This window comes from Adiantum capillus-veneris, chromosome 8 (assembly GCF_014529385.1).
Source record: "Adiantum capillus-veneris isolate H3 chromosome 8, ASM1452938v2, whole genome shotgun sequence".
Taxonomy (NCBI): domain Eukaryota; kingdom Viridiplantae; phylum Streptophyta; class Polypodiopsida; order Polypodiales; family Pteridaceae; genus Adiantum; species Adiantum capillus-veneris.
This window is the reverse complement of record NC_140938.1, coordinates 46,983,310-47,127,488: the sequence shown is the minus strand read 5'-3', so window position 1 is coordinate 47,127,488 and position 144,179 is coordinate 46,983,310. Positions and strand designations below refer to the sequence as shown.

At 44.0% G+C, this 144,179-nt stretch overlaps 1 protein-coding gene across 1 annotated transcript; it reads right to left on the bottom strand.

The window, feature by feature from the left end:
- Positions 1-30,437: 30,437 nt before the first annotated feature.
- Positions 30,438-99,511, bottom strand: LOC147452081 (pyrimidine d). The gene is made up of 11 exons (XM_086517879.1): positions 99,249-99,511; positions 39,747-39,829; positions 39,188-39,511; positions 38,596-38,854; positions 32,560-32,640; positions 32,386-32,493; positions 32,282-32,311; positions 31,192-31,329; positions 31,073-31,110; positions 30,901-31,000; positions 30,438-30,776 (listed from the first exon to the last, which is right to left on the bottom strand). The coding sequence occupies exons 1-11, from the start codon at positions 99,399-99,401 to the stop codon at positions 30,702-30,704; spliced, it is 1,389 nt and encodes a 462-aa protein (XP_086374005.1). The 5' UTR covers positions 99,402-99,511; the 3' UTR covers positions 30,438-30,701.
- Positions 99,512-144,179: the final 44,668 nt, after the last annotated feature.

Sequence of the window (144,179 nt, the reverse complement as noted above, 5' to 3'; positions counted from 1 at the left end):
ATTCACTTAACGAGGCATGGCTGCCATCTCTGTGATCATTTCATCTCTTGTTATTGCTCTAGAAGGGAATCCAAGTGGCTCCCTTTTTAAAATTCTCATAGAAATTCTCGTGTTTGGTGGAGGTTTAAGTTGTGTTCCTTCATTGACCAAATATCCACCTATTTCTATATCAATCTGTGGGTTTGTGCTTTCTACAGCTTTGTGCTCTCATCCATACTTGTCAAAAACCATAGATTTCCATTGACAGCAGACGACTCTATATATGTAGACATATAAGAGCTTGCAATCTTCTAGCTCTTCTGGGTATGGATTTGAGCACCTATAAATGTTGACCTCATTGCCGTCAATGTATATACAGTTCTTCACTCTGATGATCTGTAATCCAAACTCTCCCAACAAAACTGCTCTTTATCAACTACAAGTTTGGAAGATCCATTATGGGCGGATGTTGCTCTATCGTTGGGACCCGAGTTTGTATAAGCTGAGTTTGAATCTAAAGTAGACATGATTTTTGGGCTTTACAGCTCTAGCTTCATCTAAGCAGACTTATTCCAATGTGTTGAAGTGCTTTGCTTAGGAAAAAGTCAAAACTATGTTCAAAATCGCGTCCATTTCCTCACAATTCTCTCAAATTGTCACTTAGACACCTCTAACTTTCGGATGCGTTTTGAGGCCTTAAACGAGTTTTGAGGGCTATTCTAGAGTTTTCTTTTCAAAAAAAGTTTCGAAATCCATATCAGGAGCTGTTATCGCCAAAACAATCTTCATGGAGGTCAATTCTGGAAATTTTAGAGTGTCAACACTAGATGCATTCTTTGGACCACTTACAGGTGTCCCAACTTGGTTTTGGAATGATATTTGGGATTCTAGGGTCAAAAAGAAGGCCTTTGACTGGTCAAAGTTCCTGTCTCGCCTCAACCTGTGTCTAGAGACTTCATACGCGTATGATGTCTCCTGGCTCAGATTTTCTCCAAACTTTAACTGTAGACTCTTCTTGATGTACTCTAACCACTCCAATTTTTTATTTGGAATTTTGACACTTTCACTCAGGTCTATCGCTTCTTTTCTTGTCTCCTTACCACGCAAGCAACTCTCAGCAACTTTCAGAATTCAATTCCAACACTTTTTGTGCAAGTTATGGTCAATACAAGCATGAACCTTACCCAATTTCCATCTTTTGGCACTTTCTAGCCCAAATGTGCTCCAAATTCAATGAAATTTTGGCTAGGGACTTCTTTTATTCTTTAGGACACTAGGGTATACTCAGATGTCTGATGTGACCCAAATCTGGCCTAAAAATCTTCATATGCGTATGATGTCTTTTGGTTCAGATTTACTTTTGCTTCTAGCCAAGGTGCTCCTTGATGTATGCTCACAAAAAAATTGGATGAGAAAATTGCTCAAAATCACTACTTTTTCATCTTTACCTTCTTGGATTTGCAAAAATCTCCTTAAATTCAAAGATGTGTGTCCAAATGAGATAAATTTTTCCAAACAAGCTTAAATCATCATTTCCAAACCTCTTGTGTGGTCAGCAGTGCAATTGGACCTTTAGATATTGACTTGAGACATCATATGTGCATGATGTCTATGTGCTCATATTTTGGAATTGTCTTTACCTTAGGTCCCCCTTATCATAAGCAACAAGAATATGTGATCACAGCAAAGTTTAAAGCTCAAAATTTCTCTCAAAACATAAATTTTACCTCACACCTTCATGAAATGCAAAATACACTTTTCTCCCAACATATATGTCCAAAATAATTCAAACTTGGTGAGGATGCTCAAAACAATGTGTCAAAGCACTTTATAATGACAAATGGTCATTTTGTTCAAAAATTAACCGACGAGACATCATACACGTATGATGTCTATGTGTTCCAAATGCAATGAAATTTGGTCTCTAAGCTTGTTTTGTGGTTCTAAACACCCAGGTAAGCTCTAATGTCAACTTTGGTCCCTAAAATTTCCCTTTAGACATCATACACGTGTGATTTCTAGTCGATCAAATTGAAGTGAGACTCACCCCAAAGGTCTCCCACCTCACAAGCAACTCACAACAGCTTTCAAAATTCAATTTCAACACTTTTTGTGCTAGATATGATCAATTCAAGCATTCACTTTGCCTAGATCCGTCTCATGGCCTTTACAAGCCCAAAACTACTTCAAATTCAATGGAATTTGGCCTATTTTCTTCCTAAATGCTCTAGATCATAAGGATGCACTCATATGTGTCTTTTGACCTCAAATCTAGCCTCTAGAACATCATACGTGTATGATGTCTACATGGTTAGAATGGACTTTTGTTTCTACCCCAGAAGCTCCTTGGTATGTACAACATTCACATGTGCTCATAGTAAATTTTGGAAATCAAAAGTGCACATAGTCACCACTTTTTTACAAGGAAAAACCTCGAAAGAGTAAAACCCTCAATTTGGTGTATGTGCTCAACACAACATGCAAAAGATGGGTATAATGTGAAAAGTTCAATTTTGCTGCCAGAATTACCCTTCAGACATCATACATGTATGATGTCTGCCGATGAATTTTTTGCCAGAATTCATTCACAAGCATCCCCAAGTCTCTAGCACTAGTTTTCAAGCAATTTTACCAATTTTCATGCAAAAATATGCTCAGAATCACAAGTTTCTCTTTTTTTCATTTTTGACACTTCGACTTTTGTCTTTTGGGTACCACGAGTGGGTTGCAACCCTAGTTTCAAGGTGTACTCAGGGTAAAACACCCCTTTTGAATACTTTGGTACAGTCAGATTTGTCAAATTTGTTCTTTAGATGCCTCTTGAAACGTCATACACGTATGATGTCCAAGTTTTCATAATTTCACTTTTTCTTCATAGAACTCTTGCACATGCCCTCTTTTATGCATAGCATCAATCAGTCATGAAAATATGTCAACAAAAGCATGTTTATTGCATTTTTTTCCTCAAAAGAAAAATTTTTTGTGATTTGAAATGCAAACAAGCACTTCAACAAATAAATCAGTGATGAATAGCTCTAGATCAAAATCAGATCACTTACCTAAAGCTACTCCTATGCATCATATGGGGTTTTTCATTTATGAGTAGCAAAATGCTTCACTGCCACACACGCACTAGAATTCCTTTTTATCACCTCAAATCACTCGACCACCAGCAACTACTTAATGTACAACTAATACTACAAATCCTAACTAAATCTATCTAGTCACAGACCCTCGGCAAGACACACGCTTCATGGCTGTCCACTTGATCTCAAAATATCCTCTTCCAGATCCACTTAAGAAAGATGCTCTCTAGAGTCAAAACTAAAGCAAGAAACCATCACACCAGTGCTAGTAGGATTACCTACTCAAGTCCTTGTGTCCCCGGTAACATCGCCAATGTTGCGGGAGCGAATCGCACCACCTATAAAGTGCATACAGCACTACCTAGATCAACATAATGTCAATCGAGGACACAGATGACATGATAGGTGCATGGAGGCAATCTCTTTAGCTTGTCAGGCTGAGACCATCCCACACATACAACACTCTGGAAGGCTAACTAAACCACAATTAAGAATCTCACTGCTCTTAACTACAACACCCTACCCACATACACACAAACAGAAGGAAACTCGCCAAATCACTCTAGAATCATACGAAACTTGAGAAACACCATCCCCTCACTAGGATACACCTGTTCCAAATCCTCTACACTCAAAATCCTCACTCTAAACCCATCTGCAAAAAACATATATAAAGACACAGCAGAATTTTGAAAGTGCCCAAAATTGAAATCTATGAGTACTTATGTGTAGCTTATGTTGCCAATGTAGCTTATGTGTAGCTTATGTTGCCAACGATTCTAATGACTACTTGGACAAAAAAAAACATACATCATTTGATACACTTACGGCCACAAATAACTAGTATAGATACCTAGCGCATGTGATCCATTTTGCGTGGAATGCTTGGCATTGTTGCGTAGCTCTCTCCGAGCCTGTCGTGATGGTGCATTCAAATATCCAATGTGATGAGAAAGCGGGAAGTAGCGTCAAGATGAAGCTCACGCTCTCTCTTTTGCTCTCTCACACACAGTTGACAATAGCTCAAAACTTTGATTATGATAAAGTTCTCCTTTACAAAATGACCTAGGTACATTATATACTAAGGCAACCCTAGGTTAAACCTAAAATAGAGTTCAATGGGTCAAATAGCTTTGTATTTACAATCTGGAAGTGGCATTGCACCTCGGCTTCTACAACTAGAATAGCTACTCATTACAAATAATTTTTAACCATAATTCGCATCATTTAATAACTCTCAAAAGGTAAGGCTTTGGTACAAAAATTGAGTTATGTCGTGTTGTTGACCCATGGGTCAACACATGTCATTATGTACTAATAATGATGAGCAAGGTATGGATCAAAAGTAAGATGATTGATTGGTTGAGGCAAAAAGAAAATGGAAAATATACTCTCTTGTCCAATATTATCCGTGATTTGGATCAGGCATCTAAAGATACTTTGTAAAATCTATTTCTTCTTGTTAATATTTATTTATACACAATGCATGCATTCTTACGTGTGTTTTGACATTTACTCAAGATTCACATTTGATTATGTGTTCATTATGAAGCCAGTGCAGAGATTACGGGGAGCCTTGCAAAGAATAGAAGATTTATTTACTCCATTAGATGCCATGGAGGGAGGCTAACCAAACTTGGACACGTGCATGAAATTTATCTATAAGTTTCCATGAATGGAGAAAAGGCACAACCATTCCTACAACTTCTCATAAAGTTGTTGGAAATAGGGTACAGAGAAACACACACAGTTTGAAGAAGATGAAGAATCTCAAGGTACAGAACAGAGAGTAGTCTTGTTTATGCACGATTGAAAGATACGTTAGCCCTAGAGTGATGGGCATATGTACAATGCAAGGGGGGCGGGGTAACTCCTAGTGAGGGGAAAAATGCATCGGCGATCGTAAGTGTGTTCACACACATCCCTACCACATATATATGGTAAAAAATCTCCCCTGGGACTGATGTAGTGAACAAGAGCTAGCATTAGTGTATAGGGAAGTGCCATTCCCTTAGTGCATGATCAATCCACAAAGGGGAGTAAGCCCAAAGCTTTGTAGAAAGCTTCAAACTTCTCACAAGGCAATGCCTTTGTGAACACATCTGCAAGGTTGTCCTATGTTGGCACATAATCCGAGCTGATCTCTCCTACTAAGAGTCTCTCCCTGACATAGTGGTAAAACACCCTAATCTGCTTTGTGCGAGCATGAAAAATTGGATTCCTTGCAACTGCCAACGTGTTCTGTCGGTGTAGATGATGCTGGTAGTGTCATGTCCAACACCCAAATTAGCCATAAGGCACATGGGCCATACAAACTCAACCATATTTATGAAGATTGCCATGTACTCAGCCTCACAGCTGGAAGTAGCCACAGTAGGTTGCTTCTTGCTCAACCATGATATGCATGAATTGTTGAGCATGAAAGAAAACCACTTGCAAACACGTGCATGTCAAAACAACCATCCCAATCTGAGTCCAAAAACAAACATAACTATTGCGGCAATGATCTCTCCTTGGGATAAAACAACCCAAGATGCAAAGTGTCACTCAAGTAGCAAAAAACGCTCTTGACAACCTGGCAATGCTTAGACCCTAGGCTATGCATAAATCTACTAACATATCAGCAGCATCATGAAGACTCAATTTGAAACTTGTTTCCATGGGTGTACCAATAGGGTTGCGGTCCTCAAGTCCAAACTTGCATAGCAATGTCTCTATGTATCTTGTTTGACATAAGGCAATACCACTATCACACTACTTAAACTATATGCCCAAGTAATGATGCAACAGTCCCAAATCTTTCATCTTGAAAGTAGCATTCAATTCAGCCTTAAATTCAGCAATATGTGTCTCATTTGGTCCGGTGATTACCAAGCACGACGAGATTGCTTCAACCCATACAAAGATTCTTATATTTGCACGCTTTATCTTTTTCTCCTTTTATGAAAAAACCATGAGGTTGTATTACATAAATCTCCTCAAATATGTCACCATTCAAGAAAATAGTAATAATGTTTGATTGATGTACATCCATCCAAAATGAGCTACCAATGCACATAGAAAACGCATAGTAGTCATACGACGTGGGAGAAAAAGGCTCTTCACAATCTATGCCTTTCTATTGTGCATAAACTTTTTCAACAAGTGGAACCTTATAGCGATTGGCACCATCCGGCGTACGTTTCAACTTGTAAACCCATTTCGTATCAATGGCCTTTTTGCCAAGAGATCAATCACATAATGTCCATGTGTGATTTTCTATAAGTGCATCATATTCTAATTGCATGGCATCTATCCAATTTTCAGAATTTTGTGGTTCATCCAAAGAGAAAGGTTCCTCTAAATCACATAAGCTAGAAAAAGCCAAAGCATAAAAATATGATGCATAAGATGCATGGCAAGAATCTGCTCGAGTATGATTAGACAATGGTGCATCTAATTTACTATCAAGCAAAGTGTGGACCATCCATTTTGGCATACCTCTAGCATGTTCATTCTCAGCCCTTTCCACATAAAAATTGCATTTGCAAAATTCTACTCATACTTGTCATACAAAGAGAGCTTATACAGCCCACGGCATAAAATGCCAGATGCAGCAATTTTATCACCAAAACTAAGATCATGAATTGTACATCTGTCATCCACAAATTTCACAACAAGGCCAAGTCTAGCAAGTGTAGATAGAGACAAAAAGTTCTTTTTGATCCCATGTACATAAAGTGTATCGACAAGTGTGAAAGAATTATCATTTGCAGCAGTCAACACAAACTTTCTAAGTCCTTTGACCGGATATGAGAATTTACTGGTACAAGTGACTTTATTCCCATGATGGACAAACTCGAGAGAGGTAAGCAAGTCACAATGTGAGGTAATGTGATTTGCAGCACCACTATCAAAGTACCACGCATGTGAATCTATAGCAACTGACATACATGAATCATGGACAGAAGGATCAGAAGTGCACGCTTCACTAAATGCCCACTCTGCATCTACATCAGCATCACGATCTCTTGTCACAAAGATTCTACGATAGCTTCACTTGTAGTGGAACCAGCCTCTTTCTTCTTGGACTCTTTTGCCTTCAATTTAGGACACTGCTTAATCTAGTGGTCATTAGCCTTGCAATAATGGCAACGCATCCTCTTCTTGCCCTTTTCACTAGAATTCCCAGAGGAATTGTTGCCACTAGAAGCATTAGGAACATGTGATTTTCCACTCATTGAAGAACCATGATAAGTGGCACATTATTTTTAACACCTTTCCTTTGAACAGCAATAAAAGCCTGCTCAACCGCACACACCATGTCATCTTCCTCATGCATAATCTTTGAGTCCACCTCTTTACGCACAGCAATGAATTTTAGCCTCATTGGGACTTACATAAAGACCAGCCAGAATATCCCAAGCCTATTTAGCAAATTTAGTTGAGTGAATGTGAGTAATAGTGCACTCCACAAATAATGAAATTAATGCATGAGCTTGCACATCTCTAACATCCCAAAGAGCCTTCTTAGCTGTAGGCAAAATAGCTCTAGTAGCAGCAATCCTCTCACTAAAACCTGCAACATTCTCAACAATGTTTGTATTCATAGGATTCGGACGTATATCAATGCCCTACACAACATTCCAAATTCCCTTTGACACAAAAACATGTTTCATCATGTAAGCCCACATTGGGTAATTATCTCCATCCAGTTTATCCTTAGCAACGAACATCTTGAATACATATGTGTTGTCAGCCATGCTGAGTGCCTGCACTTGATGTTAAAACTGCCCAAAAAGAGGCGAACAAAGAGGGACTAACACATGCTATATAGCACAACCCAAAGAAGACTGTAAGGGATCTGTTATGCAAAAATAGCATTGATAGAAATTCAACACAAAAGGACAAAATTGTGTATGTAGTAGTAGTTGTAGTGGAAATGGAGGCCAAAATGAGCCCACCAAAGCTCACCCAAATCAGAGAAAGTGAGCAGACGCGTACTGGCAATGCTGGCAACTATGCCCGAGAGGATGCAACCTGCTTTGATACCAATTGTTGAAAATCGGGTTGCAAGGAAATGCACACAGCTTGGAGAAGATGAAGAAGCTCAAGGCACACAACAGAGAGTAGTATTGCTTAGTGCACAATTGAAAGATAAATTATCCCTAGAGTAATGGGCGTATATACAATGCACGGGGGAAAAACCTACTAGTGAGGAAAAAAATACCCCAACAGTCCTAAGTGTGTTCACACACATCCCTACCACATATATATGATAACAAAAGCCAAATAGTAGCCAATGCTCAAAACTCAAATGATACGCAAGATGGTCAAAACAGTGTCCATTGTGATACAGACTGCAGGGGGGGGGGGGGGATCTCAAGGACCCATGTGCCATGCTATATGACAAAGCACACGGATTTGTGTAGGGAAAATTTGGGGCAAAGTACAAAAAAGATACATAGCTAACCAGTGGCTTAGTTGTGAAGAAATATTTATTAAACTTATTTTCAAAACACATATATATGGCCATTTATTAGTACTCTATGTCCATTACAATGGGGACATGTTTGTATGTTTCCATCAATGCAATCAATACAATGAGCATTTTGAGTCCATTTGTAAATCTCACTCTTTTCAACAAAAAAAAAGTGCATGTGTACTGATATGTATCATTACTACTGGTGTTAAATGACATGTTAAACAATAATATGTTGGTTCAAATGATTTCTAGATGCCAATCTAGTTGCATATTGTGTGTATATGAATACAAAAGGACGTTAAAACTAGCATCAATTGCTATCCAATCACAACCGTATGGGCAAAAAGGCAACAAAGGACCAAAACAAGTGTAACATGATTACCTCCTAGGAAACGGTTCAATTCAAATCACATTCATGAAGTAAATCACCATTTGAAATGCTTCAATGGAAGGGTCGTAATGTTTATTTTGTGTTGAAAATCGGTCCCAAAGCGCTTATATACAATTTATCCATCATCCAAACCTCAGAAGAAAGTAAAATTAGAAGTTAGCAAATGTCGATAGCAATAGAAAATTTATAGACATGGGTTAAGAAGACCATGATCGATGCATTACGTGCTCACATGCTTGTGCCCCCAAAAAAGGAAAAACCATATGTATGTAATGTTGGGGTGTAGGCTAGGTGGCCGTGGGAAACCCCCCCTGTTTACTTTCTCTACCTAATGAATATAGGAAGAGAAAGTGAGAGAGTTGACCACTCTCTCACTTTCCTCTCCACTAATCCCAAACCTATTGTATCTCCTGTGCATCATCCCGTACCCCCTTCTCCTTCCCTCTCTTGCACACTCCGTACAAGCGCACTACGCCCACAACAATTGTTATCAGAGCTCAGGGAGCTCGTTGGCATCCCCGGCTACACTTCACGTGTGCAACAAGCCCAAGCAGAAGGGATTCTTGAGAGATTGGCAAGAAGAATCGGCACTAAATTGGTACTTAGGAAATTGAGCAGCATGTGGAATCAAGGTAGATCTCAAAGCTACGTTGCAAGCATGGAATCGAGCAAAGCAGAGCCTTAAAGGATTGGAAGCAAAGTCGGAGCAACTCGAGCAGTCGCGTGCAGAAGCGAGCAAAAGTCAGTAGTGCAAGCAATTGAAGGCATTGCATCAGATTCACAATCTTGGGCGTCTGCAAGTAGCACGAGCATCTCACGGGCTGTAGCAAGCCAAAATCGATAGCAAATCGAGCAAGTAGTAGCAAGCACGCTCTCGGGTCGTGAGCAAAAGCTTTTTAATTTGAATGCAATTGGAGCTTTGGCTTGTGGAAATCGAGTACGCAAACACACACAGTGAGCTTGGAGGCTGGAATATCGAGCAGAGCAGGCAGCTCTGGTCAACAGGTCGGACAGCGATCGCAATGGAGCAGCAACACCGAGAGCAATAGCAGGGCAGTAGCTTCGTATCAAAAGAAATCTGAAGGAAAATCGGCAAGTAAGAGCAGCGCTGAGCAAGGCGAGAGAGAGAGAGAGAGAGAGAGAGAGAGAGAGAGAGAGAGAGAGAGAGAGAGAGAGAGAGAGAGAGAGAGAGAGAGAGAGAGAGCGAGCTTGTGATGGTGTTTCTCACACACACACACACACTCACACTCAAGTGGAGCTTGGGGAGGCTTGCAGTGCATCTTGCAGCGACTTCAAAACCTAAATCGATTTTTTTTTACTTCCTTTGTGTGCAAGCCCTCGTTCCCACACTCCCTTAGGCAACTTGACCGGCTCACTCACACGCATACTCGGCTTGTGATTACAATCGTCGATTAAAAGCTTGGACAAGCAAGACAAAAAAAAAAGGGGGGACTTCGAGATTGAAAAGAGAGCGAACAAGGTTTTTCAAAATCCTCAACATCGGCTTTCGTTCAGCGGGCTTGATATCAGTGAGCTCGACACTAGCCAATCCTGTTCGATGGCAGGAGACGACACCGACATCGACGACTTGCCGCTCCACATCAACATCAATTTTCAATCGTGATTCAACGGTTTATCTCGCGTTTCTCCTCCACGACTTTGAGCGGCTCGGCTTTAGCGTTTCTTCTCGACGTTTTGGCACCGGTTCGACATTTTTACACATTGCGGCGGATTTTTCGACATCCGACCCGACACGAGTTTTCCCGCGATCGACAGCACGGGTAAGGTACCTCTACCATAGAGGAGTGACACCCAACATCAGCACCGAGCGCACCAATCACACTGTACGACACGATTTTTGGCTACGACACCTTTGGCGACTATTCGATTAACATATTTCTACCCGGTGACAGAAATCGGCACACAGCGACACCGACACGCAAGTTACAGGTTACAAGGGTTTTCCAGCCTTTTCACACAAAGATTCACCAGATTACTAGACACAGTGCTTTCACATGCGATTTGGCAGTCATTTCGACAACAGATTCTTAGCGGACAGATGCATTGACAGATGCATTTTGTTGTGAGCACACCTAGTGCTACTGAGCTCTTTTGAGAGCAGATATCCCCGCAAGGATCACTTTTACTCCATGCAACAGTTCTTGGCGCCTGTTTGAGCGCGGCTTTACTCATATGCGTTGAGTTGCGGACACTGCCCTCTGTGCTACGTATGGAGCCATTTATGGCTAATTTGGCAGTTTTTCACGGCCGTTTCTGAGACTCGGACTAGAAGAGGCCTTTCTAAGACTGTGGCGAGTCCGTTTGTGTCTGCATTAGCCTTTGGAGGGTCGATAGCGTGAGGTTTTCTTTGAGCTAGGGTATGATCGAATGTTGAGACACCTTCGGTGATATAGGTAGCTAGAGCTCCCCTTAAAGGTACCCTCGCCATAGGGTATGTATCTGGACGTTTTTTGTGCTTTTGACACCGAGTGGATGGTCACACAACAATGGTTTTGTGCAGCAGATGCCCAGTTAGTGCAGTTGGCACATTTATGCGTATCTTGAGTTGAGTTTTGACTCCTCATATGAAGGAGACTCTGTCAGATTTCCTTCCCGGGATTCGTGACTTTCATTGTTGAAACTTTTGAGTCTATTTTGGTTGAGATTTTACTCCCGATACAAAGGTTACTCTACCCAAATTTTTGCAGGTTCTTGCCATAGTTTGGCACCTCTCAAACCCTCTTGTCAACCATGTCTTCTTCTTCAGAAAAGGAGGAGTATTTCATTCACAAGTTTGATGGCAGCAACTTTACCATGTGGAGAGAGCGCATGAAAGATGTTTTAACAAACAAAGGCCTATCAGAACTGTTGAAAGAGCGTGCAGAGGATGATGACTATACGCAAGCTCAGTGGGAGCTTTTAGATGCGAGAGTCATGGCTACGATACGTCTACATCTAGCCAAGCCATTGTTCTTCACTATCAAAGGAAAGACAACAACCAAGGAACTTTGGGATAGCTTATGTTCAGCATATGAGAGCAAAAGTGCATCCAACAAAGTTTTTCTCATGAAAAAGCTTATGAAGCTCAACATGCAAGAAGGTAGCATAGTTTCTAATCACTTAAATGAGTTCAACTCCTTGTTCAGTCAATTGACATCTCAGGGTTTTAAGGAGTTTGACAACAAACTCAAGTCTATATTCTTGATATGCTCTCTACCCAGTTCATGGGACATCTTTTGCACAGCCATTAGCAATTCGGCTCCGAATGGCAAGTTAGAGTTCAATTATGTCACAGATGCATTGCTCACTGAAGAGATTCGACGTAAATCTTTCGATGGTGCTAGTCATGGAGATGCATATATGGCTGGCAGTTCAACGAAGACAAGAGGCCATGACAGGAACAAACTGGAAGCAAAAGTAGAGAGTGAAATCCTCGTAGTCCTAGTAGACACAAGAACCAAAGTAGAGACCGCAGTGTCAGAAATGTGGAGTGTTACTATTGCCACAAGAAGGTTCATTACAAAAAGGATTGTCGCAGTTGCCTAAGAAATCAAAAAAGCATACAAAAGAATAATTTTGGCAAAGGCAAAAGTACGGTAAAAATTGAGGAGCTCAATGTTGTTGAGTCTCCCACACCTACCACTGCAGTAGAGGATGCTCCTCCTCCATTGATGATCATTATGCCCACAGAGATTCATGCCAAGGTGACAGCAAATCCCTTCGATGTTCTCATTTTCACTTCAGATCTCACTCCAGAGGCTTTGGTTGCACACGATGAGGGTTATGCACAGAATTGGATTCTTGATTCTAGTGCAAGTTTTCATGTCACACCGCATAGAGAGTGGTTTTCTTCTTATGCATCCATACATGGCATAGTCAAGCTTGGTGATTCCTATAAGCTTGACATTATTGGCATTGGTGATGTGAAACTTCAAATGTATAATAGTACTACTTTTGTGTTGCACAATGTCAGACATGTACCCAAGCTTACAAAGAGCTTTCTTTCTATAGGGCAATTGGATGATCTTGGCTACACTATAGTTTTTGGTAATCGTTCTTGGATTATCCGCAAGAAAAACCTTATCATGATGAAAAGTAGTAAAAACGGATCCCTATACTCTTTGTTTGTTTCAAGTGTCGATGAACACTTTATCTATGTTGTCGAGATGCCGTGTACTGAGTTGTGGCATAGCCGGCTATGGCATATTAGCCAAAAGGGAATGAAAACACTTCAGCGCTTTGGCTACTTACCTGTGTTAGATTACACGGACTTTCCATTGTGTGAGCATTGTCTATATGGCAAACAAACTAGGTTGACATCTTCGCCATTGAACAAAAAACTAGGCAAACCCCTAGATTTGGTGCACAGTGATTTGTGTGGTCTAATATCACATAAACCTCTAGGAAGGGCGACTACTTTCTCACGTTCATAGATGATTCTATTAGAAAGGTGTGGGTATAACTTCTCAAGCATAACAAAGAGGTCTTTTCGGCATTGCAAAAATTCCTCGCCATGGTTGGGAACTAATCAAGAAAAAAGCTCAAAGTTTTTCGCACGGACAATGGTGGAGAATATGTCCACACGGAGTTCAAGGATTTTTGCAATGGAAGAGGCATTCATCGGCAGTTTACTCCTCCATATACACGTGCACAAAATGGGATAGCTGAAAGAATGAATCTCACGATTCAAGAGCGAGTTATCTCTATGATGTCTATGGTAAAGCTTACTCTAAAGTTATGGGGGGGAAGCTGTTCTGACAGCAGTGCACATCATCAACACGTAATCTAGTTCTCCTTTGAATTTCAGGAATTATAGAGTGGCAAAACGCAAAGCTATGAGCATTTACGTGTATTTGATGTGAGGCATATGCACATGTGCCCAAAGAACTTTGTTGCAAGTTAGATCCCAGGTCACACAAATGCATTTTTATTGGCTATGGTGCAAATGGAGAGATGGGCTTGGCACCCAGAATCCAACAAAGTCATTCATAGCTCACATGTGATTTTCAATGAATCAAAAATACACAAGAAGCCTATTAAAGAAATTGAGTACAGACACGTTTGTTTTGAGGATGTAGCCTCCGAACCAAGTCAACTCATTAGTGTTACACCTACTCCTCAAGTGCAAGATACTACTATTGCTCCGGAGAGAGCAGAGTCCAACAGCCAGGCACTGAGACGCTCTGTAAGAGTATTACGTGCACCTGAGCAATTTAAGCCAGGTATACACCACATTTTGTTCACTGACAGTGGAGAGACAACCTGCTATAAAGAAGCTATATAAATGGACGATAGCGTTAAGTGAGAGTAGGCTATGCAATCAGAATACAATTCGATTGTGGGTAATGAGATATGGGATTTGGTTGAATTACCAAAAAGCAAAAATGCTTTACCTTGCAAGTGGGTATACAAGAAGAAGTATACAACGAAAGATCTCGGGCCTAAGTACAAGGCTCGTCTAGTTGCCAAGGGTTTCAAGCAGCAAAAAGGTGTGGATTTTGATGAGATTTTCTCTCTAGTAGTCAAGATGACTACACTTTGCATCGTGCTTGGCTTGGTTGCTATCCAAGACATGAAACTTATCCAAATGGACGTGAAGAAAGCATTCCTTTACGGACATTTAGACGAAGATGTCTATATGAAACAACCAGAGGACTTTGTATGTGAAACCCAAAAGCCAACGAGGACAAATTTGGTTTGTAGACTTAAAAAGACACTCTATGGCCTCAAGCAAGGTTCAAGGCAGTGGTATCAAAAATTTGACAAATTCATGCAGTCTCAGGGTAAGAAGTCAAGACAATCACTGCTTATACACAAAAAGATTGAACGATGGTTCTTTAATCATCTTGATCTTGTATGTAGATGATATGCTTATGCCGCAGAAAAATCAATTGATGAGATCAATCAGTTAAAAAAGATGCTAAGCACTCAGTTTTCCATGAAGGATTTGAGAGATACCAATAATTTTCTTGATATGCACATCAAGAGAGACAGGCAACATGGAATTCTTGAATTATCTCAAAAAAAGTACATCCACAAAGTCTTGCAACGTTTTAGTATGCAGAGAGGGAAGTCATTGAGTACCACAATGCAAGCATACTCCAAACTTAGTAAGGAAGATTCTCCCAAGACAGTGGCTGAGAAAGAGGAAATGGCGAAAGTGCCATATTCTTCAGCAGTTGGCAGTTTGATGTATGCTATGGTAGCCACAAGACCAGACATTACACATGCAATGACATTGGTTAGTAGGTACATAGCAAACCTTGGCAAGAAGCATCGGAAAGCAATGAAGAAAATCCTCAGCTATTTGAAAGGTATAGCTAGCAAGTGTTTACGCTTTGAAAACAGTGATGCATCTATTGTAGGTTACACGGACGCGGATTATGCGGGTTGCGTAGGTCGTAGAAGATCCACATCTGGCTATATGTTCATGTTTGCTGGAGAAACTATCTCTTGGAGATCGTGTCTCCAAGACTGCACGTCTTTATTGTTGAGATGTCGAGCTCTACACCTTGAGATGGCATCCACTACGGGTCTTGGCCGCTTACGGCATTTACTCACTGGCGCGTTAGGTGACCGACACGGAGGATCTCTGCCAGTGATTCTACAGCTGGACTACACTTATAGTGCCAGCCTAGTACGCTTCTAGCGAGTTCACACTTAGTGACCGCATGTACATATGTGCTACTTTTCAGCTTTAGCACTTAGTCATTTTGTACTCTCTTTTCTGTGAAGAAGAAGAAGAAGCTTTCCATCTCTGTGAGCTTTTGTGCTTGTCTTGTGTAGCTCTCTTGCATCCTCATTCTTTACATGGTATCAGAGCCTGGTGCAGGCAAGAGAGGCTAAGAGAGCAAGAGCATCACAATCCCTTCATTCGCAATCCACGACCAGATGCCGAAGGCGCCTCGCGCGGCGAAAAAATTTTTAGGGGTTTTTCGCACAAGTTTCTGAACAGGTCTCCAAAGTGCAGTATACAGAGATTTACTGTACAAGTACAGTGGTTGTATGTACGCTTGATTGTGGACACTCGTTGAGTGTAGAAAGCGTTACAGGAACCACGATAGCAGGTTCAGCAGATTTGCAGGTTTTTGCAGATTGCAGCTATTTTGCTTAGTGCTTCAAGATGTCTGACGGTTTCAGTCAGATTGTTACTGAGAAGCTTGAGAAAAATAACTACCCTGCATGGAAGTTCAGAATAACAAATTTCCTAAAAGGAAAAGGTTATTGGGACTATGTAGAAGGAGACAATGAAAAGGAACCAGAGATTCCCGAGGCAAATGCTACAGCAGAACAAAGGAAAGCTTTGAGGGACTGGCAACAAGGCCAGAGCAAAGTGATGTATTGGCTTTCTATGAGCATCACAGATGGCATGATGGGCTATCCACAGGATGCTGAAACCCCCGCCATTGCATGGAGAAACTTAGGCAGAGTGTTCGAGGTGAACACCAAGGCCAGGAAGCTTCAACTAAAGTCGGAGCTAAATCAGATTAAGAGGAACAACCTCTCCATCAATGATTATGCTTTGAAGATCAAGAGTATCATTGAGGCTCTTGGATCTATTAAAGTCTCAGTGGAAGACGATGACATTGTCCGTGCATGCTTGGATGGTCTAGGAGATGAGTATGTACATTTTAGGTCTTCCATGAATACAAGAGACGACATCCCCGTGTTCCAAGATTTGATTTCTATGCTTATTCTTGAGGAGAAGAACCTTGACACATCTTCTTCTCATGGCAGAAATAATTCTGAACAGGCCTTCTATTCTAACTCCAACAGAGGTAGAGGTAGAGGTCGTGGTCGAGGCCCAAGGGGTTGCAGGGGCCAATTTCTGGAAGGTCAATCAAATCAAAACAATACAGGTGGCAGGGGAAACCAGTCTCAAGGCAGGGGGAGTCAAAGAGGTCGTGGTGCAGGATCAAGCAGGCAACAACATACTCCAGATAGCAGAGAATGTTGGACTTGTGGTGAAAGAGGTCACATGTCACGTGACTGTCCAAAGGGAAAAGCAAGTAGAAAGAGAGAACAGGGCAACTATGCATCTACTAGCAGAGATGCAGATGACAGCAAAAACGAGCGCATGTTTGTTATGCAACATGTAATGAATACAATGACTGCAGAGAATTCCACCCAAGATGATGTTTGGTATGTGGATTCAGGTGCCTCTAATCACATGACGTCTCGTGGAGAGTGGTTTAGAGATATGCGCAAACCAGATGTGTCAGGCTATGTGCAGACAGGAGATGACACAGCTCACCCCATTGCTCATGTAGGGGACATACCTCTAAATACGAAGAGTGGGAAATCAAAGTACTTAGCAGATGTACTTCATGTCCCAAACATTACAAAGAATCTTGTTTTTGTTGGACAAATGGTTGAGCAGGGTTTGCAGGTTCGCTTCAATCCAAATGGCTGTTATGTAGAAGATTTCCAGAATGGCTGTAAGCTGATCACAGAGGGCAAATGTGTGGGCAGAATGTTTACGCTGAATGTAGACATGCCTGAGGTAAAAGCTGCATTATTTGCACAGGGCACAGGTGTTGTGGCTGATGTTGACATTTGGCACAAACGCATTGGCCATGTCAATGAGCAGAGATTGCGCAGCATGCAATCAAAACAGATTGTAAAAGGTTTGCCCAAATTCAAGGTGGATGGTATGCATAAAGTGTGTGCAGCATGCCAGTTTGGAAAACAGTCAAAGGGCTCATTTCCACATGAGCGCAATGTATGTAAAAAGCCACTTGAGGTGGTGCACACAGATGTTTGGGGTCCAACCGATACTGCAAGTATACATGGTTGCAGGTATTATGTCTCTTTCATTGATGACCATACAAGGAAAGTATGGGTCTACTTCATGCGTAACAAAAGTGAAGTGTTTGGTCACTTTCAAGACTTCAAAGTCATGATTGAGAAGGAGACAGATATGCAAATCAAGACATTGAGGTCAGATGGAGGGGGAGAGTACTTCTCCAATGATTTTTCAGATTTTCTACGAATGCATGGTATACACAGGCAGTTTACATGTAGATATACTCCACAGCAGAATGGGGTCGCAGAAAGGAAAAACAGGCACATTGCAGAGGTTGCACGTGCATTGATGAATGAGAAGAACATGCCTCATCATTTCTGGGCTGAAGCTGTAAATACAGCTGTGTACATTATGAACAGGACACCTACAGCTGCAGTGCATGATGTAACACCTGAGGAAAAGTTTACAGGTACAAAGCCTGATTTGGCACACTTGAAAGTGTTTGGCTGCATAGCTTACGTGCATGTACCAGATGAGTTGCGTAGGAAATTGGATCCTAAAGCAGAGAAATGTATTCTTGTGGGATATTCCCTTGAACAAAAGGGGTACAGGTGCTACAATCCTACTACACGAGAATTACGAGTGAGCAGAGATGTAGTCTTTGATGAGATGAGCAGCTGGTACAGTAATGCACATGGCACTATTGGGGCTGATGTAAAAGATGATGTGGTTGTACAAAATGTGAGGCCACAGTCACAGGTTTTGAGTGGACCACAACAGTCCTCTTCTCGTGGCTCTGTTGAGAAACCATGGAATGGTAGACTACGTACGCAGGTTACTCCACCAACAGGTACAGGAAATGTATCACGAAAAGGAAAGGAAAAGGTTGATGAACCTCCCTTTATGGTTGATGCATCATCAGGTTTTTCACATGTAGACATGGATTCAGATGGTTCTGAACAAAGTCTTGATAAGGAATTTGGAATTCCGGCTGTCAGAACACCTGGTGTAAGGAAAGTACAAGAAGATGCTAGAGGGCAAAGGAGTGACCCAGGACCGCGCAGATCTAATAGAGTCAGAAATCCAATTCAGAAATTGACTTATGATGGGTATCTAGCGCATCACCAAGCCTACATGGCTAAGGTGATACAGGATGTGGAGCCCACATGTTTTGAGGATGCAGTTGGAAATGTGCATTGGGATGATGCAATGAATGAAGAGATGGCTGCATTGGAAGCAAATGACACATGGGAGTTGGTGCCATTGCCAAGTGGCAAGAAAGCTATTGGCTGTAAATGGGTGTATAAAACCAAGCATAAGGCTGATGGTAACATTGAGCGTCACAAGGCAAGGCTGGTCGCAAAGGGTTATGCACAGACGTATGGCATAGACTATGAGGAGACCTTTGCTCCAGTGGCAAAGATGACGACAGTGAGAGCTGTCATAGCAGTGGCTGCATCTAGAGGATGGATTATGCATCAAATGGATGTAAAGAATGCCTTCTTGAATGGTGAGTTGCAAGAGGAAGTGTATATGGATCAGCCACCTGGTTATGTCGATCCAGGTTACCCAGATTCTGTATGCAGACTTCTCAAAGCTTTGTATGGTTTGAAGCAGGGCTCTAGAGCATGGTATGACAGGATTGCCAAGTATCTTGTCAGTATTGGTTTTAGGAGAGCTCATGCTGATCATTCACTCTATGTACGTGAGAGTGATGTGGGGATTGTGGTCATTACCATATATGTAGATGACCTTATTATTGTTGGTGACAATGCTATGGAGATTGACCATGTGAAGGGTCTTCTCAAACAGGAGTTTGAAATGAAAGATTTGGGCGAGTTGCACTACTTTCTTGGCATTGAGGTGATCAGGACTCCAGAGGGTGTATGGCTATCACAGAGACAGTATGCTTTGGACATGTTGTCAAAGTATGGTATGGCTGATTGTAAGCCAATTTCTATTCCCTTGGATGTGAATGCAAAGCTGAGTGCAGAGAAGGGTGATGTTGTTGAGGATGTCAACATGTACAGGAAGATTGTGGGTAGTCTAATCTACTTGACTATCACGAGGCCAGACTTGAGCTACACAGTAGGCTTGGAGAGTCAGTTCATGCAACTTCCGAGGAAGCCACATTTGGATGGAGTACGACGCACACTTAGGTATGTGCAAGGTACTCTTGACTACGCATTGTTCTATGCAGCAGATGCACCATTAGCATTGTATGGGTATACAGATGCAGATTGGGCAGGTAGCATTGTTGATAGGAGATCTACGAGTGGCTTCATGTTCTCTTTTGGGAGTGCTGCTGTTACTTGGAGCAGCAAAAAGCAGCCTACGGTTGCTTTATCGAGCACAGAGGCCGAGTACAGAGGTGCAGCAGTTGCGGCGTGCGAGGTAGCTTGGCTACGCACATTACTTGAGGACTTGGGAGTGCAGGTGGACCAGCAGATTTTCATCCATTGTGACAACCTCAGCAGCATGCAGTTGGCTAGGAACCCAGTGTTCCATGCCAGGACCAAACACATAGAGGTCCATTACCACTACGTTCGAGAGCGAGTGTTGGCGGGCGACATCGACTTGGTCTACGTCAGCACAGAGGAGCAGATAGCGGATATCTTTACCAAGGCCCTCGGAGCTGAGAAGCTTCGACGTTTCCGGACTATGCTTGGACTCTGCGACATGCAGAGCTCGAGGGGGAGTGTTGAGATGTCGAGCTCTACACCTTGAGCTGGCATCCACTACGGGTCTTGGCTGCTTACGGCATTTACTCACTGGCGCGTTAGGTGACCGACACGGAGGATCTCTGCCAGTGATTCTACAGCTGGACTACACTTATAGTGCCAGCCTAGTACGCTTCTGGCGAGTTCACACTTAGTGACCGCATGTACATATGTGCTACTTTTCGGCTTTAGCACTTAGTCATTTTGTACTCTCTTTTCTGTGAAGAAGAAGAAGAAGCTTTCCATCTCTGTGAGCTTTTGTGCTTGTCTTGTGTAGCTCTCTTGCATCCTCATTCTTTACATTTATCTATCACTAAGGCAGAGTATGTTGCTGCGTCTGACGCCAACAAGGAAGCCATATGGTTAGCTCGTCTAGTGGGAGATTTGGGCATTCACGAGGTTCCAGTACTGCATTGTGATAGTCAGAGTGCCATTGCTTTGGCAAAGAATGGGATCTTTCACTCAAAGTCAAAACACATAGAGGTCAGATACCATGTTATACGAGATGCATTGGCTGGCAAGGCATCGAGCTTGTCAAGGTTCACACGACAACCCCGCAGATGCTCTCACGAAGAGTCTAACCTTGGAGCGATCTACACATTGTATAGAACTTATGGGTGTAGGATGAAGCAAAGGTGATATTTCATCAACTTTGTATAGACTAACTATACAAATGCCACTATTGGCCACCATGACCTTCAAGTGGGAGGTTGTTGGGATGTAAGCCAGGTGGCCATGGGAAACTACCCATGTTTACTTTCTTTACCTAATGAATATAGAGAGAGAAAGTGAGAGAGTTGACCACTCTCACTTTCCTCTTCACTAACCTCAAACCTGCTATGTATCTCCTATGCATCATCCCTTTCTCCTTCCCTCTCTTGCACACTCCGTACAAGCGCACTACGCCCATGGCAGGGAGGTGGCACCATCTTCACCCCAAGTATTATAAACCGTAGGGAATGTGCCCTTCCCCCATATAAACTTTTTTTTCTCCTTCAGTGTTGAAGGGTTATGGTATGCTTCTCCTCTAGTGTTGAACATGTTTGTTTCTCCTCCAATATAGGAGGATCACCTTTTATTGGATTTGCAATGCATCCATAAGAATTCATTAACTTCAAGTTTTAGAAATGGTGGCATCATGATGACCCTCCTACAAAATAATACATGGATTTCAAAAAATGGTTATTTAAGTGCTTTTACTTCCAATGATGAGCTTCACATAAGGATCACAATCGCTTTTCACATGCTTCACTACTAGTTGCTTTGACTTAGCTATGCTCACACACAAGAATTGCGTTTTCTCCATCAAATTATGGGTGCATCTTTTTAGGGGGGGGGGGGGGGGGGGGGGGGGGGGGGGGGGGTCGTCTCCTTGAATGAGTAATCTAATGGATTAGCTGCTTAAATTGTGATAAGAAAAGGATTTCATTACCTTCAAGTTTATAAGGATGGGCTATGTCAAGATGATGTAGCTGCAACATGGTACATGGATACAAATAACGTATCTTGGATAGTAGCAAGGATTGTGTATGCTTGCATGGCACTGAAAGTGCAAGTAACAGAAAACCTTACACCATGCTCCAACTCTCACATTCTCTTGGCACAAGATGGATGCAACTCCATAGTTTCCAACACAATAAGCATCAGTAGACCCCCTGTCATCTTAATTAACGAATCCGATCTTGAACACAAGGCCAATGCAAAACATCCTTGCAAATGCAAAGACAAAAGTTCAATTTTTTATTAAGACCCTGTGGAACAATGGTTCTTTGAATTTAGTTGCTTGCAATGGTGAGCTTGTGATATCCTTCATTGCTACTCTTTGTGATAGTATTATGTGATAACCTTCACTACTACTCTTTGTGATAGTAAAGGGTGGTAGTATCCTCACTGCTACTCTTTGTGCCAAGCACGTCATAATCTGCACAAGATAATAAGTGCATATTTTCTTGGTATTAAATGCCTCCAAGAGGGAATTTGTGTCCTTGAATGAGTAATCTGATCTCTCTTTTCCATAAGCTCATGTAAGTTACCTCCTTGGCATAAGATCAAAGTTCGTAAGCAAGAGGGTTTCTATCAACTCGATCCCTCCTACTCCGGTCCCTGCATTTATCATTGTAATCACTAATAGCATAAACGTACATGATGATCATGCTCTCCATCATCTTTTATGTGACTTCGGCCATTGTGCCGACTATCACAATCAATTCGGCTATCATGTCTACCATCACCACTACTTTTGTGTTGTCCCTGTGATTTCATATTGGCCTCATGCTCAAGCTCCTTTTAAAATCAACCTGCTCCTACCTACAACCTTCTTCCAGCGTTGTTGAACGCTAGTAGACATCATCATGTCTCTCATGTCTACTACGATCTCCATCATCATCATCGATGCACCCTAGATTCTCCAAGCCCCATATACTTTAGCATATCCCCCAAGCCCCGTATTTTCCACCATGCTATAACACATAGTCAATGCTTGTCATCGGCAAACTACGAGGTACTCTCTCTCTCTCTCTCTCTCTCTCTCTCTCTCTCTCTCTCTTTGTAGAACATTGGTACACTACCAATTTCTCCCAATCTTGTTAAAAAGAGAAGATATCTAGGCTCAGTTGAATGTATCTACAAAACAATGATAAGTGCAATATCTAGATAGTCACTCTTTGGTTGCTTCGCATACAGAATCTCTACAAAAAACACTCTTGGAATAGCAACGGGACTAAGTGACACACAACATTTAATGAATGGGGGTGAGGGGATCGACGGCTGGGAAGTGGATGGTGGGATCCCGAGGCGCACTAAACTCATCCCGAGGCGGATTAAACCCGACCAACGTGAAAATTGAGGCGCGCTAAACTTGGGCAAGACAAAAATCAAGGCAGCCGTGAGGCTTGCCCAGCCAGTTTTGAACCCACAACCTCATGCCCCAAGCTTTGAGACGCATGGGCTAACCACTTCACCCGCACGCACATGCTATATCCTACCCCATGTTTATGATGCTTTATGGTAACTCAACATGCTCTGCCCAGGTTTAGGGGGTGGAATTTTTGCTCGGGTTTAGTTTTGATGTGACTCATGCGGCTACGATTGCAGTGGTTTTTGTGCGTGGACTTGGCAACCGTCGATCCCCGCATTCATTTTTGTGTGTTACTTAGCCCTTAGGCTCGGAATAGTGAATATTTTACAATAAAAGTAGTAACCATAGTACTTCAGAGCATCAGTAGGTGAGGTGACTACAAGACACGAATCTTTTCGCCACCTTATTAGGTCCTTCAACAACCCAAGAGGACATCACCTGGCATGCTATGATATTTTTCGCTACTACTCGTGCCAAGCACTTCATATTCTACATCCGATCATAGGTGCATATTTTCTTGGTATGAAATGCCTCCAATGGTCTCCATAAGGTCATAAAAATTACCTCCCTTGGCATATGATCAAAGATCATAAGCACAGGGTTTCTATCAAGTCTATTTTTCATGCTCCCGTCTCACTGCCAGCATATCCATTGTACCTATCCCTGTGATGATCATGTTGTTTGTGAGTCCTGATCCCCATCCCTGTGGCTACTTTTCCTTCTATGTTCATAGTCTCCAGCATCGTGTGCATCGTGTCTTCTGGGATCTCCATCATCTACAACTTTTACCATCATGCCAAGTATCTCAATCACTTCGGCTATCATGTCTACCATAACCACCACTTCTATGTTGTTCCTCTAGCCTCATGCTCAAGCTCCTTTTGCAATCAACCTGCTCCTACATACAACCTTCTTCCAACGGTGCTGAACACTATGAACAACATAGCCATCATCGTATCGATCATGTCTACTACGATCTCCATTATCATCATCAAGCCCCATATACTTTAGCAAACTGCTTCTTTGTCTCGAAGCCCCATATTCTCCACCATGCTACAATACACACTCAGTGCTTGTCATCACGAACTACGAGGTACTCTATGGAACATTGGCATGCTGTATCAATTTCTTCTTCTCTTGTTAAAAGAGAAGGATATCCAGCTAAATTAATGTATTTGCAGAACAAGATAGTCGCTCATTGGTTCCTTTGCGTGAAGTTCTTCATTGAATGTTCCTGCATTAGATACTCCTAGTAATCCACGAAGCTCTGTGCATCCGGTAGTTGCGCCATGACGCATGGTCCTTCGATACCACTGTTGCAACTCTCTCCTACTTTGCTGCCTGCTTTTTGATTGCTCAGAATATCATGTCTAGATGCTTTTAGCTGGACACGGCGGGAGTGGCTTGTGTATATAGAATTTTTTCCACAAGGTTTGTTATGGCGCAGGTAGCAGCCTAGGCCTACCCAAGCCTTACCTGTGAGCTACTTTTCAAGCCAAGGTATGTGGAAAGTAAATTATCAAAATATAGTCCAAGAGTATATAAGCATGCTTGGTCGTAAGAGCCCAAAGTCTCCAAACTAATAAATATGCTCAAAATTACATAGGTAGCCAATAGTCAGAGGCAAATGTGCTAGAGTCATCACTCTAATGCTGACATTGTGGGCAAATGTGCTAGAGTCATCACTCTAATTCTGACATTGTGCTTCAAAAGCCTGAGATTAGCATGTGGCAAAGAATTATAAATCCTAGATAAACTCAAGTTGTACCATGTTAGTAAAGACAACCCATGCATCTGATGAGTAATAGCTCAAAAGTACAAGACACAATTATAGCCGAGCTGGCATAATATCTCATTTTCTTAGCCGTGAACAAGATGATACCAGAGGCTGAATAAGAAGACCAACGCACCACATGTATAGAGCAGCAGAATCTCAATACATAGGCCATCAAATAAGGTGGAACTAGCCTAGAAATGTCCTGCAACGTTCCATAGAATACTGCATGAAGAAAATGTCCACAAACAAACACCAATCCCTCCAAACAGTATGAAAAGATCTCCACGGGCCTTTAAAAATAGAAACCGGTAAGAATGACACCGATAAAGGAATGTGTAATGTTGATAGAAGCAACACATAATCGTCCAGCGTTGCTTTCTTCAGTACTCCTAAAGCAAGATACTCATTTGTACTAATAGCTTTGGCTTTTGAAATGATCTGGTCTGTCAGAGATAACCACCACCTACTCTACTTCTTTCCCTACCTAATCCTTGATTGGTAGGTTTGAGAAAATTGCCTTCTCCTCAACAACAAGGTCCTCAGACTGGCATTGAAATTATCAGCGAAACAGGGAAAGAGAAGACGACGGCGAATTCTAACATCTCAGGAGCAATCCCAAGAATGAGAGAGAGAGAGAGAGAGAGAGAGAGAGATGAAATCTTATATTAACATCTTCAAAAGGCCAAAATGACTACAATGTCGTGGATCTGATACAAAGTCAGAGTAACAAAATGACAAAATAAAAATACTATGAAATCCTAAACTGGTAGGTGTGAACTAAGCAGCTAGCTGGGACAGCTAAATCACAAGTCACAAGAGATCCAGCACCGGTCGTCGCTGGCGGATCTCATCAATCTCCTCCATGGTCAGCAGTCCGACCGGGCGTCGTGCATGTCGGGCCAAAGTGATCCGAATCCTCTGATGTAGCCTCCGTCGATGCTGTGTAGTCCTCCGCAGTCGTGGGCGTCAGGATCTCCCCAGCTCAGCCGCTCGGTCGATTAGTGTGACTATGGTGTGAGGCGAAGAGCTCTGTTGTGGTAGTAGCTCCTCCGGGTGTCCAGTGTCTACTTTAAAGAAGTTAGTGATGTGTCTCTGAGACTGGCTGGCCTCTCCTCTCATCAAGCTCTCTGTGTCTGCGCAGCTCGAGCAGAAACAAACCCAGGCATCTCTGATCCTCATACCTCATGACTTTGGAGAGTGGTCCAAAGCGCTCTCTGAACAAGCGGTGGAAGCGGCCTCGTATCTCGTGGTAGACGGGGCAGTGGCATGTGTAGTGCAACTCTGTCTCAGGCTCCATGTCACACAGGGGGCATGTCCTAGCCCCTGTTGGTACTCCGCTGTATCTCCCAGTCTCGATCCGCAGCCGGTGTGAAGATATGCGTATCTGGCCAATAGCACACCGTATCCCATGAGACAAGTGGGTGTCCATGTATCTGGGCCTCGTCACAAAACTGTCCACCGTAAGCTGGAGAAGATGCTCTCTGTAGAAAGCCATCTTCGTGCCCAGCTTCTGCGCTGGCTGTATCCATGTCCTCCTGGTGTCTAGCTAAGTCAAGTTTTGGCGGATGAGCCTGGTGATCTCGGATTGTGTAAGAGTCAGAGAGGGTGCATCCAATGACTACTGGAAGAGGGGCAATCTGTCTATGCTGAACCCATGCGCCTGAAACCATGATGTCATCTCCCCATACCAACATGCTGTATCTCCTTGCATGGCTAATTGTCGAGAAGACTCAAGTGCAAGGCGGGCATATCTGTCTCTAGGAAGTTCCCACATGCGGTGTATGAAGGAGACAGATCTGGTGAGCGTCTCAACCACTAGTGGGGGGGCAGCTAGCTTTGCTCGGATAATGGCACGTGGTACTGAAGCCTTGGCTCTAATGAGCCGCAAGATCATAGAGACCAAAGGCTTCTCCATGTCCGCCCATCCATCAGTGCGCACTGCGACCTGTCCTCCTGTGATGATCCAATAGAGGCCCCCATATCTCAGCTCCATAGAGCAATGCAGAAGCCACCAAGTGTCAAAGAGCCAGAGCTTCGTCCGAGGCTCCTGAAAGTGAACTTGTGAACACATCCTCTCCAATCTTACCAATGCCAAATGGGCTCTGGTCAATCTAGTCTCTGCTGCTCTCCTCAATGAAAATGCTGGTCCACTAAAAACCACTCCAAGGTAAGTGTAAGCTCCACTCTCTCCTGGCCGTATGTGAATGCAAGCGCTGATCTCCTGATCCACTGTGGGGTGGTATTAATTACCATGACCTTGGTTTTACCAAGGTTGACAGACAAACCACTTTCATGGCAAACCTATGCAAAGCATCCAAGTGAAGTTGCATGCACGCATTCTCTCCCTCTCTACCCATCTACTCAGCTACTGCTCAAGAATGGATGCGTACAACCGTGTCAATGTGTGTCCAATCATAAGAGTGCGATAATTCCCAAGCTCCAATAGGGTCTGCTCACTTAAAGATAGGTACAATCATAGATAGGCTCTAAGTATCAGGCAAGCCCTCACACATGGCACGATTAAATATAACTGCTAGAAGCTCTGCTAGTAGATCTCTGGCATGCATGAAATGCTCAGCACTAAGCCATCATGATCATATGCTCTCCTAGTCCTCATCCTATCAATGGCCTTCTTCATCATCTCAGCGGTGAAAAAAGCACATGTGTGGACATGGATCGGGGGGGGTCGAGAAGGGACGGCTGTCCAGAAACTGTGTACAAAGATGATACGTACTGACCCCAAGTCTCTGTAGAGGTAATGGCAAGGGGAGGGGGGGGAACAGCTCATGAAAGAGCCACCATGCCTCACGCGAGTCCTCACTCAAGAATAGCTAGTATAGATCTTGCTCTAATCGAGCCAAAAATGTCCTCTTCTTCCGCCGCACTAGGCGTCGGAAGTCAATTTGTGACTCTGAGTGATGTCCCCCAAAAGCACCTCCCTCTGAAGTCTAGCTCTAGACTGGCGGCATTCCTCATCATACCAGCTGTTCAGAGGCATGCTCCCAAAACGGCGTCTCTGCTCAGGCTAGGTGTGTGGGTATGCCTTTGTTGCTGCATCATGTAATGTTTGTGTCAATACAGTAGTAAGCTCCTCCAGAGGTCGCCCCGGCTCCTCAGTGCATAGACGTCTATAGATCCTGTCTATGTATACAAAATCCGTCTCCCGCGTGAAGGTGTAGCGAGTAGGGACTGCTACCCGTGGATTGTGTGCTACATTGCATATACGAAAGTAGCAAATAGCAATGTAAAGATATTTGTCAAACTCTACTCTCAATCTCACCCACATGTACCTAGTTTGCTCATCCCTGCGGCCTATATGTATCAATGGCTGCAACTCCTCGCTGAATAACACTGCCACTCTTCATGAGCCCCGCCCTTTGTGCTCTGATCGTGTCTCCTGTACAAGCTGTCTCCCATCTGTATCCAATTATGTGAGGCATAGACTGCCCAGGGGCCTGATGTGTCTCGGAGTAGAAGATGATGTCTCTCCCAGTAAAACTCTCCTCAAAAGCACCCACATCAGACGCATAGATCCATTACAATTCCAGGTAGCAACTTTGAGTGTGGTCCCATAGGCCTGACACCGTCATGTGGAGCGTGGCTCCAATATCACGACTCTTCCATCTCGGTAAAAAGCAATCTTACCTTTTTTCCTTGCCGCTCTAATCTCTCGCATTACCTCCTGCATATGGGCGACCTGTGAGAGGGTAAGGTCATCCCCAAGAAAGATACCCGCCTTCTTAAGAGTTGGTCTCTTCTTCAAAAAGTCCTCCTTCGCTTCCATGGAGGGAAAACGAAGGATGAATGCCCTTTCTTTCAAGGTTTAGGTTTCCCCCTTCTCCCATTTTTCTTGTTGCCCACTCTCCAAGCTCTAGAGTGCATCGGCTTATGAACCCCCATCAAAGCCATGAGTTCTTTTACCTCTTCGTCTACATTATCTTTGTCTTTAAGGCCGCAAATTCAGACATGTATAGAGCGTACACGTCTTTTTTGCTCCTCTTCTAGTGTCAGGTTGATAATGGTGGGTGTGAATGTTGTTTCCTTGCTTTTCCCTTGCTTGGCAACCTCAATCCAATTCTCATCCTCATCTGCTTTCTGTTGAGTCATTGTAATAACGTCCACCCAAGAAGTCGTCATTTCTTTATGCTGCTCCTCCCCCTCTTTGATGGCTCGCACTTGCTCTTTGATTGTGTTGAGTTCTTGTATTACAGAGGGTTGCAATTCTCCCTCTTCAAGCATGTTTCGTGATCGTGCCTCAGCGAGCTCCTCCTTGAGTGACGCAATCTCTTTGTCTTCGGCCGTCACACGATCTTTCATTGCAGTGATCTTGCTTTCTTGGGCCAAAACGCAATCTTCGAGCATCTTGTTAATGGTTTCGGCCATTTCTTCTTTGCACTTTTGAACTGCGTCCTCTAAGGGGTCATGCTTATCATTCTGCTTCTTCATGTTTGGTCGTTGCCAAAAACAAGAGAATTTTTGCGGCGGAAGGAGACCTACACGCACAAGTGCTTCCACATTATGCATACATGTTCTCCTACATTAAGCATACATGGCGTACATTTTCTGCAAATTACAACAAAAGCCCGCTTTATGCAATTTCTGCCAATTCTGCACCTCTGCAATTTCGAATTTCAAAATTCTGCAATTTTTTGAAAACTTGCAATTTTATGAAAACCATCTTCTACTGTACCTGCAGGGGGGAGGGGGGGAACACGAGGGGGACAGGGCTGGGGGGCTGGGCAGGAGAGAGAGAGAGAGAGAGAGAGAGAGAGAGAGAGAGAGGGGGGGGGGGGGTATGTGGCCCTTTGAAAGACTAGCACTTACACGTATTAAAACAAAATGCACATAGTCTTCACAATTTTTCAAAAAAATTCAAAATAGAGGTTGGTGTGTGTGCTGCAAGCTTCAACTCTATAACGCAAATAAAATCTAATACACAATTCCTCAAAAAACATGAAAAATAGGAGTTGGGTGATAAGTCTCAAGCATCAATAATAATTCCACATTATTGCTCACACTATCGAAAGCCAATTTGAAACAAGCTTTACAACTATGTTTTTTGCAGGCATAGCAAACTAGCAAAATTCACATAAATGTGGATTTCATTGGTCAAAATAGTAGGAATGGGCACAACTACATTTTTCTCACTGCTGATAAGGTTCTGGCCCACAAACTTTTAAAAAAGATATTGCATGTTCACCTACAGCAATAATATCCTATCCCAATACCCATCCCTCAAAAGACGCCTCCTTGTTTTGGCACATGAGACTTAATAAGAAACTGGTAGTACAGAATAGCCGACCATAACTCCTGACCAAGTTTGAAAACCATTTGTTTACACCAAAAGGAAAATATCCTCACATCCTTATTCAATACTCAAGCTCGGGTATACTCGACTGACACGTTATATCGTAACCTTAGCACATAACAAATTATCTATATTCCAAATTGGCAATCCAGAGAGAATTGTGGAAAAAATACCAGCCTGTACATGTGCCAAATAATTATGAAACTTTAGCATTAAAGCTTTGAAATCGAATACAAACTCCTATTCTACAAAACTGTGCACCCTCAAATTTTTTATCCAAAAGGAGAGATTCTTGGAGAGGGTGTGCTGTAATTGGAGAACTAAAAACAAAAATTTATCCACCTTCGAGACCACTTTGGAACCGCTGTCTACCTCACTGACAGTCTACACCAACAGCTTCCTTGATGGACTTGAAGCCATCTCTTTCAAGACAGGCAGCCAACTCCTCCTATAAAAGACAAGGCAAAAGGAAGGGAACTACTGAATTCAAAAGACCACAACAGAGCTTATTCACAAGTGTACGCCGGGTGCCCTTAAACACAAACTACATTTCTTGTTCTAGACCATTGTACCTTGATTCGAGGAACTATAGCTGGGCCTTCATACGCAAAACCTGAGTAGAGTTGTACAAGAGTTGCACCTGATCTTATCTTCCTATACGCATCTTCACCACTGTTGCATAGACATCCAAACATCATGAAATCTCTAGTAGCAACATGATTTCTTGTTAGGCCAAAATACTACCTGCTTATGCCTCCACAGCCAATAAGAGTAATTTTTCCCTAACAATGACCCGAAAGATCCGTCAGACTTGCAATAACACTATTATCATGGAACATGGAAGTGCAGTTCGTGGTGCATACTCTGGTTAACTGGTACATATCTCGCAGAACATCTGTAGATAACTTGAAAAGGGGTTTGCCACTTAGACCTCCGATTTCCTCCGCATGAGGGGCACCAATGACATCATCTGGCCTAGATACTGTGGTATTTGAGATTATCTGCAGCATTATATTATTTTTTAGAATCAGGAAATTAATCTTCAATGGCTTATCTCTCGAACAGGTATGATGAGCAAATAGGACAACTAGCGTAACACTCCCATATTACATGGTTAGCCCTTTCAGGCCTTCAATGCTTATCGCTTTTCCCTGAACTTTAACAAAAGTAACTCAAGCTCGCAAGGTTTCCATCTGGTGTGTCTTATAGCTTCTCATACGACTCTTTCAGTAGTAAGTGCACCTAGGTTAGCTTCTCACAGCCTACTACCTACCCATACCATAAGGTCAGCCCTTTTCAGGCCTTTATTTCTTGATGCTTTCTCTTGAACCTTCATTGAAAAGTAGCTCAAGTTCGCAAGTTTCTGGTCACCAAGTTTGTTAGTCCTAGATGCTATGCCAACTCCTATATAAAAAACCCTATGGACTCTCTTTCAAATAAGCAGAGTAAGTTGTTCCAACTCTCTCTCATTATAAATGACACTTAAGTGTTGATCACTCTAATCCAGCAAACATGCTCATATCTAAATGGAAAAACTTGCTTCCTTTGATGGTAGACAGTCGAAAAGATATCCTATTTTCAAAGAAAGGCAACAGCTCTTGAAATAGCTTGTTACATTCATTAGCACATGATTGTTGGAGCTTCCAACTTACTTTTGCATTGGCAAATACCTAGGAATTGTGTATTTTTGGCAGCTTTCTTATAATGGCTTAACACACCTGACCAAACTAATAACAAGCTACAGGTGCCACTTATCTGCAGCGATTCATTCAAGGTTGGTGACATGCAGGTTTTGATTTGATGGTCAAGCACATGATGTGTTCTTAACTCCACCAAAAGCCCATTCACAGTTTGTGTCAAAGATGAATCAAGAAGGCACCGCTACCATAAAGTGTTACAACAGTACACTTTTATATTAAGAAATTCATGCACAAATTCAAAAAACCAACTTACCAAGCCATCCAACCGCAAGGTGAGTGCCACCTACACACAAATTCCAGTCCATAAAAATGTATCACTGGAGAAAAATAGAAGTGTGAAAGAATGCTTTATATTACCGCAGCAATATCAGCTAGATCTTGCTTTGACAGGTCAGGTGCGATCTTCACCAGTAAAGGAGGCGGTCCCTTCTCACCCCACTGCATTTCATCTCGAGCAGCAAGAACCTACAAAATTACCATGTTAAGACTTCTGAGAAAGGTTCAAAAAATTGAGTGTGACCACTAGCGCACCTTCTTCACAAGGTCTTTGAGCTGCTTTCTACCTTGCAACTTTCTTAGCCCTGGAGTGTTGGGAGATGACACATTGATAACCTGCAACAACAAAACATTATTTCTCCGCTTCCTTCTTTCATTCAGAACAAGAAACAAAGTTCCTCTGCCTGTAAAGCGAGGCCCCTAGTGTGAACATTCACACACCGATCACATTCTCTCTCTCTCTCTCTCTCTCTCTCTCTCTCTCTCTCTCTCTCTCTCTCTCTCTCTCTCTCTCAACAATGTTTCTTTCTTTTCTCTCTCTCTCTCTCTCTCTCTCTCTCTCTCTCTCTCTCTCTCTCTCTCTCTCTCTCTCTCTCTCTCTCTCTCTCTCTCTCTCTCTCTGTGTGTGTGTGTGTGTGGAGCGCGCAGGTGAGCAGATTCGTCCTCTCTCTCTCTCACGCAGCCATCTCTCTCTCTCTCTCTCTTTCGATCTCTCTCTCACGCAGCCATCTCTCTCTCTCTCTCACGCAGCCCTCTCTCTCTCTGTCTCTCTCTCTCTCTCTCTGTGGCGAGGACTGCTGAGCGCGAGGGTGAAGGGCTCTCTGGCGGCTGCTGAGCAGGGAAGGTCCACTGGCACAGAGGGCGCGCAGGGCAGAGGTGCCAAGCAGCGCGCAGGTCTCTCTCTCTCTCTCTCTCTCTCTCTCTCTCTCTCTCTCTCTCTCTCTCTCTCTCTCTCTCTCTCTCTCTCTCTCTCTCTCTCTCTCTCTCTCTCTCGCAGCCCCTCCTTGCTCCCCATCACGCAGCCATCTCTCTCTCTCTCTCTCACGCAGCCTCTCTCTCTCTCTCTCTCTCTCTCTCTCTCTCTCTCTCTCTCTCACACACACACACACACGGATACATACCCACACACACACTACACACATACACGCATACACACACGTACTCCCTCTCTTCCCCTTCTCCCCTCTTCTTCACAATATGAAGAGAGGGTAGTTACGAAGACAACCATGTCTTCCCCCATCATCAAGACGCCAACATCGACAATGAAGACAACCTTCATGCTCACGAACAAGAGGCTTGCACAATTGGAGAAGGACATGAAAGAATGGCGGATGGAGAGAGAGAGATATGGGAGGAGGAGAAAGCCACCTTCATCAAGCTATGGAACGAAGAGGAGGAGGACATGAGAGCGGAAATCCAAAATCTCAAAGAGGAGAAGGAGAGAAGGGAACGGGAGAACGAGAAGGAGAGGGAGAGATGGAGGAAAGAGCAAGAAGAGATGAAGGCACAAATCGATCTCCTTCATGCTTCCATCACATCCCTCACCCCCGAGGAAGGAGAGATTAAAGAGGAGGCTAAGGAAGCCCTCAAGGAGGAGATCACCAAAGCCCTCACCGCAAGCATTGAGGACAAATTAGAGGCCACCAAAGAAGGATGGGTCGAAGTGGTCAAAAAGAACATCAAGAAGGTAGCAAGAGAGGAAGCCCAAAAAGATGAGGTACTCATCGTACACACAACCATTGAGGAGGAGAAGATGCGACAAGCTCGCCGTCTCAATGTGCGAGTGACCGGCATCAAAGAAGAAGAAGGGTCTACACCCGAGAGCGATGGGAAAGCTTTATGCAAGAAAGTGGGATACAAGGAAGAAGAGATCCCTTTCTCCAAAGTTTGGAGAGCCAGCAAAGATCCAAAGAAGAGAGCTCTCATCCTCCAATTCGCCTCCGAGGAGTCTCGAACTTCTTTCCTCCGAAAGAGGGTCATCTTGAGAGGGCTAGAAGGCCCCCCGATTTATCTTGATGATGACCTCACAAAGATGCAACAAGATCACCGTCGCGCGTGCATGCCTAGAGTCCACCAAGCCCGCAAAGAAGGGAAGAAGGCAGTATATCGAGATGGTAGGGTTATCATTGATGGCAAGACCATCGCATAGGGACTCGCGGCCTGTGGGACACACGAGGAGATTCATGTCACGGTTTGGAATTGCAATGGAGACCTATGGACACACCCAGAGAGACTTGAGGAGGTGATGAGAGGTCGAGACATCATTCTACTTACAGAGACACACGAGAGCCCAGAGAGAGGGTTACCACGGATACATGGATTCCAGTGGGAGTCTCTACATCGGGGATGTATGCGCCAGCACACCACTCGCGGCTCAAGAGGAGTGGCCATACTCTTTAGACAGGGGCTTCACAGCAGACTACAGATTGTTGCCCAAGACCCACCCCGCTACATGTGGATTCGCCTCGAGCTCTCACGAGACAGGATCGTCTACATTGCCCTTTGCTACTTTGCTCCCACAGGCTCCAGATTCGCCCCTATTGAGCAGGAGTCACCGTACGCATGCCTCACGGAGGAGATTATGGAGTACTCCACACTGGGTGAAGTCTTCCTTATGGGAGACTTCAATGCTCGTACGCGCAGTGAGCAGTGTGAGGCATATGACCACGAGGACCCAGAGGCACTACACACTCTAGATGAGGAGGCTACTATGAGAGATACAGCAGACAGAGCTCCAGTCACAGCCTACGGACGACATCTACTTCGACTTGGCTCCCAGCACCGTCTCGTTATTTATAACGGGATGGTCCAGTGGCCCACCTCAGGGGGCCTGACTTGTATGCCACATGGAGTTGCAGAGGGAGGGGGGAGTACAGTCGACTATATTCTGGGACCCAGGGAGGCTACACACCTTATCACATCCTTCACCATTCCACCCATACCCATCGGAGCCGACCACACATACCTCTCTTTCTCCATCACCGGAGATACCATCCCACACAGCTCCACAGCACACACTCCACACACCACCATCCATTTCACACATGAGCTAGCCTCTCTTTACTCGGCCGAGGTCGAGCATGGCCTATGCCTCCTCCACCCATCCACACCACTCTCAATTCTCACATCACATATCTCTTCCGTTCTCCACACTTCAGCTATTAGCTCTTTTCCACACACCACTCACACAGGACGCACTCCCCCCCCCGGGACTATGCCTCAGAACCGCTGGTATGATGATGAGTGCAGAGAGCTATACCGACGCCTCCGTGCACAGCGAGCCTTAGGAGAGATCACAGAGAGAGAGGCCAGACGGCATATGAAGACGCTGACACGCCAAAAGCGGCGAGCATTCGAAGAGGCACAGGAGCTTGAGCTATACCGCCTATTCATGAGCATGGATAGCGCGCCCTGCGCGAGCCACGTCCGACTACAGCTATTGAGGATCCACAGATATGGCATGATTATGCAGAGCGACTTTATGAGGTGCCAGGGCAGCCTCCTATCCCACAGCCACACGAGCCACGCCCCACGTGCTCCTCCTTCTTTATAGCAGAGATGGTAGAGAGGGCCATACGCCGCATGCAGCACAGACGATCAACTGACCATACTAGATTACAGAGTGAGCACATCATTTATGCGGCCTCCACTATAGCCCCGTTGATTGCACATGTCTTCAACCGGGCTATAGGGGAGGGCTTCCCAGAGGAGTGGACACAGCACACCATAGTGCCTATCCACAAATCTGGCGACACCCTGGACCCAGGGAGCCACAGGACTATCATGATTGGCCACACGATGGCCAAGCTATATGGAGCAGTACTTGAGGCACAGCTCAGCTGCTACGCAGAGATCGAGGGTTTACGAGCTCTAGGCCAGGCAGGTTTCAGACGAGCTTTCTCCACCACTGATCACATCTTCGTTCTGCGCTGCCTCATTGATGGGGCAAAGGCGCGGAAGAAGAGGCTTTACTGCTGCTTTGTGGATTTCCGCAAGGCCTTTGACACAGTCCCACGCGAGAGACTCTTCCAGCGCCTTCACAGTATTGGGGTACCAACAGAGATGATTTGGGCCATATATGCTCTCTACGAGAGGGTGACGGGTCGAGTTTGTTGCCCAGGCGGTTTTTCAGAGACCATTGCTAGCACCATTGGTGTTAAGCAAGGATGCCCACTCTCCCCGACACTCTTTGGGCTCTACATCGACGAGATCTCCGACTACATACTGCGAGCAGGGAGAGGGGAGCGACTTGGCAGGTACTCCGGTCCACATCATGTTATATGCTGATGATATTGTGTTGATTTCAGAGTCACCCGAGGGCTTGCAACGCCATCTTGAGGCCTTGGACGAATTCAGCACACACAGGGGGTTGACTGTGAACCTTGGCAAAACCAAGGTTATGATCTTTCACACATCCAGTGCAGTGAGGAGCGCTGCCACCTTCACAGCAGCAGGAGGACAGGTTGATGTAGTCACCTCCTATGTCTACCTTGGCATCACATTCACCAGCCTACCAGGACCCTTCACTATGAGCAGGCTGCTGCTGACAGGCTCACCCGAGGATATGCAGCTCTGGCCATGCTAGAGCGGAGATGCCACCAGGCACACTTTCAGGAGCCCCGCACGAAGGGGTGGCTTTTCGACACCTTAGTCACCCCGGCCTTGATGTACTCGGCAGCAGTATGGGCACCAGGATTGACAGCTGACCAGTGGACACAGCTTGAGAGGCCACAGGTATGTATGATCTCACGCTTGCTCCGCAGCAAGAAGACAGTGCCACATGACATTATTAGAGCCGAGCTCGCCACAACACCTATGGTTGTAGAGGCACTATTCCAGACAGTCTGCTTCATCCAGAGGATGAGAGAGCTACCTCCTGACAGACTTACTCGTAGAGCATTTGAGGCAGCTATACAGCTATCAGAGAGTGGGCATGAGAGAGCATGGTACTCACAGGTCAGAGCATGGTTTGAGGGACACGGTCTTGACATGGAGAGCCTACCACCATTCTAGTACGACCCCCACTCACCATATGTTCACCTCTCTCGCAGTGAGAGGAACTTGGTATTGAGACAGGATCTGTGGCAGCTATACACTAGGAGAGTCTGGGAGTCACCTGGCTTGGGGACGAGGATGTCAGATTACAGAGACCAGTCTCTCAACATATTGTCTGGGGGGTTCATACAGAGACCACGCTACATGGACACATATATGCCACATAGCTCACGGGTGGCGATTGGTCAGCTGAGAGTGGCTTCACACAAGTTAGAGATTGAGATCGGGAGACATACTGGTGTTCCCAGGGAGGAGCGAGTCTGCAGAGCCTGCACAGAGGAGGTGGAGAGTGAGGAGCACTTTGTATGTAGATGCAGAGCATACACTGAGATCAGAGGCAGGTATGAGGCCTTATTCAGAGGACAGCCCACTCTCCGAGAGATCATGGACTCTCGAGATCAGAGACAGCTCGGACGTTTCTTACTAGAGATACAGAGCCATCGGGACACACTACTACAGCCACACACAGCTACACAGACAGAGGGGAGACAGTCGCAGCTCACAGACTTCTTTCAGAGGATTGCCGCCCCTCCCTCACCAGACACTCAGAGGGGAGTGACACTCCCACGGGCGGAGGTGAGCCGAGCTAGACGACGACCACGAGTCACAGGCTACAGGGGTGCGAGCTCCCACCACCGACAGATCGAGGAGATCCGAGCCCGGGAGCGCCGTGCCACTGAGGAGCGAGTGGCTCAGATGAGGGCCGACCCGACAGCTTTCATCCGGGTAGCCTTGGCACCAGACCCGCCCATGTACCACATCTTACATCCCCCCATTAGTACAGGATGGAGCTAGATAGCTTGATGCATTCTCATGATTGTACTACATTGAGCATATAGACATGCATATACCCCTGGAGATAGAGCTCCATCCCTCCTCAGATACTCCACTACCTACATTCAGTTCAGTTTTATATCAGTTTTGTTTCATTTGTCTTTCCGATAGACGGATGACATACACACCATGTACATTTGATTTGTCTCATAGGCCGATTTCGGCCTGACATAGACGTTAAAAATCTTTCTTTCTTTCTTTCTTTCTTTCTAGAAGACAAAGAGCCTAATTTTGCAGTGGGGAAACTCACTCACACACACACACACACACAGGGAAGTGCTCACACTACCATCTGAACTAAGCTCGCTCTCAGAAAGGAGGCTCAAACTCATGGACACCTGATAACGACAAGCATATAATAAACATGTAACACCATGTAAAAACCAAGCCCAATGACTTTACCAAATAGTCTGCATACTGAGACAAAGTGTGCACACCCTGAACATAGTCAGAAGTAGCATCTTCTGTGCTTTTGTTCTTGCCGAGATTGACTCCTAGAAGTCCAGAACTAGCTCTTGGAGCAGGCTTATTCTGATCCCCTTGAACCCATGAAGATGCAGGCACTGACTCAGCCAGCCTGCGTTTTCCATGTTGTGCTCCAAGGCGCTTGGCTACAGCCATGATTCCCTCACTATTGAATCCATATCGATTGATTATGGCCCTGATCATAAACAACAGGAATGCAAATACTTAGGGCGTGCCACTATGAGCAAATCAAAGCAAAACAATGCAGAATAGTTTAAGCAACCAGGTTATTTTGCAACTTCATTCACCCTCCATAAAGCAATACTAGCATTCCAAAATGCATCTTTCGAATGTACTCTCACAACCATCTGAAAAACAACTCTTGATCTTCACTTCAGAGCCCAAGCTATGAATGGACAAAGCACTAAAATCCTAAAGTCCTTTCAAACATGGAATAGAAGATAAGGAATATTTAGTGCAAGAATATTTGGAGTCAGGGAAAGAGTTCAGAAACAACATACATGCTTACCCATGGTCTGGTAGCCTAAAGACACGTGGTTTGGGATTGCCCTCTTGAGAAAGCGGCGTAACAGACCCAACTTCCATAAAGCCAAATCCAATGCCCAACAAACCTTCCACTGCTTGAGCATCTTTATCAAAACCAGCTGCCAGACCAATTGGATTGGAAAAAGCCCGTCCCCAAACATTCAAGTGAAGAATAGGAGGATCTGGACGAGTCTCGCGTGGCACTAACCCATGAGCCGCTGCCTTGATGGCAATTTTATGTGCTTCTTCTGGATCGAGCAATCTAAACAGTGGGTTTATATACTTTGAAGCTTCAAAAGACCATGCACTGCGCAAACAAAAGAAGTATCATTGAGCTACAGGCCTCAAGAATGGAGCAGATTTCTGTATGATCTTCTATAAATAGTTACACTTCACAAGATCTTAATCAAACAAAATGACTATGTTGATATGTATGAAGTCATCCTATGGACTTCCCAGAAATCGTAACAAAACAGAAATTGAGCTTTCATGCTTGCAGGCACACACTATCATGTTTCATAAAGGAATACATGAGCAATAACCTGATGGTTGCCTCATCTGATGTGCCCACATATGCTCCAGTTGCAATCAATGCGCCAATAGCCGTCCCAGTAAGAACTCGTTGCTGCATAAAATAACATATAGCAAGATAAGATCCTGGTGCCAGAGCTGAAGTTGGCTCTCTCTCTCTCTCTCTTATTTTTTTGGAAAAAGTCAGGGCTGTATATTACTGAGTACAATATTACTGGCTCTCTCTCTCTCTCTCTCTCTTCTCTCTCTCTCTCTCTCTCTCTCTCTCTCTCTCTCTCTCTCTCTATATATATATATATATATATATATATATATATGGGGGGGGTGGGTGTGTGCCCGCTAATAAAAGAAAAAAAATGGTATAACCTTTCCATCACCCAAGTGTGGTAGATTGGTTATGCCATTTCCCTCTTGAATAACAAGTCTTCAGTTCAACTCTCCTCATCGGATCGATCTTCAAGGTCTCTTGGGAAAGTTTCCTAGGACGTTAAAATTCTCTTCTTCTTCTTCTTCTTCCTCTTCTTCTTCTTCTTCTTATTTTCTCTCTCTCTCTCTCTCTCTCTCTCTCTCTCTCTCTCTCTCTCTCTCTCTCTCTGGTATAACCTTTCTATCACCTAAGTGTGGTAGATTGGTTATGCCATTTCCCTCTTGAATAACAGGTCCTGAGTTCAACTGTCCTCGTCGGATAGATCTTTAAGGTCTCTTGGGATAGTTTCCTACTATGCTAAAATTCTCTTGGGATAGTTTCATACAATGTTAAAACTCTCTCTCTCTCTCTCTCTCTCTCTCTCTCTCTCTCTCTCTCTCTCTCTCTCTCTCTCCCCACTATTGGAGTAAAGCATGAATGCCCCCTATCCCCGACTCTTTTTGGGATGTATGTGGATGAGTTTTACGACTATGTAGAGCGTCAGGGGGGTAGGGGGGCTCAACTGGCAGGGACATGGATTCCGTTGTTACTATATGCTGATGATATTGTGCTAATTTCTGACTCTCCAAAGGGGATGCAGCGTCATTTGGATGCTCTGCATACATTTGCTCGGCACCCACATTTATGTATGGCGAGGAGACTGTGGAGTACACAGATGCATATACTTATCTTGGGGTAGTCTTTGGTGGACCGGTGTTTTCACTAAGGAGAGCATCAAAGACTAGAATGACAAGAGCATATGCAGCTTTGGGCGGACTGGAGAGGATGTGTTCGCAGGTTCAGTTTCAAGAACCGCAAACAAAGCTTTGGCTTTTTGACACTCTGGTGACTCCAGCTATGCTCTATGGAGTTCAGGTATGGGGACCCTCAGTAGTCCACCATGGGAGATCTGGCAACACAGATGGACGGAGATGTATGGAGAGGCCTCTGGTCCCTATGATCGCTCGGATGATTCGAGCTAAAGCCTCAATCCCACATGAGATTATCCGACCCGAGCTAGCCCCCCCCCCCCCCCCCCCCTCGTGGTGGAGGCATTGATGAGATCAGTATCCTTTATGCACGGTCTATGGGATCTCCCCAGGGACAGATACGCTCGGCTTGCCCTGGAGTCATCTCGACAACTAGCTCTACAAGGCGATACACCATGTTGGTATGGACAAATGCAGCATAATTTCAGTCGCATGATCTCAACATGGATAGATTACCTCCGCTTCAATACTCCCTAGATGCACCCTCCCTGTCTCTCACACGGACAGAGATCACCACCTCATACGTCAGGATCTACTTCAGCTAAATACCAGGAGCACATGGATACAACTGACACAAGAGTTGGGCACGAAGATGGCCTTCTACAGAGAGCATCTTCTCTAACGCACGAAGGACGGCTTTGTAACGAGGACTGCATACATGGATACACACTTATCTCATGGGATAAGATGCGCTATTGGACAGATACGCACATCCTCACATCAGCTCCAGATCGAGACTGGCCGATTTCGAGGGGTGCCGACAGGAGCCAAGATATGTCACCTATGTAACTTACAGCCAGAGACAGAGTTGCACTACACGTCACTGCCCCGCATACTATGAGATACGCGGCCGCTTCCACTGCCTGTTCAGAGAAGGGTTCGGACCTTTTTCTAGAGTCATGAGATACAAGGATCAGAGGTGTCTCGGATTGTTCCTGCTGGAGCTGCGTAGACTTAGGGAGAGCTTGCTGAGGACATCAAAGGAAAGACAGTCTCAGAGACGAATCACAAATTTCTTTACACTAGCCAGAGAAGAGCCAACGGAGCAGTCATTACAGCAGATCTCAGAGCCTACTCATACTAGAGGTACACTACTTGACGGAGCCACTAAGCTTGGCTAATCCAGACGTCCACGACCTCGGGGGGTCTCCCACTACCCACGAAGGCTGCAACAGAAGATACAAATCACTTTAGCTCGACATGCAAGACGCCCACCCAGAGTAACCATGGAGGAGGTCGATGAGATCCGACAGCGACCGATGAGAGATTTCATCGGAACCCACAACCCCCCCTCCCCCCCCCTACTTCCTTTCTCCTTAGTGTTTTAGTGTTAGTTCTTTGTAACTTTGTAATTTCCGTACTCAGACATGGTATCAAATTCACCAATTGTAACTTTTTGGTCTCATAGGTCATTTTGGCCTTTTGAAGACGTTAATATAACATTTCATCTCTCTCTCTCTCTCTCTCTCTCTCTCTCTCTCTCTCTCTCTCTCTCTCTCTCTCTCTCTCTCTCTCTCTCTCTCTCTCTCTCTCTCTCTCTCTCTCTCTCTCTCTCTCTCTCTCTCTCTCTCTCTCTCTCTCTCTCTCTCTCTCTCTCTCTCTCTACCCACCTACATGGACACACATATGTCCCATGGTTTGCGTTGTGTCGTTGGTCAGATACGCACATCCTCACATCAGCTCGAGATTGAGACTCGTAGATTCAGAGGGATACCAACAGACAGCACGTTATGCCGCTTATGCCAGATAGAGCCAGAGACAGAGTTACATTACATATGTCATTGCACACTGTACTATGAGATACGGGGCCGTTTCCACTGCCTATTCAGAGAGGGTTTCGGTCCTTTATCTAGGGTCATGAGTTGTGAGGATCAAAAATGTCTTGGACTATCTACTTGAGTTACACACAATTAGAAACACTTTACTGGGGAGAGCTAGAGAGAGACAGTTCCCAGAGACAGATTATAGATTTCTTTTCACTAGATATGAGACAGCCAGAGGAGCAGCCACCACCGCAGAGCTCGGCTCAGACTCACTCGACCACTACTGGCACTCTTATCGACCGAGCATTGGAGCTACGGAGATCCAAACGACCACGACTGAGGAGAGGAGCTACGCAGCATAGACGGAGACTACATCAAAGGATTCGAGCTATACTCTCTCGACACTCAGAATGCAGATGAGGATGGATCCTCACCATTTCTCCACCACCCATTCTGTCATTGTTTCACATTCACATAGTTCCAACTTGTAGCAGTAGTATTTTGTTCTAGTTTCTTTTGTACCCAGACCTGGTATCAGATTCACTATGTTGTAACAAATTGGTCTCATAGGTCAGTATGGCCTTTTGAAGACGTTAATATAACATTTCATTTTTTTAATTTTCATTTCTCAGCTGCTGGTCGTGACCTGCTGCTGCCTGCTCACCCTCTACACCTGCTCACGTTCGCCCTCTGCTACTCACTTGCACCTGCTCATGTACGCCTGTTGTTAAAGTGCGTAAAAAGCCTACACTAATGCAGCAAATAATTGTGCGGGCAGATACAAGGCAGCAACCAAGGTCGTACGCAGCAGTAACGACAATCTGGCGCACGACTAGACAAGCGAACAGGCTGCGCAGCAAGCAAAGGAAACAGTACTCAGTACTCTCTCTCTCTCTCTCTCTCTCTCTCTCTCTCTCTCTCTCTCTCTCTCTCTCTCTCTCTCTCTCTCTCTCTCTCTCTCTCTCTCTCTCTCTCTCTCTCTCTCTGCGCAGGTGGCTGAGGCTGGCCCAGAGGGCGGAGCGGCGCTGCAGAGCTACTGGCTGCCTGGAGGGGCTGCGCAGAGGCGCTGGAGGCTGTGGCCGGCAGCTGGGCATGCAGACAAAGCAGCCTGAGACACAGCAGCGTGCTGGACAGGTAAGCACAGCAGCGCGCAGGGTAGTGGGGCTCTCTCTCTCTCTCTCTCTCTCTCTCTCTCTCTCAGCAGAAGGGAACTCCAGCAATCAGTCCAAGAGCAGCAGCCCGCCAGCGTTTTCAGCCAGAACTCTATCGTGGGGTCTCTGTGGGTCTTCGCTAGCAACAGGCTATCATCACAGCATCAGTATTCAGCCGTTCAATACTTCCAGCCCGTCAGCACCACCATTATCAGTATTCAGCCGTACCGTCAGTACCCGCAGTTCCACAGCACCATTAGCATCTAGAGCATTCCCATTCATCATGTTCAGCCCAGTACATCATCTTCAGCATTGTATCAGCCAGCCCATCGCGTGGAGCTCACAGCATCAGCCATCGCATATTTAGCCACTACGGGTTGGAGCAGCAGAACCTCATGAGTACTCAGCAGTGTTACTAAACACAAGCAGAACTGAGGGCCTACACAACAGGGGCCGGTATGATGGAGGTCATGAGCGCTTCACCAATTTGCAAGTTCCGTACGAAGGAAACCTTCATGCTTACAAACAAGCGGATAACACAAGTGGAAAGGGAGATGAAGGAATGGAAAGCAGAAATGGAAGGATGGTGGAAGGAGAAGGCAAACCTTCTTCAAATGTTCCTCAACGAAGGCACGCAATGGAAGAAGGAGAAAGAGGACCTGCATGTAGAGATACAAACACTTTAGGCGGATTCACAACCACTCATAGAAGAGGTCTCAGCCCTTAAGCGAGAGCTTGCTGATAGAGCAAGCAAAGGACTAGAGGAAGGTGAATTCCAGCCCTCAATGATTGAGGAAATCAAGGTCATCAAGGAACAGGTACGGAAGATCAAAGAGGAAGAGAAATAGAATGGGGCAAAGACGTCTTCATAGGTGGATGTAAGCACGAAGACACAGAAGAAGGCGGATGAGACCGAGAAATGGATAGAAGTCACTAAGAAAGGGAAAGGGAAAGAAACCACATCTATTCCCACTCCTACAATCATCAACATGACTTTAGAAGAAGAGCAGCGAACAAAGACTAGAGCTTTGCACATACGAATAGCCGGTCTAAAAGACCGAGATGATGTGGAAGGGAAAGTCAAAGAACTTCTCCGCATGATGGGTAGTGAGGCTACTCATACGAAGGCATGGAGGGTAGGGAAGAAGACACAAGGAAATGGGGAGACTTCAAAGGAAAGAGCTATAATCATGCGCTTCCCATCCATGGAGGCAAAGAAGGACATTTTGAAGAAGCATCCTATACTAAAGAAAACGGGCATATTCCTTGGAGATGACCTCACACTCACACAGCTTGCTCATATGAAAGAAGTTATGCCCGAGATAATGACAGCTCGAGAGAAGGGGAAAGTGGCCTTCTACAGGGATGGACGAGTGGTTATTCTGGAGAAGCGCCCCGCATGACAGTGCGAGACTTGTGGGACCACACTCAGAGTGGCTACATGGAATTGTAATGGATCTTTGCGCCTTGATGTAGGGGCCTTTGAGGATAGTTTCACAGGGAGAGACATCATTTTCTACTCTGAGACACATGAAGCCCCGAGGCAGTCCATGCCCCATGTGAGCGGATACAAAAGGGAGACAACTTGCAGACAGGAGACTAGATCAAAGCACAGAGGACGAGGTTCAGGAGAAGTGGTAGTCTTATTGAGCTACAATCTCTGATACATATAGCTCGGAGGGATGAGCATGCTAGGTACATGTGGGTGAGACTGAAGGCAGAGACAAGCAAATATCTCTACATTGCTATTTGCTATTTCCCTCCTAGTACGTCCGTATATGCATCACCTAGAGGACAGTCCCCCCTTCTCTATTTTGGATGATGATTTATGGGAGTTTTCCAGAGATGGCGACATTATTATCTTGGGGGATTTCAATGCTAGGACTGTCCATCACCAGACAGTACACTATGATATCTCAGAGGAGTTGATGCAGGAGCTTGATATTACAGAAATGGGTCTATCTAGATTATCACAGGATGAGGAACACACTGAGTATGGCAGATACTTGATCAATATGGGGACTACACATGGATTGGCCATTTTGAATGGCTTATAGAGATTCCCTGCAGCATCAGGTGGTTTTACATGCTTTCCACATCGTCATGGCGCTAGTACAATGGATTATGTTATGGGTCCGCCAGGACTCATTCCTTCCTTTCAAGATTTCATGGTGGGAACTAGGCCAGTTGGGGTAGCAGTCGATCATGCTATCTTGTCTTTCACTCTATCGTTCCAGTTCAACACAGCTCCATTAGGAGAGGCCTCCACACATACTCGATATACTTTCACGAGGGAGACGGATCACGTGTACACTGATGAGATATACAGGCAGCTATGCACTCAAGAGCCAAAACGACCACTAGATGAGCTCACCCAGATTCTGAGAGAGATGCTCCATGATGCAGCATCAGAGGCATATCCCCACAGCCAGCCTACACGCAGACGATCTGGTAGCATGCCTCAGAATAGTTGGTATGATGAGGAGTGTAGAGAGACGCGGATCAAATTACAAAGAGAGGTGCTCATGGGTACTACTACACATAGAAAGTCACGGATTATCTTCCGCCGCCTAGTGCGACGAAAGAAGAGGGCTTAGCTATCTCAATTAGAGCATGATCTGTATCAGTTGTTTGAGTCAGGACTCAAGTGAGGCATGGAGGCTTTTCAAGGAGCACTCTCCACCGCCAACCATCACTTCGACAGAGACATGGGGGGAATATGCTACATCTCATAGTTACCCGGAACGGGAACGGGGGAATAGGAACGGGAGGGTCCGGAACGGGAACGGGGCTGAAACGGTCCGCTAAAGTAAGGCTTGAACTACCTCCATTCAGCGTAGTCCCAAATAAACTCCTAAACAACCCAAAAACTGCCCTCAAATCTGCCTTCAAACCTGCCCTCAAACTGCACCAAATATGTTCCCCAAGCAACCCCAAATCTATCCCCAAAAGCCTACTTTTTTGTCCCAAATGCCTACTTTGCCCCGTTCCGCCCCGCGTTTCACCGTTCCGCCTCATGTTCCCCCCATTCCGGTTACACTCTCTTCCGAAACGGCGTTCCATTCCCGACTCTGTTTTGGAAACGGGACTCGTCCGGAACACTGTTTCGAAACGTTTGGGTTGTGTTCCGCCCATTCCCTGTTACACTGCTACATCTCTCTATACAGCATCGGGGCAGCCGCCTTTGCCTAACCCTCCATAGGCATGTCCAGAAACATGTACTTTCATTACTGCTGAGATGGTAAGGAAAGCCACTGACAAGATGAAGACAGGAAGAGCACAGGACCATGATGGTCTGGTAGCAAAGCACTTTATCCATGTCCGAGATATGCTTGCAGAGCCTCTTGCTATGATGTTTAATAGAGCCATGTACGAGGGTTTTCCTGAGAGTTGGAGTATGTCCACTATTGTACCTATCTTCAAGTCGGGAGATCCTATGTTTCCCGGGAATTACCGAACCATCGTGGTTGGTCGCACTCTGGCTATACGCATCAATTCTTGAGCATGAATTGAGTGGATGGGCAGAGAGAAAGGGCATACGAGCAGCAAGACAGGCAGGGTTCAGGAGAGGTTTCTCCACTCTTGACCAGATTTTGACACTCAGAGCCATTATTGAGGAGGGTAGACACCATGGCAGGAGGATATATTGTAGCTTTGTGGATTTCCGCAAAGCCTTTGATACAGTGCCACGAGCTAGACTCGTATGCAGATTGCACGACATGGGGGTGCCCACAAAGCTGATCTGAGGGATCTTAGCTTTATACAGGACAGTGGTAGGACAGATACGCACTACTCAGGGCATGTCAAACATGGTTCACTCCACCATTGGGGTGAAGCACGGTTGCCCCCTATCTCCGACTCTCTTTGGGATATATGTAGGTGAGTTTTCAGATTATGTACAGGCAGAGGGTGATAGAGGTGCTCAGCTTGCAAGGACATGGATTCCGTTGCTATTATATGCTAATAATATTGTGCTGATCTCAGATCCTCCAGAGGGGATGCAGCGTCATTTGGATGCATTGCATGTATTTGCACGCGACAATGGATTGTCTGTGAACCTTGGTAAGACCAAGGTAATCGTGTTTTAACACCACGGCGCAGTGGGTAAGGAGGTCCGCCCCCACTTTTACATATGGTCGAGTGTCACAAGGCCGACACCACGTGCCAATAGAAAAGAACAGACTGAACAACTTTAAGCACTTCAAATAACAACTGACTGAAATAGAGAGAGACGACACGCGACACGGAGTGACGGAATTCCGCCCCAGAGAGTATTGGCCCCAAACCTTGGCGCCCCTTTCGGTATTTCTTTATATTGCATCAACAAAGTACAAGCCAGTACTCCAGACTCTGCACCTTCTTCAGGAAGCATGCCAGATAATGAGCCCTAGCCTCATATTTAAAGGCCCTTGACCTGAAAAGCAGTTACAGTAAAAAGCCTTTAAAACTCAAAAGCTTCTGGTCCAAAAAGCAATGCCAAAAGCTGCCAACGTAATTTACGAAAATCCGTCCAACCTGCCACGTCATCAACCAACGCAAAACACGGAAATCCGTACAGCCTGCCACGTCATCATGCCGGTGCAATTTTCGAAAATCTGCCACGTCATCAGTTTTTGCGTGTGCACGGGTCCTCTTTATTTTAATCCTTCATGTCACTTGGGGCCCCATCGAACGGGGTCCCCATAAGTTGGTAGGACTTCTTCTGTTACTTGTTCTTCTTAGGGTTTAGGCCCCTTGGCCGACATCTGCAAGTTGGCTCCCTTCTTCAGAGCTTTGACATGTCAGCAGTTTGTTACATCTCCCCTTCTTGAAAGAGAGTAATCGTCCGCGATTACAACATATCTGCAAAACAACTCAAGTGAGCTCAAAAAAAAAAAAAAAAATCGAGGGACGATCAGTCTGCTCTTTTTATTAAGGAGTTACTTTCTCCTTTCGGCTGTTTTGATCAAGGAGTTAGCTTCTCCTTTCTTCCCGATCAGAACTCTTGATATTCCGGCGTAGTAAAAGTAGCCATCTTACTGAGACCGTACTGATCTTCCACGAGTGTCTTGATGCACTAAAATTACATACCCAGGCAATCTCATCCAATTAGGAATTTTCAGTAGTTGGCACATCACAATGCAACACAAATGCTTACATATGCATGTTACAAGACATAGAAACATAAAGCCGCCGATGAACACTCCTCCCGCATAACCTAACAAGATCCGGGCCGGGAGATATTCAACGACTCCCTCATCATTCCTCCCGCATAACCTAAAAAGGTCCGGGCCGGGAGATAGAGGCCTTTTACAACCAAACGCCCCCAAGACCACAGCCTGCGTTGTTTGGAGGTGCTGAGAGTAACCACTGCTCAGACTTCTTAATACTCCTCCTGCATAACCATCCAGGTCCGGGCTGGGAGTCACAACAACAATTATTTTACAAGCATATAACCAAACGCTCCCCAAGCATCGGCCTGCGTCGTTCGAAGGTTTTCAAACATACAACAAAACGCTCCCCAAGCATCGGCTTTTGTCGTTCCGAGGTTCAAACAATACCAAAAGATTATTTCTCACTTCTCCACCCGGGAGTAAAATCACCAATCATTGAAACCAGTATCAAACCAGAGTCAAACAATTCAAATCGGCACCAAAACAGGTTCAAACAAATACCATCCATTTCAAACAAATTTCAAACAAGATCACCAAACAAGTTCTCATATAGAAGTCAAACTTAAAAAGCAATCTCGACATCAATCGAGCTTGAAAAGTCGATTGACTTTCCATCCTGAAACCCGCACCAAAAATTAGGGTTAGGTTCCTTCCATGAGGTCATAGCCAAGCACAGCATGGTCCGTCAGCTCTTGGACAAACAGTGTTGCTTTGGCGGCAATAGTAGTCCCAAGATAGCAATCGCACTAAACCTCCAAGGTCATCTGCTTGTGAAGAGACATCTACTGAAAGATGTCGAGAAATTTCAAGATATAATCTGCTAGGGTTTCCATGGCAAGCATTTCAGGATACCCCACTCTACCATAAGTTTCACTCCGAAGGAAGACGTCAAAAACCATATAACTTCGGGCAAAATTTTTCTTGAAAGCTTGCCAAGTCCTTAGAAGTGTGTTGCTTGGTAGCTGTAGACATCAACATGTACATGGCACTGCTTTTGAGAAAAACAATGACTCGAAACAAATCTTGGATCCTTCTTTTGCAAGTGATCTTGATGGCTTATGCCCTGTAAGACATGAGCGGTGAAGACGGGAGCGCGCCCGATGCGTAATGAAGGAGGGGAGGGAGTGGCTAATAAGTCCGGGCTGGAGGGCAAAGATACCTCAAATAAATTCCAAAAGTCTGTCTACTCTTTTGTAGGACCCGTGTGCTTTCAGAAAAGCACACGCCTGATGCTTTGATACCGTTGTCACAAGGCGGGCACCACGTGCCAATAGAAAAGAACAAACTGAACAACTTTAAGCACTTCAAATAACAACTGAACAGAAATAGAGAGAGACGACACGCCACACGGAGTGACAGAATTCCACCCCAGAGAGTATTGGCCCCAAACCTTGGCGCCCCTTTCGGTATTTCTTTATATGCATCAACACAGTACAAGCCGGTACTCCAGACTTTGCACCTTCTTCATGAAGCTTGCCAGAGAATGAGCCCTAGCTAGCCTCATATTTAAAGGCCCTTGGCCTGAAAAGCAGTTACAGTAAAAAGCCTTTAAAACTCAAAAGCTTCTGGTCCAAAAAGCAATGCCAAAAGCTGCCAACGTAATTTACGGAAATCCGTCCAACCTGCCACGTCATCAGCCAACGCAAAACGCGGAAATCCGTATAGCCTGCCACGTCATCAGTTTTTGCGTGTGTGCGGGTCCTGCTTTATTTTAAACCTTTATGTCACTTGGGGCCCCATCGAACGGGGTCTCCATAAGTTGGTACGACCTCTTCTTCTGTTACTTGTTCTTCTTAGGGTTTAGGCCCCTTGGCCGACATCTGCAAGTTGGCTCCCTTCTTCAAGGCTTTAACACGTCAGCAGTTTGTTATATTGAGAGACTGTGGAGTATGCATACACTTATCTTCAGTTGTCCGGTATTTTCCCTGAGGCGTGCAACAAATACGTGATTGACCAGAGCCTATGCAGCATTGGGGAGACTTGAGAGGATATGTTTGCAGGTTCAGTTCCAAGAACCTCGGACAAAAGCTTTGGCTCTTTGACACTTTGGTCACTTTGGCCATGCTGTACGGAGTGGAGATATGGGGCCCCTCAATTGATCATCATAGCAGAGCTGGCAGTACTGATGGATGGAGATGTATGGAGAATCCCTTGGTGTCTATGATTTCTCGGATGATTAGAGCCAAGTCCTCAGTAACACATGACATTATTAGGGCGAAGCTCGCTGCTCCTCCATTGGTGTGGTGAAACCGGCCCGTAGGGCGGTAGGCGTTGGCTTTCACCCGATATTCTTTACTTTAGACACACACACACAGAGCACTTTGCAAAGGAGACCTGTAACGGGAAATAACACTTAATCATCCACACGGCTCGGAAGCTAGAATGCTCCAAGCAGACGCCGACAACCTGTAGGCCCCAAAATTGGCGCCCCTTTCGGTATTTCTTTATTCTTTAGGAGGGTAAATTACAAGGTAAGGTCCTGGGAATCCTTCACGTGTATCCACCTAGATACCATTTGATTTGGCCAAATTTCGGCGACATAACAGCCCCAAAACTTGCGCGAAACCAATTCCCCTGCTAGAACTCACTTGCACTGGCGTATACCCTCTGATTCCTGCCCAAAAACAGTAAATTCAGCACGCTGTATTTACTGGTTTTTGCCCTGTTTTCAGCCCCAAACAGTCCCCTAACTATCCTCTGCCAGTGGGGCACGATTCCCAATGGTCCTGGCGTCCGTATGGCTGAAAAACAGTGAAATTACAACCCATACACAGCGCTGATTTTGCACCTGTACGGTGAGGCTATGACCCTCACCAGTGCCTGCTTTGGAGCAGCAGTTAGCTACCCCTGTTCCTGCGCAAGGAGGCTCTTGCCTCAGCACAAAAGCATGAACCCACACAACTGTATATCAGTCAAATGAGTAGCCCTCTTGTGGGGCATCACATAACTGCACGTAGGGGAGAGAGAGAGCAATGTGTAGTGTGCAGGGCATCACTCCTAGCACCACACTGTACATGAGAGGGAAAGGAAGCACTCCATAGCTCTTAACCTGTGACAAATGCTGAAATGAGGCCTCTCCCAGCTTAAAAATCAGCGCCCATTTTTCTACAAGAGGAAACTGCATGAAATTTCGACACTTGGCGCATTTTCAAGCATTTTCCCGTTTCGGGTTCGCCGCTTAAAAATATCCCAACCGACGCGTCAGTTGACTTCGCGGCAGAGTTATAAAATGTTCCCCTAGTCATACCAGAGGTAATGAAATTTCACGGCCCAAAATAGCAGTTTCCTAAATTTTAGGAGATGCTTCCGTTGGGCTCCTACTGGTCTTCTGACCATCTATCCTCATTGGGACCGCATCCAAAAGTGCAATGTGGCCCAACTGTCGGATACTTTTTGTTGGTAGTCCCACCTTGACTTTACGCCTTAAATTGAGTTCACTTCCTAGTATCCACCAACTTGCTAAGTGCGACGGGGGGACCTATATGATCTTGCTCTGAGCCTAGACATCCTCTTACCATACGAATTCCAGTGCCGACCACTTCCCGTCTGCGGGTGAATCTACCGTTCACATTGGCCATACAATGTCCGGCCGTTTGCTACTTCAAAAAGAGGGTCTCAAAACAAATAAAATAAACCCCATTGGAAAGAAACCAACAACCAAGGTTAGCAGTTGCCACATCTCTGTGACATGGTTAATAACTTCCACGTCCTCGTGACATACCCCCCTCTTGAAATCGCAAACGTCCTCGATTGCATAGTATAAATACACGCCATTGATAATCTTGTGCTATTAACACTCTTTTATCATCGCATGTATCCGCAAGAAAGGTCGTAACATACATAGATACAAATGACTTAATGAGGCCTTCATACTTTTGCCATTTTCATCTATGGCACTGAATTCATATGTACATTTGATGTACTAGCTCTATCATTACCCCTCCTTTGCACACGTTGGGTTGGGGCATAAGTAGGCTGTAACCCAAAGGCTTCAAGGTAAAGCTGCAATACATTTGGTGACTCTGACAGTTCATGCTCTTCCATCCACTTTGCATCCATAGGCGGATAGTTCTTGAACTTCACCAAATAGCGTCTTGCAACTTGTCCTTTAACTTTTCTGTCCTTATGTGCCAAAACTTGCTCAGGTAGCAGGATCTCATCAAGTTCCTCAACTTCTGGCTGATCCTCAACTGGCATATCTTCTGGCACATCACCCACGAAGGGTCTTAGAAGACTCACGTGAAACGCATTATGAATCTTCCATGCATCAGGCAATTTCAGCCTGTAAGCCACATCGCTGATCTTGTCAAGCACTTGAAAAGGCCCATAGTAACGCATGCTGAGCTTAGGAAACAGCCGTTCCTTGCCCTTCATCTTCTTTAACCTTGCCTTTTCGAACCTTAACAGAACCCAATCACCAGGTGATAGTAGCAATTCACGACGGTGACGATCAGCAGCCTTTTTCTGCTTTGCCTGAGTCTTCTCCAAGGCAACTTTAATCTTCTTATACATCTCATCCATGTTCTCAACATATCGAACTGCCTCAAAGATCTTGTTCTTTGTATTCAAAATGGGAGGAACCTTTTTGCCGCCTTCAACAATCTCAAAAGGTGCTTTGCCAGTAGACGAATGCACCATATTATTGTACGCATACTCAAGCATAGGCAAATATTGTTCCCACTTGCCCTTATTATCTGACACATAGCATTTCAACAGATCTAGGACAGTAGAATTAGCCTCTTCTGACTGTCCATCAGTTTGTGGATGAAACGAAGACGAGAATTTGAGCGTAGTGCCCATGTTCTCAAACAATCCTCTCCAGAACAAACTGGTCATGCGAGGATCACGATCACTGATAATCGATTGTGGCATACCATGGTACTTAAACACATTGTACATGAACAAGCGTGCCATCTGATCAGATTTTATCTTCTTCTTGACAGGGATAAAATGGGCTTGCTTACTGAACCTGCAGATAATGGTCCATATACCATCATTCCATGTTGGCGTTCTTGGAAGATCAAAGATAAAGTCCATAGCAATGCTTTCCCATGGCTTATCCGGAATCGGCAGTGGTTGTAACAACCCTGGTGCCTTTTGCCTGTCAAACTTGACCTTTTGGCAAACTATGCATGCTCGCACAAAGGCATCCACATCTCTCCTCAAGGTAGGCCAATAGAAGAATGTCTCAACCGCCTTAATTGTTGCATCAATGCCACGATGCCCTGCATACGGTGGGACATGACTCTCTTCCATGACCTTATGTCGCAGTGGCCTAGTGACACAAAGTCTGCCATGCATCATCATAAAACCATCTCTGAGGAGGTGGTGCTCGTGATGTTGCCCCTCTTGTAACTGTTCAAAGATCCTTGCAAAATCTTCATCAGCAATATACTGTTCCTTCATGTCATCTAACTCATGATGATAAGGAATTGACACAGCTGAAATTTGTGGCTTTCTTGATAACGCATCAGCCACAACATTCTTCTTGCCTTCCACATGCATAATCTGGAAGTGGAACATGGAAAGAATGTTTGCCCATCGCATATGCTTTTCCGATAACTTTGACTGTGTCAAGAAGTATCGCAAGGCCTGATGATCTGTTTGGACAACAAAATCAGCACCTAAGAGGTAGTGCTTCCAACTAGAAAGCGCATGAATAACAACCAAGAGCTCTTTCTCATAGACTTGCATAGTCCTCTCTGGCCCTTGCAAAATTCGGCTTTCATAAGCTACTACCCGTCCATCTTGCATTAGCACTGCTCCGATGCTACTGCCACACGCGTCACACTGGACCACAAATGACTTCCTGAGATCTAGCAGAACAATAACTGGATCTGAAGTCAACTTCTCACCAACGTGTGACTACTATCTATCCTTTTTGTTGATTTCTTTCTTATTATTTATTTACTTTCACTTTTTGGAAACACCCCTCGGGAAATCTAACTGCCCTGCATTGCATAGCTAGTGTGGAACTGTCCAGAGGGAGTCCAGGCCTGAGGGCAAGAGAGCACTAAGGTTGGACAAGGACTATGGTTAGCCAAGTGGGGTCATTGACTAGCCAAAGTGGAATCCTTTGCTACAGAGGCTACATTTCAGTTCTGGATGTGGCCGCAGTGTACAAAGAGGGTCGGATGACCTAGAAAGATACAATGGCAGCATCTATTTTGGGACCTGAAAATGTGTTGACGTCGTTACCTCCGGAATGACAAGGGGAACATTTTCTTACTCTGCCGTGAAGTCAACTGGGCAACCGGTTGGGAGATTTTTAGGCGGCAGCCCCGAAACGGGAAAATGCTTGTAAATGTGCCAAGTGGCACATTCTGGTGCACTTGCCTCATGCAACAAGAAGTGGCGCTGAATTTAGGAGGGGGAGAGCCTCATTTTTCAGAGTTGTCACGGGTTAAGAGCTATGGAGAGCTTGCTTTCCCTCTTATGCACAGTGCGGTGCCAGGAGTGATGCCCTGCACGCTACGTACTGCCCTCTCTCTCCCCTTTGGCAGTATGTTATGCCCCTCTAGTGGGCTCTTCATTTGACCAATGTACAGTTGTGTGGGTTCATGCGCGATTGCCGAGGCAAGAGCCTCTTGCACAGGTACTGGATTAGCTAGCGGCTAATCCCCCCGCAAGTACAGGTGAATTCGAAGAGGTTTCACGCCAGAAATCTTGTCCGATTCAAAGGGCAAGTAGCCCTACAGGTGCGGGAGCTCGAGGACTTGCTACGGATGCGGCCGGCACGCGAAACGGAGCCCGAGACAGTAAATTACAGCCTGCTGTGTATTTTTGCAGGTTTAGGGTTTTGGCCCTAAACGGACCCTAATACCCTGAGGAGGTTCGGGGACGCAAGGGGACCGCTATACAGGTGATCTGGTGCATTTTCAGGGCTGAAAACAGAGAATTCAGCGTGCTGCAGATTCTCGCCAGGTTTTGCAAAGTGCCCGTATGCGACGGGAAAGTCAGTCAATGCGTGGGAATACTGACTGTGAAGGGTTCTAGTACAGTTATGCTGCCGAAATCGGGCTGGAACAGTGGAAATTCAGCTGAATTTGTGCGGGGCAGCTTGTAGGGAACCACAGCGTTTATTCCCTCTTTTGAACAATAAAGAAATACCGAAAGGGGCACCTAAGTTAGGGGCCAATCTGGTGTCGGTCTACTCATACAGGTGCAATCTAGCAACCTGTATCCCTCTCCCCTTTGTTGTGTCTTGAAAGTACAGGTAAAATAGACGACTAATAATGGGTGAAAGCTAAATCAAGGTTTAAAGTAAAGTCTACCGCCCTTTTTGGATTGAACAGGCCGGTTTCATGGTTCCATCGACGGGATTAAATCACTTTTTCCCATAGAAGTGAGCCTTGTTCAGTTTTGGGCTTGAAGACATAGGGGATCATAGACCAGACACAGGGAATTGCAATTATGGCTGAGAGACCAGATGATGTGACTGAAGAGGTTTCCTCTTCACAGGGTCAACAGACACATGAAGTGGGTGAGTCCTCAAGACCACCACAGACAGATGACGATATATTCAGGACCCAGTTGGCTACTGCTGTGGCTATGTTCACACAAGTAATGCAGAACCCGAGGTTTTTAGCCTTTCTGCAACCTCTTGTTCAGTCTTAGCAAGTTGGGTCACTGGATCATATTCAAAAGCCTGTTAAGGCTCGAGCACAGGTGATTCATACCGCACAGTCAATGGAAACACCTGTACACTTGACGGAGAACATGCAGTCTCCACAACCTATGCCTAAGGTGCAAGAACAGGTGGCTGAGATGCCAGTCTTTCAAGCTGTACCAGTTCAGCCCGCCACCTTTCAGCAGCCTATAGCTGGTTCTAATAGGCAGGGAAGCAACCTACAGGCTATGCAACAGGTCTTCCCACCACCTTCAGTACACCCTGGCTATTTTGGAGGTGGATCGGTATTCCAGAGCATGGCTGGTCATGCACCTGGAAATCAGTTTTATACGCCAGGAACAGTGTTCGGGGGTGCTCAAACGATGATGCCTAACCCCATGTACAGTGTCATGGGTATGCAACCAGGGTTTCAGAGCACTCAGGGCCAATTTGGGATGCCACAGGCAAATTTTGGTATGGCTGGAATTACAAATCAGCAGCCAAATATGGTATTTTCAGGTCAAGTTAATAGCAGCCAAGGAACACAGATGAACCCTAATAGTGTTCCCATGTTTCAGTCACTTCCATATGACAATTTAACGCCGCTGGAGAGGCCAACTCCGTACAAAGAAGGTGGCAAAGGTGTGTCTTTCACGACCTTTACAGGGTTTGATGACAGGAAGAAGGCTCTCTCATTCCTCCAGCAGTTTGACAAGGCCTATGCAGGGGGAAACTTTACAGAGGCTTCAAAGGTCCGCAAGGCAGCCACTTTCTTGACAGGGAATGCGGGACAATGGTGGACAACTTTATTGCTTCAAGGGCAAGCTCCGTCCACATGGATTTACTTCAAGCAGATTTTTGCAGCAGCATGGTTATCTGATGACTTTGAAGCAAATGTCATGACAGAATGGCACCAGCTAAATGCTGCCACTTGCAGAAATCTGGATGATTACAATCGGAAGTTTTGGAAAGCTCTACTTCCAGTAACTTCCTATAGGTTTGTGCCATTGACAGAACAGATTGAAAAATATTGTTGTGGCCTACCTAAAGGATTGAGAAAATACTGCACGAAGACAAAAGTCACTACTTTGACGCAGCTCATCGAGGTAGCAAACACTAGCAATGGTTTGCTCTAGGGAGAAGATTGTGAATTTAACACTAGCTTTAAGGCAGGATCAGGCAAGAAAAATTCAGCCAAGAAGCACGTTCCCAATGAGGCTCCTAAAGGGACTCAGGAGTCGGCCAACGCAGGGAAAGACAAAGCTACGGCTGAATCAGAAAAAGGACCAGCAAAGAAATGGAAAAGACGTTTTCCTCGCAAGTCAGAAGAGCAAAAGAAGGTCCTGAGGACAGAGAACAAATGCTTTATAGGTGAGCAACCTGGCCACATTGCTTACAATTGTCCTACAAAGAAAAGACCAGCTGATTCTGATGACAAGGAAGACAAGAAAGGAAAGAAGCCCATGGCTGGTCTAGTGTCAGATATGGTGGGCGACAAGCCAAATTCAGATGCAAGTGAGCTTTGCAGAGCATGGGGAAAGGTCAGGGATCAAACAGTGCTTATCTTCTTTGATCCAGGTGCCAAAGCCAACTTTATTTCCCCAGAATTGGCTTCAAAGTTGGGAATCAGACCTGAAGAGATGGGGTATACAGCAGAGGCAGGTTTGGCATGTCCTGGCATACAGAGGCTGTGACACCCATCATTGGAAAGTTGCGTCTACATATCCAGTCCTATGTAGATGCTGAAGAATTTTACATCATGCCACTGGACGGATGTGATGTGTTGTTAGGTATTCCTTGGTTGTTTCGTGTACAAGGAATCATGGATGCCTACAACAAAAAGATCACTGTACAGAGCAAGGGAAAGACTCATATTCTGGATGTAAAGCTTAAAGGGGGGTCTATTCCCACTGTATCAGCTTCTGCTATTACTTCTATAATGAAAAAGCATCTTTCTGCGTACTTGGTTTTTGCACGTGAAGTGTCAGATTGTGATGAATCAATTTTATCTGTGCTAGATAAAGAAAGGTCAATGTTTTTACAACAGTATAGTGACTGTTTTTCCGATTCATTACCGTCTCAATTACCGCCAGAGAGACCCGAGGACCATGTGATAGATTTGGTGCCAGGCAGTAGCCCACCAAATAAGCCTCCGTACAGGGTTAGTGCGGCTCAGCAGAAAGAGATAATGGGCCAAGTTCAGGAGCTGTTAGAAAAGGGGCTGATTCAGCCCAGTTCATCTCCATTCTGTTCTCCAGTGTTGTTGGTGCAGAAAAAGGATGGCTCATGGCGTATGTGCATCGACTACCATGCACTGAACAAGAATACCATCAAGAATAGGTTCCCTATACCTAGAATTGATGATATTATGGACAAATTAGAAGGAGCAGCTATGTTTAGCAGGATAGATCTAAAGAGTGGGTATCATCAGATCCGCATTAGATCAAAGGATGTGCACAAGACTGCTTTTAGAACGACGTTTGGCCTTTACGAATTTTTAGTGATGCCCTTTGGTCTCACAAATGCTCCTGCTACGTTCAATAGGATGATGGACAGAATTTTCCGTCCACACCAGCAGTTTGTTGGTACATTCTTTGATGACATGATAGTCTACTCAAAGAATGAAGAGGAGCATAGGCATCACTTGGCCATTGTGTTCAAAGAGCTACGCAGTCATAGGTTGCTCATCAATGCAAAGAAAAGTGAGTTTTTTTTGGAAGAGATTCACTTTCTGGGACACATTGTCTCAAAGGATGGTGTCAGAATGGATCCTGCAAAAGTTGAAGCGATCAAGTCATGGCCAAATTTGAAGATGGTGCATGATGTCCGAAGCTTTTTGGGACTATGCTCCTATTACAGAAGGTTTATCCAAAATTTCGCTGAGATTGCTTCACCTTTACATGCTCTTCAAAAGAAGGCAGTCAACTTTAGATGGACACAAAAAGAGATTTCAGCTTTTAATCTCTTAAAGGAAAAGATGACTTCAGATCCAGTCATTGTGTTGCCAGATATTAGGAAGTCATTTGTGGTCCAGTGTGATGCCTGCGGTAGTAGCATTGGTGCAGTGCTAATGCAAGATGGCAGGGTAGTAGCCTATGAGAGCAGAATTTTGCAAGGGCCAAAGATGACCATGCAGGTCTATGAGAAAGAGTTACTAGCTGTGATTCATGCGCTCTTAAGTTGGAAACACTACCTGCTAGGTGCAGATTTCGTTGTCCAAACGGACCATCAGACCTTGCGATACTTCTTGACACAAACAAAGTTATCTGAGAAGCATATGCGATGGGCAAATATTTTGTCCATGTTCTATTTTCAGATTGTGCATGTGGAAGGCAAGAAGAACGTTGTGGCTGATGCCTTGTCAAGGAAGCCACAAATTTCAGCTGTGTCGATTCCTTATCATCATGAACTTGATGATATGAGAGAACAGTATGCAAATGATGAAGATTTTGCAAGGGTCTTCGAGCAACTAATGGATGGACAACGTCATGAACACTATCTTCTTAAAGACGGGTTCATGATGATGCATGGCGTATTGTGTGTCACAAAGCCATTGCGACGCAAAGTTATGGAAGAGAGTCATGTCCCACCGTATGCAGGGCATCGTGGTATTGATGCTACAGTTAAAGCGGTTGAGACATTCTTCTATTGGCCTACATTGAGAAGGGATGTGGATGCCTTTGTGCGAGAATGCCTAATATGCCAAAAGGTCAAGTTTGACAGGCAAAAGGCACCAGGGTTATTGCAACCACTACCTATTCCAGATAAACCATGGGAAAGTATTGCTATGGATTTTATCTTTGATCTTCCGAGAACGCAGACAGGAAACGATGGTATTTGGACCATTATTTGCAGATTCAGCAAACATGCTCATTTTATTCCTGTCAGGAAGAAGATAAAGGCAGATCAGATGGCACGCTTGTTTATGAGCAATATTTTCAAGTATCATGGCATGCCACACTCGATTGTTAGCGACCGTGATCCACGCATAACAAGTTTGTTCTGGAGAGGCTTGTTTGAGAATATGGGCACCACGCTCAAATTCTCTTCGTCATTTCATCCTCAAACAGATGGGCAGTCAGAAGAGGCCAATTCTACTGTCCTAGATCTGCTGAAGTGCTATGTGTCAGAGCATAAAGGAAAGTGGGAGCAGTATTTGCCATTGGTGGAGTATGCATACAATAATACAGTGCATTCATCAACTGGCAAGGCACCTTTTGAGATAGTTGAAGGTGGCAAGAAAGTTCCTCCCATACTGCATACAAAGGACAAGATATTTGAAGCAGATAAGTATGTTCAGGACATGGATGAAATGTACAAGAAGGTCAAAGTGGCCTTAGAAAGGACTCAGGCAAAGCAAAAGAAAGCAGTTGATCGTCACCGTCGTGAAGTGGTATATTCACTTGGTGATTGGGTGCTTTTACGCTTTGAAAAGGCAAGGTTAAAGAAGATAAAGGGCAAGGAAAGACTGTTTCCAAATCTCAGCATGCGTTACTATGGGCCTTTTCAAGTGTGCGACATAATCAGTGATGTTGCATATAGGCTGAAATTGCCTGACAGTTGGAAGATTCACAATGCGTTTCATGTGAGTCTTCTCAGACCCTATGTGGGTGATGTGCCAGAAGATATGCCAGCTGAAGATCAGCCGGAAGTCGAGGAACTTGACGAGATCTTGGTCCCTGAACAGATTTTGGCACACAAAGAAAGGAAAGTGAAAGGCAGGGTTGCTAGGCATTACTTGGTAAAGTTCAGAAACTATCCACCAATGGATGCTAAGTGGATGGAAGAAGGTGAACTTGCAGAGTCACCAACTGTGTTATCACTTTACCTGGAAGCCTTCGATTTGCAACCTACCTTGACCCCTTGAGTTTCAAAGCTAAATGGATTGTCAGTGTGACAATGGCTTCTGAAACAAATGATGTACATGGTATTTAAAGTGAGCTCAAATCAAATACCTGTTACATGAATGTTAGAGCTGTACAGATTGTCAGTTTGGCAATTGCTCTTATGGAATGTCCAAAAGTTTGGTTAGTGCTATAGAAGTGAGTATTTCTTGTCAGTTTGTCAAGGATACAGTGATTGCTTCTATTGAAGAGTACATGTGTAACTGCATTCTTAAACTGTCGGTTTGGGTATGCTCGAAAGTGTTACGGGATCCAACGTGTACTATAAGACAGTGGCAAAATGTGCAGCTACCATTTTGTCATTGGAAAGTTAGTGACTCAAAGCAATGGCAGAGTGCGAAGCTACCACTATGTCATTGGGACAGGGTTCACACGCAGGCAATACATGAGTCGACGAGGTGTTGAATACACGAGGGTTGACAATGAGCATGTATGTGTCGTATATGTGTCGAAAGGTGTTGAATACATCAGTGTTGACAGTAAGCATGTACGACATAGATGCAAACGAGGACGTTTGAGATTTCAAGAGGAGGGTATGTCACCAGCGTGTGACTACTATCTATCCTTTTTGTTGATTTCTTTCTTATTATTTATTTACTTTCACTTTTTGGAAACACCCCTCGGGAAATCTAACTGCCCTGCATTGCATAGCTAGTGTGGAACTGTCCAGAGGGAGTACAGGCCTGAGGGCAAGAGAGCACTAAGGTTGGACAAGGACTATGGTTAGCCAAGTGGGGTCATTGACTAGCCAAAGTGGAATCCTTTGCTACAGAGGCTACATTTCAGTTCTGGATGTGGCCGCAGTGTACAAAGAGGGTCGGATGACCTAGAAAGATACAATGGCAGCATCTCCTAAAATTTAGGGAACTGCTATTTTGGGACCTGAAAATGTGTTGACGTCATTACCTCCGGAATGACAAGGGGAACATTTTCTTACTCTGCCGTGAAGTCAACTGGGCAACCGGTTGGGAGATTTTTAGGCGGCAGCCCCGAAACGGGAAAATGCTTGTAAATGTGCCAAGTGGCACATTCTGGTGCACTTGCCTCATGCAACAAGAAGTGGCGCTGAATTTAGGAGGGGGAGAGCCTCATTTTTCAGAGTTGTCACGGGTTAAGAGCTATGGAGAGCTTGCTTTCCCTCTTATGCACAGTGCGGTGCCAGGAGTGATGCCCTGCACGCTACGTACTGCCCTCTCTCTCCCCTTTGGCAGTATGTTATGCCCCTCTAGTGGGCTCTTCATTTGACCAATGTACAGTTGTGTGGGTTCATGCGCGATTGCCGAGGCAAGAGCCTCTTGCACAAGTACTGGATTAGCTAGCGGCTAATCCCCCCGCAAGTACAGGTGAATTCGGAGAGGTTTCACGCCAGAAATCTTGTCCGATTCAAAGGGCAAGTAGCCCTACAGGTGCGGGAGCTCGAGGACTTGCTACGGATGCGGCCGGCACGCGAAACGGAGCCCAAGACAGTAAATTACAGCCTGCTGTGTATTTTTGCAGGTTTAGGGTTTTGGCCCTAAACGGACCCTAATACCCCGAGGAGGTTCGGGGACGCAAGGGGACCGCTATACAGGTGATCTGGCGCATTTTCAGGGCTGAAAACAGAGAATTCAGCGTGCTGCAGATTCTCGCCAGGTTTTGCAAAGTGCCCGTATGCGTCGGGAAAGTCAATCAATGCGTGGGAATACTGACTGTGAAGGGTTCTAGTAGCCCTACAGGTGCGGGAGCTCGAGGACTTGCTACGGATGCGGCCGGCACGCGAAACGGAGCCCAAGACAGTAAATTACAGCCTGCTGTGTATTTTTGCAGGTTTAGGGTTTTGGCCCTAAACGGACCCTAATACCCCGAGGAGGTTCGGGGACGCAAGGGGACCGCTATACAGGTGATCTGGCGCATTTTCAGGGCTGAAAACAGAGAATTCAGCGTGCTGCAGATTCTCGCCAGGTTTTGCAAAGTGCCCGTATGCGTCGGGAAAGTCAGTCAATGCGTGGGAATACTGACTGTGAAGGCTGCCGAAATCGGGCTGGAACAGTGGAAATTCAGCCGAATTTGTGCGGGGCAGCTTGTAGGGAACCACAGCGTTTATTCCCTCTTTTAAACAATAAAGAAATACCGAAAGGGGAGCCTAAGTTAGGGGCCGATCTGGTGTCGGTCTACTCATACAGGTGCAATCTAGCAACCTGTATCCCTCTCCCCTTTGTTGTGTCTTGAAAGTACAGGTAAAATAGACGACTAATAATGGGTGAAAGCTAAATCAAGGTTTAAAGTAAAGTCTACCGCCCTTTTTGGATTGAACAGGCCGGTTTCACAACTTTTCCTTTAAGAGACTAAAAGCTAAAATCTCTTTTTGGGTCCATCTGAAAGTGACCTCTTTCTTTTGCAATGCGTGAAGAGGCGATGCTATCTCTGCAAAATTTCTGATAAACCTTCTATAGTAGGAACACAATCCCAAGAAGCTTCTGACATCGTGCACAGTCTTCAAGTCTGGCCATGTCTTGATAGCTTCGACCTTTGCGGGATCCATTCTAACACCATCCTTTGAGACTATGTGGCCCAGAAAGTGGATCTCTTCGAGGAAGAATTCACTTTTCTTAGGATTGACAAGTAACCTGTGACTGCGCAGCTCTTCGAACACAATGGTCAAGTGACGCCTATGCTCCTCTTCACTCTTCGAATACACTATCATGTCATCGAAGAACGTTCCAACAAACTGTTGATGCGAGCGGAAAATCCGGTCCATCATTCTGTTGAACATGGCAGGAGCATTTGTTAGCCCAAACGGCATCACTAGAAACTCATAAAGACCAAATGTCGTTCTAAACGCAGTCTTGTGCACATCCTCTGGCCTTATACGAATCTGATGGTACCCACTTTTAAGGTCTATCCTGCTGAAAATTGCAGCACCCTCTAAACGATCGAGAATATCATCAATGCGAGGAATAGGGAACCTATTCTTGATGGTATTCTTATTCAACGCACGGTAATCAATACACATGCGCCATGAGCCATCCTTCTTCTGCACTAGGAGCACTGGGGAGCAAAAGGGTGAAGAACTAGGCTGAATCAGCCCCTTCTCTAATAACTCGTCAACCTGGCCCATAATCTCTTTCTGCTGCACCGCACTAACCCTGTAGGGAGGTCTATTTGGTGGGCTACACCCTGGCACCAAATCTATCCGATGGTCCTCAGGTCTCTCTTGCGGCAATTGCGACGGTAATGAATCAGAAAAACAGTCACTAAACTTTTGCAAAAATGCTGACCTTTCTTTATCTAACACAGATAAATTTGACTGATCACTATCTGAGACATCACGTGCAAAAATCAAGTACACAGAAAGATGATTCTTTATTACAGAAGTGATAGCAGAAGCAGATACAATAGGGACTGACTCTCCTTTAAGCTTTACATCCAAGATGTGAGTTTTGCCCCTATGCTGTACAGTGATCTTTTTGTTGTAGGCATCCAAGACTCCATGCACTCGGAACATCCACGGGATCCCCAACAAGGCGTCACAACCTTCCAACGGCATGATGTAAAACTCTTCAGTGTCCACATACGACTGAATATGCAGACGCAGTTTTCCAATGATGGGAGTAACACACTCTGAGTGGCCAGGACATGCCAACCCTGCCTCTGCTGTGTACCCCATCTCTTCAGCTTTGATGCCCAGCTTCATAGCTAACTCTGGTGAGATAAAGTTGGCTTTGGCACCTGGATCAAAGAAGATGAGTGCCGTCTGATCCCTAACTTTACCCCATGCCCTGCATAACTCACTGGCATCTGTGCTGGGCCTGTCACCCACCATGTCTGGCACTAAACCTGCGGTGGGTTTTGGCTTCTTTCCTTTCTGGTCTTCTTTATCCTCTGAGTCGGCTGCCCTTTTCCTTTGTGGACAATTGATAGAAAAGTGACCAAAGGCTGCTCGCATATAAAGCATTTGTTCTCAGCCATTAGGACCTTCTTTTCCTCGAGCGACTTGCGCACAAAAGGCTTCCTTTTCTATTTCTTTGCCTGCGCTCCAGAAGTCCCGGCTGAATCCTTGTCTTTGGTGGCCTTTTCTGACCCTTGTGACGCATCAGGAGCCGTCTTCACAAAAGGCTTCTTCGCTGAATTTTTCTTTTGCTGCCCTCCTTTGTCACTGCTCGGAAATCCACTGTCCTCTCCTTTCAACAAGGCAAGACCAGTGTTCGCAACTTCCATAAGCTGAGTAAGGGTAGCCACCCTATTCTTTGTACAGTAATCGCGAAACCCTTTAGGCAACCCACAACAGTACTTCTCTATCTGCTCTGTCAATGGCACAAATCTGTAGGAGGTCACTGAGAGTAATGCTTTACAAAACCTCCTATTGTACTCCAGCAAGCTCTTGCACGAAGCTGAAGTAAGCTGGTGCCCATCTGTCAGGACATCGGCTTCAAATTCATTTGATAGCCAAGCAGATGCAAACATTTGCTTGAAGTAAACCCAAGTGGCGGGTGCCTGTCCTTGCATTAACAATGTCGTCCACCATGTAAGCGCATTGTCCTTTAAGAAAGTGGCAGCTTTCTTGACCTTCGAGGCCTCTGTAAAATTCCCTCCCGCATAAGCTGTATCAAACTGTTGAAGGAAAGTGAGTGCCTTTGTCTTGTCCTCGAAACCACTGAAGGTACTGAACTTTACCGCTGCACCACCTTCTTTGTAAGCCTTCGGCTTCTCTAGTGCCCCCAAGTTGTCATACGGGATGGTCTGCAACATGGGCACTGTACTAAGCATGATCGGCACGTGTTGGCCATTCACATTTTGCGTCAGAGGTGCGATATCTGGCTGCTGTCCAGAAAAACCAGCCATGCCAAAGTGACCCTGTGGCACCCCAAACAGGCCCTGGTTGCAGTGGAAACCTTGCTGCATGCCGATACTACCATACATGGGGTTTGGCATGATGCCTTGCATACCCCCGAACACTGTTCCTAGCATGTACGGTTGACTTCCAGACGCATAACCAGCCATACTTTGGAACACTGATCCACCCCCGAAATACCCAGGATGTACCGTGGGTGGTGGAAAAACTGAGTGCATAGCCTGGTATCCAGCTCCCTGCCCATTCAAGACAGCTTGTTGGTTCTGAAAGGTGGCGGGCTGAACTGGCATAACCTGTGGAATAGGCGTTCTAGCCACCTGTTCAAGCACGGGAGGAACCTGCTTTGGAGCCCCAGACTCCGCAACATGCGAGTGTTCCCTTTTCTCCTGCGCCACATGAAGTACCTGGGCTTGAGCATCAAGAAGCTCCGTACGCGGCGTAGGTTGCCTATTTTGCTGTTGCACTGGTGGCGCTTGCAAGAATTCCATAAACCTCGGATTCTGCACCAGTTGCGAAAAGACATTCACCGCGGCAACTAACTAAGTCTTGAACGCATCATCCTCAAGTTGCCCTGTCATAAAGCCCTGTAATACTGGAGGGACATTCACGTTGACAGGAGGTACAGACTGACGTGGCCGTGAGCTCTCGCCAATCTCAAAAACCGTAGGAATCTCCTGCCTGTCCTTTGAAGAGGAACCCTCTTCCATAATTCCCTTCCCCTTGTCGGCCATAGTGTAATCCCCGTGTTCCTGCACTGTGTGTCTTTACCCTGAACAATCTAGGCTCACTCTTTGAGGAAAAAGTGATTCTATCCCGGCAACGGAACCATGAAACCGGCCCGTAGGGCGGTAGGCGTTGGCTTTCACCCGATATTCTTTACTTTAGACACACACACACACAAAGCACTTTGCAAAGGAGACCTGTAACGGGAATTAACACTTAATCACCCACACGGCTCGGAAGCTAGAATGCTCCGAGCAGACGCCGACAACCTGTAGGCCCCAAAATTGGCGCCCCTTTCGGTATTTCTTTATTCTTTAGGAGGGTAAATTACAAGGTAAGGTCCTGGGAATCCTTCACGTGTATCCACCTAGATACCATTTGATTTGGCCAAATTTCGGCAACATAACAGCCCCAAAACTTGCGCGAAACCAATTCCCCTGCTAGAACTCACTTGCACTGGCGTATACCCTCTGATTCCTGCACAAAAACAGTAAATTCAGCACGCTGTATTTACTGGTTTTTGCCCTGTTTTCAGCCCCAAACAGTCCCCTAACTGTCCTCTGCCAGTGGGGCACGATTCCCAATGGTCCTGGCGTCCGTATGGCTGAAAAACAGTGAAATTACAACCCATACACAGCGCTGATTTTGCACCTGTACGGTGAGGTTATGACCCTCACCAGTGCCTGCTTTGGAGCAGCAGTTAGCTACCCCTGTTCCTGCTCAAGGAGGCTCTTGCCTCAGCACAAAAGCATGAACCCACACAACTGTATATCAGTCAAATGAGTAGCCCTCTTGTGGGGCATCACATAACTGCACGTAGGGGAGAGAGAGAGCAGTGTGTAGTGTGCAGGGCATCACTCCTAGCACCACACTGTACATGAGAGGGAAAGGAAGCACTCCATAGCTCTTAACCTGTGACAAATGCTGAAATGAGGCCTCTCCCAGCTTAAAAATCAGCGCCCATTTTTCTACAAGAGGAAACTGCATGAAATTTCGACACTTGGCGCATTTTCAAGCATTTTCCTGTTTCGGGTTCGCCGCTTAAAAATATCCCAACCGACGCGTCAGTTGACTTCGCGGCAGAGTTATAAAATGTTCCCCTAGTCATACCAGAGGTAATGAAATTTCACGGCCCAAAATAGCAGTTTCCTAAATTTTAGGAGATGCTTCCGTTGGGCTCCTACTAGTCTTCTGACCATCTATCCTCATTGGGACCGCATCCAAAAGTGCAATGTGGCCCAACTGTCGGATACTTTTGGTTGGTAGTCCCACCTTGACTTTACGCCTTAAATTGAGTTCACTTCCTAGTATCCACCAACTTGCTAAGTGCGACGGGGGGACCTATATGATCTTGCTCTGAGCCTAGACATCCTCTTACCATACGAATTCCAGTGCCGACCACTTCCCGTCTGCGGGTGAATCTACCGTTCACATTGGCCATACAATGTCCGGCCGTTTGCTACTTCAAAAAGAGGGTCTCAAAACAAATAAAATAAACCCCATTGGAAAGAAACCAACAACCAAGGTTAGCAGTTGCCACATCTCTGTGACATGGTTAATAACTTCCACGTCCTCGTGACATGTGGAGGCACTCACTCGATCAGTTTCATTTATGCATAGCACTTGGGCTCTCCCTAGAGACAGATATGCTCGATTAGCACTAGAGTCTTCGCGACAACTGGCATTGCAGGGAGATAGATCATGTTGGTATGCAGAGATGGCATCTTGGTTTCAGTTACATGGCTTTAGTATGGATCGGCTACCCCCATTTCAGTACTCTCTGGATGCACCCTCCATCTCCCTCACTAGGGTAGAGATTACTAGGCTCATCAGACAGGACTTGATTCAGTTGGATACGAAGAGGACATGGATACAACCTACGCATGAGCTAGGTACAAAGATGACTTTCTATAGAGAGCATCTTCTCCAACTCACGGAGCATGATTTTGTGATCAGACCAGGATACGTGGACACTCATCTATCCCACGGGATACGATGTGCTATTGGTCACGCACATCCTCACATCATCTAGAGATCGAGACAGACAAATTTAGAGGAGTACCCGCTGAGTCCAAGATTTGTCAGGTGTGCCAGATAGAGCCACAGACAGAGCTACATTACATATGTCACTGCCCAGTATACTATGAGATACGAGGCCGCTTTCACTGTCTATTCAGAGAGGGTTTTGGGCCACTTTCTAGAGTCATGAGATACCAAGATCAGAGATGCCTCGGATTATACTTACTGGAGTTTCGCAAACACAGAGAGGGCCTCTTGAAGAGGGGCACAATGAGAGAGATCCAGCAACATTGGAAGATTACAGATGTCTTTCAGTCACAACAGAGGAGTCCGAGCAGCCCAAGCAGCATAACAACACCAGAGGCATACTACTTGATCGAGCGATAGAGTTGGGACAGTCACATCGCCCACACATGAGGGGGTCCTCTCAACATCGACGCAGATTGCGACAAAGGATCCATACCATACTGGCGCAACATAGGAGCCGTCCGGTCAAAGTGCCTACCTTGGAGGACATTGAATCTCTATAGCCTTTTGGATATTGATGTATATGTATATGATGCCTCAACTGTCAGAGAGCTCCATTGTATCAGCTCACCACCCCCCCCCCCCCCCCCCCCCTCCTCTTTTTGTATTCCCTTTGTATCAGCCGTCACCCCACCCCTACCCACTAATTTCTTTTCAATTCTTTGTACTTTTTGTACCCATACCTAGTATTAGATTCACCACTTGTAACCTTTTGGTCTCATAGGTCATTTTGGCCTTTTGAAGACGTTAACATTTCATTTCATTTCATCTCTCTCTCTCTCTCTCTCTCTCTCTCTCTCTCTCTCTCTCTCTCTCTCTCTCTCTCTCTCTCTCTCTCTCTCTCTCTCTCTCTCTCTCTCTCTCTCTCATACATTGGTAGCTTCAGCTATGCTCTTTGGGGTTCAGGTTTGGGGACCCTCTTGTGGGTCAGGATGGGTGGAGAGAGATGGAGAGGCCCTTAGTATCTATGATCTCTTGGCTGATTAGAGGCAAGGCCTCCGTGCCACACGAGATCATTAGAGCGGAGTTAGTAACCCTCCTTATGGAGATAGAGGCGCTTACCAGATCAGTCTCCTTTATACACAGCTTCAGTTTTTGAGGACTAGTTGCTTTTGGGACAATTTGCTTTTGAGTTTAACTACTTTTGGGGCTCTACTTTTGGCAACCCTTCGTAAGAATAAAAAAAACCCAAGGGCCTCACTCTGCAGAGCATCTGGACGTAGAGTCTGAGAGCCGAGGACCCGCGGGAGTTGTAACTTTGATCAAGCATTAATATAAAAGAAATACCGAAAGGGGCACCAATCTTTGGGGCCAATACCTCTGGGCACCAAAACTACGCCGGGCCGTGTCGTCTCGAATTGAACTGTGATTTTAAAGTTGTGAAGTATTTGACGTGATTATCTCATGTGTCATGTCGGATTCTCTGCTTGGGGTGCCCAAGTCTCTGACAGTGGTATCAGAGCATCAGGTGTGTTATCGATCCTATCAAAGAGCACGCAGGGCACTTGGGTACTTTTTGGAATTTGATATTGATATTAAAGAATCTTCGTGGGCTGACCCCAGACTTATTAGCTACTCCCACCTTCGTACATCGCGCATCGGGCGTGCTCCCATCTTTATCGCTCTATCTTACAAAGCATAAAGCCATCGCTCTATCTTATGTATGAGACTAATGTTGTCTGGAAGAACTTGCTAGTTGTGTGCAGATAACAGGTGAAATCGATGATGATGAATGCAATGGGGAGCAATGACCGCTCCAGAATGAATCCGATTAAGCATCCTGAATTTTGAATGAAACTAATATGGAAGGACCTTCTATTTGTGAATAGACAATAGGATTACGATGCACCCGTCACCCACCTTGTGACGCATCAGGAATACCCATCACCTAGTCACTTCCTACCGAACTTACGGTACAATCTAGGGGATTTTTCCAGTGCATTTAGCCTATTTTCCCTATTTTTGACATTTTTCACTCATTAATTTAAGTGACTTTCCAACAAAAGTAGGTAGGGTAATTTGGGTAAGAAAATATATAAGCAAACCAAAGTTAGCACTAAATGGCAGAAGAGGCAACAGGAGCCGAGCTCAGCAGGCAACTTCTCATAAGACCCTTGGTGGATTCCCCCAAAGCAAGAACCATCGCCATAGCCCCCTTCCCTCTCCTAGCGTTTTTGCAAATGCATCCCCAGCATGGCGTTTTCTACATGAAATCGGCCTCGCCAACAGTGATCATGCCTAGCGTTTTTGATCAAGCCATCGCCAGCAAACTTCCAGCCTAGCGTTTTGGTACAGTAGCGTTTTGGACAGTTTTCAGCTTTGGACGGTTATGCAGCGATTTCAGCCATGAAACAGTAGCAGATTCAGCCCCCCTAACGGTAGCAGATTCAGCCCCAGAAAGACCTCAGTTTTCACCCATTAAACTGCAGATTTTCAGCGTCGAGGAAGCACCGAAAACAGCCCACAAATCAGCGTTTTTGGATCAATCGCAGATTTCAGCCCATAGCATTTTTGGACAGCAGTTAGAAGGTTGCAGATTTCAGCCCTTGGGTCGACTTCGTCATCACCGTCGTCATCGTCGACATAGCCTACACTTGCATCAGTCCCATGCATCATCTTTGTACCAGATTGTGCAATCATAAGTAGACCACTCTTGCCGACGAGAGTGGGGCCTTCAAAGGAGGGTTTTACGTCTCTGGTGTTGTATTCTCTTCTCTCTCTATCTCTCAGTCTCATACACTTGCACGCACAGTGTCCATTCACTTTGTTTGTGATCATAGCACTCTCCATTAAGAACGGAAGGCTCTCCCTTCCATAAGAACTAAAAGGAACCTTGAGCAAATATGGATCCTCATCTTGAGCAAAGTTCAAACATTCATTCCGCTGCACCTAACATTCATGCTCATCAGCTACTGTGTCATGCTTTGGAAACGGTCACGAATCAAACATTCGAACAATGCTTGCGTATCAATCATGCGAACACATAATACTTCCTATGAGGGTTCTTTGGACCTAAGCTCGAAAGCCAAGATCGGTTCTTCTTGAATGATCGAATCGTCCTGTGGGGGTTCTTTGGACCTCAACTCGAAAGCCAAGATCGGTTCTTCGTGATTGATCGAATCTACGATGAGGTTAGCTTCGCTAGAAAAAGCATCCACTAACACATCATCCTTGGGAACAATCACATCATCTTTATGCAACTCATCATGCTTGTGAGAAATCACATCTTGATCATGCAAATCATCATACTTGTGAGAAATCACATCTTGATCATGCAAATCATCATGCTTGTCTTTATCATCCAAACCATCATGCTGATCACTCGTCAATCAAATCATCATGCTGCTTACAATCATGCAAATCCTGTGTGTCATGCTTTGGAGAAAAAGAGACTGAGAAAGTCTCCTTCTCATGAATCCGTTCAATCTTGTCCTGCATATTAGCAATGAGAGATGGAGAATGAACAATGTCCTCTCCATGAATGACAATGGGAGAATCACTTTTGGCATTGAGAGTGAAAGTGTTAGCCTCCCAATCAATGAGAGGGTTAACATCACGAAACCATCGAATGCCCAAAATCATATCACATCCTGAGAGAGGAGAAACAACAAATCTGCTAGTGAAGGCAGCTTTTTGAATTGCAAACAACACATCAAGGCACTCCTCCGTGATGAGAGCGTCTATACCGAGAAAAAAGCCAAAGACCTCGATAGGAGATCTCTGACTAACTTCGAGGCGGGCTCTCTCAACAAGAGATGGACTGATCACATCATGCATACTACCTGGGTCAAACAGTATGACAAAACACTGCCCCGACGTACGACCATAACATTTAATGAGAGAATCATCAATGGGAGGGTCATGAGAAACTTTGGGCACACTCGTGTTATCATTAATTGCATTGACAGAGGCAGTGGGTACTGTGGATTCTTTAGATTCATTCAATTCAAGCTTAGGACATGTTCTTTTTATGTGACCCTTAATGTGACAATGAAAACAACGACCTTCCTTAGAATAAGTGCTTTGCTCTTCCGACGTGATGTAACCTCCTACAATTCCTTGTGCTACCTTTTCATCTGGAGTAAGCTTAGGTTTAGCAATTGTGTTAGCCTTACCCTTAGATTCATTGGAAGAATTCTTTTCAGAGAGACTGTTGGAAGATTGGTTAGAAGAGTTACCATTCTTACCGTTCTGAGGGTTCTGAGAGTTTTGAGAAGTCTGCGAGGTACTTGTGGACGTCTTGTTCTCCTTAGGCTTTCCCTTGTTGTGCTTCATCTTGTGTGCGAGAGCAATCGCTACCGCTTTGTTGAGATCGATTGGATCAAGTACCTTGACATCATACTTAATATACTCGTCCAATCCGTAAAGAAATGCCTCCTTGCGCTCCGAATCCGATTTGCGTAATTGAGTGCCGAGCTGCAAAACACGATTACAGAAAGACATAACCGGCATACCATTTTGCTTGAGAGTGCGCCAATCGTCCTTCAATCGTGCGAGGTACTGAGGTGGCATAAACCGCGCCTTGAGCTTGTCTTGGAAATCAGCCCAATTGAAGGACAGGGACGTGAGTTCGTCAGCTTCCTCTAGATGCGCGGCTAGCTGTGCCTCTTGCCATGCGTGGTACCAATTGATGGCATCACCGGCAAGGTACATAGCTGCCGTCAAAACTTTGCTATTTCCTGTCTTCTTAGTTGTCGCAAAATAAGCATTAAATTGATGCAACCAAGAATGAATAACCGTAGCATCCATCTTACCATCATACTTACTGAAAGTCAACTTCTCTGTGACTGGGTTGTTAGAATCCGCATCGTGGCTTGCGCCAATTGGATGAACTCCCACGATCTTTGGCTGGTTCCGACTTCGAGGCAAGTACTTGTCGAATCAATTCTTGAGTGCGTAGTTCTCGTTGAGCCTCACGCTCGATCTCCAAAGCCACTCTTTGAGTTGCACGCTCGGCCTCAAAGGCCGCGCTTCGTGCTGCCACTTCAGCCTTTCTTTATTCTTTTCGTTCGTTGCGCTCGCGTTCTAAAGCAAGGGGATTTGCTTCTTGCTGTGCCAACGCAATTCGATTAGCTTCTTGTTGTTGGGTCATCATGTTCATGCGAGTCTCTTCTTGTTTGGCCATCATGTCCATCATCTGCTTGACCATTGCCTCCATAGGGTTTGGTACACTTGGTGGCGTAGATGGCGAAGGGGGAGGGTCGAAAAAAATCTCCTGGTGGGGAAAATTCTCATGCTCATCGCCTATATGCGAAGTATCCATTCCGCTTTGGGTGACGACCATGCACTATGATCTTTGGTTCTTAAGTCCACGAGAAACTTGGGTTCTCGAGGGTCTTGAGGTTCTTGAGGTTTTCTTTCGCTTGCAAACCGTGTTTGAGAAGGATCTTCTCTTCACCCGAGTTCTACTCCTTTCCGCGGGCGCACCCCTTGGCGGCCTTGCGCTCACACCAAAGTTGTTTTTTTCCCACCTCACATCGATTGGCCGGCCACTAAGTGCACGGTACGCTCTCAATGAGTGAAAAGAGACACAAGGGGAGGCTGGACAAGCCCTTCTTTCCTGGGATTCCTGTCACTCTTCAAAAACACGATTAGGAATCGACACGCCCAAGCGAACTTGGGTCCGTGCGACCGCAACAAGAAAAAAAAATTCTCGTGATTCTTTGTGGTTCTTTCCTTGAGTGATACAGAACACTGCCAAAGGTCTAATACCAATGTAAGGTGCAGCGGAATGAATGTTTGAACTTTGCTCAAGATGAGTGATCCACATTGCTCAAGGTTTCTTTTAGTTCTTATGGAAGGGAGAGCCTTCAAAGTGAATGGACACTATGCGTACAAGTGTATGAGACTGAGAGATAGAGAGAGAAGAGAATACGACACCAGGGACGTAAAACCCTCCTCTGAAGGCCCCACTCTCGTCGGCGAGAGTGGTCTACTTATGATTGCACAATCTGGTACAAAAATGATGCATGGAAAACTGATGCAACTCGTGACTGTGTCGGTGACGACGACGGGGACGAGGACGGGGACGGGGACGGCAACGATGACCTAAGGGCTGAAATCTGCAACCTTCTAATTGTTGTCCACAAAACGCTATCTGCTGAATTTCGGGGCTGATTCGGACTGCTGAAAAACGCTGGTTTGCTGCGTTTTTATGCTGCTGAAAACGCTGAAATAGCCTGATGAAAACGCTGGCCTGCTGCTGCGTTTTAATGTTGAAAAAACGCTGATTTGGTCTGCTGCGTTTGGGCTGAAAAACGCTGATGGAACTGCTGCATTTTGGGCTGATCTGGAACGCTAGGTGCAAGGGGATGTTGCGGTCAAGCAAGGGCTGAATCGCCAAGGCAAGGAAGGGCTGGCGATGCTACAATGCTAGGGCTGAAATGTTGGCGATGAGGGTGGAACCAAAAACGCCAAGTGCTTGAGGGGTTCTTGCTGAGAGAGGGGAGTACCTGCTGCCAAAGGCCTGTTGTGCTCCTTGCTCATCTGCCAAAGAGTGCTAGCTTTGGTTTGCTTATATATTTTCTTAGCAAAATTGCCCTACCTATATGGACTCTGATGGGATTACTGATGATCATGCTGTGTGCAACCACAGGATATGCATCTATACCAAGTGACTGGGCATGCACGGTCTACGAATAGACTCACAAAAGTGCCAGATCACTTCTAATCTAGACTGACTGGACTAACCGAACCCTGTTATGTTGTAGCTTGTCCACGGACACATAGGGTTGGATGTGTCACATGACACCATGTCACCCATCCTATGACGCATCAGAGATGTCCGTTCCTGGATGGTCGAATACTTCTTCCGATGCTCCCTGTCACCCATCCAATGTGACACATCAGAAGTACCCGTTCCTGGTGGCCTTACAGAAAAAACCGTTCTCAGTGCTCCCGTCATTACTTTGAATGACGCACTAGGAATACTCTGTACTCGGATGTCTCCAGTGAGAAAAACCGTCACTTAAAATTCCAATAATTCATTTAGAATTATTTTTCTTGGTGTTCCAAGCGAGAAAACCCTCTCACTTATAAATCCAATAACTCGTTTAGAATTATTTTCCTGTCAGATAAAGACAATTTAGCAACAACTCCCCATCACCAGATAATATTTTATGATACTTTCGAGGAGATGCTTAGGGAGTTGGACGTGATAGAGATAGGCCTATCCAGACTATCACAAGATGAGGAATACACTGAGTATGGCAAATACTTGATAGATATGGGAATTGCACATAGATTGGCCATTTTGAATGGCCTACAAAAATTTTCGACAGCTAGAGGTTTTACTTGCTTTCCACACCAACATGGTGCTAGCACAGTGGATTATGTTATGCCCAGCCAGGTCTCATTCCATTCTTTCAAGATTTCGTGGTGGGCACTAGGCCAATTGGAGTAGCAGTTAAAGCATGCTATCTTGTCTTTCATCCTGACGTTTCAATTCAGCACAGCTCCATTAGGAGAGGTCCCCACACACACTCGGTATACCTTCATGAGGGAGACAAATCATGTGTATATGGATGAGACATACAGGCAGCTATGCACTCAGGAGCCGGGAGGACCACTAGCTAAACTCACCCAGATACTGACAGAGACGCTCCATGCTACAGCATCAAAGGTATACCCCCACAGCCAGCCTACACGGAGACGATATGGGAGCATGCCCCAGTACAGTTGGTATGATGAGGAGTGTAGAGAGACGAGGATCAAATTACAGAGGGAAGTGCTCATGGGTATTACCACACATAGACAGTCACGGATTATCTTTCGCCGCCTAGTGCGATGAAAGAAAAGGGCTTATCTATCTCAGCTAGAGCAGGATCTGTATCAGCTATTTATAAGTCAAGACTCAAGAGAAGCATGGAGGCTATTCCACGAGCATTCACCACCACCAGCGGTCACATCATCTACTATTGTGCCTATTTTCAAGTCAGGAGATCCCATGATTCCTGGGAATTATCGCACCATCATGGTTGGTCACACATTAGCTAGAATATATGCATCCGTTCTTGAGCAGGAGCTGAGTAGATGGGCAGAGCGGGAGGGCATACGAGCACCAAGGCAAGCACGATTCAGGAGAGGTTTCTCCACTCTTGACCACATTCTGACACTCAGAGCTATTATTGAGAAGGGTAGACACCATGGCAAGAGGATCTATTGTAGCTTTGTGGATTTCCGTAAAGCTTTTGACACAATGCCAAGAGCCAGACTTATACGCAGACTACAGGACATGGGTGTGCCTACAGAGCTGATCTGGGGTAATCTGGCTTTATACAGGACAGTGATGGGACGGGTACGCAGTACTGAGGGAATGTCTGACATGGTCCACTCCACTATTGGAGTAAAGCAGGGATGCCCCCTATCTCCGGCTCTTCTTGGGATGTATGTGGACTATGTAGAGCGTCAGGGAGACAGAGGGGCTCAGCTAGCAGGGACATAGATTCCGTTGTTACTATATGCTGATGATATTGTGTTGATTTCTGACTCTCCAGAAGGGATGCAGCGTCATTTGGATGCTTTGCATACATTTGCTCGTGATAGTGGCTTTTCTGTCAACCTGGGGAAAACCAAGGTTATTGTCCCAAAGTGATGACGTGTCTGCCCGAGAGCATGCGGAAAACCCTAACCCTGATTGCTGCTGAAAACCCTAATTCTCCAAACCCTAACCCTAAAATCTGCTAGAAAACCTAACCCTAACCCTAACCCTAAAACCTGTCCTAGCCCTAGCCCTAACCCTAACCATAGCAACAGAAAAGCAGATTTCCGGAAAATACGTTGGCATGCTGACGTGTCACCGTACAGAAAAAGCAAGCTTTTCAGCCCTTTAAGCGACGCAATTGGTGCTTTTTCTCTACGCTTTGGCAAGGAGAGAGAGAGAGAGAGAGAGAGAGAGAGAGAGAGAGAGAGAGAGAGAGAGAGAGAGAATTTTTAGCTTTTAATTTGGAAGCTTTTGGGGCTTTGCTTTTGGGCATCCCTTGTAAACAATAAATTGGCGGTTTGGGCTCACTCTTCAGAGCATCTCGACACAGAGTCTGAGAGTGAAACCCTAACCGCTCTCTTGTACTTTGACATTGATTTAATACATAAAAAATACCGAAAGGGGTGCCAGTCTTTGGGGCCAATATCTCTAGGCACAGAACTCCGCCGGGCCAGTGCAAATCTATTGTGATCTGTTGAATTCTTTTGAAGTGGTTATTTGGTGTTGTCGCGATTGATTCTTGACTTGGAGTGTCCAAGTCTGTTACAGTGGTATCAGAGCACGGCCGATTTCTCTTCTACGGGAAATCCGATCCCGAATTTTTTTCCACAACACCTATGGTTTCACGCAAGGATCAGTCGACTGCCTCTGCATTTGGGGATGCGGGCAAGGATCACAACGAAGATTCCGGCAGAGAGTATGGCCCGCCTCGGCCTACTCAGGCGGAGCGACGAGAGATGGAGCATCATCAATTGATCGGCGATGCAACAAAGATGATGCTCAATTTTGCGAAGGACCCAAAATTTGCAAAATATATGAGCGAGACTTCTTTTCAGGAAGTGCACGAGCAGTGGCAGAAAACCACAATACCACCCCCGAAACCCGCTCTCAAGAAACCTTTTGCTCACAAGAAATATTCAGAGAAGGAATTAGAAGAGGTGTTTGATGCACGGATTGCTCACCTTTTTGACGCACAAAAGAAAGCCAAAAAGCACTGCAAAAAGCAAAAGAAAGGCACTGACTTCCCGGGTTATTTGGGTCGTCAGTCGACATTTGACAAAGCAAAGAAACAGAAGAAGCGTGTTAACTTTGAAGGAGTACCCAGTTCTTCTTCTTCTTCTTCTTCTTCTTCTTCTTCTGACAGTTCTTCTAGCTCTTCAGATTCGAGCGAAGAAGACAGAAATGGCAAAAAGCGAAGCAAGAAACAACGCTTCGAAAAGGGCAAGAAAAAGGCAAAGAAGTCTAAATCTCGCCCAGTGACTGACAGTTCTACCGAGGACTTGTCTACAGACAGTTCAGACTCCGATGATGGAAACTTTTATGCGAACAAGAAGAATTTTTATAAAGCCAACCAGTATGACTTTCTGGAAGATAAAAGCAAGAAAGTCCAAGAGTTTAAGGAAGGTGGATACTCGATCAAATTTGACACTTGATACTCAAATGCTTCGAAGGCTTTGTCTTTTATACAGCAGTTTGACATCGCTTTCGCGGGAGGACGCTACTCGGAGCGCTCCAAGATTCGGAGAGCTGCCTCTTTTTAAGGGGAATGCTCGCACTTGGTGGTCCACGCTTCTTTTAAACAAGGCTGCGCCAGTTAAATGGCTGAAATTTAAGAAGCTTTTTATTTCTTCTTGGTTGACGCAAGAGTATGAACGCGATATACGAGCTGCTTGGAACCATCTTCGGATGACCAAGAAAGATAGAATAAATGCTTACTGTGAGAGATTCTGGAGCTCTTTTCAACCCACCTCTTCATTCAAGAAGATCTCGTTCAGAGAACAGATTGAGCGGTTCACCTTGGGTCTACCTACAGAGATCCGAGATCACTACTTGGAACAGAAGTCAGTTTCTATTCAGGAGTTGATGAGTCATGCGAAGCGGGGCTTTGCCATTCACTTTGGCAGTCTGACCTACCCTACAGATAAGGCCATAACACAACGAGCCGAACAGACTTCTGGGAATGAAAGTAGAAAGAAAAAGAGCAACCCAGAGAAGAAGGATGCACAACCCAAGCTTACTCCTCAGGAGCGAGCTCAATTCATCAAGGAGGGAAAGTGCTTTGGATGCGGGGAACATGGACATATCTCCGCGAAGTGCCCTAAAAAGGCACAGAAAGAACAGAATGATAAGGACGACGACAGGCCTGAGAGTTCGAGAGCAGCTGAGGAACGTGGACAAAAAGGCAAGATGAAAACAAGACTAGTTCCAGATTGTGTGGGTACCGATCCCAACACCATGGACGAGAGTACAGAACTTTGCCGAGCTTGGGGCAAAGTGAAAGATCAAGAGGCCCTGATCTTCTTTGATGGAGGAGCCAAGGCCAATTTCATTTCACCGGAATTGGCGGCACGGCTCGAGATCACTCCCAATCGGATGGGACCACTTGCAGTGGAAGTTCTAGCGGCACCTAGCAAGGACGTAGTGTCACGTGATACATCCAACCCTATGTGTCCGTGGACAAGCTACAGCACGACAAGGGTTCAGTCAGTCCAGTCAGTCTAGATTTAGAAGTGATCTGGCACTTTTGTGAGTCTAATCGTAGACCGTGCATGCCCAGTCACTTAGTGTAGATGCATATCCTCTGGTTGCACACAGCATGATCATCAGCATTCCCATCACAATCCATCAGAATCAATCGGGGGAATTTTCCAGTGCATTTAGCGTATTTTACCTATTTTTGGCATTTTTCACTTATTAATTCAAGTGACTTCCAAACAAAAGTAGGTAGGGCAATTTGGGTAAGAAAATATATAAGCAAACCAAAGTTAGCACTAAATGGCAGAAGAGGCAACAGGAGCCAAGCTCAACAGGCAACTTCTCAACAAGAACTTGGTGGTCTCCCCTCCAAGCAAGGACCTTCCCCTAGCGTTTTCTTCAACAGCACTCACTAGCGTTTTCAGCATCTGCAACATCGCCATCACCTTCCACAGCCTGGCGTTTTTGTATCAGGGGATCATCGCCAAGGAACCCCTGCAACTAGCGTTTTTGCAACCTTCAGTGTTAGCAGAATTTCAGCCTTGACAGACCTCAGCATGCAGCGTTTTTCAGCCATGAAGAACCGGCAAGATCAGCCCTAAAAGGAGTAGCAGATTCAGCCCGGAAAGACCATCGGTTTTCAGCCTAAAGACACCTCAGTTTTCAGCCCTAAACCTTCAGATTTTCAGCGACAAAGACCCACAGAAACAACCCCCAAAATCAGCGTTTTTGGCTCAATCGCAGATTTCAACCCATAGCGTTTTTAGACAGCAGTAGAAAGATTGCAAATTTCAGCCCTTAGGTCGACTTCGTCATCCCCGTCGTCATCGTAAACATAGCCTAGACTTGCATCAGCCTCATGCATTACCATTTGTACCAGATTGTGCAATCATAAGTAGACCACTCTCGCCGACGAGAGTGGGGCCTTCGGAGGAGGGTTTTACAACGTCTTTGGTGTCGTATCTCTCTTCTCTCTCTATCTCTCAGTCTCATACACTTGCACGCACAGTGTCCATTCACGTGTTTGTGATCATAGCATTCTCTCATTAAGAACGGAAGGCTCTACCTTCCATAAGAACAAAAGGAACCTTGAGCACAGTTCGGAGCACTCATCTTGAGCAAAGCGCAAACATTTATTTCGTAGCACCTAACATTGGTATCAGAGCTTTGGCAGTGTTCTCTATCACTCAAGGAAAGAACCACAAGCATCACAAGAATGTTTTTTCTTGCTTGTTGCAGTCGCACGAACCCAAGTTCGCTTGGGCGTGTCGATTCCTAATCGTGTTTTTGAAGAGTGACAGGGATCCCAAGAAAGAAGGGCTTGTTCAGCCTCCCCTTGTGTCTCTTTTCACTCATTGAGAGCGGACGGTGCACTTAGCAGCCCGCCAATCGACGTGAGGTGGGAAAAAAGCAACCTTGGTGTGAGCGCAAGGCCACCAAGGGGTGCGCCCACGGAAAGGAGTAGAACTCGGGTGAAGAGAAGATCCTTCTCAAACGCGGTTTGCAAGCGAAAGAAAACCTCAAGACCCTCAAGCACCCAAGAACCCAAGACCCTCAAGAACCCAAGTTCCTCGTGAACTTAAGAACCAAAGATCATAGTGCATGGTCGTCACCCGAAGCGGAATGGATACTTCACATACAGGTGATGAGCATGAGAGAGGCGATGAAGAATTTTCCCCACCAAGAGATTTTTCCGACCCTCCTCCTTCACCATCTACACCACAAAGTGTACCAAACCCTCTGGAGGCAATGATCAAGCAGATGATGGACATGATGGCCAAACAAGAAGAGACTCGCATGAACATGATGGCCCAACAACAAGAAGCGAATCGAATTGCTTTGGCTTAACAAGAAGCAAATCGCATTGCTTTAGAACGCGAACGCGATGAATGAAAAGAAAGAAAAGAACAAAGAAAGGAGGAAGCGGCAGCATGAAGCGCAGCCTTGGAGGCCAAGCGTGAAGCTCAAAAGGTGGCCTTGGCGGCCGAGCGTGAAGCTCAAAAGAGTGGCCTTGGAGATCGAGCGTGAGGCTCAAGGAGAACTACGCACTCAAACATTGATTCGACAAGTACTTGCCTCGAAATCCGAACCAGCCAAAGATCATGGGAGTTCCTCAAGTGGCGCAAGCCACGATGCGGATTCCAACCATCTAGTCACAGAGAAGTTGACTTTCAGTAAGTATGATGGTAAAGATGGATGCTACGGTTATTCATTCTTGGTTCCATCAATTTAATGCTTATTTTGCGACAACTAAGAAGACGGGAAATAGCAAAGTTTTGACGACAGCCATGTACCTTGCCGGTGATGCCATTAATTGGTACCACGCATGGCAAGAGGCACAGTTAGCCGCACACCTAGAGGAAGCCGATGAACTCACGCCCCTTTGCTTCAATTGGGCTGATTTCCAAGACAAGCTCAAGGCGCGGTTTATGCCACCTTAGTACCTCGCACGATTGAAGGACGATTGGCGCGCTCTCAAGCAAAATGGTATTCCGTTATGCCTTTTTCTAATCGTGCTTTGCAGCTAGGTATCCAATTACGCAAGTCGGATGATGAACGCAAGGAGGCATTCCTTTATGGATTGGACGAGTATATCAAGTACGATATCGAGCTGCTCGATCCAATCCATCTCAACAAGGCGGTAGCGATTGCTCTCGCACAGGAGATGAAGCACAACAAGGGAAAGCCTAAGGAGAACAAGACTTCAACAAGTACCTCGAAGACTTCTCAAAACCTTGAGAACGGTAAGAACGATAAGAATGGTAAGAATGGTAACTCTTCTAACCAATCTTCCAACAGTCTCTCAAAAAAAAAAATCTTCCAATGAATCTAAGGGTAAGGCTAACACAATTGCTAAACCTAAGCTTACTCCAAATGAAAAGGTAGCACAAGGAATTGTAGGAGAATGCATCACGTCGGAAGAGCAAAGCACTTATTCTAAGGAAGGTCGTTGTTTTCATTGTCACATTAAGGGTCACATAAAAAGAACATGTCCTAAGCTTGAATCGAATGAATCTAAAGAATCCACAAAACCCACTTCCTCTGTCAATGCAATTAATGATAACACGAGTGTGCCCCAAGTTTCTTATGATCCTCCCATTGATGATTCTCTCATTAAATGTTATGGTCATATGACGGGGCAACGTTTTGTCATATTGTTTGACCCAGGTAGTATGCATGATGTGATCAGTCCCTCTCTTGTTGAGAGAGCCCACCTAGAAGTTAGCCAGAGATCTCCTATCGAGGTCTCTGGCTTTGTTCCCGGTATGGACGCTCTCATCATGGAGGAGTGCCTTGATGTGTTGTTTGCAATTCACCAAGCTGCCTTCACTAGAAGATTTGTTGTCTCTCCTCTCTCAGGATGTGATATGATTTTGGGCATTCGATGGTTTCGTGATGCTAACCCTCTCATTGATAGGGAGGCTAACGCTTTCACTCTCAATGCCAAAAGTGATTCTCCCATTGTCATTCATGGAGAGGACATTGTTCATTCTCCATCTCTCATATGCAGGACAAGATTGAACGGATTCATGAGAAGGAGACTCTCTCGGTCTCTTTTTCTCAAAAGCATTACACACAGGATTTGCATGATTATGAGAAGCATGATGAATTGAATGACACCGATTTGCATGATGATTTGAATGATAATGATGAGCATGATGATTTGCATGATCAAGATGTGATTTCTCACAAGCATAATGATTTGCATGATGATCAAGGTGTGATTTCTCACAAGCATGATGAGTTGCATGAAGATGATGTGATTGTTCACAAGGATGATGTGTTAGTGGATGCTTTTTCTACCGAAGCTAACCTCGTTGTAGATTCGATCAATCACGAAGAACCAATCTTGGCTTTCGAGTCGAGGTCCAAAGAACCCCCACAGGACGATTCGATCATTCAGGAAGAACCGATCTTGGCTCTCGAGCCTAGGTCCAAAGAACCCTCACAGGAAGTATTATGTGTTCGCATGATTGATATGCACGCATTGTTCAAGTGTTTCATTCGTGATCGTTTCCTGTATTTTAGTCAACGTCTTTATGTGATCCCTTTTCCTAGGCATGACATATTGTACGTTGAGCACATTTCACTCATGAATGAGCACAAATGTATGCGGATTTTTCATGAAAAGCTGAAAAGTATGCATTCAAGGAAGTCACATTCCATGTCTCTTCCTTGGCGCGACACAGTTGTAGAACGAGCACATGAAAGTATGAGCACCAAGCATGGGCATTTCCGTTGTGAATTGCAACAGTTGATTGCTTTAGATCAGAAGAGAAAGATTCGATCTCATTGTTTGCGTGTGTGTGGTGAACGGTCTGGCACTCCGTTTCTTTCTTCATCTACATTGCATGCACAGTCTTTTAGGAAGACAAGATTTTTTCCATTCACTTTACATGGAATAGGTATGTTCATGGTTTTGTGTTGGAAATGGTTTCAGGAATTTTCAGCCATGGAGATTCTTGAAGAAGAAAGAAGTATGACTCTCAACGATGAAGCATCGAAGGAGCCACACAAGACTGTCGCTTTTGACGCGGCCCAAAGAAGCAAGCGTTGCAGACCTTTATAAAGTTCAAGTACCGCACGACCCACACATCAGAGTGGACTGGCAAAGAGTCCCTTCCAGAATTCCGGATGCTATTGCGATCTCCCTCGACGCCATACAGTTCGGTACCAGTACCTCACTTTGAAAAGGAGGAGATGTCACGTGACACATCCAACCCTATGTGTCCGTGGACAAGCTACAACACAACAAGGGTTCAGTCACTCCTGTCAGTCTAGATTTAGAAGTGATCTGGTACTTTTGTGAGTCTATTCGTAGACCGTGCATGCCTAGTCACTTAGTGTAGATGCATATCCTCCGGTTGCACACAGCATGATCATCAGCATTCCCATCAGAATCCATCAGAATCAATCAGGGGAATTTTCCAGTGCATTTAGCGTATTTTACCTATTTTTGGCATTTTTCACTTATTAATTTAAGTGACTTTCCAACAAAAGTAGGTAGGGCAATTTGGGTAAGAAAATATATAAGCAAACCAAAGTTAGCACTAAATGGCAGAAGAGGCAACAAGAGCCAAGCTCAACAGGCAACTTCTCAACAAGAACTTGGTGGTCTCCCCTCCAAGCAAGGACCTTCGCCTAGCGTTTTCTTCAACAGCACTCACTAGCGTTTTCAGCATCTGCAACATCGCCATCACCTTCCACAGCCTGGCGTTTTTGTATCAAGGCACCATCGCCAAGGAACCCCTGCAGCTAGCGTTTTTGCAACCTACATCGTTAGCAGAATTTCAGCCTTGACAGACCTCAGCATGCAGCATTTTTCAGCCATGAAGAACCGGCAAGATCAGCCCTAAAAGGAGTAACAGATTCAGCCCGGAAAGACACATCGGTTTTCAGCCTAAAGACACCTCAGTTCTCAGCCCTAAACCTGCAGATTTTCAGCGACAAAGACCCACAGAAACAGCCCCCAAAATCAGCGTTTTTGGCTCAGTCGCAGATTTCAGCCCATAGCGTTTTTGGACAGCAGTAGAAAGATTGCAGATTTCAGCCCTTAGGTCGACTTCGTCATCCCCGTCGTCATCGTCGACATAGCCTAGACTTGCATCAATCTCATGCATTACCATTTGTACCAGATTGTGCAATCATAAGTAGACCACTCTCGCCGACGAGAGTGGGGCCTTCGGAGGAGGGTTTTACAACGTCTTTGGTGTCGTACCTCTTCTCTCTCTATCTCTCAGCCTCATACACTTGCACGCACAATGTCCATTCACGTGTTTGTGATCATAGCATTCTCTCATTAAGAACGGAAGGCTCTACCTTCCATAAGAACAGAAGGAACCTTGAGCAAAGTTCGGAGCACTCATCTTGAGCAAAGCGCAAACATTCATTCCGCTGCACCTAACACGTAGCCATTACACCTGTCATTGGCAAACTTCGGTTGCATTGTCAGGGGTATTTGGGGCATGAGGACTTCTTCATAATGCCTTTGGAGGGTTGTGATGTTCTCTTAGGGATTCCCTGGTACCACAAGAACAACACCGTGGTCGATTATCGGGCGAGGAAAGCGACATTGACTACAGAGAAGGGCAGAACCATTGTACTTGATATTAAACTGAAGGGCGAGTCTGTCCCTATTGTATCGGCTTCGGCCATTTCAAAATTAATGAAATCCAGTCTGTTTGTTTACTCGATCTTTATGAAAGAATTGAGCAATAAGAATAGGACAAATATGTCTAAACTTGATAAAGAACGCGGCCTACCAAGGGAGTTACCACCTGCTCGTCCTGAAGATCATACCATTGATCTGATACCTGGAAGCACACCACCGAACCGGCCACCAGAATCAAGAGATTATGAACCAAGTGAAAGACCTCTTGGAAAAGGGTCTTGTCCAGCCTAGTACTTCACCGTACTGCTCTCCAGCGTTGTTGGTTTTGAAGAAAGACGGATCTTGGAGAATATGCATCGATTATAGAGCTCTCAACGAAATAACCATCAAGAACAGATTTCCGATCCCTAGGATCGATGATATACTCGACAGGTTAGAGGGATCCTCGTGCTTTAGCACGATTGACTTGAAGAGTGGATATCATCAGATCAGGATAGCGCCAGGAGACGTCTACAAGACAGCTTTTCGGGCGACTTTTGGGTTATTTGAGTTTTTGGTGATGCCTTTTGGCTTAACCAATGCTCCTGCGACATTTAACCGGATGATGGACAAGATTTTTCGAGAGTACAGGCTATTTGTTGGCACTTTCTTTGACGACATCATTGTTTTCTCCAAGAATGAGGCAGAACACAGAGATCATCTGCTTCAGGTCTTTCAAGCATTACGAGATCACAAGTTAGTGATTAATGCAAAGAAAAGTGTATTTTTTCCTACCAGAGATACACTTTTTGGGACACATTGTCTCAGCAGCAGGATCCGGCCAAGATAGAGACTATACGTGATTGGCCCGATTTGAAGAATGTCCATGAAGTTAGAAGCTTCTTGGGACTGTGTTCGTACTACAGGCGGTTCATTCGAAAGTTTGCAGAGGTTGCTTTCCCTATGCATATCTTAACACAGAAAGGAGTCCCTTTCTCGTGGGGATCCACAGAGGTGACTGCCTTTCAGACATTGAAAGAGAAATTGACTACACGACCAGTTTTGACTTTGCCGGACTTGCAGAAGTCATTTGAAGTATATTGTGATGCTTGTGGTCGTAGTCTAGGTGCGGTCTTAATGCAAGAAGGCCATGTCATTGCTTACGAGAGCCGATTGTTCTCAAGGCCGGAGATAGCAGCACACATTTATGAGAAAGAGCTTTTGGCGGTTTCCATGCTCTTACTCGGAGCGGATTTTACTGTCTTTACAGACCATCAGAGTTTGCGCTACTTCTTGTCACAGAAGCAGCTTTCGGAAAAGCAGATGCAGTGGGCGAACATCTTGTCACAGTTTCACTTCCAGATTGTCCATGTGCAGGGACAGAAGAATGTGGTGGCAAATGCTTTGTCTCAGAAACCGTTGGTTCTGGCTATTTCCGCAATACATCATAGGAGCTTCGAGGATATGGTCGACCAGTATGCCACAGATACAGATTTTGCAGATATTTTCACATGGATGCGGGATGGGGAGACAGTAGCAGGATACTCCATTCGGGAAGGCTACTTGATGAGAAAAACCATGTTTGTGCGTTACACAGCCGTTGAGAGAAAAGGCTATGCATGAATGCCACTGTCCACCTTTTACGGGTCACCGCGGCATTGCTACCACCATGAAAGGGATAGAGAGATACTTCTTTTGGCCAAGACTCAAAAAGGATGTGGAAGAGTTTATGCGCAGTTGCTTAGTATACCAGAAGGTCAAGTTTGACATGCATAAGGCACAGGGATTGTTACAGCCTTTACCCATACCCACCCGCCCTTGGGAAAGTATTGCAATGGATTTCATTTTTGATCTTCCGAGAACACAGAGTGGTCACGATGGTATCTGCATTGTTATTGACACATTTAGCAAACAGGCTCATTTCATTCCAGTGAAGAAAACAATCAAGCCGGATCATTTAGCAAGACTGTTTGTGGCCCAGATCTTCAGATTACATGGCATGCCTGAGACGATTGTCTCCGACAGAGACCCCAGAATTACGAATTTGTTTTGGAAGGCAATTTGGGAGAACATTGGCACGCGGTTGCAATTCTCGTCATCGTTCCACCCGCAGACTGATGGGCAATCTGAGATTGCAAATTCAGTGGTTTAGATTTATTCAAGTCTTATAACTCAGATCAGAAGACTCAATGGGAAAAGTACCTACCTTTGGTGGAATTTGCCTACGATAACATGATACACTCTTCGACGGGGAAGGCGCCATTTGAGATTGTTGAAGGTGCTGCGAAGGTTCCACCCTTCCTAAGCATGAAAGATAAGATTTTTGAAGCGGATGAATATACGTGAGAGTTGGATACGGCTTTTGCCAAGGTTCGCGAGACTTTGCAGAAGTCTCAAGAACGACAGAAAAGGCAGCGGATCGCCATTGTCGCGACTTGAAATTGAAGGAGGATGATTGGGTGCTCTTACGTTTTGAGAAGGCACGCCTAAGAAAGAAAAAGGAAAAGAAGAGGCTTTTTCCAAAGCGTAGTATGCGATACTACGGACCTTTCTAGATCACTGAAAAGATAAATGATGTCTCCTTCCAAATGAAATCGCCACATACTTAAAGGATTCACGATGCATTTCATGTGAGTCTCTTAAAACCTTTTAAGAGTGATGTGCCTGATGATGGGGAGTCTGATGAGCAACCCAAAGTGGCAGAAAACGAGGAGATCCTTGTTCCTGAACAAATTTTGGCACATAAGGATACGAAGAATAAAGGTAAAGTCCGAAGGCTATTCTTGGTTAAGTTCAAGAACTATCCTACATTGGATGCGAAGTGGATGGAGGAGGACCTAGCAGATACTCCTCAGATTGTGACACTTTACCTCGATGCTTTTGGTTTAGCATAATCTACTCCAAATGGAACCCAGAATTCAGCTTGGCTGGAGATCTGGTGCAGTGGGATGCACAAGAGGGGAGTAACTCTGCTCCTTTGTCAACAGATGCCTTGATTTAGATACTAGAGTCATTGATGTCTCTTTGAGCTTCAGGGATACTGCAAGCTGGCAGTATTCTGCTGTATGACTTTATGAAATGGAATTCCTAATTACGATACTGATTTGTTCTTGACTTCTTTTAAGTGCAGGAACTGATAGACGAAATGACTGCAGCATTTTGGTCTGATTGATCTCGTATAGACATGGTTGCAATAGGGGTTAAGTCAATTGGACATCGATGAGGTCCCGATTGGATCTAGATGCGATTGCTAGCTACATTGCCGATAAATCATGCTCTTAAGATCCGAATGAATGTCATGTGATGTCTTGTGATGTCTAGTGATGTCCTGTGATGTCGTGTGATGTGACTGTCGATTTAGTACATGTGCTAGATGTGTGTTCCTAGTACGTAGGTACTAACAGCTAGTGTCTGCTAAGATGGTTTATGGCTTCTGTCTGTTTTGTAGGCGTAATCGAGGGCGATTACAATGCTTTCAAGAGGGGGTATGTCACAAAGTGATGACGTGTCTGCCCGAGAGCATGCGGGAAACCCTAACCCTGATTGCTGCTGAAAACCCTAATTTTGCAAACCCTAACCCTAAAATATGCCAAAAACCCTAACCCTAAAACCTGTCCTAACCCTAACCCTAACCCTAACCCTAGCAGCAGAAAAGTAGATTTCCGAAAAATGCGCTGGCATGTTGACCTGTCACCGTACGGAAAAAGAAAGCTTTTCAACCCTCCAAGCGACGCAATTGGTGCTTTTTCTCTACGTTTTGGCAAGGAGAGAGAGAGAAAGATTACTTACTTTATTTTTTATGAAACGAGAGAGAGAGAGAGAGAGAGAGAGAGAGAGAGAGAGAGAGAGAGAGAGAGAGAATTTTTAGCTTTTGATTTGGAAGCTTTTGGGGCTCTGCTTTTGGGCATCCCTTGTAAACAATAAATTGGCGGTTTGGGCTCACTCTTCAGAGCATCTGGACGCAGAGTCTGAGAGTGAAACCCTAACCGCTCTCTTGTACTTTGACATTGATTTAATACATAAAGAAATAACGAAAGGGGCGCCAATCTTTGGGGCCAATATCTCTAGGCATGGAACTCCGCTGGGCCAGTGCAAATCTATTGTGATCTGTGAATTGTTTTGAAGTGGTTATTTGGTGCTGTCGCGATTGATTCTTGACTTGGAGTGTCCAAGTCTGTTATAGTTATGGTGTTCAACACCACACCACAGTGGGTCAGGAGGTCAGCACCCATATTTACGTATGGTCAGGAGACTGTGGAGTACACACATACATATACTTATCTTGGGGTAGTCTTCGGTACACCGGTGTTTTCAACTTTTCACTGAGGAGAGCATCAAAGACTAGACTGACGAGAGCATATGCAGCCTTGGGAGGACTGAGAGGATGTGTTCGCAGGTTCAGTTTCAGAAACCGCGAACAAAGCTCTGGCTTTTTGACACTCTAGTGACTTCAGCTATGCTCTATGGAGTTCAGGCATGGGGACCCTCAGTAGACCACCATGAAAGATCTGGCAACACAGATAGATGGAGATGTATGGAGAGGCCTCTAGTCTCTATGATCGCTCGGATGATTCGGGCGGGCTAAGGCATCAGTACCGCATGAGATTATCCGAACCGAGCTAGCCGCCCCCCCCCCCCCCCCTCGTGGTGGAGGCATTGACTAGATCAATATCTTTTATACATGGTTTATGGGATCTCCCCAGGGACAGATACGAACAGCTTGCCCTGGAGTCATCTCGACAACTAGCGCTACAAGGCGATACAGCATGTTGGTATGGACAGATGACAGCGTGGTTTCAATCACATGGTTTCAACATGGATGGATTGTCTCGGTTTCAATACTCCCTGGATGCAAGCTCCTTGTCTCTCACACGGACAGAGATCACCAGACTCATACGCCAAGATCTGATTCAGCTAGATACCAAGAGCAAATGGATACAACCGACACAGGAGTTGGGCACGAAGATGGCTGTAACAAACTACTGACGTGTCAAAGCCTAAAGAATGGAGTCAACTTACAGATGTGAGCGAGGGGCCTAAACCCTAAGAAGAACAAGTAACAGAAGAAGTCCTACCAACTTATGGGGACTGTAACAGACTTGGACACTCCAAGTCAAGAATCAATCACGACAGCAACAAATAACCACTTCAAACAATTCACAGATCACAATAGATTTGCACTGGCCCGGCGGAGTTCCGTGCCTAGAGATATTGGCCCAAAAGACTGGCGCCCCTTTCGGTATTTCTTTTTGTATTAATCAATCATCAAAGTACAAGAGAGCGGTTAGGGTTTCACTCTCAGACTCTGCGTCGAGATGCTCTGAGAAGTGAGGCCCTCACCACTAATTTAAAGGTTACAAGGGATGCCCAAAAGCAGAGCCCCAAAAGCTTCAAATCAAAAGCAATTGCTCTCTCTCTCTCACAGAGAGTCAAAACTTGAAAGCAAAAGCATTCTCTCTCTCTTTCTCATATTGTAGAGAAAAAGCAAAATTTGCGTCGCTCATCATTTTCAAAACCAAAATATATATATATATATATATATATATATATATATATATAAATAGCCTCCGCGATTTCCGGAAATTAGGTTTGCAAGAATTTTAGGGTTTCTTGCAAAAATTAGGGTTTCTGTTGTCCGCCACATCATCACTTTGTGACATACCCCCCTCTTGAAAGCATTGTAATCGACCGCGATTATGCCTGCAAAACCGACAAAAGCCATAAACCGTCTTAGCAGACACTGACTGTTAGTACCTACGTACTAGGAACACATATCTAGCACATGTACAAAATCGACAGTCACATCACACGACATCACAGGACATCACCAGACATCACAGGACATCACATGACATTCAACATTCATTCGGATCTTAGACCATGATTTATCGGCAATGTAGCTAGCAATCACATCTAGGTCCAATTGGGACCTCAACGATGTCCGATTGACTAACCCCTATTGCAACCATGTCTATTCGAGATCAATCAGACCAAAATGCTACAGTCATTTCGTCTATCAGTTCCTGCACTCACAAGAAGTCAAGAACAAATCAATATTATTATCAGGAATTCCATTTCATAAAGTCATCCAGCAGAATACTATCAGCTCTCAGTATCCCTGAAGCTCAAAGAGACATCAGTGACTTTAGTATCAAAATCAAGGCATCTGTTGACAAAGGAGCGGAGTGACTCCCCTCTTGTGCATCCCACTGCACCAGATCTCCGGCCAAGCTGAATTCTGGGTTCCGTTTGGAGTAGACTATGCTAAACCAAAACATCGAGGTAAAGTTTCACAATCCGAGGAGTATTTGCTAGGTCCTCCTCCACCATCCACTTCGCATCAAATGCAGGAAAGTTCTTGAACTTAACCAAGAACCACCTTCGGACTTTACCTTTCTTCGTATCGTTATGTGCCAAAATCTGTTTAGGAACAAGGATCTCCTCGTTTTCTTCCACTTCGGGTTGCTCATCAAGCTCCCCATCATCAGGCACATCACCCTTAACAGGTTTCAAGAGACTCACATGCAATGCATTGTGAATCCTCCAAGTATCTGGCAGTTTCAATCGGAAGGAGACATCATTTATCTTGTCAGTGATCTGGAAAGGTCCGTAGTATCACATACTAAGCTTTGGAAAAAGCCTCTCCTTTCCCTTTTTCTTTCGTAGGCATGCCTTCTCAAAACGTAAGAGCACCCAATCATCCTCCTTCAATTTCATGTCGCGACGATGGTGATCCGCTGCCTTTTTCTGTCGTTCTTGAGACTCATGCAAAGTCTCGCGAACCTTGGCAAAAGCCATATCCAAATCTCGCGAATATTCATCCGCTTCAAATATCTAATCTTTCGTGCTCAGGAAGGATGGAACCTTCGCACCACTTTCAACAATCTCACATGGCGTCTTCCCCGTCGAAGAGTGTATTGTGTTATTGTAGACAAATTCCACCAAAGGTAAGTTCTTTTCCCATTGAGTCTTCTGATCCGAGATACAAGACTTCAATAAATCTAAAATCACTGAATTGGCAATCTCAAATTGCCCATCAGTCTGCAAGTGGAACGATGACGAGAATTGCAACTGCGTACCAATGTTCTCCCAAATTGCCTTCCAAAACAAACTCATAAATCTGGGGTCTCTGTCGGAGACAATCATCAGACGTGCCATGTAATCGGAAAATCATCGTGATCATTCTGTGTTCTCGGGAGATCAAAAATGAAATCCATTTCAATACTTTTCCAGGGGCGGGTGGGTATGGGTAAAGGCTTTAACAATCCCTGTGCCTTATGCCTGTCAAAATTGACCTTCTGGCATACTGCGCACAACTCTTCCACGTCCTTTTTGAGTCACGGCCAAAAGAAGTCTCTCTCTACCCCTTTCATGGTGGTAGCAATGCCACGGTGACCCGTAAAAGGTGGACAGTGGCATTCAGTCATAACATTTTCCCTCAACGGCTGTGTAACGCACAACATAGTCTTTTTCATCAAGTAGCCTTCTCGAAGGGAGTATCCAGCTATTGTCTCCCCATCCCGTATCCGTGTGAAAATATCTGCAAAATCTGTATCTGTGGCATACTGATCGACCATATCCTCAAAGCTCGTATGATGTATCGCGGAAATAGCCAGAACCAATGGTTTCTGAGACAAAGCATCTGCCACCACATTCTTCTGTCCCTGCACATGGACAATCTGGAAGTGGAACTGTGAATCTGTGATAAGATGTTCGCCCACCGCATCTGCTTTTCGAAAGCTGCTTCTGTGACAAGAAGTAGCGCAAACTCTGATGGTCTGTAAAGACAGTAAAATCGGCTCCGAGTAGGTAATGCCGCCGCTGAGTAAGAGCATGGATAACCGCCAAAAGCTCTTTCTCATAAATCTGTGTTGTCATCTCCAGCCTAGAGAACAAACGGCTCTCGTAAGCTATGACATGGCCTTCTTGCATCAAGACCGTACCCAGACTACGACCACAAGCATCACAATATACTTCAAATGACTTCTGCAAGTCCGGCAAAGTCAAAATAGGTCCCGTAGTCAATTTCTCTTTCAATGTCTGAAAGGCAATCACCTCTGTGGGTCCCCACGAAAAAGGTACTCCTTTCTGTTTCAAGGTATGCAAAGGGGAAGCAACCTTTGCAAACTTTCGTATGAACCGCCTGTAGTACGAACACAATCCCAAGAAGCTTCTAACTTCATGGACATTCCTCAAATCGGGCCAATCACGGATAGTCTCTACCTTGGCCGGGTCCATTTGCACTCCTGCTGTTGATCCTGAAAAAGTATCAAACTCGATCGAGTGGCCACCTTCCTTAAACTCTCGGACTTTCTTGCTTTTATTTTCGAGAAAGTCATACTGGTTAGCTTTGTAAAAATTCTTCTTGTTCGCATAAAAGTTTCCGTCATGGGAATCTGAGCTGTCTGTAGACGAGTCCTCAGTAGAACTGTCAGTCTCTGGGCGAGATGTAGCCTTCTTTGCCTTTTTCTTGCCCTTTCCGAAGCTTTGTTTCTTGCTTCGCTTTTTACCTTTTCTGTCTTCTTCGCTCGATTCTGAAGAGCTAGAAGAACTGTCAGATGAAGAAGAAGAAGAAGAAGAAGAAGAACTGGGTACTCCTTCAAACAACGTAACCGCGAAATGTTTCAAGGCTGAAACGTTTCACCCTGAAACGTGGCGTTTCACTACGAAACGTTTCAGTCCAAAATTAGAGCTCGGTGAAACGTGAGGCCGAAAGGTGAGTTTAGCGACTTTGAAACTAAAACTATGGTAACTTGTTGTTAGTGAAACGGCTCGTGTTTCACTTGGTGAGTGAAACGTTTCAAGGCCCGAAACGTTTCACCTCCCCCGACCTGTCGAAACGCGTTTCATGGTGACGCTGCCTTCAAATCGAACACGCTTCTTCCGTTTCTTTGCCTTGTCGAATGTAGACTGACGACCCAAATATCCCGAGAAGTCAATGCTTTTCTTTTGCTTTTTGCCATGCTTTTTGACTTTCTTCTGTGCGTCAAAAAGCTGAGCAATCCGTGCATCAACCACCTCTTCTAGTTCCTTCTCTGAATATTATTTGGAATCAGAAGGTTTCTTGAAAGCAGATTTCGGGGGTGGTGTAGTGGTTTTCTGCCACTGTGCATGCACTTCCTAAAAAGAAGTCTCGCTCATATATTTTGCCAATTTCGGATCCTTCGCAAAACTGAGCATCATCTTTGTTGCATCGTCGATCAATTGACGACGCTTCATCTCTCTTTGCTCCGCCTGAGTAGGCCGAGGCGGGCCATACTCTCTGTCTGAATCTTCGTTGTGATCCCAGCCCACATCTCCAGATGTAGAGGGAGTCGACTGATCCTTGCGTGAAGCCATAGGTGCCGCGGAAAAAAAATTTGGGGATCGGATTTCCCGTAGAAGAGAAATCGGCCTTGCTCTGATACCACTGTAACACACTTGGACACTCCAAGTCAAGAATCAATCACGACACCCTAGAGATATTGGCCCCAGAGACTGGCGCCCCTTTCGGTATTTCTTTTTGTATTAATCAATCATCAAAGTACAAGAGAGCGGTTAGGGTTTCACTCTCAGACTCTGCGTCCAGATGCTCTGAGAAGTGAGGCCCTCACCACTAATTTAAAGGTTACAAGGGATGCCCAAAAGCAGAGCCCTAAAAGCTTCAAATCAAAAGCAATTGCTCTCTCTCTCTCACAAAGAGTCAAAACTTGAAAGCAAAAGCATTCTCTCTCTCTTTCTCATATTGTAGAGAAAAAGCAAAATTTGTGTCGCTCATTATTTTCAAAACAAAAAAAAAAAGCGATTTCTGAAAATTAGGGTTTCTGGTAGAAATTAGGGTTTCTGCTGTCCACCACGCCATCACTGTGACAGGGACCCTGTCCGATGGGGCCCCAAGTGACAAAGATTAACATAAAGCAGGACCTGTACACACGCACGCAAAAACTGATGACGTGGCAAATTTCCAAAAATTGTGCTGACATGATGACGTGGCAGGCTGTACGGATTTCCGCGTTTTGCGTTGGCTGATGACGTGGTAGGCTGTACGGATTTTCGTAAATTGCGCTGGCAGCTTTTTGGCTTTTCTTTTGGACCAGAAGCTTTTGAGTTCTAAAGGCTTTTTATTGTAACTCCTTTTCAAGCCAAGGGCCTTTAAATATGAGGCTAGGGCTCATTCTCTGGCATGCTTCCTAGAGAAGGTGCAGAGTCTGGAGTACCGGCTTGTACTGTGTTGATGCAATATAAAGAAATACCGAAAGGGGTGCCAAGGTTTGGGGCCAATACTCTCTGGGGTGGAATTCCGCCACTCCATGTCGCGTGTCAGCTCTCTCTTTCAGTTCAGTTGTTATTAAAGTGTTAAAAGTCTGTTCAGTCTGTTCTTTTCTATTGGCACGTGGTGCCCGCCTTGTGACAATGACCTTCTACAGAGAGCATCTTCTCCAACTCACGGAGGACGGTTTTGTGACTAGGCATGCATACATGGATACGCACTTATCTCATGGGATATGATGCGTTATTGGGCAAATATGCACATCCTCACATCAACTCCAGATTGAGATTGGCCTATTTCGAGGGGTACCAGCAGGTGCCAAGATGTCACTTATGTAACTTAAGAGCCAGAGAGAGCTGCTCTACACAAGTCATTGCCCGGCGTACTATGAGATACGCGGCTGCTTCCACTGCCTGTTCAGAGAAGGTTTCCGACCATTTTCTAGAGTCATGAGATACAAGGATCAGAGATGTCTCGGATTGTTCCTGCTAGAGCTGCGCAGACTTAGGGAGAGCTTGCTGAGGACATTAAGGGAAAGACAATCTTGGAGACGAATCACAGATTTCTTTACACCAGCGAGGGAAGAGCTACAGGAGCAGTCACCACAGCAGATCTCAGAGCCCACCCACACTAGAGGTACGTTGCTTGACCGAGCCACTGAGCTAGGCAGATCCAGACCACGCCCGCGACCTCGGGGGATCTCCCACCATTGACGAATGCTGCAGCAGAAGATACAAACCACTTTAGCTCGACATGCAAGACGGCCAAGCAGGGTACTGACCATGGAGGAGGTTGATGAGATTCCACAGCGACCGATGAGAGATTTCATCAGATTCACTTTCTTTTTCCTTGGTGTTTTTTAGTGTTAGTTCTTTGTAATTTCCGTACTCAGACATGATATCAGATTCACCAATTGTAACTTTTTGGTCTCATAAGTCATTTTGGCCTTTCGAAGACGTTAATATAACATTTCATTTCATTTCACATCATCATCTCTCTCTCTCTCTCTCTCTCTCTCTCTCTCTCTCTCTCTCTCTCTCTCTCTCTCTCTCTCTCTCTCTCTCTCTCTCTCTCTCTCTCACAGTTTCCTCTGGGCGAGGGACTGCCCTGGGGGAGGCGTTAAGCCACAGTCCAGTCCAGTCCCGCCCCACCAGAATTTGCTACTGTGCCGACTTGAAGCCCAACGATGGCGTGAATCTGCTACCCTGAATTGGCATGAATCTGCTGCTATGCCGACCTAAAGCTCGACGACAGCGTGAATCAAAATGTTATGTTGCTCTGCCGACCTGAAACCCAATTGTTGTGCCGACCTGAAGTCTACCTAAAACCCAACTGCTCTGCTAACCAGAACTACTGATTTGCTGCCCGACAACGGCCTTTGCGAACTTGCTACCCGACGACGGCCTACAACTTGCGGCCTATACGAAACTTGGTGCCCCGCTTCGCTAGACAGCACTTGCCCAGTGTCTCACTGAGCCGGTCAATAAGAACCAAGGCACATTGACAAACAGCAGGCTGTCCAACGTCGCCCATGGCCACTCGGGCATCATCCCGAGGCAAGCACAGTTTTGCCGGAGTCGTCGCAACACCTCCGAAGATGGACAGCATAGCTCGCCTACAAAACGAACTCGAAAGACTTCGCAAGGAGAATGACGAGCTGAAGCAAAGGCTTATGGACTTCGAGGCTCGGCTCGGCTCGCCGCGCCGCAGTGGGGAGGATTGCAAAAAGAAAGGATTGGAACAGATGGAAGTCAAATTTGACGAAGCAAAGGTGGAAGTAAAGACGATCCTCGCAAAGGAAATCAAAACTCAAGTGCAAGAAGATGTCTGCGGCGTCCACGCTACGCGACGGCAACAACAAGAGAAAATTGCTCTCAATGTTCCCATCGGTGGGCTCCCAAGCAACTGGAAAGGGTAGGGGGACCTCAAGTTCCACGAGTCCTTTGCCTGCATTCAAGCAAATACCCACATGGTACAATGGGATCCAGCAACAATCGTCTCTCTTACACACGAGCACCGCACCAACCATGCTATCCTTACCTTCAAGACCAAGACAGACTGAATCAAACTCCTTGAGCAATCGAAGGACACCAAAATGTGGTTTGCAGAAGATCTTACACCCGCTCAACTCAAACAAAAGAAGGCAAAACTTCAAAAGATGCGAGAAACGCGCACAGCAGGGAAGTGGGCAGTCTATCGAGGAGGTAAAGCCATCATCCAAGAGTTCCAAACTCCCAAACCGGCTTCTTCCTCTCATCTTCCCCTCTGTAGGTTTTGTTCAACTTATCTTCCTTTTATTTACTCCTTGTTGGACACTCAGTCCTTAACTGAGATGTACCTCCCCTCGCTTCGAAGAACTCTTTGTAATGTTTTGTTTCTGGTCCCAAAGGTCATATCTGACCTCCATGGACAATAATTGCTCTTGAGAGAGAGAGAGAGAGAGAGAGAGAGAGAGAGAGAGAGAGAACGTAGGGGTGTGTGTGTGTGTGTGTGTGTGTGTGTATTTGTTTGTGTGTGTTCGTTTTAAATAAAACCGGCAAGTGCTTGGACATCACATTGAAGAAACATTGTTGACACTAAAATAGGACAAACTTATTTCTGTATGCAAATATGTTTTGGGGCGGGGGTAAAAAAAGCTCACCCATGTCAAGCGAGACTTCGGTGGACGAGTGGGCGTCGACGCAGCTGAGGATTCCGCTGTACCAGAGCAAAAGGAACGTGGAGGAGGAAGAAATCGTCTAGCGCTACGAAGGAGAGATCGTTTAGTGAGGCGGCCTGTCTGAGCCCAGGCCATTACTCTTTGTCAAATGAAAACCCTCTGTCTTCCTGCCTGACTGGACCGTAAGTCTTGAGCTCAAGCCTCGCAGCCTAAATAATCAGCAAACTCACGAGGGCTTGGGAGCAATCCAGAATCATTGGATTAAGCTCGTTGTGAGCAATTGTGGACCATTCGATTAAGGCTGTTGAATAGGGCCACATAGTGTTTCCTCCTCTTTTTTTTTTTTTGTTTAAAGCAAAACTCACAATTGTGAGTGAATTATATTAATCAACCCAAATAGTTACAAGGTCTTGTCATGCTCGTGTTGAGCCATGACATCATCCAGGGCCCCAAGTTACATCTGCTAACAGGGCAGCCAACCCAACCAACTTATCCATGATGCATAAGGTTCATTATCATGTCCTTCTCAGAACTATCATGTTCTTCTGAGAACTTTTAATAGCCAAGATTTTCCGTCCTAGGCATGCCCTCTGCTAACAGCAAGGCACAAGTAGTCCTAGGCCAATCCTCCGATTGTTGCTTGCACCCGAGCGTCCATATTAGCACTTTGCTCTCTTGTATAATTTCTGCGAAGCTTGCCACCTCAAGACCTCCTTCAAACACACACGGGTTCCTTGTTTGCCATACATTATGTAGGAAAAAGTACCTGACGATTTGAGTGTTGATGAGGATGGCAGGACCACTTGAATTCTTCCCTCCAAGGAAAAGATCAGTCTTGTAAAACCCAATTTTCCACGTTCTTTGGACCCAATTGCATATCTTCCCTGCGAGGCCTTTGATAGTTGGGAAATCCATGAAGAGGTGGGCCAGATCTTCACTAGCCAACCTGCACCCCAAGCATCGATCTGACCCAATCCCTCTTTCCTGAATCTTCACCCTGTCGGAAGAGCACCCCAAATTACCTTCCATAAGAATACCTTCATGTGCTGCAGAATCTTTGGCTTCCAAATGTTCTCCATTACTTGCTCTCACCTTTCCTTCGGCCATTGTTTTTTCCATACCTTGTTAAGGGGGCTAGACAAATTCTTCTTATGCATCATTGTATGGTAGATGTCTTTAGGATGGGGTTTCCATAAGAGACTGCTTCCAGGCCATTTTCAAGCATTCCAGTCAAACTCCGAAACACATATAGGCATCACTAAACTGTCAAGCTCTTTCATCACTTTGTGCATCAGCAAGACCTCCAAGAAATTCAATTGGTACTGGGTAACCAGAAGGTCAGTGGTTTTCCAACTCTTGTTGTCACTGTCCCAGAAGTGCCCCAGTCGATTTAGACCCTTATTATTCAGCTTCTTGGCTATCTCTATCCAATAGGGAATTTGTAGCAGTTCTATAACTTTGGACAGCCAAGGGGACCAATGCAAAATGGAGTTCTTGAAGTATTTGGTTTTCTCCCCCCACATTAAGACTCCTGCTTCTCTATTGCATTTTCTTACCAATTCTCCTGAGCTACCCCCCAGTCTTAGAGTAGTCCACGTCGGGGCTAACAACTTGTCATGAACCGCCACCCCTCTCCACTTTCCCCCTTTCGAGCCAAGTTTAGTTGTCTCCATCATATCTTTGATCATGACAGTCCAAACTTGATCCTGTTTAGCCAAGGAAACAACAAATTTGGCACAGCGCATGGGCCACAAGGTTCATAATTCTGAGGCCTCCTTGATTCTCCGGCCGAGCAACTGATTCCCAACGGGCCCATTGCCATGGCCTGGAGGATTTCGTGTTGTTTTTCCATAAAAACCTTTTCAATGGTTTTAAGAACTCTTTCCAATGACACTTAGCCATCTTGAGAAGCAGGCTAGTGAAGGCAATATAAGGAATCATAAAGGCTCTTATCACTTTAATCCGACTTGGGAATGGGAGAAAGCATACTCCCACCTACTCATTTTTGTTTTGATTTTTTCAAGCACCCACTCAAATCTTTGCTTGTGAGTACGTCCACCCCCAAGGGGGCTCCCAGATGTCTGAAGATATTCCCTTTTTTGACAATCTCCCCCGACTAGACAGAAGGGTCAAATGAGTCATTTTCCGATAGGGAGATCAGCCTTGACTTCTCTATAATACACTGGGACCCCGAAGCTACTGAAAAAAATTGTACAATCTCCAGAGCTTTCCTGATGACCTGGGGGCACGCCTTCAGGAAGAGGAGAGAATGGTCTGCAAAAAGTTTTGCTAGAAGTTGGCTATTTCCTGGAAAAGCCAGGCCTTGCAACTCCCCTCGCTTCGCACTAGCTTCGAGCGTCGTGATTAAAGGATGTGATCCTATGGCAAAAAGTAGGGGGGCCAGAGGGCATCCCTGCTTAATAGACCTTTTGACCTCAAAAGAGCCCACAATTCTATCATTGAACACGAGATCTGACTGGCTTCCAACTCCCAGTACACTTACCAGACGACATAGGCGCGGCCCAAAGCCCAGATCTTCCATGACGGCTTCTATATATGTCCATGTTATTTTGTCATAAGCCTTATCCAGGGCCAATTGTAGCAGTACACACTCTTGCTTCGTGACAGTTGCGTACTCGATGCCCACCATTGCTGTCAAGATGTTATCGTAAATGGACCTTCCTTTGATGAACCCATGTTGATGGGGAGAGATGATCTTGGTTAGTAAGGGGGCTAGTATGAGGGCTACAGCTTTAGCAATAATTTTGTAGGCCATCGATATCATCGTTATAGGGCGCCAGTGTTTCAGTTGTGAACAACAGATTTGTTTGGGGATGGGTTTGATAAGCCCTCTCTTTACACTTAACTCCAACGACCCTTCGACAATGGCTTTATTGGCCATCCTTGTGATTGGGACCTTGAGATCGTCCCAAAATTCTCTATAGAATTCCATTGTCATCCCATCCCAACCAGGGGACTTTTCCTTGCCAAGGGCTTGCAATGCTAGTGAACATTCATCTTCGGAAAATGCCCTTTCCAAGAAATAAGCTTCTAAGTGGGGAATCTTCTTCTTGACACGTTGAAGTAGGGACCCTCTAGCTTCTTCCATTTATTGGGACTGAATCCCTGGCCATCCAATGGTTTAAATAAGATAGTTCAGCATCAGACCAGCCATCTCATCCTGGTTAAGAACTGTTGTCCCTTTCTCATCATAGAGCGAGCGGACTTGGCCTCGGCTCTTCTTGATTTTTAAAGCCCTAAAAAAAAGGGCTTGATTAGAGGCTTCAGGTTGAAGGAAATTCTCCCTGGAAAGAAGCCTTGCCTTTTTGATATCTTCCAACTGCTCATTCGCAAGGTTAGGTTTGGCTTCGAGCCATCGTTTGTGCTCATCCTCAATAGTAAGCCCATTGGCTTTTTTGGAGGTAAGCAATTGTACCTCCGCTGTAAGCTGCAGAAGGTGTACCTCCCTAAATTTCTTGATTTGGGGGCCCGAGGTTTTGACTGCTTTCTGGATGCTCCGAGCAAAGAGGTCCCACGCATTGTGTTTGTTGAGGTCGACATCTTTTTTGAGCTTACCTAATGCTTTCTTGGTTAGATTCCTAAAAAGAGGGTCTTTGAATAGGTGTGCCCCTATTACTAACAGGTTTTTCCCTCCTCTTGGGTTCTGCTCCTCCCCTGTATTCTTCTTAAAATGTACGTGCAGAGGTATGTGATCCGAGAGGCTTTTTGTTGGGACTACCTTCATCTCCATCAACGACGGTAACCAGTCAGCTTGCGTGAGCAATAGCATCTGTCTAGCCTGGAGGCAGAGCGGGCATATTGGAGGCTTGTGTAGGTGAACCCAGGCGTGTTGTTCATGGCCCAATTTCCCACAAGTCAATCATCGCCCACTTTTCACACAAACTTTGCCATTTAGACCTTTCCGAGCCAGCCAGCATACTGGAGGAACCTGTTCTATCCCTGCTCTTTTCTACCATATTGAAGTCGCCAACCAACAACCACTCACCTTCAATAGGAGTATCTCTAAGATGCATCCATAGTTTAGCTCTCTCTTTTGCATTGCAAGGGCTGTACACATTCACAATGGTGAAGGGATGCCCTTCCCATTTGATTCTAATCCCCAGGATTCTGTTGGGTGGTTAAGAACCAACTTCGGCTCCAATTCTCTATCCACAATGCTGAGGACGCCACTGAAACCGTTACTTCCTTCTCCATAGAATACTAGTTTCTTTCCTAGCACTTGCTTTCTCTTGCTATGGGCATCTAAGTGGTGTTCCTGGATGGCCCAACAATTGGCTGTCTTCTCCTTTTTTATTTCTTCCCAAATAGAGTACTCTTCTTACGGGTTTTCAACCCCTTTACGTTCCAAGATTGGATAGTGAGTGACTCCATCTGTAATGAGGGGTTCATTGTGACAGAGGAACGAATTCTTCAACATCTGAATCATTCCCCCCCCCCCCCCCCCCCCCCCCCCCCCCACTTCTCCTTGGCCCTAGGAGAATCCGGGGTTCCAAGTCAGGGGATTTCTTTTCTTGCAGTGCTGCAAATGGATTGTGCAATGGGATAGTGAACCCCCCTCCTCTCCCAGGGATGGAGGATGGATTAAACCCTTTCACCTCAAGTGTTCTCACGACTTGAAGCACTTTGGAGTCTCTTGCCACTGCCTTCACCCTTTTGGCTCTTTTCAGACCAAGGACTTGAACAGTCGTCACCGTCGTCACTGTCATAAATTTCGGGGTAGCAGCGGGAGTAATGAACCTATTATTATTGCATGCACCTTCGGAGGTTCGTTGTATGGGAATCGATTCCTCCACAACCTTTCCCTGCATCTTCCTATCTATTTTGTCACCTATCATACCTCCTTTATCCTTCCCTTCATTTGCCCCTTCGTTACTGCCTCCTTGCTTCTCCATCCCTTCCATCGGGGTTTCCATTTTTCTAAGGCCCTGTGATGCCGGAGCTGCAGTACCATTAGACTTCAAGGGGCAATCCTTGGCGAAGTGTCCAAAGTTGTTGCATTCAAAACATTCTCCAAAGTATGTTCCAAAGTTAAGCGGAATAGTACAAGCCCAACTCCGACATTGATAACCATGCTCTTAGGTGGCGTTTTAGACACATCCCAGCCTATACAAACCCTGTTTGAGGTTCTGCCAAACCCTCTCTTGTTAGGTATAAATAAGGGAGTGCCCAGTTGACCAGCAAGCATCCTGAGAATTTCCCATAGCCAGCTAGGTAGTCCCACAACTCAACCCAGACCGGATGAAACCCTTGAAGAGATTCAGCTGAATCGAACACTGGCTCCCAAGGCACCACACAAACCGTAGTCCTATTAAATACTAGGGGCCCTTTGTCAAGTAAATGTTCCACATCGAAGTCCTCTTTGAATCTCACTGAACAAAACCCTTTAGCTAGGTAAGAAGTACTTTAAACTGCTACTCCATGGCCAAGAATTTGAGGGCCCTGAAGCCATTGAATCATCTCAAACTTGTTCGGGATTCTTCCACTGAACCCAAATATAAGCGTTAGCTTAGCTTGCCTGGCTAACTGTTTTTTGATAATCGTTGGTGGAATCGCTACAGTAATAGCTTCGGCTACCTCCACCTACTACGGTAGAGACTTTTTTAAAGCAGAGAAGGCTTGATCTGCCAAACCGTCTTCTACCAGCCCACTGTATTCTGTTTGGGAGCAAGTTCTTTTGTTGATGTTAGGGCCGGACTCAATCTTCTTGTTGACTTCTGTGAGCTCTCGTTGAAGTCTAGCTCTTGTATTCTGCAGTTTTTCGATATCCCCTTCACTCAACATCCCTTCTGCTGAGCCTTTTCCATAATCATTAGAGCTAGGCCCCTTGAGTATGCTAGCAAACAAAATACCTGGACTACGAGCAGCAAATGCACTTGACGCCTTATTTATGTTCGTACAGATGGAACCCTGAGGAACCCCATCTTTTAGGGTTTTTACCTCGAATGTGAACCCTTGAGCTGAGCCTATTTTCTCTCTTGTTTCCTCATAGGGACCTTTTTCAATCGAGACAGTTTTGTCCTCTTTCTTGGTTGACGCCTTTGGCGAGTTGGGGCTCGACATTTCCACATCATCCATCGGTCTCATCCCCGAGCCACCGCCTTCATCCATCGGCACGGCTACCTCCCTTTCGGAAAATCCTGCCACTAACATCTGTGAAAATACGCCAATATCTTCACTAACGACCAGATCGTCAAGTTCCATTTCCAATGGTCACAGACCTTTAATACTTGATTAAGCTCAAGACTCTAAGGGTAGATGGGCTCTATCAAATAAGTGAATACCTCCTCCTCTCTTAGACTAAATTGAAAAGGAGTCAAAAAAGGTTACAAGGGAAATAGTACCTCTAGGCTCACTTAGGACACCATAAGGTAAAGGCGATTATTATCCAGGCGATTATTTACTAGGGCAAAGAGGAAAGCAAGAACAAACGACTCTACTGACAATAATCGCGATTCGGCTTGAGGCGGGTAGTAGCGAAACTCAAGAGCGAAACACGGACTGCAGACTCTGACGAGATGACGAGCCAGGAGGTGTGTGCACCAATTGGGTGTAGCAGGACGATCCTAGCTTTGCAAGGGGAGCCTCTTGATCTCGGGCAGCATTGTAAAAGCAGGGGTGCAGCAGGCTCGAATTCGGGGCAACGAGTCCCGTGAGTAGCAGGAGCGCCACACACCCGATTCTATCTCCCCATAGGTTCCAACTTCACTCAGAGCTCAGATTCACATCGTCTTCATCGCCATGCTTCTTTCCATAGTGCCTCCATATCTTTCGTCCAGTGTTTCTCCTTTTAATTTAATGTTTAATGTTTAAGAGGCATTAACTTAGGTCTCTCTCTCAAGTGTGGTAGATTGGTTATGCCATTTCCCACTTGAATAACAGGTCTTGAGTTCAACTCTCCTCGTCGGCTAGATCTTTAAGGTCTCTTGGGATAGTTTCCTACGACGTTAAAACAATCTTCTTCTTCTCTCTCTCTCTCTCTCTATCTATATATATATATATATATATATATATACATACTTCTCATGCACGCTATCAATATAAAAGGTATTTCCACTACTCTTTACAATCATTGATGCAACCTAAGTCATTCTGTATTCTGTTGCAACCTCCATTCATTTCATGTCATCACGTTTTGTTCCATAAGCATCAACAGTAATGCCACACCAACACCAACACCAACACCAATACCATATATATATGCATCTTGAATGTTCATTGCCTCATCTCCTCTAATTGCTTGCAAGATGTCAAGGTTTCTAGGTAGGCATTCTTGAATAATAGTATTACAATTGTTAATTTGGCTTCATAGTTACAAAGATGAAATAGAGTAGAAAGTACACGTGTAATATTGAAAACTATTGTAACTCCTTGATATGGGTGTGGGTGGGGCTCTGTGTGTGTGTGTTGGGGGGGGGGGGGGGGGGGGGCGGGGTGTTGGAGAAAGCAAGCATCCTAGAGGAATTTCCCACAACATAAACTTTTGCATGTATCGAGTTCATGATGTGTGGGATGAAGACCTTAACATGAAAAGGTGAAGAGCAAAAGCATGCACGTTTGCCTTTGAGTAGAGATTAATGAGATTGTAGCGTGCAATCAAGGTCGTCTGCCTTTGAAAATAGAAAAATACATGGTAAGACTGGAGAGAGAGAGAGAGAGAGAGAGAGAGAGAGAGAGAGAGAGAGAGAGAGAGAGAGAGAGAGAGAGAGAGAGAGGGAGAGAGAGAGAGCTTTTGAGGCACATGTTAAGATGTATGTACTCAATGATGAATAGCTGAAAAAGTGTGGTTATGTGCAATAAAACCTGACCAAAAACTGTGGGACAAGCTTTAAATTGTTTATGTGCTTGTCCGAATAAAGGCTCAAATGTGTTAGGCAAGCCACACATTCAATTCTTTTAAATTTTTTTATCGTAAGCACTTTGGAGTTTAAATTAGAAAAGACTATACATTACAAAGCTGCTCTCAAAAGAGTTGGGATAATATGGGGACCTGTTACAACTAGGGTTGTTACACTTTGAGCCATGGATGATGTTACACAACATTCCTTCTCTTCAAACTTGCATTTGCACGTCCCTAATAGAGACAAATTCTTTTTTTTTAAAATGATGGCCTACACGATAGGGAAACATGGACATCATCTTAAAATTGACCACCCGAGGATGTGTATAGTGGTGTGAGATGATCGTTTTTGCTAGTCCTTTCAACAAGTGATAAAGATCTCAGATTCAGACAGAGTGCCCTATCAAATATTTAGTGATTGATTACTCTTGCACGTGAATAGGCCTAAGCAAAGAGGGTGAGATCTACCTTATCATGTTCTTGGATGCCTCCCCATATCCCATCTAGAGCAAGTTTTGTTGGAAACCATGGCATCTTGTCTTGACATGTTGCCTTCTAAGACTCTCTCTCTCTCTCTCTCTCTCTCTCTCTCTCTCTCTCTCTCTCTCTCAATTGGAATAACTTTACTATCACCACCCAAGCATGGTAAATTGGTTATCCCAATTCTCTTGTTATTTCCCTCTTGAAGAACAGGTCTTAAGTCTAGATAGATCTTTGTGGTCTCTTTGGATGGTTATTCTGATCTTCTCTCTCTCTCTCTCTCTCTCTCTCTCTCTCTCTCTCTCTCTCTCTCTCTCTCTCTCTCTCTCTCTCTCTCGCACATAACAACACTTTTTTATTGCTCTTGCACAATCTTTCCTTGATAGTAGTGGGTCTCATTCATACTTGAAACATCTTGGAGGCTGTGGTTCATCACCGATACATAATAATGTTCATGTTGCTTGTTGCTTCTCCTCTCCATACATAGTTCCATAACAAGTGTTGTTTCCTCCAAGGGTCTTGAGTATCCACGTACAAGCTCGTGCCTTGCTACCCTTGCTTAGATAGGCCATGCCTACAAAACAAGCTATACTTTGGAGTAATCATCTTGTAGCTGCAAATTTCACAAGTGTATAGACCTGTGGGTGGGTGGGAGGGGGGGGGGGGGGGGGGAGAGAGAGAGAGAGAGAGAGAGAGAGAGAGAGAGAGAGAGAGAGAGAGAGAACTTTGGAATGATGAACTGAAGGTATAGGTGCTATGAGTACCAGCACTAAGTGCTCATAAGCTCTCCTAGGATTCTAAGTGTAAGCATTACAAGAAGTGACATCATTCAAGCAGAGGTTCAAGAGTCCAAGACTTCTAATCCCTAAAACGGAGTTAGTGGGCCCTATTCATAGGGATCTGCACTAGGTTCTTACTGGTCGACACTATCATATAGTATAAGATTGCACCTCCACGTGGCATCCGTTGGTGTTGGTAACTCTGGTAATCCTTTAGCTGATAGCTCCAATGCTAATGTTTCTCTAGGGGATGGTTCACACCTTCTACATTCCTCCTCCCCTTTCTTGAATTTGGTCATATACAAAATTTCTAGATGTGTCATCTCTTGCGCTTGCCCTTTCGTTTTGTCTAGTGCCTCCTCTACATCAAGTTTTTGAACAATTTGAGTTGGTGGTTTATAAATTTTGGCCACCATCTTGTTCTGGGGAGTGTTGGAGGTAAAATTTTCTTTCTTAGTGATCCTATAGATAGAATCTTACTCTAGTTTCTCTCTTCTTTCTGTTAGTATTTCAACTTCATAGGGTGTTAGTGTATGCCACTTCTTTGTATCTAGGTCATGTAGGCTTTTCTTCTCTTTTGTCATCCTAGCTTTGGCCAACTTATGGCATATTGAAACGGTTTACATCCACCCAGTTGGATCAGGGTGATTGTTCTTTATTCAAGCTTCAAAGAGCACTTCAAAATTTCTCTGAATTGAGGCTCATGACTGGCTTTTTTGGCTAGTTCTTTCTAGGGAATCTTGGAGGCTTCGATGGACATCTACAATAGATTAGTAATGTGTTTTATTAGCTACCCAACTTGGTCCTTCCACTTGGTCATCAAGCCTATGGAATGAATGAGATCGTCCTTCAGCTCTAAGACTTCTCTTTCTTATTAGTGTCACTGAGCACTGACTTCCATGCCACCCATAGAGTAATGTTGTGCTCATACCAGTCTCTGGTATGATCCCCTATGTAGACATATTTCTCTATCTGTAGGTTCATTATACACCATGTAAAGTATTGGGTAGAACCTAGTTAGCTCATCCTCCTTCATGGGTAATGCATATATCAGAATAGGGGAGTCAATATAGTTTATAATTATTTCATTTTCTAAGGCCATCATTTTCCTTATAATTCTAACCAAATGGAATAGTCTCTCCAAGGCCTGTTCTTGCTCCTTGATTGTCATTTTGGTTAGCCTACCTTCGTTTTTGGATGCATTATTCTCTAGTAGAACAACTACCCTATGATCCAAAACCCTTCTAGCAATTGCAACTTTTGGATTGTTCCCTTGACTTCGTTCTTAATATCCTTCATGCACCTATAAGTAGGTTGATTACCTGACAATTTTTCCAGTTGAATGTTCAAACGTTATGCACTCATTGTTGTCATCTTCCCTTGTGTAATAATATATTAGGAATTCAATCTAAGACTTGAACCACATTCAGATGAGGAGGAAACTAGCATGTTTGTTGCTCATGGTAGCTCAGAGCCTTCCATTGCTTTACCATTCTCTTAGCCCCCACGAACAACATCTCGTATCTCTCAAGATGGGAAGGGGCATTATCATCATTGAGATAAGTCTGAATTTGGAGTTGCTTTTCCCTCTAAAGCTTCTTATTCAGAGGGAGATAGTGATTTAAAAGGCAGAGTTGGTGTCTGAACGAGTCTATATTTGAATGGCTTTCCCCTTATTCATGTGTGTAAACACCAACTGATGTTGATTATGATTAGTTTGTTGGTCAAGGTTCTAGTATGTTGGTTGGTTTCTAAGTGTTTTGGTCTAGTTGATTCTCTGGCATCTGATTAGGTGGCTGCTTGGATGGATTGGGTGTCAACCCGATCCATCCAACCGTGCCTGACTAGTTCCTTGGCTTTGATCTAGAGCATTTGGGGTATCATCATCGTTGTCATCATCATCATTAGTTGAAGTGGAGTCATGATCAACTTGTGTAGTGTCATCCTCCTTGTCTTCATCGTCATCATCCTCTTCATCTTGACTAGCATGAAGATGCTCCAAAAGTTCTAACAGGCCGAGGTGTTGATGTATCTGGTGGCCTTATCTTCCATGTCACTTTTCATTTTTTCAACCAGAGTTTGTAGCTCCTCCAGATTCAGTGATATGTTCCCTTTCCAGTCAATGATGTCAAGCAGTGATTGATGTACGTACTTATCTAGAATTGATTGCTTGACTAGATTATTTGTTTCCTTTATATTATCGATGGTAGATTGTTTCTAATCCAGAGTGGAATGGTACTCTAGTGTGCTCTTCTTCAGCTCCTTAGCCAAATTCCACTTTAGCAGTGAAGGAGTTTTAATTCCTCAGTCTCCTACTCCATGGCTTTGATGGTCTACCTATATTGTTCATTATGCTCTTGTTCCTGCATCAAAGTATGTTTCAACTTAAGCACTTCATACTTCCACTTGTCTACATTTGTGTCCTTTTGCTTGAGCTATTTGTTGGAAGGGGAGATGGGGAGAACGGTTGTTTGCTTCCAATTCCCAATTTTTCTTGCACCTCTGCTTGTCAACCTTTCACCATCCCTTCCAATTACCAAGTACTCACACACACCTAGACTATGACAGTGCACACAGACACACACAAGAGAACAAATTGACAAGGGGAGAGTGTAAGAGGGGTGTACGAGATGTAGACATAATCATGGAGTACACAAAGAAACACAACATATAATAAGAGAGAGGAAAGGGGAGATTAAGAGAACCTACACAAGAAAGGCCTAAAGATTGCAACCCCAAACTCCACAGCACCTCTTGTGGAATTTGGTATTTGATATTTGATTTATTATTGGTGCCAAAAATTGGAGGGGCCTCTTTTACACTTTAGTCCCACTTTAGTTATGAGTGGTACACGACTTATTGCATGACCCTCTTAGGGTAGTTCTCACTGTCCTATTTACAAAGTAGCCATAGTGGCTTATTGATAAAAGATCTAAAATACTTTGTTAGAATAAAATGACTGAGATAATTATTATTTGTTGGTGCCTCCTCGTCAACTCCCAGAATTCCAATTTACAAACCATCATGCACTTGTTGTTAGTAAAATTCAAATAGACAACATATAATTAACCATTGAGCCACATATCCCAATTGCAGTTAACCACATGCGACAGGCTGGTGCCCAGTCTCGTAACATCACTCCCACCAGGGGTATCAACTGTCCTCAGTTGCTCATTGAAGAATCAACTGGATCGTGAGTGATAGAAAATGTGGAGAAGGTCTGAGAAGTTGTGGAAAAAAATTTCAGGCATCCACTTGGCATCCTCTCTAGGGTGGCCTTTGAAGTTCAAAAGATAGCGGTTATAAACCATGCACGTGCATGTGGTGGTGGTCTCGTGATCAACTATTTGTGCAGAGATGAGTTCTTCTTCTTGGTCCACAAGTGAAGGTGGATCCTCATAATTGTGATGTGTAGGTAGGGGTCCTCTGAAAGGTCTTAAAAGACTAATGTGGAAAGCATTGTGAATGTGCCAATGTGAAGGTAGGTCTAAACGAAATGAAACATCATTGATCACATCAATTTTTTTGAATAACGAGGAGCAATTTAACAAAAACATTAGTATCAACACTTTTGATCCTTCGTTTTTCAATGTGAAGCATACATGATCACCTTCTTTGAATTGGTGTGCCTTGCGGTGCTTGTTAGCATGCTTAGTGTAAAGTTCTTGTGAGTGTTTAATGGTAGAATGCACACTTGCATAAATATCATGAAAATTAGCAATAAAATCATTAGCGGCAGGCACAATATTGGAAAGACGTTGTGAGGGGGATGGAAACACACAGAATGCCTCTGTAATGACCCAAGACACACTCTTGGAAGGATATACACACACACACACACACTATGGGGCACCACTCGGCTTACACAACACACCTGGCCGAGACAGGGAACACACCTATGGAGTGAGAGGAGAGAGACTATACATTTTCCCACTCCACACAGAGATACACACACACACACACTCAAAAAACTCAGCTCAAAGAGGATAATTTCTGATGTTTAGATACGATTGAGCTTGGGCCAACACCAATGGGGCAAATAGCTCACACAATATGGGTAAAATATGCCAGATACAATCACAAATTGGAGTAGAAGCTTTGCTCAGAGGAGAAACTTACACAGCCAAAAAAGCAGAAAAATAGTAAGGAATTTGGCAAAATGGACAGCGCCATTGTGTCCGGAATGGCCCAAAATCCCAGTCTAGAATGTCAAAGTGCTCAAATCCGACCTCGGATGAGCAGTTTACGGCCAAAACATGCTCCAAAAACCCCAAAAACACAGTTGCGGCTGTTCCTCCTCTCTTCTCCACGTTTTTTATGGTCTTCTCTCTGGTTTTTTAGTTCCCACACTTAGCTTTATGACTTGGGCACCCTTGGCCTTTTAGATGACCTCAAACGGACCCCGAACAGGCCAAAAACTGACCTTGCAGTGCATAGTTGTCACCCTTTTGCATCATCCGCACACCTGGCACTCAGCTTTTTCCAATAATGCGTCTCGTAACCACGTGAAGTGGCCCCAAAAGATGGTCCTCATGATGACCTTTCTGCATAATTATCACAAGAAAACATCCACGTTGTGTCCGTACTCATCCACGTGTAAATATTGACCTCGTTCGACCTCCTGACGCCACTAGATGCCATCTGACGCACCTGCTTACCTCATGTCGTCGGTCTGGAGATAGCTTCCTTGAGAAGTTTTACGTGCTACCAACTCCTCCTTATTATAGAAAAAACACACTGGTACTGGTAACAATGAAAATCGATGCACTATGTACACACTGTCCTACCTGTACACGTGTGGGCCCCAAGTAACCACCTGGCTCTGGAAAATGGGCAATCCTTTATTGATGCACCATGCATGTGTATGTACATATGCACAATCCCTTGCTCTAAAAAACTCCTAACATAATTTGCCCATCCCCTAGCCTGCTAGAGCATTCATGCTCAACAACAACAACACTAGTAGATGCTCATTCCACCTGGATCCCACACAAAAACACTTTGCATTCCCTGCATCAAAAACTTAATCAAGCTTCCACCTGGTTTCCAAGGAAAACCTGTAGAGATGCCATATATCAACCTTGCATCAAGAAAACCATCAATTATTTTGTCATAGACCTGCATGTGCAAATATCTCTCCTTCTCCATAGTTGAGAGGTCTCCACTGATCATTTGTGTCATCAATTCCTGCTTCTTTGACAATTCAACCTTGGTTTGCATCAGCCCTTCAATCACTTCATAAGGCCCTTCACTTTCACCTTCAACCTCATTTGCAAATGCGACTAAACCAGACTCCTGGATTTCATTGTCCATAAAAAGAAATGAAACATCAGCATCCTCATCACTGCTGGTAATGCTATCACTATCCTCATCAGACACTGTGGAAGAGTCTTCATCACTAGACTCATCCTCATCTTCATAAAGCTCCTCCAATCGTTTCCTTGTGTCCATATTATATAGCTTCTTGGCACCTATCTTTCCATAGAGGCTAATCGTACCACGTCGCCAATCTTGAACAGCTCCCACTGCACGTAACCATGGTCTGCCCAGTATAATAGGATATGCTCCCAACCCCGCTGGCATCACATGAAAATCAACCACTGCCTTCGCATCATATGCCTCTACTTCTAAGCTCTTTACAACACCCAAACATTTTACTTTTTGATCGTTTGTCAATCTGATCCGGAAACCTGACACCCCAGTCACTGTGAGACCCATCTTCTCAACGCATGAGTGTGTTATGACACATATTTGGGCTCCACCATCCACATAGCCTTGTCCCAGATTTTTCCTTTTATGCCACACATCTACTATTGGACAAATGTCTGGTAGCTCATCCATCGCCAACACCTTCACTGAACCTCTCTCTGGATCTTTCTCCATTGGGTTAACCATCCTCTTCCACTGTTACTTTAGCTTAGGCACCATCTCTATAAGCTGCCCAAAAGTAACATCTGCCTTCCTGCTTGTCATATCCTCCTTCAAGTCATAGCTTAATTGCCCATCCCCTAATGGAAAATCTGAAACATGAAACTTGCGACGAGCCCTTCTTTCCTTTTGGCCTTGATATCCTCGCCTTCATGACTCTTTCCCTTCTTCTTACTAGGACTTGGGGCACATCTTCCTTCCTTTTCCTCTGTGGTCCTCTTTCCAATAGGCATCACTAATGTATCCTCTAGTTTTGATGCCTTCTCCAAGGTGACTACACTTAATACTTTTGTCTTTCCCTTTTCCTCCTAGGTTAATCCACTGGTTCCTTCTTCTCCCTTAATTTCGATGCCATAATCATTGGACCTAGTTAGCACCTGTCTTGGCAATGGATACATGTCTCTCCCCATCCTTGGTGGCTTATCACATTGCGGGCTGATGTGGCCCAACTCTCCGCAATTATAACATGTGGGCGTCTGTCTCTAGAACCTACCATTACTTTGTCCAGCACCATTCTTGGGTCTTTCTTCACCTCCTGGCTGATTTGCAAACCTCCCTCGACCTCGATTATTTCCCACTTGACCTAGCATGTTTAGGCTGAGATTCTTCATGAAATCTACCACTTGCCTCATGTCTCGCTTAGCCCATCATCTTGCACTGCTGTAGTGACCACTGCTGGCATAACCTGAGGAGTAACAGAAACCACTGGTTCATGATGAACCCCTGGCATGCGACCTTGTAAAGAGTCCATAGGCTGAAATTCAGACCTCATGGGCAAAGACTCTACCCCTAACTGGCTCATTTTTCTCAGCTTCCACTCTTTGTTCCTTGCTACCTCTAGTGCATCTTCATATGTCCTAGGCTTCTTTAGCTCCACTCTCCAACGTATATTCTCCCAAAGACCAGCCAAGAACTTGTCCTTCTTCACCATGTCAGGTGGGGGTACTTGTGGTGCTAAGGCCTTGCACATCCTCTCCCATGCCAATGAAAACTTACGTATGTATGCATCTACCGGCTCACCTTCCTTTTGCACTAAATCTTGTACTTCTTGCCACACTTTGTCAGGATCTTCTATCTTCACAAACTCCTCTTCCAACACATGCCGTAGATTGTCCCGACTCAACCTTACGGGTGGATCAGCCCCACGCAACTCCTCTTCAAATGCTTTGGACCAAACTCGTGCATCACTCTTCAAACAGATTTGGAGAAGACGTAACATCTGTGCAGGGTCATGAATCTGGTTGCTAATGCAGGCAACCTCCATCTTTTCTAGAAAGTCTTCCACATCTTCATCACTTCTTCCATGAAACTCCGGATAAGAGAAAGCCATGGCTACCCAAGCTTAATGCTTTGAGAACCTCTTCAAACACACGTGCAAGAACCCAAACTTTTTCCTGACCCCAATCCCCAGAAACTTCAATGGAGCTCAACTTTAGATAAGGACAAACACAGGCACATCAAATGAGTTTTCATAGTTAATCATCGGAATTACAACAGGCAAAGGACATTCCAGGATCTCTCGTAATCTTCTTGGCCCGAACATAAAGACTATGTGCTGCTGGAAAAAAATCTTCTTGGACACATGAACATTTATCTGGATTCTTTGAGTTAAATGAAAAGGAGTGAATTGAGGGCCATTTTGATCATCCATTGAAGCCAACCATGAAGCTCCCAAGAAGGCACACCTGACTTATCCTCTGATTTTGCCAGAATTTCAGCAGCATAACAACATAAATGGCTTAAAAGACCAAAAAACCAGCCATCATAACTTGGAAAAATTTTGGCAGAGTTTTCCCAGAAATAGAGCAGTGAGAACCCAAAATATAGACTGTATATGTATGCATAAACTTCCAACAATAGAACCCGAGCATCAATTAGGAATCACTAGTATATAGCCTATGGCGAGGTTACGAAAAGGGTGCTCCAGCTACCTGTATCACCGAAAGGATCTCCACATTTGAGAATCCCCCAGCTCAATAAAACCTCACACTATCGACCCTCTCACGAAGGCTAATGCAAATCGCGTATAGTCAAGTCTAAAAAATGACTATCTTCTAGACCAAGTCTCAGAAATGGCTGGGACTGCCAAATAAAACCAAGTGTGGCTCCACAAAGGCGTACAATGGCAGTTTCCACAAGTAACGTACAATACCAGCAGACAATGAGCTCAAATAGGCGCCAAATGATGCATACCCACAGCAACTGCAAGGGACTTCCACTTGCCAGTGTATCGCTGAACTCCAGCTACCTGTACCTGTGTGAATCACCTGTACCTGTACCTGTACCTGTCCCTGTAACCTGTAACCTGTAGTCTGCAACCTGTAATCTCGAATCTCGAAGCTTGAAGCTCGAAGCAAAAGGTACTCGAAGAAGATCCTCCGTGGGGGCGCCAAAAGAATGTGAGCGGGATGGAAACACACAAAACGCCTCTATAATGACCCGAGACACACTCTTGGAAGGATATACACACCCACTATGGGGCACCACTCGGCTTACACAACACACCTGGCTGAGACAGGGAACACACCCATGGAGTGAGAGGAGAGAGACTATCCATTTTCCCACTCCACACAGAGATACACACACACACACACACACACACTCAAAAACTCAGCTCAAAGAGGAGAATTTCTGATTTTTAGATACGATTGAGCTTGGGCCAACACCAATGGGGCAAATAGCTCACACAATATGGGTAAAATATGCCATATACAATCACAAATTGGAGCAGAAGCTTCGCTCAGAGGAGAAACTTACACAACCAAAACAGCAGAAAAACAGTAAATAATTTGGAAAAATGAACAGCGCCATCGCGTTCGGAACGGCCCAAAACCCCAGTCTGCAATGTCAAAGTCCTCAAATCCGACCTCGGATGAGCAGTTTACGGCCAAAACATGCTCCAAAAACCCCAAAAACACAGTTGCGGCTGTTCCTCCTCTCTTCTCCACGTTTTTTTATGGTCTTCTCTCTGGTTTTTCAGTTCCCACACTTAGCATTATGACTTGGGCACCCTTAGCCTTGTAGATGACCTCAAACGGACCTCGAACAGGCCAAAAACTGACCTTGCAGTGCATAGTTGTCACCCTTTTGCATCATCCGGACACCTGGCACTCAGCTTTTTCCAATAATTCGTCTCGTAACCACGTGAAGTGGCCCCAAAAGATGGTCCTCATGATGACCTTTCTGCATAGAAGAAAACATCACTTTGTGTCCGTACTCATCCACGTGCAAATATTGACCCCGTTCGACCTCCTCACGCCACTAGATGCCATCTGACACACCTGCTTACCTCATGTCGTCGGTCTGCAGATAGCTTCCTTGAGAATTTTTACGCGCTACCAACTCCTCCTTATTATAGAAAAAACACACTGGTACTGGTAATGATGAAAATCGATGCACTATGTACACACTGTCCTACCTATACACATGTGGGCTCCACGTAACCACCTGGCTCTGGAAAATGGGCAATCCTTGATTTGATGCACCATGCATGTGTATGTACATATGCACAATCCCTTGCTCTAAAAAACTCCTGACAACGTGAAGCAAGATTAGGTAGAGAATGACCATACACAATTTCACATGGAGATTTACTTGTGGCAGTGTGAGTGGTGTTGTTATATGCAAAATGTAGAATATGCAGATAATCATCCCATTTGTTGGGTTGAGAAGAAACATAAGATTTTAACAAGTCAATGATAGTGCGATTGGTGACTTTGGGTTGATGATTAAACTCAGGATGGAATGCAAAAGTAAAATCAAGTGTGGTTCCAAGATTTTTAAAAACAATAGTCCAAAAGCCACTACAAAATTTGGAATCTCGATCAGAGATTATAACTTTAGGAAAACCATGATATGGAAAGACAACTTTAAGAAATAGAAGTGCAGCTTGATGTGGTGTGAGTGTTTTCTTACAAGAAATGAAGTATGCTTGTTTAGAAAAACGATCAATGACAGTCCAAATCATATCATGCTTGTGAACAATGAGTGGAAATCTAGTAACAAAATCCATTAAAATATGTTCCCAAGGTTTTTCAGGAATAGGGAGAGGGTGTAGAAGTCCCAATTTCTTACGTGTTGCTTCTTTGACCTTTTGACAAATCAAACAAGTTTTTCAAGAATAGGGAGAGGGTGTACAAGTCCCAATTTCTTACGTGTTGCTGCTTTGACCTTTTGACAAATCAAACAGGTTAAAACATATTGCTTAACATTAGTTTTCATAGTAGGCCAATAGAAATCACGACATTAGTTTTAAAAGTAGCAGCAAATCCTCTATGGCCAGCATAGGGTGGTTTGTGCAACTATTCAATGATCAATGTACGAAAAGGTTTAGTTATACATAGTTTTAGTTACACACAGTTTTTGTTTGAAATAAAGAAAATTTTCTTGAATATGTATTCCAAAAATGTGTGCACAGAGTTTTCAATCATATGCAACCATGTGGTTTTTAAATCATCATCTTGTGCATAAGTGTCAGGCATTGAATCAAATGAAGTACCCATAATGGTTGATAGACTGTTAAGAGAGGGTCTTCGGCTCAAAGCATCAGCTACAACATTCTCTTTACCAGGTTGGTATTGAATATTGGGTTGAAAACTTTGAATGAAGGCAACTCACTTAATATGTCTATCATCTAGTAAGGGTTGAGACAACAAATACTTGATGCTTTGTTGATCAGTTTTGATTATTAAATTAACACCCATTGAATAGTGTTTCCAAATTTTCAAAGCATGTACAACAACACTCAACTCTTTGTCATATGTACTAAATTTTGCTTCACGGTTTAAACGTACGACTTTCAAATGAAAGTGGATGGTTAGCTTGCATAAGGACTGCACCGATACCTTTTTCACTAGCATCAGGTGACTACGACAAAGAATGGTCTATCAAAATCAGGCAATTGCAGTACTGGTGCATTTATCAATGCATTCTTGAGTGCATTAAAGGAATTTTTTTGCAAATCAGACCATACATAAGGAGAATTTTTCTTTAACAGGAGAGTGAGGTAATTTGTAAGCAAAGTTATGTACAAACTTCTTGTAATAATTGCATAGGCCAATAAAAGAACAAAGTTCATGCAAAATTTTGGGTCTAGGCCATGATTGAATGGCTTCAATTTTCTTAGGGTCTACATATATTCCTTTGCCCAATACAATGTGTCCCAAATATTCAATTTTAGATTGAAAAAATGAACTCTTTTCAAGATTCAGATACAAGTGGTTGTTTGCAAGCAATTCAAATACACGTGTTAAATGCTTTTTATGTTCTTGTTCTGATTTACTAAATACAAGAATGTCATCAAAGAATACCATCACAAAATGTTGATGGTCAGTGAAAATTCTATTCATCATGCATGTGAATGTAGCTGGTGCATTTGTTAGACCAAATTGCATGAGAAGAAATTCATAATGTCCTATTTGTGTTCTGAAAGCAGTTTTGTAGACATCTTGATCATACATTTTTACTTGGTGATACCTTGATTTGAGGTCAATTATGCCAAAGATGTTTGCCCCTTTCAGTTTGTCTAATAGATCATCCACTCTAGGAATAGGGAATCTATTGTTGATGGTGATCTTGTTTAAAGCCCCGTAGTCAATATACATACGAAAAGTCCCATTTTTCTTCTTAACAAGAAGTATTGGAGCTTCGTATGGTAAACTACTAGGTTTGATAAGTCCTCAATCAAGCAAGTCAGTGATTTGAGTTTGTAGCCCCCTATGTGTAGTTGGATTTACACAATAAGGTGCTCTATAAGGAGGTTCACTACCTGGTATAATATCTATTTTGTGGTCTTTTGGACGTGAAGCTGGAATTTCATGTGGTAGGTCATGCATGAAACAATTCTTAAATTGTGAGAGAAAATCATCATGTGAAGAGTTATGTGAGGTTTCGGTTTCAATGAAAATTTGATTTACCAGCACCAGATATGTTTTCCCTCGTTTTCAAATTGATCTTTTGGCTTGAGTGTGAGAGGGAAGTGGAAATGTTTGATGTGCTAGTGTTGCTTGGATGGAGAAATTTTTATAATTATGAGTGAGAGACATGGTACGTGTTTTATAATTAATCAACGGATCAAATTCAGGATGAAATGGCATTCCCAAAATCATATCAAGACCATGCAATGGTGCTACCAAAAATGTACGTGCTTGTGTAAATTCACCCATGAAAACTTCAACATTGACTTGGGTTTTGCAATTAAAACGTCGATTATTAGAAACAGTTTTGACTTTGTGAGGTGAAGAAATTTCAAAGAGAGAGAGTTGTTGTGCCAACCGTGTAGAAATAAAATCATGGCTACTTCCATCATCTAAAAGAATGGTGATACTTTCACTCTTGGCTGTGCCTTGCACTTTAAACAAAGTGTGAGAAGATATAGGAGTACCTAAAGAGGGGTTGTCATCGTGATCATACTCATGATCATATCCCTCACCGTAATTAGCTTCCACTTCATTGCCATTGGGATTAGCATCTTTAATGAGGTTCATAGTAGCATCATTGGGGCGGTTGTTGTTGAAGGGTTTTTGGTTTGGATTTTGGGTGACTCCATTGGATTGGCCATTGGGTTGGCCATTGCTCTTAGTAGGACCTTTTGGGCACTTATCTACATAGTGACCATACTCAAAACATTTGAAACACTTCACCTTTTTATTATCATTAGAGTTTTGAGCAAGACGTTGGTTGAAATAATTCTGGTTGCCTCACTGCTGTGTGTTGTTGTGGTAGTTGCCATTAGGTTGAGAAGTTGTGGCAGAATTTTCAAATCTATGTCTCTTGAAAAAGGTACGGCTTTGATGTTTGTTCCTGTCAAAGTTAGGAGAGAAAGAATCTCTCTTGTTACGGTTAGTGTTAGTAGTTTGTTTGGTGTGAGAGACTTGTCCACCTTTCTTCTTCTCCACATTAAGGGCCAAATTAATAGCCTTTGACAGTGAATCCAGTTCAAACATATCTACCTCAACACCAATTTGTAATGCTAAGCCAGATACATCTTTACGTTTTAATTTCCTACGACTAACATGTTCAATAGCTTGCAATTGAATTAAACAGTTCCAAAAACGATCAGTGTAACCCTGTACATCTTCATTTCGACCGTGTCAAATTAAATCCCACTGGCATCGTGCTTTAGCTTTATACTGTGTAGGCAGAAATTGAGGTAAAAATAGCTTTTTGAATGCATGTCAGGTACGTGATCTTTTACCATGTTGTTTGGTGTCGTTCCAACACAATGCAGTGCTACGGGTGAGATGATTTAATGCACACTTTACCATTTCACGTTTGGGAAAGTCTTCATCATGAAAATAGTCATCTAATTGACTAACCCATGTTAGAACCGTGCTAGCATCTTTAGTGTCATCAAAATCCTTGAAAGTGAAATATTTTTTGCTAATTTTGTTTTGTTTGGGTGCTGGTGCAGATTCTATGTATGCAGGATGCAATAATTTATCTTCAAGTTCTTAACTTCGCATACGTTCATACATGAGAGATTGTTGCAAATTGGCAAGCTGCTCAGCAACTATGGGTGCCTGTGGAAGGTGTACCATGATTGTGTGCTTTTCTCTCTCTCTCTCTCTCTCTCTCTCTCTCTCTCTCTCTCTCTCTCTCTTTATATATATATAAAATTAAGGTTGTGAGTGTATATGTATATGATGATATGCAGAGTAACACTTAAGAATTAAAAATAAAGAAATAAGTAGAAATAAATAGGTACTTAGCTCATAGGTTTGATGAGGCCATCCAGTCTAAGTTGTGGAGTACGTTGACAAGTTTAAAAGCGGTGACCGTTGATAAGTCAGATGCAGGGTGATTGGATTTTTCAGCGTTTGATCTCCCGTATCCCCAAAAGATGATGACAATAACAATTTAAAAATGTGGTTAGCCTTCGGATATGATGAACCGATTATGGCTAGCTCCAAATTAATGTCTTTAATGTTTTTGGCAAAATAATTTCACTCTTCACGGTAAAATTCAATTTGTAGGGTTGACCTTCGTTATGTCACTCAAATTGTCATCTAGTATTGTCTTCGATGGAATAATGTTGGGTAACTAGGCTCATGATAGTTGAAAACGGTATAGCTTGAGGGATCTTGAGCAATTCAAGGTTGAATGAACTCCAATTGCAGGGTTAAATATATATGTTTGTATATATATTTATATATATAAATATATAAATATATAGCTTCGATTGAACGGGCTACCTTTGAAATTGTACCTCTGGCCGAAAGGTAATTGAAGAGTGCCCAACCAAGGAACTTTAAAATGACCTGCGAAGGCGGTCGATGATGGATGGCCATGCTTTCGTGTTCGTGGTGGCCGACTAAGAGGTTGTGGGGTGAATGGCTTCCTGAAATGAATGGCTTTCGGGAGTTTGCTTGGGCAGTTGACCAGAGGGTAAAATAAGGCCTCCCTTTCTTCTAATCAAGTGTTTGAACAAGGCTAGTGTGAACACACTAGCCATGAGAAATTGACAGCATGCAGGTAGGGAGAGTTGATGCGTGCTGCAGAGAAACAACGAGGACGTCTTGCAGAGCCGTTTTTAGGCCGCGGGGCAGGAGAGAAAAGCGGTCCACAAACCAAGGTAGATGCAATTTTTGCAGTATTTGGTCGGGGTCAATTGTAGGGGTTTCTCCATGCAAGATTTGGATCACACAAATTTTGTCAAGTCTTTCAAAGATGGTAATACTTTGACATAAATAGCCGCCTTCGCATGGCTCTTGAGCAAAGAGAGGTTTTTGATTTCTTTGGAAGAGTCCTTTGGAATATCTTCAAAGTCTATGTACTCCCTTGCCGTAACTCCTCTTCTCAAATCCGATTTCAATATCAAATCAATATCACCACTTAGCTAAGCTTCTTAAAAATTTTGTGTCCTTGCTCTTCCGCCTTCGATGGCCAATACCTCCTCTTCGAAGTTCTCCTTCAAAATCTTCGAATCCCTTTCGCTTCTTTGATTCTTGCTATTCCATCTTCAGAGTCCACAAGAATTAACCATCAATTTAAATTTAAGTTGACCATACCGAATCTCGATCGTCGATAAGTAGATTTAATTTGTCAATTTGTCGATTAATCTTTGATTAGCCTTAATTTGCAAACTTGATGCAGCAGATTCGCAATTTGCTCTTTAAAATTGAATTCGATTGCCGTTTTTTTTTCTCAAACGAGAAGCTCTAATACCACTGTTGGAAGGGGAGAACGGTTGCTTGCTTCCAATTCCCAATTTTGCTTGCACCTCTGCTTGTCAACCTTTCACCATCCCTTCCAATTACCAAGTACTCACACACACCTAGACTATGACAGCACACACACACACACACACACACACACACACACAAGAGAACAAATTGACAAGGGGAGAGTATAAGAGTGGTGTAAGAGATGTAGACATAATCATGGAGTACACAGACAAACACAGCATAGCATAAGAGAGAGGAAAGGGGAAATTAAGAGAATCTACACAAGAAAGGCCTAAAGATTGCAGCCCCAAACTCCACGTCACCTCTTGTGGAGTTTGGTATGTGATATTTGATTTATTATTGGTGCCAAAAATTGGAGGCCCCTCTTTTACACTTTATTCCCACTTTAGTTATAAGTGGTACACACTACTTATTGCATGACCCTCTTAGGGTGAGTTCTCACTGTCCTATTTACAAAGCAACCATAGTGGCTTATTGATAAAAGATCTAAATTACTATGCTAGAATAAAATGACTGAGAGAATTATTATTTGTCGGCGCCTCCTCGTCAACTCCCAGAATTCCAATCTACAAACCATCATGCACTCACTGTTAGTAAAATTCAAATAGACAGCACATAATTAACCATTAAGCCATCTATCCCAATTGCAGTAAATTACATGCAACAGGAGGGTGCCCAGTCTTGTAACACTATTGCCTTAGCTGATCACTTTTAGATCTGTCCCTGCTAGCGTGAGCTTCCATCATCTAATAAATGGAATTCACAATGGTATTCCACCCTGTTTGAATTGTGTATATACAACCATCTCTAATAGTTTCCATTTGTCCTCTCAATTTCATATTTGAGCATAGGTATAGGGTATGGTAAGGGCACTCTGTTGGGATTAGGGTTGCAGGAAAAACACATAGAGCTTGGAAAAAACGAAGGGCACACAACAGAGAGTATTTTACTTAGTGTGCAATTAAAAGATAGATAGCCCTAGAGTGATGGGCGTATATACAATGCATAGGGGAAAAAACCTCCTAGTGAGGGAAAAAAATCCCCGGTGGTCCTAAGTGTGTTCACACACATCACTACCACATGTATATGGTAACAAATCCCACCTGGAGTGATGCGGTGAATGAGAGCTGACACATAGAGTAAAGGGAAGTGCCATGCACTAAGGACATGATCAATCTACAAAGGGGAGCCCATAGTTTCGTGGAAAGCTTCAAACTTCTCAAGAGACAATGCCTTGTGAAAATATATACAAGGTTGTCCTACGTTGGCACATAAGCCAAGTTGATCTCTCCTGCTGAGAGCCTTTGCCTGATATAGTCATAATGCACGTCAATGTGCTTTGTGCGAGCATGAAAAACTGGATTCCTCGCAATTGCCAATGCACTCTGATTGTTAATGTAGATAGTGTTGGCAGTGTCCTGTCCAACACCCAAATCAACCATAAGGTGTTTGAGCCATACACTCTCAATCGTAGCTATGAAGACTGCCATGTACTCAGTCTCACAACTGGAAGTGGCCACAGTAGGTTGCTTCTTGCTCTATCATGATATGCATGAGCTGCCAAGCATGAAACAAAAACCACTTGTGGACACTCGTGTGTGAAAACAACCAGCCCAATATTAGTCCAAAAAAGCATGCAAATCTGGTGGCAACGATTCCCCCTTGGGATAAAATAAGCCAAGATGTAAAGTGCCACTCAAATAGCAAAAAATACTCTAGACGGCCTGCCAATGCTTACACCCTTGGCTATGCATAAATTTGCTGACCTGTGAGACTACAAATTGAATATCTAGCCTCGTGTTGCATACATAAATGAGGCATCCAACAGCAGTTTGGTAAAGAGTGACATCTGCATGATCACCAGCATCATGAAGACTTAATTTTAAACTTGTTTCCATGGGAATGGCAATAGGTTTGCAATCCTCAAGTCTAAACGTACATAGCAATGTCTCTATATAACTTTTCTGACACGAGGCAATACCACCATCACATTGCTTAAATTGTATAATCAAGTAATGATGCAGCAACCCCAAATCTTTCATCTTGAAAGTAGCATTCAAATTAGCCTTAAATTCATCAATATGTCTCTCATTTGGTCTAGTGATCAACAAATCATCCACTTAGAGAACCACAATAAGAAGTACATCACCCTCAAGTTTAACGTACAATGTGATTTCTGTTGGACTGTTACGAAAGCCTCGTTTGACCAAATGAGTGTCAGTCTTCTCATACCAAGCAAAAAATTCAGATGACCAAAACGTGATGCCAAAGTTTTGCGAAATAGCCTTTGAATCCACAATTGCATTTGTTGCAAAATTCTGCCTGCACTTGTCATACAAAGTGCGCTTATATAGCCCATGGGATAAAATGCCAAATGCAACAATTTCATCACCAAAACTGAGATCATGTATTGCACATGTGTCATCCACAAATTTGACTACAAGACCAAGTGTAGCAAGTGCATATACAAACAAAAGATTCTTCTTGATCCTAGGTACATAAAGTGCATCAACAAGTGTGAAAGAACTGCCATTTGTAGTAGTAAGCACAACCTTTCCAACTCCCTGAACGGGATAAGAGGCATTGTTGGCACAAGTAACTGAATTCCCATGAGGGAGAGAGGTGAACAAATCATGATGTGAGCTAATGTGCTTTGTAGCACCATTGTCAAAATACCACACATGTGAATCTGCAGCAACTGACATGCATGCATCATGGACAATAGGATTATAAGTGCACTTTGCACTAAAAGCCCATTCTACAAACATCACAGTCTCCTTTCACAGAAGACTCAACAATAGCTGCATTTGTAGTGGAACCAACATTAGTAGTGGAAACAACCTCTTTCTTCTTAGCCTCTTTGGCCTTCAACTTAGGACATTGCTTGATCAAGTGATCATTAGCTTTACAATAATGGCAACGCATCTTCTTTTTACCCTTACCACTAGAATTTTTAGATGAATTTTTGCCAACAGAAGCATTAGGAACAAGTGATTTTACACCCGAAGAAGAACCATGACAAGTTGCTGAACTATTGTTACCACCTTCTCTTTGAGCAGCAATAAAGGCCTATTCATGAACTGCACGCTGTCTAGTCCTGTTTTTTTGGAAAGCGACTCTTGCAACAACAATGTGCATAATGCATCAAACTTGACAACTTCAGGATTTCCTTGGGTCAAAATTCTCCAAGTACTAGCAAAAGTTCGGTAAGAATCTGGCAAGGCATCAAGAACAAGAGAACTGTCTGAAATGACTTCACCTGCAAAAATAAGTTGCTCATTGATATCCTTGACACCAGCAAGGAAAGTGTCCGTATAATCTTCCTCATGCATAATCTTTGACTCCATCTCTTTACGCAGCAATGCAATTTTTACCTCATTGCAACTTGCATAAAGACTAGCCAGAATATCCCAAGCCTGTTTTGCAGATTTTGCTAAACATATGTGAGGTGTAATAGTGTGCTTCACAGATAACACAATCAATGCATGAGCCTGTGCATGTTTTACATCCATATTGCATGGCAGCCATCCAATTTTTTGAATTCTATGCTTCATCAAAAGATAGGGGTTCCTCTATATCACAAAAGCTAGACACAACCAAAGTATAACAATTTGATGCATAAGAGGCATGGCAAGAACCTGAACGAGTACGACTAGACAGAGGTGCATCCAATTTACTGTCACACAAAGTGTGCACCAACCATTTTGGCAAACCTCTAGCCTCCTCATTTTCAGCCCTTTCCTCATCAAGTACATCATGTACATCTGCATCAGTAATAGGCTGATCTGTAACATTTTAGAAACCCCATTAGGCTGTGCAATTGCCTCATTTGAATTTACATACGAACTTTCACCACTGAAAGAGGCAATAAATTGTCATAAATTTAGTGTGAGCTTACATTACTATCTCTAGTACATGAGAGCAAAAGCTGAACTTCCACAAACACAACATCACGTGAGACCAAAATATGCTTTGTTTACGGATGGTACAACTTGTAACCTTTGCTTTCAGCACTATAACCAACAAAAATACATTTGATAGCCTTATTATCCAATTTTTTGCGCTGCGCTTGTGGCACTAACCATAAGCCAAACAACCAAAAACACGCATGTGCTAATTAGATGGCTTTCTATCATGCCATGCTTCATATGGAGTCATAGACTGCAACATTTTTGTAGGACACCTGTTGAGTACATAAGTGGCACACATGACAGCCTTGAGCCAAAATGAATGTGGTAAAGCTTGACTCTTGACCATACATCGTGCCATTTCCGTAAGAGACCTGTTTTCCCTCTTTGCAATGCCATTTTGATGAGGCGTATAGTGTATATGAATCCTTATATGATGCAATTATATTCTTACACTTTGGAAGCTATAAGACGGGCATGGAAAACATCACAATCATCAACGCCATGGAAGGGACTACTTCCAACCAGGTTTTATTATACCTATGCTTCTTTATTTTTTACTTAGCCACCCTTTTGGGCTTGACACCGCTAAACCTTTTTGATTTACAGATGTAAGCCAACATTTCATTTCAAACAAAATGTGTTTTTCTTGGTTATGTTTTGATTATTGAATATAGTTGTCTTTAATTTTGGGCAAAATAGATTACATAAAAAGTACGATACCAAATCATGTTCTAATTTCCTTACTTGCATTAATAATCAAAACTTTAAATATGAGACGTGCTGGTTTTAAATAAGGCTTTTTTTCTACTTATCGACTAATTTTCTTGAGGTTTTAAATGATTTTTACCCAAAGGTTTAATACCATTCACTTGCTAACTCCTACTTTACTAAAATGTAAATCTCAAAATTTTAATATACAATGGACACACGAAATTTTCCTACAAGGTTTGCTACCCAGCATGCCTTTTCACGATTACTTTAGTCTATGGAATATGAGTTTTTTTGCCTATACCTGCATAAAAAACTAAATAGACTATGCTACTAATAATTTACTACAATACATATATTTTACTCCCTTACCATATTCAAGCTTCTATTAATTAAGTAAAACTTTGATGCCTTTTTTTTTTTTGGCAGTAGCTAAATCACTTTTTACTCCCTAGGTATGTCCCTACAATTTTTTTTTCATTTGTTTTAAGAGGAATCAAAGGAGATACTGTTTGAGTTCAAAGCAAAAAAAAAGTTGAATAGCTTTTAACTTTGCTTATCTCTTCAATTATGCCTTAAGTTATCGTTCTAAGAAACTAATGCATCTCATCTCATTTTCTAGTATCTTAGGGAAATTGGCTCAGTTGAAAAGGCCAAATGGGAACAAGACACTTGGAGACGAGAGAGAGAGAGAGAGGGAGATTTTTATGGATTTAGACCCAGCACCTCTAAAATTTCAAAAATTCCCAAGATTTTCCGATCTTTATTCTCTTTTGACAATCGAGATCCGTTTTTTGGTGCTTGATTGCCTCGTAAAAAAAAGGCAATTATGTCTAAAATTAATGAAGCAATCCGTCTCCAAACCCTACATAACCAACTCAAATTCTAGTTTTATCATCTTGTATTGATAGACAATCATTCTTCTTATGGAAAGCTACAAGTTTTCCTATCTTTGAAAAAATTTCATCTCCCAATTTAGGAAACTTTGAAGGGCATTTTGAGAATTTATGACAAAATATTGGGGGTCCTCTGGGAAATTTTGAAATTTGAGGGGTGTTTTATTGGGAATAGAGGCGAAACAAACTCAACATCTTGCTTGGGGGTTTATTAAGGCTTTAGGCTTAAGGGAAGGTGGCATATGTAGAGGAGCTGAGAGAGAGAGAGAGAGAGAGAGAGAGAGAGAGAGAGAGAGAGAGAGAGAAGCTGTCATGTGTCAACGCAATGGTGAAGCTACAAAAGGGGGTTTTTTTAAATGCCAGTGTGAGTCGATGATGGGGAAAGACAAAGGGAGCATCGCACAACAAGCACCTCTCTCTCTCTCTCTCTCTCTCTCTCTCTCTCTCCCTCCTCTGCAGGTTCTCGCGATAAGGGTACCAAACAGGTAGCTGATCGGCTTTGCCAGGCGCAACTGTAGCAGTAACCGAAACGACGGGCATGGGTTTCTTTTGCTGTCGATCTTTGAGCGCAAGAGCAGCATATTCAAAGTTCATGTGCGTGCGCTGATCAGGGCCATGGACACATTGGGGGGGGGGGGGGGAGGAGGGGAAGAGAGAGAGAGACAAGGTTGCTGCCATGGCAAAGGAGAGCGGGGAGTTGGCAATGGCGACGGTGGCTCACGGACGATGATGGTGACAGACTGGGGCGAGGGTGGATCTTATTTTGCCTTTGAACTCAGAGATTCTAACGAACTAATTAATCCATTCTTGTGGAATTGACCCATATATGTCCCTAAATATAGGTCCGCTCAATCTCCAAAATGAGGCTAATTAGATGGAATTTGGCTTGATGCTTTGTATCGTTTGAAGTGAAAAATGGGGGAACTTGGCACGTGGAGAGAGAGAGAGAGAGGGAGGGAGGTTCCATGCGTCAGCGTGAGCGACGACCTACATGATTTTTTTTTGCGCCAATTTCATGCATCATTGCGAGACTGAACAGAGAGAGAACATTTTCAGGTCTGCGACAACAAATTTTCAAGTCCTCTCCGGACATCGGCGTTCTTGTCGAGGCCTCTCCTTGTACACATAGACAACGAGTTCAATGGGAGCATTCCTCAATCTATCGCAACCATGAGTTTGTTGCAGTCAGTCAACCTGACATAAAATCATCTCATTTGCGGAGCTTCAATGTGCCCAGCAATGAGCTTTGTAGTGAATGGGGATTTGTGCGGAGATCTAATGAGGCATTTAATATCTGCGCCTATAATGTCTCCTCCTGCACAGTGAAGAAATCAAAGCCATAGTGATTGGGGCAGTATGAGGGCGATGCAGCAAATAGAGAGAGAGAGAGAGAGAGAGAGAGAGAGAGAGAGAGAGAGAGAGAGAGGAGGATGGATGCAAGGCGTAGGTGGGAGTATCGGAGCCTTGCCCCTCCCTCTCTCCCTGGCCGCTCCTGAAGCAGGAGAGCATCCACTGATGGCGTGGGTTGAGAGCGGATGATGGCGTCAAGAGGTTGCTCCTTTTTTTCCAGATTTACGAGCGGGCGCAGACAAGATGGAGATGGGAGCGAAGGTCCCGATTGGGGAGGGTGGTTGTGTGAGGGCGATGGCGGGCAGCTGCGTATAGAGGCAACCATTCGAGGCGGGAGAACAGACGCCGTGATGGCGACAGTCAACGCTAGTCTTTTTCTTTAGGTTTCAAAGATTCGATTCGATGGCATCTTGGAAACTAATTAATTGCGATATGCAATGTAGACCCAGCAGTAGTAGAGTGAATACAGATATCTTACTCCCTTACCATATTCAAGCTTGTATTAATCAAGTAAAACTCTGATGCCTTCTTTTTTGTCAGTAGTAGCTAAATCATTTTTTACCGCTTGCATTATGATCATGTTTATATCTGTTAGCATGCTAAATACTAATCAACAAATCTGGACATGGTCCATTAACAATGCATGCATACATATCAATGAATTTTTTGAAACCAACATAAGAGCTAAAGTTCAATTAATTAACAAGGCATAAATCATGAAAATAACTAAGATTCTTAAGATTGTTCTTTCACTCCACGGAAGGACAAGACCCCCTGTAAATAATTTTCTACGTTATTCTCGAGGTACTTTGAAATAAAAAACCATCTCTCACCTGCACTTTGATAGTAAGTTGATGGCACTTGTTGATGTTTGCATTAACAACACTATCATCTCCATACCTAGATAAAAGTTCAATGTATAAGTCCAAAAGCTTTAATTTGGATTTTACTTATGCATAAATTACTGATAAAAAGAGGCCAATCTTATAATAAGTTTGCCACAAAATAATTTGATAAATATACTCACTTAGATGGAAAACTGACACACATCGTCTTTTTTACTAAACAGACAAGAATGTGGTGATAATAGGGACATGGATGACATCTATCCAATTGGTCATATATCTGCATTCTATGTTTAAATATAAGTATTGATGATTTTTTTGTTTGCATGATGGCTACAAATAATCTGTGGATTCAAAAGCTATTCAACTTATCAAAGTAGAGGACATCTACGGCAACTACTACTTTATTTTTTAGATGTAACTTAAACATCAAAATTTATTTCCATATGTACATATGTTTATTTAAAAATATATGTACCATGTTTACTTACCTCTATCAATTCTCTTTTTAAATCATCTGGTTCAAGTTGAGAATAAGATATTTAGATTAATACTCTAACACACACACATAGGCACAAGGTCCTAGGTTGACTTGTCAATTTAGCACTATGAGGTTGACAAAGGTACTTTATTATTAGAGATTTAGGTTCTATGTTCTAGATATCTAATAGGGATACCAATTCACAGTCATAATATCCTCATATTGATTGGCTCAAAGGTAGTAGGTATCACCATCTTACTCCTTTCCTTTTCCTTTTTTCTCAGGTACCTTGCAATAGGAAGAACATTGTCCGAATTTTGAACTTTAACGAACCAAAAAAACTAGAAGCTACAATGAAAAACTCAAAATGGCTCATGCCATTCCTCATAAACAAAACTTTAAACGACCTCTTCCTTACCTTGAAATAGAAACAAACCCTATCTTGCTAAGGTAGCCAAAAAATTTAAACAAAATGGTGTAGAACTTTTTCTCTATTTTAAGTTGTTTTCTTTACTTTCAGAATGACTCTTTAGCCCTCCGAATGAAATTCCTTGTCAAATTTACTTCTTTATGTCCTACGTTGCATTGATGCGATTGCTTCTACACTTATTATCGAATCCACTAATGTGAATGTTGTCCTCAAGGCTCACTAATCCAACTTCTTTCTTTTAATGATTGGATCAAGTCCTTAGCAGCTCTTCTGAAAAATAAGAAAGATGGAATCAAACTTCTAGATGAAGAACTAAAGTAGCTCCCTCTTCTCTAGAAAATTCACACCCAATCATTAGCTACCTTCTCTTCCTTGAGTGTAGTGCTAACAAATTTTCTAAAGAAGTTATGTGGGCTTAACTTGGCCTTCATTACTACACCTACAACTCCCTCTCAATGTCTCAAGTAGCATTTTTAGTCACAATCCTGCAATACTTTACCTTTCTTCCTCCAAAACAAGTGGAGACAATCAACTCTAGACCTCCCCAACAAAGGATTTTGGCATCCATATCACTTGAATCTTGGGATTTTTGGCCAACTTACTTGTTGCCTGCATGGATGAATGTCGGGTTTATATTCTTAAAAGCACTCAACTCTTGGACAAAGGAAAGTTAATCAATGCTCCCTTTGCCATGAACTTATTAGATCCATCAAATGTTCCACTAATACTGGGATTTATGGACAGACAAAAAGTATTATTGGACTTCTCTAGGTCAAATGCTGATTACTACTCAGACTCTACTTGTAATATTTATAGGCCATATATCAAATGTGTTTGTAAATTACTCGATAACAAAGCAGTGTGTGAGTCAAGTATCTTTTGGTTTGATCATGTTGTTTGGTGCATACTAAATCACTTAGAGTTACTATTTCCTGACAAAGCCATAGAGTGCCACGTGTCATTAATAGGGTCACGGCTGGGAAGACAAGCACGTGATAAACCACTTTTTTTTCTCTACAAACTAGTGCATATATGCATGGTCATATGTACAAAAGGATGTAAATACATGCATTTGGGAGATTTGCAAAGTGGTTTTGAGTTTCAAATGTGGTGCAACGTGTGCACATTGTAAATATTCATGCTTGCATAGCGACAATCGGACACATGTACATGCTTGGATAGGGTATCAAGGAAACATGTGCACATTGTAAATATTCATGCTTGCATACCGACAATCGGACACATGTACATGCTTGGATAGGGTATCGGGGCTTTGGATATGGTTCTTGGTGGCTTCTTTTGGCTCTAGGGAATGTGTTTGAGATTTCTAGAATGTAAATAATGCATGGGAGGTGTGGACACCCTTGACCCACCAGAGAAGTTTGATACATACGATAACGGTCTATTTGCGGTGCCTAATCTACGGTGATGCGTGCATTGCCCTAGAAGTGGTAAAAAATATATTGTGGGGGTGTGGAAAAGGACTTTGGGTATCAAGAATCAAGCATACAAAATTTGGTGAATTTTGGAGTCCGTTTGGGGGTTTTCTTTCAAAAAATGCCCATCGAGGGTCAAAACTGGTGCTAGAAAGTTCAAAAAATGACAAGAAATGGTGTGAAAAAGCTTCAAATTGACACATCACTCACGGTGCCATGAGTGTTGAGGCTGAGGGAGAACTTTTGATGTACAATATCAACACTTTCACCCCTTTGTGTGAGGGAGAAAGCACAGTTCCTATAGGTTGTCTAATGCAGTCCCGTCGCGTTCGTGTCCTGTTTTCAGGTGTGTGGAGGAGTGAATGAGAGCTTTCTCTCTTCAGTTTTTCACTTGGGAGAGTCTATGTAAGTTCTGAGGTTTCCTTGGATGTGTGTGTGAAAGGAATTGAGGGAAGAAGTTGTGGCTTTTTGCAAGACTATGTGACCCTGTATCGGTGCCATTAGGGTTGGCGCTACTCCAAAGAGTCCAACAGAGTGGAGTTTGGTGAAGGCTTTGCAATAGTTTAAGAGAGGAATTTTGTGGCTGGAGTTTTTGCATTTTTGATGGTTTTTCTTGTATATTTTGGTCACCATCAAGTGTGATTTCAAGTGTTGATCAACTCCACTCACCTTGTAGTGTTTCCGAGCAGGCAAGGGCTTGTAGGTCGAGGTGTTTGGAGTTTGAATTGAGCTTGTGGGTAGCATTTTTATTGAGATCTTGAGTGGTGGTGTGTGTGGGTTGAAATTTAAGTAAATTCCTTGTGTGGTGTTGAGTTGTCTGGGTGTATGAGTGTGCACACAACGTCTTTTGCTCCATCATCCTTTGGCAATCCTGCTGGGGAGTAGAAAATTGCCGGTTGTGCACCCTGACTTTGGATTTAAAGCAGTGATGTATGCAAATTTGGGATGTTGAAGGGAATTCCAAGATGGTGGTGCCATTTCAACCATCTATTTACACAGGTTGTGAGGATGTAGATGATTGGCTTGCGTCCTATGAGTTTGATTTGACATGTTTATGCCGTGTAGTTCCAAGTGAGGCACAAAAGCTTGCAGGCATCAATCTAGTGGTCAGAGGTAATGCAAGAGATTGGTATGAGGGCTTGTCACAAGATGAGAAGGGAAATTGGGGCGTGCTTAAGAGATGCTTTTTAAAGCGGTTCAAGAAGGTGATTCTTTACCAAGATGCATGGAAACAGGTCACTAGTTTGTTTATGCAAGAGCACAAGTCTGTTGCAATGTTTTGGTCAAGATTTGATGATGCTTGGAGAGTTTGGAAAGATGCTCTACTACATGTGGAAGCCATGTTTGAAGAGGAATTCTATTTTGCACTTACAAATAGCAAAAGAATACATGTATTCACGAGTCTATTGCGATCGGTCCTTAAGATGAAGTTGCAAGAAAAAGATCCCAAATCCATGTATGAAGCATTGAAAATAGCGCTACAAAAAGAGAGAAAGTTGTGTGTTGCTACAAGCATGAAGTTCCCTTTGTCAATACGTGGCATGGATAGTGTGTATGACCCTTATGTGCATAAAGTCACAGTTGCAAGTGCTCTTGCTAGCAAGGATAATAGCTTGGATACAGGTGTGGATGTCCATATGTGCAAAGTCAATGCAAATGAAGTATGTTATGCAACTTTGGAGACTGTACACATGCCTATTGTGCAAAATGGCAAGGAAATAGTAGATGAATGCAAAAGTTTGAGCACTAGCACGGGAAATGAAGATGATGAGAGTGAAATTGACAAGGATGAGGCAACCTATGATGATGACACATCTGATGCTTGTGAGAGTTGGTGCGATGATGGCATAAAGTCACTAGATCCATTGAAGGATATGGTAGCCTTGCACAAAGAGCAACATATCTTTTGGGAAGGAGCTTTGCAACAACATGATATGGATGCTTGCATTGATGATGAGATGGTGGGCTATGGACAAGGACTTTCTACACCGTGTGAAGATGATGCAAGAGAGGATGATGATATGATGGTCGATGTGACCTTGGGTCCATGTGCTTTACCAAAGCTGGGGGTTCAACAAACCTCTATTAATTGTAATGCAAAGGTATTGGGTCATGAAGGTGATAGCAACGAGTTCTATGTGTGCAAGGATTTGATGCTAGTTCCATCTCCAAGGGATGTCCGTGATGATATGCGCCATGCGGTTGTTAAGTATAAACTTCTTGAGGATGGGGTAGACAAGGAGGTTGATCTTTTGCTTGCATGATGATTTGATGGATGCATTGCACATGCTTCAATGTATGTTTGGGCCATATCTCTTTATCTGTGAAGATCTTAATTGGAAGTTGGCGAGTCTTGGGGCTAGTTGGCATGATGAAGACTAGGTAATGATGTCTTGTGTGGATTTGTATGCATGTCTTTGGATTTTCAAGTGGCTAACACTGTATTGGAAGAAGAGGATGTTGGTGGTAGTGTTTTTGAAGAGTGTTTTCAGTTTCGGAGTGGAGTTGTTAATGCTTGGAGTGATGGTCTCTTGGGCGTGGGGAATGAAGAGCAGTCAATGCATCAGGAAGATAATGTGGTATTTATGGTTGTCAATTGAATGGGCTCTAGTTATGAGATGCATTTTGAGGTATTTGTGGGTTTGGCTGATTGGAACAAAGTATGGTACGACATGGCATGTGCCAACCTTGGAGAAGATTCATATCATGCATGGGATCTAGGTAGGTGGTGGCATTTTGGCAAGAAAAAGGATGCTTTTCTCTTTGATAGGGATAGCTTTGTTGAGCATGTAGTTGGCTCTATGTGGATGGATAAGTTTCCCAATGATCCTGGAGGAAGTTTATGGTCACTTTTATAGGTTTTTGTAACAGTTTGATGCAAGTGTTGAGCATAAATACTCAGCTTAGGGTTGGGCAATGATGATAAAGCACTTTTTGTCTGTACAAACTAGTGCGTATATGCATGGTCATATGTAAAAAAGGATATAAATACATGCATTTGGGAGATTTGCAAAGTGGTTTTGAGTTTTAAACATGGTGCAATGTGTGCACATCGTAAATATTCATGCTTGCTTACCGACACTTAGACACACGTACATGCTTCGATAGGGTATCGGGGCCTTGGATATGGTTCTTGGTGGTGGCTTCTTTTGGCTCTAGGGACTGTGCTTGACCTTTCTAGAATGTAAATAATGCAAGTGGGATGTGTGGACACACTTGACCCGACAGAGAAGTTTGACACATGCGATAACTGTCTATTTGTAGTACCGTGATGCGTGCATCATCCTAGAAGTGGTCAAAGCAGGAATGTGGGGGTCTGGCAAAGGACTTTGGGTATCAAGGATCAAGCACACAAAATTTGGTGAATTTTGGAGTCCTTTTGGGAGTTTTCCCACGAAAAATGCCCATCGAGGGTCATAACTGGGGCTAAAAAGTTCAAAAAAATGATGTGAAAAGACTTCAGATTGACACATCACTCATGGTGCCGTGAGTGTTGAGGCTGAGGGAGAACTTTTGATGTACAATATCAGCACTTTCACCCCTTTGTGTGTGGGAGAAAGCAGGGTTCCTACAGGTGGTCTAGTGCAGTCCCGTTTTCGCGTCTTGTAGTATATCGATCTAATAAAAAGGAATTGTCAGAAAGGAAAAGAAGCATTTGGCTCAACAAGCAAAAGTTGAAGTGGCATAGTCAGCACAAGTGCTCAATGGCGAGTTAGCCCTTCTCATACGCATAGGTTGAACTCTTAGAACAAAGCCTTAGACTCAAAGTTCAAACCAAAGATAACTATAGCCATTTGTCAACTGGAGCACAAGACGAACAAAGAAATTCACTTGAACACTTGAGCACTTTATAGTTGGCAAAAAAATAGGATACTCAATTCATCATCATATTAGTAGTTCAAAAAACTCTACATATCAAAGGGAGTGCTATTGTAAAGAGCCTCATATATATCATGGGACAACCTAAACCATTCGCCTCCAATTTTCTCCATGGGAAACTTGATAGCTCTGACAAGGAGGGATAGAAAGTTGACATTGGTCTTTTTCTGCAATATCTTGTATGCATGAGGATTTCTCGTCTGTTGCTCATACCAAAATCCATCCACCACATAAGTTCTCTGTGCACATTGATTGGCCCATGCATCACGTATTGGAGACTCTATGTAGGTTTTCTCTCTTGTGCACCTCGACAAATAGAAGTCCACAAGCTCTTCATTTTTAGGAGGTGCCACAATAGCAAAATTGTCCCTGATATGTAGTACATATGTTAGGGCATCATGATGTCCTTCAAAAACTAGATTGTTTGTTTATTCCTCATCAAATTAATCCATGGGCTCAAGGGTTATGCACTCCCAAGACACGACATGCACTAAATTGGAGCATTTCCTCCACAATCCTTGCATACATGCATTGCACAAGCGTGATAGTGTCTTGCATCTTAGAGCTCTTCCATTTTTTAGCGAATAGCATGACATGCAATGGATACTCTATGCATTAGGGACAACCTTACAATCCCACCTCTGTCTTTGATAGACATCATCTTTTTTTATCTTCCAAAACTATTGCAAAACTAGCATGGCATTTGATGGATACAATGCTTCATTGCTTGTGGACATCGTCTCCCTCAAGAATTTCATGAATTCAGCTTTGTGCATTGGAGTTTAAATCCATTTGGATTCAATTTCTCTTGAGTGAGATTGCTTCATCATGCTCACTTTTTCTACGACTTGTCTAATAAAAAAAATCAAGTCATCTTGATATTGGTCAGTGTATCATACCTAGAAATAGAGTAAAAGGGTCTCCTAGCTTTGAATTGGGAAGATGTACTATCTGACCACACCCAATGTTCCTCAAATGCTATGCCAAGCTATTGCAACCATTCATAATGTAGCATAACAATGTGGAACAAAAAGGGTGTCATAAAATCTAATATCTAACCAACCAAAATGATTTTCTCATATTAAACTGATCATTTAATGTGGGATAATAAACGGGAGCAAGGGTTTGAATATAGACATGTGCTTACAGATCTATCTCAACACAAGCCTAATGGTAAAGTTGTCCGAATGAGAGATGGTCTCTCAAAGAGCAAGGCTAGATAATGAAGCTTAAAAGACCTTAGGGTTAGCTTTATTAAAGACCTCCAATGGTTAATGTTAAAATTCTTTTGACCTTAGGCAAGCTAGGGCTGAGCTTGAGGTGGAACCCGACCTAAGCTTGAGGTTCTTGTCGTGCTTGATGATTAAGGTGCTTGAGGTGCTTTTCATGCTTGATGACTAAGGTGCTTGAGGAGCTTGTCATTGTTGATGAGGAAGGAACTTGAGAAGCTTCCCATGCATGGGGGTAAGGTGCTTGAGTAAAAAAGAAACTCTACAAAGGAGGGGGAAAGCCCCAAAGTTAGGGAAAGCCCCAAAGTTGACTTAACCTCCCACTCACCCAAAGGGAACCCCCTTTCTCAAGGGGCACATGGACACATGTCATACTCTTTCTATGCTTAGCCAAATGGTGTGCTTGAATCCTATTGGATGGGGGGGCTAAAGAGGGGTCCAATGAGCTTCTAATTCAATTCAACAAATATCTAGATATTTTCAAGCTCTTTCTCTCTAAGGGGTTGTTGGGAGGCATTGTAGCAATGACCTAATTGCAACCCACACAAAATTATCAAATCCGTGGATTGGCAACCTAGCTAGGGCATGGCAGCATGAGCATTGGATGAATAGAAATAGAGGATTCAAGAGAATACCTCTCCAATGCAAGTAGAGATTAGCCATGGCAAAACTATCTCTAAACATACTCTAATCACTAATCAATCAACTCCTACACACGTCAAGTCCACCGAAGTCCGGCTTGCCAATCTTATGGAGTCACAAGAATACAGTCAACACAAGCATCCATGATCAAATCACACACTAATTGCATTGAAGTTGGCTTTTCCAATCATCACATGCCAACCAAGGTACTCTAATCACATCACACCTAAGTGGCATTGAGCTCAAGGCTCTTAACCCTTCACACACTTAAGCACACAATCAGACACAAACTCTAATGACATGACCAAGAGTGCACACACACTACACTAATCAAGAGAATTAGAGAAGTAATCAACTAATTGAAATACTTATGGAAGAAAAGAGTTAAGATCAAAGCAAGAAGTACATACCTCTCTCAAATCTAGAATAATGAGAGTGTAATGCTACTTCATGACATAATGAAATGTAGAGAAGATAAGACTAATGAGTAAAATACGAGTTAGATTAATCAAGTTTCTTTAATTACAATGGATTAGTACTAGCCTCTTAAGCATGGGCATTAAGCTCAAGGCTAGCACATACATAGAGTAAGCACTCAAGAGAGAGAGAGAGAGAGAGAGAGAGAGAGAGAGAGAGAGAGAGAGAGAGAGAGCTCTCAAAAGTGGATCCTCAAGAGTGGATACTCAAGAATGAAGCCTCCTTGCATAAAGGCTTCCTTTTAAAGGCTTTCACCACAATACCTTCTACTATGGGTTTAAGTTTGAGCCTCCTAGCTAGCATATACAACTTTGGAACTTCCAATGAGCCCAAGAATTATACAAAGTGAGTAGAAAACATTACGCACATCCATAGCATATCTCTCGCTTGATACATATTTGATGTAGCCTGTATTAGCCGCTGCTAACATTCCCCCTTCCTGATTCGGCGCATATCCTCGTGTGTTGGTGAAGCAAAACATGGAGACATGGTAGAAAGCAAGTCAATGGAAGAAATATTGAGCTACAAGTCATAAGAACAAGTAATGAGTATCAAAGGAGACCAACAAGGATAAATAAAACATGAAGTATAATGAAAAATCATGAAAAGTGAATTTTTTGCTTCTAAAAGATGGGTGAATCATAGTAAAAAACTAAACAACATAAAGCACAAAAACACCTAGCTATCATAAAGATTAAACCACTTGAAATTTTAGTTTTATGCATGAAACACAAGCAATCAATTATGACCCTAGGCTAACGCAAGTTCATAAACTTACTAGCCTAAAAACTATGTGACCAATCTTACTAAATCATTCAAGTCTATAATGTCTATGGGCTATAAAAACACTCCTAATCTATTAGTACATTGTCACGGCTTTTTTGAAGCTCATGGAAGTCTGTTTTTGTCATTCATAGAAAAAAGTAAAGCACAATACAAGGCTACCACCCCAAGGCGGCTCCTTGAACCCTCAAGAAGGTGTTCCAAAAGCCTACTAATCTACCAAGGCGATGGCTAACCCCTATCAACCCAGGGCATCGGTTTAGGGCCTTGACCAAGTGAGCCAAGGTGATTCCCCTCGCCTTCCAAGTGCCAATAAGGTGCTAGGCCTCACATAGACACAACATAACATATAAATTTTCTTTTCATATATCTAGTAGAATATTTGCTACTTTTTTGGACACTTTTTTGCTTCATTGGTTCATTTTTTTAGCACTTTTTTGTTTCTTCCGATATGAGATTCTAATGGTAATTGGACTAAAGGACTAAAGGACTAAAGCCTAATCATAGCTTTAGTTCATGTTAAAATGAATGGAGTATTAAGACTATCCCTAAGAGTCTAGGACTAATAAGAAATGAACTTACATTAACTTAAGGTCAAGACAATTACTTATGATTAGCACACATAAAACCAAATTTTTTGATGAGTTAATATTCATAAAGCAAAGTGTTGAAACTTTAGTATGCCTAACTTTCGAACATGAAAGAACCATAGCTTAGAAGCCAGAAATTACTTAAGCCAAAAGCTTAGAGAATAAAGAGATGAACAAAAGAGCAAAATCATGGAAGGATTTCACCTATTCATGCTGTTTGTGCATCCTTGAGCAAGCATCCATTTGGTAGAGAAGTCTCTTGATCCTTTTTATTTGCAGAAGAAGCTTTTTGAAGCTAAGTGTAAACACAAGCTCAAAAGGCCTAGTTTTATTAAAATCCAAAGGCACGCAAAAATCATAAATGAAAACCTAAAGCTAGGGTCTTGCATACCCAAATTTGCCAACGGGAAAAAACCCTAGGACAAAAAGTGCCTTTGGCTATGCACATGATGCTCTTTGATAGCAAAATTTATACATACATATCAACAATGAGAGATAAAATGAGCTTCTACATAAGCAAATTTTACAATGTTAAAACCTCTCATGCATAATTCAAAAGTTGATTAGTTTCTAGCTCAAAAAAAAAAGAATTTATTCAACTTGGGTCAAATGAACTCAAATGGCTCTAAATAGCCACATATTGCAATACATTGCAATGCTGACATCCCGTATATCTGCAATGGAATCCCACTTTGCCAATCAATCTTCAAAAATAGACCAATCATTAGAGAAAATCTAGCACATGATTTGCAAACCTTGCAATTTCCAAGTGATCTATGAAAATTCCTTAATGAATAAGCACAATAGGATGCACAAGATCAATGCTCAAGAGAAAGAAGGCACATGATGAAGTCAAATTTAGCTCTCTCGATCGCTCAAGCAAGACCATTTATTGTACTCTATCAATCATTAGTGCATGAGAGCATTTAGCAAACCAACTAAGCACTAAAAGTTTACGACAATATTTCAATTTGAGTGCAATCCATTCAAAAGATTTTTCAATTTCAATAATGGATGTGTAAATTTGATGCTCGCCTACTCTCAAGCAGCAGGTTGGTTCATTTAAATCAAAAGATAGAGTGCTTGAGGAGATCAATTGTTACTGCATGAGAGTATTTTGCCTTCAATCCACGCACATCAAACATCTTGAGCTATCACAAAATCTCTACATTCATAAAAAAATGTTCAACCACCATGATGAAATGCACAAGATTTGAATGTTTATGCCCTGATTTTCCTAGAAGAACAAAAATGAAGAGAGAAGATGTCAGGTTCAACGCAAAGTTCTCCATTTCCAAACTTTTGCCACATTTTTAGGATTTAAACCAACACAATTTGAGCAAAATTCCACTTTTAATCTCCTCTTCCCCTAGACAATTTTGTAGTTGACTTCAATAGAACATCATTTCATTTTTTGTTATCAACCTTGCATGGTTTTTGAAGGGAATGTAAGTGAATATTCCATGAGAATCACCCCTTATGACTTTGAAATGATTTTTTTTTCATAATCGATGGTGGAGTCAGCGGCCAACGAGGGAGCATGGGGTGAAAGAGTGTGTGTGTTGTGTGTGTGTTTTCATGTTAATGTTTTGTGGCATGATGGGCTGCTCTCGGCGAGTCGGCGTGGATTCATTGAGCATGCCTCTGCTTGAACGCATTGACGATGCAGGTACTTGAGCGGCATAATGTAAGGGTCGCCATCTATTCCATGGCCAGATTGGGCTCTGTACCAAGCTGAGGGAAACAGGGTGTTTGGGTTTGTAAGGTGAATGGGGTCAGTGCCAAGCAGCTCGATCAGCATCGGTATTGGGCATCACGAGGGTGCACGTGTGTGTGTGTGGGGTCCGACGACTAGGGAAAGCCACATAACTGCAGGAGTTGCGGGCCTACGAGCCAAAACAGGGGCATGTGTGTGCGTCTGTGTTCCATGAATCAACGTTAAAGCTGCAGAATATGGAGTGTTGTGGGCCAGTAGAGCACCGTGTGTGTGTGTGTGTGTGTGTGTGTGGCTAGAGCTACACGACAAGGCATCAAGCCAGGCATGCGGCAAAAACAACAATGTATAGTACGAGAAAAAAACGGCCAGGGCATGGTGCAACAGTCAACATGATACTCGAAAAAGGGTTGAGTGATCCTCAGCTATATCTAACATGGGCATGGGAGATGGGATCAAAGGCTCCCATCGCTTTTGGGCCCTGACATTAGGCGCGCGCCGTAGATCTTGTCGCAAAAGTAAACTCGGGTATTTTTGTAAACTCGGGTACCCGAGTTTACAAAAATACCCGAGTTTACTTTTGCCCGCCCCGATACTTTTGCACATCAAAACTCCATGGAAAGGTGTACATTCCACAGTGACATGCGCGGACGTGGTGGATAGGCCACATGGCCCTCAAACCCTAGGTTGTGGGTTCAATCCTTGGGGACGGGGGGGAGGGGCGAAGTAAACTCAGGTACCCGAGTTTACATTGTACCCATGTGAGATTTAGGCCAGGCTGAGTGATGCTTGCAAAATAGCTCAAGAGCTGAGGCATGGGCCGATGTTCACTGGGGACGAACCAATAAAGGAGAGAGAGGATCCAGGATTTGATGAGCAATGAGAGTATGCGGAACCACTGAGGGAGAACTATACAGAGAGAGAGTGTGTATGGGAGGGTATGTATTAATTGCGAATCAGAAAGCGGCCAGGAATGTAGCCGAGAGAGTAGACGCTTTGGATTTGTGGCGGGCCATAAAAGGGGCAAGGCTAGAGAGTGTGTCCACGTTTATACCACTTGTTTGAGGATCTTATTCCTCCTCTTGACCATTTTGTGAACACAAATTGAATTGCAACGTCATTAACACAAACTTTCGAGCTTTAGCTCAATTTTCACCCTTGTGATAAGCACATGCATTTTTTTCTCATTCATTGTGCCACAACTCTTATGCTTGATTCAACATAACCATGTAATTGAGATTTGTACATGTATAAAGCCCATTCCCAATGCTTGTTGCCGTCAATAATGTGGCCTTGCACACACACATGAAAG

Bases quoted from the DNA above. Each gene is read 5' to 3' on its own strand.
- LOC147452081 (XM_086517879.1), bottom strand. From the start codon at position 99,401: ATGGCCTGGGCTCAGACAGGCCGCCTCACTAAACGATCTCTCCTTCGT. The intron at 31,330-32,281 runs GTAAGTTGGTTT...ATAATGCTGCAG, and splicing joins CCTTGCGGTTGGATGGCTTG to ATAATCTCAAATACCACAGT. The intron at 31,001-31,072 runs GTAGTATTTTGG...TCTATGCAACAG, and splicing joins GGCTGTGGAGGCATAAGCAG to TGGTGAAGATGCGTATAGGA.